This window comes from Crinia signifera, chromosome 7, assembly GCF_055691185.1.
Source record: "Crinia signifera chromosome 7, ASM5569118v1, whole genome shotgun sequence".
Classification (NCBI taxonomy): Eukaryota; Metazoa; Chordata; class Amphibia; order Anura; family Myobatrachidae; genus Crinia; species Crinia signifera.
In genome coordinates, this window is record NC_139223.1 from 118,303,528 (window position 1) to 118,447,706 (window position 144,179).

The window sequence follows — 144,179 nt, forward strand, 5'->3', positions numbered from 1 at the left end:
ATATCCTGCCCGCAGAGATACCATCTTAGGCAACCAGCTTGGTCCACTGCATAGGTCAGACCTAGCAGGGTGTGCAATCTGCGGAGGTACACATTACAGGAAAAGCACATGGTGGAGTAAATGTATGCTGCAGGGGGGGGGGGGGGGGGGAGAAAAAACATGAACACACCTTTGCAGGTCCCGACACCTTTACAAGGGACTGTTGGGGGAAGTGTTGCTATAGGCTGGCCCTGGTGCTTCCCCTCACAGCTCCATGCTCACCATGAGGGGTAGAGCTGGGGGTAGTTCTGGAGTTCTCAGCCATAAGGGTGGTGGCCTGGTCCAGGTGTTTTCATGCCAAAGGTGAGTTGAGGCCACATGATGTTCCTGAGTTTTGGGGTTTTAATGCAGACGTGTTAAGTGTCCAGGCTGTGCAGACTGTTGGTGTTGCAGGATCAGGTAACTCACTGCAGTATTTTGTTTGATTGAATTTCGTGATTTTATGTGGTCTCCCCGAGATATTCCTGCTGTTGTGTCCATCTGTGCTGATATCTGTAGGGATTTCCTCCTCTTTACACTGCTGATGACCCCTCAGATACATCTCATCTTCCTCTTTTATAATTACTACATTAATATCAGTTAAATTTTCCCCCTGATCCTCCTGTGGGACACTGTGATTCTCTTCTGTGTGGTCCTGGCAATACAGAGGACGGGGACATCTCTCTGGGGTATTCCTGTTACTGGGCCCATCCAGTGATGTGAGGGGCCGGTGATTCTCCATCATCACGTCCTTGTACAGACCCCTGTGTTCCTCTATATACTCCCACTCCTCTCCAGTCAGCAGCTGAATGATCTTGTTGGTGAGTTCCAGGATCTTCTGGTCATTGTGCCTCTCATGTATCAGTAAGTGAGGTGGAGGCACTGAGATGAGGCTCTAGTACCTGCCAAGTCTCATTACCACATGGAGATGGCTGCTGTCTTATTACTGTGTTATCTGCTGCTGCTTGTTGTATTATTTTCTGGTGTTTATTACGCTGCATTCCTGGGACCTTAGGAGGGTAGCATATTAGATACTATTGCTTCATTATTTCTAACTGATTATGTCAATTCCTTGCCAGTGGTTCTTCACGTTATTACAAAGTTTCGAAAATATTCTGGTTTGAAGAGCTATTGGGAGAAATCTCATATTCTTTCACGCAGGAGTCTTGCCCCAACTTTGTTAAGGTGCACAAACATGGTGCAATGATCACACCCGTTATGGGCTGCATTGCATTGCATGCGATTTGCGCGCAATGCGATCCGTGGGCAGTACTAAAAGTATGTGCAGCACATACTTTTTGTACTGTACAATGTGATGCCCGCGGGTGCGTGCATAGCATTGCACAATGCTATCGCACCGTATATGGGCACCCTTAGACTAGCTCTTCCTCTGTGGATCTGGGTTACCAATACTCCATGGAAAGTCCCTTTAAAATGTTCTGCCCATTATTAGAGTATCTTCAGGTGAAGTCTCATTCTAGGGTTAAATTGCTCTTCATTGTGACCGATTGGATCAATGTGGTAAAGATGGTGGCCCAACCCATATTATTTTCTGTACAGTATTCCAACATTCTCCTGTGTATATTGGCATATCAGCATTAAGAAAACTGAATAGTCTGGTCTCCTTTTTGGTCTGGATGAATAAACTCCTCAGAATAAAACTAAATACTATTTGCCTTTGCGAGTGAACCAGAATTACCCTCATTATTCCGAAACTATTAGAAACAATTAAAAATGTTAGCCTCACAGGCTCTCTGCCTCTACATAGAGATTTGGCGGGGGGGGGGGGGGGTACAGTCTGTATCGTTAGATGTGTCCTTGGCCCTTATTCTAGTTGACTCGGATGGATACGTATTTTTGGACGACCACCGAGTGCTCTTAGCCCCGCCTACCATAAGGATCGCTCACACCGTCCGAATGCAGTAAGACGACGACTGAACAGACCGCGAGTGGATGTTTCATGTGAACACCACCTCCATCTGTGGGAACCTTCCTCATCCTCTGATGGCCGCAGACCATCGAATGATGGACCGAGAGGTCAGGCAGCACCAAGTGCTCCAGACCGCACGGACATTTTTCCGAATGAAAGCAGGGATATCGGCGGGCAGCAGACATCCGGCTATGTGAGCTGCCCGCCCCCAACATGTGTGTCACGGCTGCATTACCATACGTACGCCCAGCATTTTCATGGGAACGCCCATATGTTAATGAGCCTAAACAGCCCGTCACGCCCCTCTCCACCCCCTGATCGGATGTTTCCGTACGCTCATTTTCTGAACGGAATTCACGCCGTGTTCATACGTGTGAGGCTTTCCACATGCGCATATACACCTCCGCAAACATCAACCATCGGCCGTCAGTCTGCATTCGGAGCCATCCGACTCAACCAGAATAAGGGCCATACAGACAATGCATTGCAGCCCCCAATGAAAATAGATATTTTCATTGTAATTTTGGTCACGGCAAAGTAAAAAAGTTCTTTGGCATTAGGATTCTTGTCCTCAAACAAAATGTGAGCGATACATAGGAGTTATTCTGGTTGGTTTGCAAAATAAAATTCCTTCTTTAATAGAAAAAAAAACATGTGCAGGTGGGGTAAATGTAACATGTGCAGAGAGAGTTACATTTGGGTGGGGGGGGGGTGTTAAAATCTAAATTGAAGTATAAGAGTAAAGCAGACAGTATTTACTCTGCACAGAAACAAAATAACTCACCCAAATGTAACTCTCTATACAGGTTAAATCTGCCCCACCTGCAGTGCACATGGTTTTGCAAACCAACCATACAGTAGTAACCCCCATAGTGTAAACGTATTTAAACACAAAGTATTAATTCACTGCACTTGATCCACAAACTGCGAAATGTATTTATAGGAAAGCCAGGTTCAATGATTTTTTTTTATTAAACATGCTCCTTCTTCATCCCTTAGGTGTTGTGTTTACCTTACAAATTGCCTCACAAGATTAAACGCATATCATTCTTTGTAATGGATTCTTCCCACATAAGCCCCCAGGGTTACATGGACTGAAGCTTCTAAAGATGAAAAATGTATACGCTGCATTCTAGAAGATGATAGGTATATTCTGATTGTTATGCACAACACCACCACTTGTCTGTGTTAGAAGCTTCGTCTCTGTGGATCCATTGGTCCCCACCCAGATTTACTTAACAGTTGACAACCCTATGGGCGACATGATATGGGCACACAGCTTTTGAGTTTTTGGGGACAAATCTGGTTTATTTCATTCTATGTGATCACAATCAGCACAAACCTACGTATACAATAGTGGGCTCTCTTCATTTCGATCATGGTAGCTCTTGTGCTTCGCTTGCCACGGGCTACTTTTCCCCGTCGACGTTCCACATGTGAAAACAAAATAGTTTTTACCCTTTATACCTAATGCAGACCAAATGGTGTTTACCAATACATTGTAGTTCTATTATCCGGTTACCAGTACATTTACCCCAAGAGTCCTTAGGCACTTGTACCCCAACCACCCATGTGTCATATCTGTCTTGGTAGTCTTCATTTGTCGGCAACAATCCCAATTCTCCAAACGGTCAGCACTTGTTACATAATGTGGTGAATTGTGAAAGGTCAGTCTTCTCACTGCCCTAAAACACACAGTTTTCCAGGAGATTGAAGGATGGTCTAGTAGTTTTTAAATGGTTCAGTTCATGGTCCCACCTCCTGATGGCTGCTACACGTCACCAATAAGAGAGGGAAGAGATTTGCCAGCTTCCATACGCTCTTGTCGATCAGGGTCTCGCAAGAAGAAGAGATCATGATGATGACAAGGACAGACCCCACTGACACTACCAGGTAACCACTGCACCTCTTCAGCGTTCAGCTCAGAGAACTAAATTCATCTATGGATGCTGCTGTGTTTATATGCATTGTCACTTTAGAATATAATCCTGTCAGTTTTATATGCATATGAAAATGGTTATATCCCAGGCCAGCTCTGTAGCCCATTTTATCGTGCACCTAGTCCCTGAAGAAAATAATCAGATGTTCCTGTGCATTGCTCAATGATGGATTTTTTTTTTCTTTTTACATAACAATGCAACATGCATTTTAATGAAACAATGGACAAAATCATTAATGCATACCAACCTGATATTTTTTTTTTTTTTTCAATAGGACATGCGGGAAGAGAAGCATGGGACACAACCAGCATTTATGTCCCCATCCCCCACTGGTATTAAATTCAGTAACTTATTTTTGGGTACAAACAATGTAGCCACTTAGCACAGCTGATCAAGTATGTAGGAAGTTGGCTGCAGGTACATATGCCAATTACACAATCTCTATCTGAGCTAAGGAGCCAGTTCTTACAGCTGCCTAAGTAGCTATTTCCCAACATAGACAATTAGATACCTAGCATAGATGAGATACCTGTGGCTTTCCAGGTCTTGTATAACTATGTTGTTTTTTTACTGAGCTTTTTACAGACAGATTAATGGGATGGTGGATTACAGATAGACAGTTACTAGGATACTGGAAGTTACATTGCCAAGCCAACTCACTCTATTTACCCTGGACAATTCTACAAGGCAGCTAAGTATCTGCAGTAAATGATATACCCCTACGTAATTTCTTATATCTATCAAAAATTATTACAGCATGAATATCTCGCTTGTTTCGGTGAACAATTACACCATCATGAACCACATTATAAATGGCTAGGTTTCTTCTGCTTAACAACTTATTAACTGGCTAATGTTTTTTCCAAAATTTATCTCACATTGTCAGGTGTTTTATTCTGCTTGTTTTTTTTTAAGGATTGATTTGTTAAGAATATGATTCAAATATAACAAATACAAAATTTAAAAAATCTATAAAAAAAAAATAATAATAATTTAGTAAACATCAGTATACACATCGATGGTCAGAACAACTTCACATTTTTTTCGGCACCTGCTCCTCCCTGCAGTCTACAGGGGTCCAGAGGGACAGTGAGGGCTGCGTTTTTAACATTTCTCCAGCGATTACCAAATGTATGTAGCTGCGGGGTGGGGGTGCTGCCAGATAACCGACCAGCAATGATTAACAGCCTGGCCGGTACTGGGGGAACCAGAGGGACTGGAAGGTCTCTCTGATATCGGCTGCATAGTGTATTTTCTGACTGGTCGTCAGAAAACAGTGACAGTGTCAGGAAAGACCCAGGGCAGACTAAAAGGGCTAAGTGGTTATCTGATGCCAAATTATATGTCTATGACATTTGATTGAATCCAATAGGTCAACAATTACAATAGACAGGCCCAAACGGTATACAAGGCTTTCATGTTTCTCAACTTTTGCTTAATTTACTATCCATGTAGCCATCCATTACCTTTAGCAACCTTGTGGTGAGCGAAGCTGGGCAGGGAGAGACACCTTGCCGATGAGTGCTGAGCGCAGGAAACATTTGTTTAAATCATATATGGGTTAACATACAAAATTACACCAAAAAATAAGGTGTACATTTGCTTGTGTTGACCATTTTCAGGTCAACCTTTTGTACCTGTTGAACCTTTGTACTGTATACAGTTTTCAGGTCAACCTCTTGACCCTGCGGACCTACTGTACTGACCATAAGGTGTTGACCTTTGGACTATCCGCCTGTTAATCCACAATTAATGTTATTAGAGTAAATCTTTCACACAATTTCCTACTACTTCATGTAATAACAAAACACCATATCTTGGGGATATTTCTTTATTAGATGTAATAGAACAGGTGTAACAATGTATTCAGGACAAGCCTTTACCTGAGCCGTAAAAACACAGACACAAATCCCCTTGTGATTAGCACTTTTCCACCACTTTTCAGTAAAAAAAAAAAAAGTCTGCCAATTCTTTCATGGATGAAACCTGTACGTGATGTCAATAAACTGAAGTTTATATCACGGACATCACCGATGAGAGCCTGACAACTAAAGGATACATGACCAGTAATCAGAGAAACTTACTCTTTTACCTGTAAACTTTACACCTCGTTTCCTTACTTCAAGTTTAAAGTGTATCGCCTGCCTACTAACAGTAAAGTGGCCATTTTGAGCTGACTATAGGTCGTACCCACAAAATGTCGGTCTTCATTGTACGTAGGTGACTGTATACTTTAAAATCCATTAGCTAATAGGTACTAAATGCCATAAATATATTTAGTGCACCCACTTTTTTTTTTAAATCACCATTTGTCATAACTTCATAGTGTTGTTTACAAAATAATAAATTGACAAAAAATATATATATGTATGCTAACCAATCTAAGAAATATCATGTATTAAATGTATCACAGCAGCCTTTGTAGTAGATAGGGTTACTAAGCTCGGAGTAACTCATTCATGGATCAATCTACATAACACGCTCAGAACATCACTCACAGGGCACCTTGTTACAGTATAAAATCACAGTTCTGTTAGCTATTTCAATGAACACACACAAAAACATTTCTTATAAAAACACAAAAGAGTAAATGCAGTTCTGTGGACTTCCTGGGATTATGTGCCTCACTTTGCAAGCAACTTTAGTAATGGAAGATCTGGTAAAATTTGGGTGGGGGAGGGGGAATATGCTGAATTAAAGCATTATATTCTGCTCATAATGCAATGGCAGGCAGTGTCTACAGCAGATGAAATGATCAACATTTCAGAAACTTTAAACTCTATTAAAGGTAACTGTAAAGTCAATGCAATAATCTATAGTCAGACTCATTTGTTTAGAATCATAGATAAAAGTTTTTTTTTTTTTTTTTTTTTTCACAAATAAATACAGTTACATGTATGAAACATTTCTATACCTCAACCAAAACAAATTCATTTTAGATTTTCCTTGATGTATACATCATACAGGTTGTTCCAAGCAGTTGTTTGTATCACATGGCATATTTGGCCTCTGATCTTATCCACACTTATGAATTTATATTGGGAAAACCAGTAGATCACGTATCTGCTGCTCCTCTTACTCTACTTATTGGAAACTTTACTGTAAATCCCTTAAATAAAAACATTGTCTCTAGAGGTGACATTTAAAAACAGACCACCTGGAACAAGGCTGTCCAACTGGCTGCTTGAGGGCCATGACCTTGGTTTAGAACTTTCCTAAACACTATTGTATAAATACTACTTTTATATATGGGATCCAGCCCACAAACATATTTCTTTATATAAACGTGGCATTTTCCCATGAAAAATTTGGACAGCACTGGACTGTAATTTTAATCTAGTGTACAGTATATAGACTCGAAGACCAACGTTTAAACCATATCCAAAATGCAGGCAAAAACCATACAGTGGTAGCACAACTAGATATAGTTTCATTGCAAATAACACAATTCAAAGATAACAGTTGTAAAGATCAATCTAATTGAGCATAGTACAGTAACATGTGTCACAATGTCACACTCCGGGACAGCATGACCTGTAATTATTGCCTTTATCAAAAGCATTAAACAGAATGGCTGGACGGATAGGGTTGTCGAAGAATCTTTCAGATGATTGGGAAAAAAAAACTAATACTTTTAATGCATTTAACACTTTGTTAGAGGTAGACAACCTTTATGAGACAGTCATGCGACATTGCACTTTCCACTGTCAATGGTTTTGTGTTAGAGGAAATACAGTGTACATCCCAAATGGAGGTTATAGAAGTTATGTTCTGGAGGACAGAAAATGCTTAATTAAGACCAGGGTCATCCCCATTATGTACTTCTGTAACTCAACAAGTGTCAGAGGACACAGCAGATATGATCACTGGGGGGGCCATAAAGAAACTAGATATCACTGCATGACAAGCATACAATCAGTCAGTACAGAGAACACCGCGAAAATCACACCCTAGAATATCCTGCAGGATTGTCCAAATTCTTCATGGGATTGGATAAATCCCATGAAGGTCCACATGTAGAAGTAGGTGGAAAAATCTAGGAAATTATTCAGGATATCTTTTGCTTGATGACAAATTAAACTTAAGAAAAATGCAATGTACATGATTTGCTATGATTAAGTTTACTCATAGGATTTGATCGTTGCAAGGTATTAAAAATTCCATATCTGTTCTCATACTGTAGTGTGATTCTGGTGGCATGGTACTCAATGGCTGCAGACGATGATCTTGAAACACGCCAAACCTCGATAAGACGTGTTACTAGGAGAATGTCACAGACTAAGTCATTAGGAACTGGTGACATCACTGGTACTTGGTGATGTCACTAGTTCCTATTGAAATGATTGGTTGAATACTTTTTCAGGACACATAATATCTCCCTCTGACACATGTATTTTATAAAATGACAGACTACAGTATTTGGCATTCTTACAGAGCAACCTATACATGGTAAACCCTTCAGATGTAATCAATTTGTAACTGACCAAAGTTCAATCCAATCACTTCTGGTTGTGAAACTGGGACACGTACATTTTAGCATTCCAGGAACTGTATCTATTACTATGTAACCTAGCGCCTATTAGAGAACGGAACCTTCAAGTTCACACTTGCAGGGTAACTGTTCATTGGGTAGACGTGGTTTATAATTTTCACAGAAAATTTGCTTTATATCCCCGAGTTGAAAGGTTGCTGCTCCTCACTGGTACTTCTCTGTAAAGTTCTCCGGGAAGACTCCTTTATGTTGTTCAAAATCCTTATTCTGAAGCCAGTCACTCTCCTTTATTCCCATTAGCCAGCCTTCATCCTGATAGGAAAACCATTATATAGATGATCCAGATGGAAATACTATTAAAGGTAATATCTATTTATAAGGCAACACAAAATTTTGCTGCACTGAACAATTATGTATAGCACAAATACTAAAGGACCAGCAAGCACATTAGAGGAACATTGAATGTTCACCCATGTAATAATAACAGAAAGTGAGGTATAAAACAAATAATTAGGACTTAATCTAGAGATGTACACAAATCAAACTGTGGTACATCCAGGACCAGATTAACAATAGGGAGGATGGAGCTGCAGCTCCAGGCCCCCTAACAAAAATAGGCCAGTCACCATGACAGCCTGCAGAACTGCGAGAGCCAAACTGAGATCCAATACTCCCAGGGTTATTCAGGTGGCAATGATCTCCTAAATGAGGCATGTCCAAACTATGGCCCTCCAGCTGTTGTGAAACTACAAGTTTCATCATGCCTTGCCACAGTTTTGCTATAAGGGAATGCTAAAACTATGGCAAGGCATGCTGGGATGTGTAGTTTCACAACAGTTGGAGGGCCATAGTTTGGACATGCCTGATAAATGATCCAATGCTGCTTTCTAGGATGCTGTACTCACACTGCGATGCAGACAGGAGGCATCTTATTCCCTCAGACACCTCTTGAGGCATATATTTATTAATTTATTAATTACCAGTTATTTATATAGCGCACACATATTCCGCAGTGTTTACAGAGAATATTTGAACATTCCCATCAGTCTCTGCCCCACTGGAGCTTATAATTTATATTCCCTATCACATGTACACGCACACACAGACATTCTAGGGTAAATTTGTTGGGAGCCAATTAACCTACCAATATATTTTTGGAGTGTGGAAGGAAACCAGAGTACCCGGCGGAAACCCACGCAAGCACGGGGAGAATATACAAACTCCGCACAGTTAGGGCCATGGTTAGCAACCTGACCTATGTCTATTTCTAAATCCCCCGAATTTGCATGGCACACACAATGGGAGTCATTCTGGTTGGCTCACTAAGAAGCGGTAGTTCGTTGATTAGCGAGCCTTCTAACACAACCCACCAGCAAGCAAATATACCCACCGCACTGCGAAAGGATGTTTTGGATAAACATCCATTTGCAGGGTAGCACATGGGGTTGAAATCGTTCAATGGTCGCCGACCATCAAATGATTTTTATCCTTCTCACAAATCTAAGTCCGTCTCAGCTGACTTAGACTTGCGGTGTTGGCTCCAAGAACTAGGCGGGCGACTGGCGTCCTGTGATGTTAGCAGCCCTCCCCCGGCAGGCAGGTGTCTGCAATTTTTTCCTGGAAGCACCCAGCATTTTTCTGGGAACGCCTAGGAAACACAGGGCATTCGCATGCCAACGCCTCCTGCCTACCTCCATCATGCCTCACACCCATGCAATTCTCTGAAGGTGCCCACACAGAAGCCCTGCACATTTATCTGTACAAACATCAAACACTCCCCATAGTCATGTAATACTGTACCATGATTGCTCATTTCCAATCAAGGAGGGCCGAGATTTGTTTATGCTCACCTGCTCCTCTGGGTTATCAAAGTGAGTTACTAGAACAATTTCTCCAGATTTCAGTTCTAACTCATCACTGTCCGTTGCTCCATAGTCATGTTGAGCCCGAACCTGAAACAATATAAAGGTTTGTTAAATAAGCGTGTCAGATCTGATCCCATAAAGAGCTCGAGGAAGATATACTAATTCACTAAAGGGGCATACACACTCTGCGACAGGGGAGCCTATGTTGAGCGACGTGTTTAAGTACAGATCACCGAGCACACATCGCTGTACACCTGCAATGTGTGCTGAGTGATCCATGTGGGCCAGTGTTCTCTGGTGGGAGGACACTGGCGATGATTCAATTTTGCCTGTATGCAGTCAAGATCTAGTCAGGTGATAGTGATATGCTGGGCCGGGCATCACAGTCACTGGGGGGCATACACACAGAGCGATCCATGCTTAATTTCTAAGCGATCTAACCTGATCGCTTCAAAATAATCCCTTGTATCGCCCCGTGTGTAAGCCCCTTAAGTGACCATACACTGATCTGTTATATAAATTTTAAATACCAATTTACAGCCACAAATACATCATACAGTATATAAAAACACAAAACATTGTCAATATAGGAGCAAGACAACCACAGGAAATGTATATAAATGCAGCAGGGGTGGGGGTCTAGACATTCACTTGGCTGATAGGACTGACTCTCACAGGCTAGGGATTAGGTTCCACATACTCAGGGCCAGTGCGACACAGCGCAGACCCCCAGGCAGGGGGGGGGGGGATGCCCTGCCACTCATCTGCTCACGGGGGGGGGGGGGGGGATTCGGCCGCTGCTGGGTCCAGGGGGTGGTTTGAAGCTGCCGCGGGTGGCGGGAGCTTGAAGCAACAGCCGCCGCTGAGTCCGGGGGGGGGAGGGGGCAATGCCGCCGAGTCAAGGGGGGGTGGGCACCGCAAGGGGGGGGGGGGGGGGGGACTTCTCTCATGCCGCCATCCAGTGGACGGTGCACCAGGCAAATACCTAAAGCTGCCTAGTGGTGGCATCGTCCCAGCATATACTACACAGGACTATGGTGTATTCTCTACAGTGCATTACTGATATCAGTCTGGTAACCCATTGGTATTTATTGTGCCACTTCCTTCTTTGCTGCTGTTAAGACTTATTTAGAGCGGTGGAGCATGGACAGAAGATGGGGGGGGGGGGGTCAAAAGGGATTATTAGCCATGGCTATTGAGTTGTAAAACTGGAAGCTGCAAAATGATGTCCTATTATTGATAATGTCTGATCTGAGACCTCAGGTAAAAGCATGCTGTACTGTCACAGAGCATATAACTCCGCTGTATATTACGCCTTCTCCACCACTTTCCCTCTTGCAAAATTAAGCTTCAATTTTGCAGGTTTGTGTGAAAGTAGGCCCACCCTAAACACAGCAAAGCATCATGCACCGAATAAATGCATAGGCTTCCATGAATAAATCCATAGGCTTCCTGGGTGCAGTTACATAGAAGTCAGCACTTGATGCCACAAATGAGGATTTGCTTTGCACCTTTACATACGTAACCCTTACTGAATCATACTGAAATAAATGCAAAGAAAACATAAAAAAGCAGCACTTTGACATTTATTTTACTACACAAATAAAGATAACGCTCTGTCCATTTAAGGACATAAAGCTGGGGGCGTGCCCTGGTGGCTGAGGAGGAAGGACACAAGAATAGAGAGCTCCCCGCTCAACATCTCAAAGTCCTGATTTCAGGGCTCCCCAACCTCCCAAAGCACCCCAAAACAAACTCGCCGAGTTCGGAGGAGAGACAGACTGCGGGACGGCTTCCAGATATCTCCCCGGCGCAAGTTGAAGTGAGGTCTCCCACACAGCCGGAAGCCAAGGACTAAAGTGCACTCGGGAAGCCGCGGCACCTGAGGACATTGAGCGGGGCCCGGACGCCGGAGGAAGTTATTGGCTTGCATTAATACAAGGTCTTACCCGGTCTGTCCCACTCATTGTGGTGAGGATCAGCTCTCCTCGCTTCACTAAAACAAGAGAGGACTTGCCATAGAGAAGAACATAAAGTCCACCTGATTGGCTAGTTGGGAGTTTTCCCAAAGCAACACTGAAATCCTAACGCGCCATATATGGGAAGTCTCTATAAATCGGCTAAATATTAGATTTTACAATTAAGATCAGGGTCACTGTTCTTACTTACCTTGTACAGGAATCCAGGGGGCATGCTTGTCTTTGGGGGTGCACTCTCTACTGTACCATTTACTGTTGCAGAGAAAGTTTCAACAACGACAGCTGGTAGGGAGCTGGATTTCTGCAAGAAAAACAATATATTTTGTAAATAAAATATATACAGAACACTTAGTATAACCCCTTCGGCCTTAGCCCTACAGCATCTCACATTGGCATAAGGTAGCAAATCTGGCTTTATAGGCTGCCAGCAGCTAACAGCTACTATACATGAAATGTTATACAGGTTGAGTATCACTTATCCAAAATGCTTGGGACCACGAGCATTTCGGATAAGGGATTTTTCTGTTTTTTGGAATATTGTTTTTTAACATACTGACATAGGTGAATTGCGCGAGTTTGCAGGCACGCCGGTGAAGTCATGCACCCCTGGGACTGGAGATGCCGCTGAAGAGGATTCGGAAGTCCGCCGTGGATGCCGGGGGACGTGGTAAGTATCAAAAAAGGGGCGGGGGGGAGAAAAAAAAACCATACATATATTCCGAAAACCATGTTTTTTTTTTTTTATATTTCAGTTTTTAGATATTCGGATACGGGATACTGAACCTGTATAGCACATTATAAAAAAGGTGAGATTTAATAGGATGAGATTTAATAGGATGAGAGATTCAGAAAGTGAGAGATCCAGGTTTTTTTAAAGCGGCAATCATTTACATTTAAAAATCAAACTGGTTTTGCAGTGTAAATTATTGCCATTTAAAAAAAACTGGATCTCTTACTTTCTGAATCTCTCATCCTATTAAATCTCACCCACCGTGTTTACATTTTGCATAAATTCTACAGTGTAATACCTGAAATATTACCAATAATTAGATTGTAAGCTCTTTGGTTTAGGGGTCTAACATTTGAACATTTTAAGTTGATTTCCTCCCAGTATGTTTTTCACTTATGCCATAAAGCACTGCATACTTTTTGTATAATTACCCCTCACTACCAGTCAGGAGGTTGGAGACAGAATTATAAAGGACAGACTCTGAGGAAGGTATCTTTGCTATATTGATCCCAGAGGGAAATATCTTACATTTGTATCTTTCTTAGCGGTGTCAGGTTTACCCTCAGTTTCCTTCCTGGGAGAGGCGACAGGAGCTGGTTCTGATGGCTGAAACAACATCCATTAATTAATCAGTAGTCATTAACTAACAAGAACACAGTATTTTGTTTCTGGATTCTCACAAAGAAATAAAAGAAGAGACAAAATTACAAGATACAAAATATAAAAAGGACAACCCTAGGGATACCTTTACTTTTGAAAACTGAACTTAAGTATACAGTACTTTTCTGCAATGTATTACATATATTTATATGTAAATCTATAAGTTCATGGGTGAGAAAACAGTGAAGCGATGTTACACATAGACTACAGTGCTTCACTTTACCGCTTCTTTTACCTTAAGCGCTCGCAATTCCACCTTTCCCATAAAACAATACAGATACCATAAATTGCATACATTGATGGTACCTACACCACAACTAAGAAAAAAAAATACAAGGATGACAAGATCTTTAGTTTGAATCAAATATGAACCGCAGGAAAAAGAACAAGTTCCAACAGTCAGGATTATACACGTAGGGCCTGATCCGACCTGCTCGCTGGGATGCGAGTGTTCGGAAAATGCCACCCTTCAGATCTCCCCCTCCCTGCCCCTGTGCACGGCTGTGAACACATCAGATGATCCCAAACCCCCACCCCCCCACCCCACACACACACTCGCAAGTGCTAAGTCTAGACTTACTCGGTGCTGCAAAGGCAGTGAGTTAATTGAGGCCGCTGTGGGAAATGTTCTGAAAATGCCAGTGGCACGCCCTCACGCGGCTGCCCACTGTCAATCCCACAGCGAGCGGCAACAGCTCTACTTGTCCTCTTAGTATGCAGGTAATACCTATTTTTCCATTTTGCTGAGAATTCCTGAACCCACATTATGAATAGAGCAGACCATAAGAACCAATGGGGCAGATGTATTAAGCCTGGTAAAGTGATAAAGTGGTGATAAAAAGGAAGGCCAATTAGCTGTGTAAAAAAATTACAGTTAGGAGTCATTGGCCTTTAATCCCTTTACCAGACGTAATACAATACTGATTCTTATGGGTGACCACAATTCTCATTTAGCATCAGATGGACATGTTAAAGCGGTCTGTCACTTGGGGTGTCTATCCAAAGATACTTTAAGTTTCCTAAATGAACAGCTCTTATGATGTAGCCACAACTCATGACTCAGCACTCACAAGTGACAAAAGGTGAATATAATCTGCCAGGGCCCAGGAGATTTGTCTGTCACTGATTCAAATTGAGCTCAATTTATTAAAGAATATTCAACACCTACTTCAGAACTGATGCTGATTTTAGTTCTACCAGCTATACCCCTACTTATGCTGTATTTTATCAACACACACTGTATGTTACCTTGTAATTTTTTTTTGTTTGCTATGTACAGCGTTGCGGACACTTTGTGGCGCCTTATAAATAAAACTACTAGAACTACAACTACTACAGTGCAGTGAACAGGACCCAGGTCACGTTCAGGGTCACAATCAGGGACTGTGTATAAAGCTGCTGTCGGCGGCGGGGTCCCTGCAGTGAATAGAGAATAACTAGTGCTATGCGGCGGCGCGGGAAGCGCTTCTGGGTTTGAAAACACTTGCCTCACACTGATTCAGAAATTCCCGCGCCACCGCATAGCGCTAGTTATTCTCTATTCACTGCAGGGACCCCACCGCCGACAGCAGCTTTATACACAGTGACAGCGCCGCAGGTACCCCCGCGGCACGGACACCCATGCCCGCTCCAGCACTGCAGGGACGCCGACAGTTTTATAATACAGGTACCACCCCCCACCCCCCGGGGATCCCCCACCCCGACTCGCCTGGGGCGCTCCGGTGCCTTGCACCAGCCCTGCCCTCAATACAGGTTCACACTGCCCCTGGAACCGCGACCATCCCGGGTCCGATCCAGGTCAAGGCCCGAAACAATCTTTCAGGACTCTTTCACACTGACCAATTTCCCGGGTTACTGTGCATACATATGCAAAAACCCAGGAAATATTTGTCAGTGTGAAATGGGTATAAGCGGCTAAACACTCATGAGATATTTTATTCGGTGACAAACTTTGTTTTTGGAATAATTAATGTTGCAATATAACATCCATTTAAAAATACGAGCAATTGTGAGCTTACATCACTGCACCTGAATATCATCCACAATTATCCACTATTACAAAATAAATCTAATAAAAATAGGATATTGCGGCCAGGTAGACAGGATGCTTACAAGGCCAACACTAAACGATCGGGAAGCTACTTACTTGGGTAGCCTCAGTGGGCTGACTGGACCAGTCTACTACAAAAGTGGCTTCAGCAGTGTTATCAGCATGGTCTGCGATGCTAGGCTCTTTCTTTTCAGGCTGGTAGCCAGTGAGACAGATATAGAGAGAAATGATGGATGTGTTGAGGTAGGAAAGAAGAATAGACAAAAGATTTAATGAGAAGTCACCAGGTACAGCACAGCGAGAAGCTCCAACTTCTGGCCAGATAGTTTACAATTGTTATTGTAAGGACAGCTACTGAGAAAATACATTTTATTTCTCTTCTTGTATTTGTATTGGTTTACTGGAATCAGGACTCATTGGTACTTCTAGATCTTTTGCAACATAGAACTAAAATCTAGAAAAGGAATTGGATGCCCCATTTCAACATAGAACACTTCTACACAACAGTACAACTTTTATGTCACATTACATGTAAAAACCAAATGGATTTAGATTGACCACATAACATCTTTATATTCTACATTACTGATGCAGATACAAGAGCAGTGGTCATGGTTGTTACATATTATTCCGGTCACTAAACACAGATTTTGTAGCCTAACTCAATAATCTGGAGAATGCGAAATATCAGTTTACTTATAATGAACATAATCAGACATCTCCTGCTGCATGGCCATACTAGTGCATGCCTGCTGCTTCCAATTAACCAGCAACGATGCACTCTCCAAACAAATCTGAACTACAGTAGGCCCAAAGTGCTTTAGTGCCAGGTTCATGAAAAATGCAAATGTCTGCCTCATATGTGTTTATAGGAAGCAAAAAACAGCAATTATTTAGTTACCTACTGTATGTAGTGCAAGCATATTATGTTGCAAATTTCCACTATATGCTTTTTTTGCTAGTGACATGTACAACCCTTTCTTACAATCAGAATCCGCTCAATTGGCCAGGTATACTTGTGTAAACTAGGAATTTGTTTTCTGTTTGCTGTGCAGCAGCCAGGTAGGTAACAGGTAAATAGGTGGGGGACACATACAGTAAAAAAGATAGATGTATCATAGGGAACACAGAGAAAAGGACATGGAGTGGGTTAGTACGCCTAGTCAGTCAATTATTCAGGAGTTAAAGTGTCAGCTGCTGGACCGCTTGAGGAAAGAAACTTTTGAGGCTTGTGGTAACCGGTCAGGAACAGCCCTGTCACGTCTGCCTGATTGTCCTTTACTATACTTGTGGCTCACTTTTTAGCTCTGGGCAGGTACAGGTCCTGGATAAAGTGAAGGGCAGCCCTGAAAATCTTCTCTGCAGTTCTGACCACCTTTTAGAGCCTGCATTTGTCTCTCTCACTGGAGGCGCCGTACCGAACTAGTATCATGGAGCACAGTACAGATGCCACCATCGGAGAGTTGAGGAGATGTGGCAGCTGTCGACTCCTTGCAGCGATTGCTGAGGGGGTTCATAGTACATGTCGGTGCTACTGCTTCTTGCTATCCCTCCATTAAAAAAGGCAAAGCAGGAAGTCTTATACCCATAAAACACATATCCCCCTATAACTTACCCTCTAAGAATGTATAATAATGTGAGTGCACTGTATGGAGCTTGACATCAGAGAGTGTATTAAGCCCTCAGGCAGTGTGAACAATGAGGGTTTAGCCTATGCCCCTGAGGGCCAATAACCTTCTGTGTGTGCCCAGCAAAATCTTTTACATAGGAATACACAGCTCAGTTTTGTCATTTGAGCTGCTTTTACTGTAGCTCCAAAACTGCACAGTGTGTACGGGCCAGCGGTGAGCGTTGATGCACACTCCTACATCACCACCAGTCACCGCCACTTGTATTACCAACAACGGGGGGGGTTAGCTTTCCACAGTGCCCTGCTATGGAAAGTCATCCACCCCCAGGAAAATCACTTAAATGGGCGAACATCCATGCCCCATACACAAGGGGCTATGGGAGCTTTGTGCTGAGCGATGTAGTTAAGTACAGATCACTCAGCACACAGTACTGCACCATGATGTGTGCTGAGCAATCTGTCACCATTTGTGTTCATAATAGAGAGAAAACAGGCAATGACTAGATTTATGGGGCATACACATGGGGCGATTACAGCCCCATCTCTAAACGATCTGACTAGTAAGCTTAGTAATTAAGCACGGATCACTCTGTATATGGACCCCAGCAAAGGTGATGCGCTGTACTCCGCGTCACTATCGTCTGACTACTAGATTTATACTGCATGTCTCGCCTATGTTCTCTCTATTGAAAATATATGACGTGACAGATCCCTAAGCACACATCGCTGGTGCCACATTGTGTGCTGAACAATCTGCACTTAACTAAACCACGCAGTACAACGCTTGTACGGGGCATTATAATGCATTCAGTATAAATCTAGTCAGGCAACAGTGCCATTGCCGGGGGCCATACACATGGAGCGATCTTTGCATTATTTCTAAGCGATCTAGTCAAATTGCTTAGAAATGGGGCTGTAATCGCACCGTCTGTGTATGGCCCATTATGAGGCTAGATTGCAAACTCCATATATTCATAGTGTACCAGGAACGGACAAGAAAATGAAACCATTGCAGTGAACCTCTGCAGTTAATCTAACTTAAAAATGTAGAACTGTAACTATAATGGACAGAACTGGATCACCTATCCTCCATGACCACATTTATATGAATTTGATGTTTTTGCATTTCGTCTAAGAGGATTGGTCTACACCAGGCATGTCCAAAGTTGGCCCTCCAGATGTTATGAAACTACACATCCCAGCATGCTTTGCCACAGTTTTGCTATTAGAGAATGCTAAAACTATTGCAAAGCCTGCTGGGATGTGTAGTTTCAAAACATCTGGAGGGCCAACGTTGGACATGCCTGGTCTACACAGATCTTTACATGCCGTATCCGAGCTGATCATGGCATCTATAGCACAGCCATACAAGTGTGCAGGCAGACAAGACTCATTCAATCATGTCTAATTAGACATTGTCTAAGGTCATTTGACAATACCATCCAATGGTCCCTCTGTCTGGGACACAAGCCAAGCCGCAGATAATATCCATTTGGCTGAGCACATTTTTGAAATCAGTTAATTACACCAGGCGCACGTTGAGCAGAGGTTTGGAACTTTGACTCTCCTAATTCCAGGGAGCTGTGGATAATGAATATAGTCTAATTACACAGTCTTATGTCAATAGCCCAAACATCTGATTTTTGGGGGCAACGAAATTACTATTTATGGAATTGTACAAACTGTTCATTTTAAAATGCAAAGTTATCCTTTAGAGCTATGCTTCAAATGCCCCTCAAAACAAGCCAGTGGAATTTTAATACTTTGAATTACACTTGAGGAATTTGGCAAGCTGTTATTCTAGACAAAGCTCTTACCAATACAGCACTGACAAAGAATGAATGCTGATGGTTTCATTTCTAATACAGCAGCATTATAAAGCAGCGGAGGACACATGACCTGAGCTCAGGTCTAGCTCTTATCGAACAAAGTTGCCAAGTGGGTATCTGTGCTTACTGATTGGCTCTCATCAAGCATTGGTATCTTTGGTTTTAAGAATAACTCTTTCAATAAAGCGGTGTCATAACAGTAACAGTCCAGACAGTCCATTGACTATCCTGATTTAGGTGAAGGAAAAGGGCATGGCATGACTAAATCTGTGTGCGCCCATTTGTGCTGCAGATGTGGTTTGGTTAGATGTCAATATTTTAGGTGGATGTGTGCATAGTTTTTATGGTCATTACAGCTTTAAATTAATTTTGTTCCGACCTTCCAATTGGGAAGGTCGTGATCTTGTTGGGTCTAAATCAAATGGGAATCTTTACATTTTATGTTACTGTCCTTTGACAGTAAAATGACTGCTAACAGTATGTGGTATCATGGGAAATTCAACCATGCCATACAGTAGTTGCTTATACATAACTGTGCAATATACTGGATTTATTCAACCATGCCATACAGTAGTTGCTTATACATAACTGTGCAATATACTGGATTTATTTACAGTAATTAGACTGTAAGCTCTTTCCGGTAGCCTAAGGGTTTTGTATTTATGCAACATTTGAGTTAGTGTTTCTCCAAGTAGGTTTGTCACATGTGCTGTAAAATACATTACGGAGCACCGAACTGCACTGGTAAAAACAGGAGAAAATGTACTAATATGGATCAATAAATATTGATCTACGGTTCACTAGGCAGCTGGCTCAGTCTTCCCTACTGACTTGCAAAAATCATGAGGTTAGAAAATACATATGGTATAAATCATTCTTAAAGCAATAAGTTTGTCTTATTCCTATAAGCATGTAAAAGCATTCATTTACACCATTCAGCTTCCAATAACTATTCAATGACGTATATCAGTGACTCTCCCCCTGAGAACTCTATAAACACCTTTTTTAACCTATTCATTTTTGTGCACAATGAAGCTAATGAAAACCATAAAGTATTACTGTAGGTGTCAGTCTATACAGTCTCTTTAAAGGCAGTGCCAGGGAGCCTTATAGTGGGTACACACTGAGCGCTATATATCATTAACAATATGCACGATACCGTTAAGGATACATCGTTAACATCGGTCAGTTTATATGCCCAATATTGTTAACGATGCAGCTCACAACATCATCAGAGCTTGCCCATACGGAGGGTGGGTGACATCACTGTCCGATATCATGAACTATAAATTGCTCAATGCAATAGTAGGAGACTATGGAAAGTGGTTCACTCATTGACTATGGTGGCCGGCAATAATGCAGGATATATACATATACACTAGGAGATTTTGAGCTCAAAACGGGAAAAATGTGCATCTTTAAGCTCAAAAATCGGCTAGTGTGTATGGGTGGGCCTTTACTCATAAACTCTGTTAATATCTGCATATAAATAACACTGTATGGATCTTGAAATTAGAGAGGCAGGCCAAATTTAAAGATTACCCAGTGCAACCAACCTAAACAATATTACTGGACAGTAGACAAGTTATTGCGATACTGTCTAAATCTAACTAGCACATGTACCATCTGGTACTGCCAAATAACTTTGTTTTGGCCTTATTGATTCAACAGAAACAAATTTATTTAACAAGTGGCAAAGTCCTTTAACCCTGTGCAAGGAGATGTGTGCAACCATCCTAAGGAGGTTATTCTGGTTGACTCACTCGGATGCCAATTCGCACCCTTGCGAATCAGCCAAACCCCACCTTGCAAATGGCCAACTGCCGCCACCCATTCGCAAGGACAACTCATTTGCAGGGGCATGCGAACGGATGTTACACAGTAACATCCATTCACAGGGCAGGGGGAACCTCCCACATTTTTCGGTGTCCGCCGACCATGCACTGAATAACCTTACATATGCGTGCATGTTCAGGGGGAAGTGGGTGGGCAGCTGACATCCAGTGAGGTCAGCTGCCCACCCCCCACCTGTCTGTCATGCCTGCATTAGCATGAGAATGCCCAGAATTCTCATGGGAACACCAATGAAATGCTGGGAGTTCCCATATGCTAATGGCGCCCCACACCACTCTCCATCCCCCCGCCCACTGAGTTGGGTGCATGCACAGATATGCACACTAAGACAACATCAGTCCCCATGTGAATCAGCCCTGCTGCAAAGGAACCTGAAAAAGGTCCTGTGGGGTAGATTTATGAAGCAGTGATAAGGGAGGAGAAGTGATACAGTGCCTCGTAATTTATCACCGGCCAATGAGCTCCTATTTAAACCCAGTCTGTAACTTAACAGTCAGGAGCTGATTGGCCAGTGATAAAGTACCATGCACTTTATCACTTCTCCTCCCTTATCACTGCTTCATACATCTACCCCTAAATGCCTTACCACATCGTCACTCTTTTCTATTTGATATCAGATGAAGCACAACTAGTACAGGAGGAAATACCAGAAGGTTGCAAATTGATATTTGTTTACAAACCATCCCATTTCTTAAATTAACAAAATGAGACCCTGCATAAAGTGCAACTTACCCCTACACATTGAATTCAGCAATTCTGTTTGCTTACCAAATATCTTGCCAACGCCAGCTATCCGTCATCTAGGAGCTACTAATAATACGGAGGTCTGTTTCAGCGAGGTTATTAGTTCCAGGACTACTAATAGGCTACAAACTGAGGATTACTGCTTCAGCCCACACCACAGTCATCGTGGCTCAGTGCTTGTGTAGACAAAGTTCATTTTAAACATTTTCACAATTAGTACAATTCCCAGATTAGCTCACTTTGTAAAGTTGTTTCATTACACCCTAAGCCCAGGGGTTGTTTCATTATCATCTCGGTCTTCAAATGCAATATATGTGATAACAACATGGGTGGGTGTATGGAGACAAATGGTTGTGTTTCTGTAAATGACTCACAGCACAATAATAATGAATATGGGAACAGGATGCACTGTACATACAATTCGGGTGAGTCAGTCACTTTTCTTACCTCCCACAAATCCCACGGCAGGGACTAATGCGCAGCAAGGACACAAGAATAGAGATTTACATCACTTTTAAATATTCTAAAAGCATAGTGAAAAAAAAAGACAATGCCCAATGCTCTATATCAGAAATGTCCAAACTATAGCCCTCCAGCTGTTGTGAAACTACACATCCCAGCATGCCTTGCCATAGTTTTAGCATTCCTTAGCAGCAAAACTGTGGCAAGGCATGATGGGACATGTAGTTTCACAACAGCTGGAGGGCCATAGTTTGGATATGCCTGCTCTATATCAAGCATGTCCAAACTATGGCCCTCCAGCTGTTGTAAAACTATAAATCCCATCATGCCTTGCCACAGATTTGCTATTAGGGGGATGTAAAACTATGATAAGGCATGCTGGAATGTGTAGTTTCACAACAGCTGGAGGGCCACAGTTTGGACATGTCTGCTCTATACTATATCCAGTGTTCTATATAACAATCTAGATTCCTTATAATATGAACATTTTAACCCAGTAACATTTTCTCTTGATCCCCTGTCCTACATTCCATCTTGGATATACTAAAAATTGGTCATATTAAACAAGCGAGGTCAGTACTTTTCAAAGATTAAGAGGGACAGCAACATCAAAATACAGAAGTTATATTAGAACAGACTAAATAATTGAACCTTAATTCTGCACACAGACATATATGTATGATAGAGATGATAACTATGCATTTCACAGTTACAAATAGCTTTCTGCTGAAAGGTCATCTTGGGTTACAAACCGGTCTGTGTCTGATTAACTGAACCAGTGAAATAGGTATATTGGAGGATGATTTAATGATTGTCCCCAGGAAGATTACTGTATCATTCTCAATGTTGGTGTCCATGCTGGTAATGACCAACTACTACAGTATAATGCCCAGTCCCCGACACAGTAGATTTTCTGCCATTACAGGGACAACTGACTGTTGCTCAGTTACAGAATGACTGACACACCTGGGCAGCAGCTGCGGTTGAACTGGAGTCAGGTTTGAGGGGATCAAAATCCAGATCCAGCAGGCTGGGCTCTTCCACTTGGGGCCACACAGCCTCAAACTTGGCAGCATGGAGAGAAAGGTTAGTTGGGAAGGGAAAGTTAGACGAAAGTTAATGGGGATAAGTAGAACAAGACGTAGAATTGGATCGGATGACATATTAGGGAAGATCAGAAAAACATAAAACTACCTATGTAATAGTCACAAAGATTTTCCAATCCACTATACAGAGGACTTAACAGAAGTGCTATATTAAGTACATAACAAAAGATTTACTGTAATCAATACAGTGTTTCCACGGAACTCAAATTCTAATTCGTTGAGCCTTCGGATTTCATACAGTATATGAGACCAACAGTGAAAGTAGGCAGGAACTTAAATATATGTTGCTACTGATCCATTGATACAAAGTTACTACACTTAAGGGGCATACACATGAAGCTATGTTGTGCTGTTTTCTAAGCGCTCTGTCTAGATCACTTAGAAAGTAAGCAGGAATTGCTCTGTGTGTACACCCTATAACGATGGTGATGCAGTCCCGCGTGTCGCCATCGCCCACTCAGATGGACAGAGCATGCACTGTTTATCCTACTAAGATGGCCTATAAGCATAGGCTAACCTTGCTCAGCACAGATCACTAAGCACACATCGCAGGTGCATCACATGTGTGCAGAGAGGTGTGCTGAAAAAGGGGTGCTTAAGCATCTCATTCAGCACGGGTGTGGTATAGGGTTCCGACATTCATTAGCCCGACGTCGGGATCTCCACTGGCCGGACTCAGACAGTATGGCGAGCGCAACAAAGCCCCTTGCTGCGGGCATGATGGCTCGCTATGCTCGCCACCTATACTACGTCGGGAACCCGTCTGTCCATGTTTTACTAGTCGGGATCCCGACGTCGGGTAAATGACTGTCGAGATCCCGACTGTCATGACCCTGTCCGGCACCCGTTCAGCGCGGGCTCCCATCACCCCGTGTGTACAGGGATTTAATCATCAGGACTGTCCATGTTTCTCACATGGCCGATTTCGACTATACAATTTTGACTATATTCACTTATAGTCAAAGCAGTCTTGCCTGCACAGTCTAACCCCATACACACTAAGCAATATTGTGAACAATATCGCTCAGAAAGGGCTTTCTGAGTGATATTGTTTATAATATCACAGAGTGTGTACACTCCATATTGTCACCGATGTGTGCCCCAGCACATCAGTAACGACCCCCTCCCTCACCCTGCATGTTCAGTCCTCGTTACCGATGGTCATGTTAAAGCCCCCGGCATCAGCAAGTGTTTAAGCACTTGGCAATGTTGCCCCATCAGGTCTCAGTCACTGCAGATATCAGTGTCAGCGGGGATTGGCTTGTGTGTAGGTGACTTATTTTTACTTGCGATACCAACCTCGTGGTGCCACGCATCAGTATCGCATGCAGGGTTAAGACTGTGATTTTTTGTCTAACCCAAAATCGCACCATGTGTACATAGTTTTAGACGTAAGGGAATGTTACATTAAGTATATGGAGAGACAATATACAACTACAATGTCTCCATGCAACTTGAATTATAACATGTATAGTCCAGATACAAGCAGACCCTTTTTTTTTTTAGGGAGTTACCAAAATTCATGTTCTGCATAGACCATGTTCATTGATGTTATACTAAACCCCCCCCCCCCCTTCATGAAAGCAAAGCAGTGGAGTTTTTGTACTTGCGCTGCCGTCATTTCATTATAGACACAGTTTTTTTAGTTATATTTCTTTGAATATCCACAACCACAATACATGACCCCTAATCCAGGAGGGGAAATTTATTTTATATAACACCTTAATATTAGGGTAATGTCAGTGTACTAACTGAACATATTCCTGGAACCAAACACAGGATTAAAGCCTTCGGTATCTGTAAGTGAAGCAAGTTGTATTACATGGCTAAACAGCTCACCAATACCCAACAGGAACTCGGACTGTGAGGTACCTGCCACAGCATCAGTGAGACTCTTTACTCGGTTACCATCAGCATTAAACAAAAATATGCACAAGTAGCAGAGTACAGTAACTGGTAACATGCAAACACAGCAAACAGCAGGCATGCACACATAACAGGTACTCTCCTGTAAAGTCCAGCGGACCGTGGCTGCTCCATTACAGTATGTTCTAGATTCTGAGAGATGATCACTGAAGCTTGTTTGTTTGAAGATGCTGATAAACTAGTGAATCCTCTGCAATCAACGTTTCTTATATACAGTACTAGTGTGTAAAGTCTGAAGGGCCGTAGATATCCCATGAATAACCAGTGCTTACACCTCAGAGCCGCTGTATTTTTATGTAAACAGAGGTGTGCGAGAAAGTTATACAGTAAGATTAACTGTAACTTAACCCTTTCAGTGACAATTTCAAGTAAATATTTTAACGCCAGCTATCGCTTTTAAGCTCCTGCAAATGTCACTTGATATTTATTTTTGTTTCATTTAATATCTTACCATTATTAACAGTTTATATTTGCAAATGTATTAAATCTGAATGTAGTTGGCATAAAAACATAAGTATACCGCGGATTAGGGTTATACGGTGGGAGGGAAAGGTGGTGGGTTAGGGCTGCGAAGGGAGGAGGGCTTGGGTTAGGTAATAAGAAAGGAAGGGTAGGCACTAAAAGGGTATGGTTAGTGTTACACACTAAGCGGTACGGTTAGCATTAGGTACTAACGGGGGACAGTTAGGGTTAGGCTGTAGGAGGAGGACAGTTAGAGTTAGGCAGCAGGTAGGGAGAGTTAGGGCTTCAGTGGTATTGGGAGAGGCTAGTGTACTTGCACATCAGGGGCGGGATGTTCCAATATTTACCGCCCCTCTTCGCCGGCTTCCGCATTCATACTAATCGCATATGCACTAACGTACAGTATGGGATTTGTGATGAACAGGACAGCTCTTGCGACAACAGCTGTCCTCTGCTATGAGGCACGTCACTGGACTTCCAGGTGTCAGACCCACGAGTCCCTCTGGGCATGTGCAGTGTGACGTTGTCCACTGAGCATGCTGGGACAGATTCCTCACACTGCGCTGTGAAGCCCTCCACAGCAGTGCCCCAACAGAGGGGATTTACTGCATATGAAAATGCGGTAAAAAACCTAATAGCATGATACTGCATTTTCACTTTAGAGCATCTCACCCCATGTCTTTTGGCCACAGGATCCCATACCTAACAAACTAGTGATCAATCATTACGAATGTCGCCAGATGCCCAATAAAATGAATATCTATTTTCATTACTACAAGTACTATACGTGGGTAGATATTATTTGCTTATTTGTTTCCTATGTAAAATAGATGGCTGCTGCATGAAGGTGTTGGAGACATTTTAATAGAACATACTGATTCTTGCTTATTGGAGTATAAATCTCTGGCAGCCAGAGTCCGCTGGTGGAGCAGGTTGAAGAGGGTAAAAAAAGAAAGAAAATTTCCTAGAGGTGTCACTTCTTAGAAAAGCCGAAGACCAGCTCCCTAGCCATAATGAAATCTTACATCTTAGAATACTGCTAACATTTGTCACACCCGCTACCGTTAACCTAACATTGTTGGCCTCAAATGTTCGAATGACCAAAACTAGTATGGGAAGATAAATGAATGCTTTCTGTAGCAGAATTCTCTGCCATTTAAGATTTTCAATGGCAAAGGGCATGAGACTAAATTACTGAAAAGTTCATATGCATCCATTTGTGAAAGCCTGCTTGCAACCTCAAGGTGCTCAAAGAATGAAACTCTATAGGATAATTCAGCTCAGCCTATGGATCTCCTGGTCTTCTGTTCAAGTGACACCTCCTGTCTCATGCAGGTGTTAGTGAGTGCAAGGAAGGTGGGCAGCAGCTGCTAACCTGTGAGGGGGTGGTCACACTTATCTCGGGCACAAAATTGTCATCAAACAGACCGATGATATTCTCCTGCTTGATGTCCTTGCAGGGCGTGAGTTTAGGTGGTGGCGGAACCGGAGGACCTCTCCTCAGCTACATGCAGGTAAAATAACAGTACAGACAATCCACACGACCCCCCAACCAAAAGAAAAAAAAAACACAAACATACAGAAACAGATTAGCAAAACACAGACAGGGAGAGTCCATCACATCATGTGTCAGTGATATTTCACCGCAGCAGTGGATGAACCTTCTACAAATAACCAAAAATATATTATACACAGACATAACATACACAGGGGGTTACTAAAAAGCCAAGGTCAGTGCCCATGGTAAATTCATGTAACAGTTTCTTCACCTTTACAGAGAATATTAATAGTCTATATAATGTTTAGATGTAATTGTGTTAGATTTTCATTTTCAAATATTGATATTACTCTTGAAAAAAAAAAAAAAGCTACATTATAATTAAACTGAACAGTTTGTTATGCCTCAAACTTAACTTGGACTACACTGCGCACCAGGTGGGATACCCATTACAGTCGTGCTGGTAATTTATACCAATATCAATCTGTGGTATGCCCAGTGTATGTATGTATGTATGTATGTATGTATGTATAAACACATTATATAATTTGATATTATATACATAGACACACACATATTATATACACACACACACACACACACACACACACACATATATGTTTGTAATGTCATGCAAATACCAGCAGGTGGCACCATTGCACCATTGTCATTTGTATACATATTTGTATTTAGTTACTGCAGCAAACCTTGGTATCCGTTTAATATGTTGGCAATGTGTAGGTCGACAGTCAATAGACTATTTTCTTGTGTAAACCACTGCCACTGCAACATTTTGCTTTGTGTCGACTTTTGTATATATGTCAACCATGTCCATTTCAACCATATAGTTTTGATCTGTTGACTGTGGACCCTTAATACCATTACCAGCAAACTTCTAGCTCAGATAAATTATATAGTATAATATAATAAATGCTAGGGATGATAAATGAACACTGTGAAGACACAATGTTGGTTGCAATACATTACAAGGTTATTAATACAGTGTGCACTGTGAGGCTAGGATGATCTCTCTCCCTTATATACACACACACACACACACACACACACACACACGCGCAGCTATGCTCATTGTTACAGAAAGCAGGATTTCTAGAGATATTAGAAGGGAGCAGAGAATCCAGCAATGCATAGAATGTGTTCAGTAACGGCCTGAAGCTAGCACAGGATAAACCAGGAAGTGTGGACACATGCAGACACGGCCTTGTTCTAACTATTAACTGATGTACATAAGCTCTAATAGTGTTAGCAATTTACATATGCATTATTTACTTCTAGCCACTGAATATTCTGCCTAAGGGCTCGTAGCTTACTGTCAAATACTGTAAAAGTTTTATTGAAGCTAAATGTACTTTACTTGTTACGAAATACTTCAACATTGAATGGCATATAATGTATTGAAGCCCAATACAATTACTGAAATTATGGAACATTTCAACTGACAACTTTATGGCTGTATTATTTATGGGATTCTGTATCTAGAGCCCCCACAATGCACCTCTGCTGCTGCTACTAAATAGCATGTTTGACAAGATCAACCAGTTTAATAACCTCATAGTTATATTAGTAGGTAGGAGAGGGTCTACTTTAATCCACTATAATTAAAAGGAGCGCTACAATATACAATGCAGTTTCTAAAAAAAGACTGCTAAGAGGAGGAATAATGGGAATGTATATGAAGATAGCTACAACAATGTAAATCATGTGTAACAAAATAGACAGAATATAAACTACAGAAACACACAAGAGTGCAGAATGTAAACAGAGAGGAACAGACAGGTCATTAATCAGGATGTAATCAACAAGGAAGTCCAGGTCAAGTAAAGTCAGAACTTGATTATTTGAGATAATCAAGTGAAATCCTGAAGGTCTACAACCATTAGAGGCAACTACGGTACAGATTGACCAACGAAAGAGGATTCACCCAGTTTTCCCAGTTCTGCTGTAAGCAGTCAGAAAATCTTAAACTTCAACAATCACACTGTACAAGAAAAGACTTGTGTGTACACATGGTACAATATGCCTCACGATGTTGACGATTGTCAACATGGTGTCAGCATCACATGCAGATCGCAAGGGTTTTAACCCTTACGATCTGCTTGCGATCCCGATGCGCGTTCACGTATTGCAAGGCAGATAGTCTTGGCTGCCTTGACTATATAGTGCAGATCTGCACTCTATAGTCAAAATTGTGCCACTGCATGCATGCCGTGCTATGCGAGTCCCGATACGATCTGATCATATTGGGACTTGCATAGCACAGCATATCTACCCTGTGTACACACCATAAGAAGGACATTTTACAGTACTTTATACACTCATGAGCTGCAGTAATGGATACCTGAGAAGGTGATTTGGATACAACCACAGATGGGGTGTCTGCAAAAAATGTGGCTGTTGCAGCAGCAGATGGGGATGCAAAAGGTTCCTCTGAGTCATGGTTGGTGGTTTTGGCATCTGTGGCTGTGGGAGGAGCGATATCAGGAGGGGATGATGGAGTCTTATTGGCTTTTGCTGGGCTGGAATCACTGAAGAAAGAAAGAGATGTTACTCAAGTGAAACCTGAACTTAACCTGATGTTTCAGATGGGTTGTACATTGAGAATTTCTCTATAATCTATGGTCTTTTCTTGTCCTTACTGTATATGTTTTTTTTAATAAACATGGTCTCCACCATACTTCAGAACTGATAAATGTGACAGACATTTTTGAGCCTCTTTTTATCTCTACAACAATATTCCATATATATTCCCAGTATAAGTGCACAGCAAACATGCAAAATATACTTACTGTAATACTAGAGTAATTGTTGGAATGGAGTAGTCTATATGGCACATACTGGGGTAGATGTATTAACAAGTCTTTAACATTTAGGAAATATTGAGTCCTGTCATAACGTGGAGAAGCGGACACCCGTATCTCCTAAATCAGGCATGTCCACACTGTGGCCCTCCAGCTGTTGTGAAACTACACATCCCAGCATGCCTTGCCATAGTTTTAGCATTCCCTAATGGCAAAACTGTTGCAAAGCATGCTGGGACTTGTAGTAGTTTCACATCAGATGGAGGGCCATAGTTTGGACATGCCTGTCCTAAATGTATTAGGAACCCTCTTGCTGGTAAGGAGAGAAGTTATATTCTCAGTCCATGACTATCCTTATTGGTGCCTCTGTGAGGTCCGTGTATGCGCCTTAAAAAAAAAAGAAAGTCCCTCTCTTCCCCGGCTGGCTCACCAGGCATGCACGAGATCTTACTATTATCACAAGATCTCGAGTGCAGTCCAGAGCCAGCAGCAGGGCTAGCGCTCTCCCTGCTGTAAGAATAGGACAATTCTAGCAAGGGGCTGACAAAGCAGCAGGAGCAGCTTAACGGGTAATGTATGCCTGACAGCCGGCCATATATCGCCCGAGCCAAAAAACAGTAGGGGGATTGAAGGTGACAGCCTTGCCGAGCATTAATAAACAGAAAACAAACCAGCATGACTCATAATATTTATTGCTGTATTGCCACCTAATCACTAAATTCATCAAACCAGCTCATTAATGTCAGTGGAGCCCAATTGCTGGCAGCTGCTTATCTTTGAGCTCCCGTATTTGGTAATAACTGGCAATACTTTGACCTTCATATTTTTAATATGACAGCAGACCAAACTAGGATGAGGATAGCCAATGGGAAGCTGTAATCCGTGCTTGTGTAGCTTCTGATTGGTCTTATGGATGACATGCCTCTTTTCCAGCATTACACCTGGTTTTTGCCCCCAAAATTTTCAATAGGCGAGTGGTTATGTCCATTTGGTGGTAGATCCAGATCACAGTGGACATGGCCACACTTGAGGTGTGATTAGTGCTAGGCTGCACCCCAAACCTCCTTTCTTCACCTAAACACCCATCCCTTTATGCACAATACGCTTTCAGTGGCTCAGTGATAGCACCTTCATATAAAAATCAATGGGGCAGATGTATTAAGCCTGGAGAAGAGATAAACTGGAGATAAAGTGGAGATAACATGGAAGAGATACCACACCAGCCAATCAGCTGTGTTTGAAATATGACAGTTGGGATCTGATTGGCTGGTGCGTTCTCCTTCCACTTTATCTCCAGTTTCATCTCTTCACCAGGCTTAATACATCTGCCCCAATGTGTGTGGCACCCATATCCCCCTGAGCTATGGTTTTCAAATCTCATCCTTGCTTTACAGTCACAACCATCTAAAGTGAACGAGGAGGTCACTTTACCTTCTAGAAGATAAATCCGATGGTTTGCATGGACAACATATACTATACTGTAAACCTCTAGCAAACGTACCTTGGCATAAATTTACTAAGATGGGAGTTCTGTTGGAGAGGAGATGTTGCCCATAGAACAAATGAGATTCTGCTACTTATTTTTTATTTAGTATCTTCTAGGAGATAATAGATCTCATCTGATTAGTTGCTATGGGCAACATTCCATAGAACTCCCATCTTAGTAAATGTACTCCCTTGTCAGCCCAGTACCTTACTAATTTGATAGGATGCACGGTCATGAATTTTGCAGCAAACCAGAAGATGGCGGCCTCCATTATACTTCAACTACACACAGACATGCAAAGAAAGTACAATTTTTAATACATTGTTCATTTATCCAGGCAGCCGGCAATCGAAGACGGATCTTGGTTTACAATCCATAGTGGGGCCCAAATGGTAGTTGGTGAGGAATACAGGACATATTAGCAGGTATTAGTAACTAGTTACATAGACACTGGAAATAAACCCATGCTGAGCTCACACATTAATTCTATACACTCTGCACCCCTTATTAATGCACAATGCAGTTTCTACCGCTACCTGCTCCTCTTTAGCCTCAGTCTGGAGAAAAGATTATTTTTCTTTCTGTTGAAGGTGGTAGGATACAATTACAGTCATCAGTAAAGAACTAAACTCTTTGTACAATGTTACCTGATCCTAGAAGCACATATTTTGAAATCTAATTGGACATAAATTTAATTAGCATTTTTTTTTCTTTCCTGAGCAATGTGCTCTTAGCCATGCCAAATTAAACAGATGTCTGGCATATGGCACCTTGCTTAAAGGCGGAATGGGGTGAAGGTATGAAGGGGCATGCAAGTACAGTATGGGAGTGATCACAATAACACAGCAGGACTCTGCTCCATCTGTATCCAGCACCCATCAGGAGAGTGACGTGCGGCGCTGAGGGCTGCGTGTTCCAAGCGACTTGTGGACCTAACTTCTCCGATCCAATGCCCGTCAGACCTCTGACACGTGGTACCGAGGACCGGGCAGACGGCACCTATCACCCACAGTATTGGACAGTAACCATCAGGACCCGGTAAGCTCCGGGGCTGTTGCCCATATGAATATTGTCCTAAGACTGTATAATTCCTCATTGCGTGGATACAATAATTTACCATTTTCAGTCACGTGGAATTACATCTATATTATATATTGCCCTACCTGAATCCAAATACATCTCAAGGTATATCAAGTGGCGACAAATATAACTTTCCTGCTTGTTGGAAACTATCCAAACACTTACACAATTGGTCTAATGGATACAAATTGCCCTACTGTTACATGATGATTATAAATTGTGCTTGGGAAGGAAAACTGAGATTGTAAGATTCTGGACATTACCAATGATTAGTTCATACAATTGGACTATGTTCAAGGGGTTGCGACAGTTATCAGCAAGAAAAGAATGGAGAGATTACAGCCTCCCATATAGTCTGGAACATTCTGGTTTTTACATCCCCGGACCATACAGGGAGGCTGTATTCTCTCCATCTCCCTGGTGACAGGTGTCAGACACCTCCACCAGACAGGACAACCCATGGATGTGGAGGGACAGAACACGCACTATAAGCTTCATAGGGGCAGAGATTGCTGCATTGAGCTGGACCATTCTGGCATTATGGGTCGTTCCAGCTTTTACACAATCCCATATACCTTTTACATGATACTTTTACTCACATACAGACATACTATATTGTGTATATTTGTGTACTATAATTTAAGCATTTAATACTACTACTGTGACAAGTTCCATTTCCTCTGTATCTAGTGATCACATACAGCATAACTGTGTAATCTGATGTTACTGTTGCATCAGTGGCATAACTACAGAGGGTACAGGAGATGCAATTGCTATGGAGCCTGGTGGATTGGCCAGGCCCCAAAGGCAATCCCACTACACCCTCTAAGATCACTTTTTTATTACTGCACATCGGGTACGGGGCCCAGCAGTGTACTTCCTGGGAGGGAGGCAAAGCTGCTTGTTCTAGAGAATCAGTCAGTGATGCCGCCAAGTCATGGAGTCCCATAACAGCTGATTACCCAACACCCTGTATAGTAAGAGGGTCCTGCCAGGTCTGTCCGTCTATGCCCCCTCCTTTCAGTGCATGCGGCACACATGGGTCCTTGAGCCAGAGTGTCCCCACCACACACTGGGACCCTTATTTTAATACTTACCCCTCCAGAGTCCAGTGATGACGGCAGCAGCGGTGCAGAAATCACCAGAAAATTGGCCACCGTGCCATTTTTCTGTAGACCTGCACATGCAAGCCTGAGCCCTCTAGTGCCCTCCAGACCCTCCGTCTATGCCCCCATGTGGTGCTCTGTCGCTCGGGTGTGGTATAGGGTTCCGACAGTTGGGATCCCGACAGTCATTAGCCCGACGTCGGGATCCCAACTGGCCGGTGAGCGCAACAAAACCCGTTGCGGCCTCGCTGCAGACACGGTGGCTCACTACGCTCCCACCTATTCTATTCTCCCTCTATGGAGGTCGTGGACCCCCACGAGGGAGAATAGCAGGTAACCGCCTGGAACCCGTCTGTCAATGTTTTGACAGTCGGGATCCCAATGCCGGGTAAATGCCTGCCGGGACCTCGCCCGGCACCCCTGTCGATTCGTCTGTCCGCACATATCACCAGCATGCCTTGCCACATTCTTGCTATTAGGGAATGCTAAAACTATGGCAAGGCATGCTTGGATCTGTAGTTTCACAACAGCTGGAGGGCTGCAGGCTGGACATGCCTGATCTATACCATCATTTTGTGCTCCATCCGTCCGTGTTTCTATCTATGCTTCCTCCATCCATCCTTTTATACCCCAATATAGTGCCCAGTCTATAAATCAATGGCTTTCATGATTTTGCTATGGGGCCCACAAAGTTCTAGATACACCCCTGTGTTGAATGCAACATTTTGAAGGTAAAATAAGATGAAATATACAGTCATGGATTGCACCAAACTAATGAACCTCATATGTTGTTTTAGCAGCATCAAGTGCTATATTTACCAAACATGCAGACTAGACATATTTGTAATTAACTAGTGTGCAGGGATCAGCATAGAAATGTAGGAGATTCTGAATATAAAATAGGGCACATGAATGAAAAAAATTACTAGTTGCCTAAGAACGTGTCTTCTCTAAATAAGTTTGGATGTTCACTATGTAGACAGGAGTTACACTTTCTGTTATGCGTCAGTCCAATAGCCATTTTGCTCAGAAGTACTGTTCAATTAATTTGTGCAATTAGAATCACAATACTATGGTCCAAAACTATATAAAATATATGCTTCAATATAAGAAATACATGTTTTTTCTTTTCTTTTTCTTTTTTATTTTGGGGGGGGGGGGGGGAGAGATTAGATTAAATGGGTTAATGAATATTTCCAGAAAACAATGTCCAAAGTTATTCAATTAGCCAGATTGCACCCAGGTGTTTAAGGCGGAAGTTGCAGGTTACCGCACCAACAAAATGCTGTTTAAAAGCCGGTTTTCATGCTGTTACCCCAGGTGGTAAGCCCACTACTAACATTGCGGCAACATCACAGTGCTGTATCACAAGTATGGCACTGTTAATCACCTGTACGAATTATAAATAAAACGTGATAAGAGTTAAATCAGATTCACTGCTTTTTAAATTGCTCCGGGAATTAATTCCCGGAGCTATTTAATAGCAGTTTTAATGGAATCCACCCTTTTATTTCAAACTCAACCTTATTCATTATGTTGTAGCTCTAATAAAATAATTTACTCAAAACTAGAATATAAGCCTATAAAAACAGATAGTCTAGGCAAACCTCAGACAACAAAATGTAAATTTTAGTGAGATCTATGCTTCCCGATTGTGATCAGATCATAGAAATCCCTCTATAAAGTCTGCATCGTACCAGAGTCTATTGCGCAAGTCTCCGGAAACATGGCACCTTCCATGTTCTGGAGACAAAATTCCTACTGCGCATACTCAGCGGCCATTTTGTCAGCAATTTTTTTGTGGTGACAGATTTAAAAGTAATTCGGTAACTTGGCTGCATTTTCTATATTCTTCATAAGTATTTCTAGAATGTGTGCAATGTGTGTGGTGCACATGGGCCTCTGGGTCTAAGGGGATACGCACCATTCACACTGCACCCATGATTTGTTACTCACCTTTCTACAGAACATAGCAAATGCAACCAAGTTACAGAATTACTTTAGTGACTGCTTAAAATAGGAGACCTGTAAAAGGTGATAATTATGCAGATTAAGTAACTATTGCACAATGGTGCCAAAACTTACCTAGGCTGGGCTTTCACAGTGTAGGCATTAGTAGATGGTTTTCCCTGCTGACTCTCTAAAGTTGTCATTACTCCATTGAGGTTTTCATGCAGCTGTAATAAAAATAAACACATTTGACTTAACCTTAAGATCCAGTTATTGCTGCAGATACAAAAGTAAATAAAAAAGAAGAAGATTCATTATTTGCCATGAGTGAAGACACAAGACAAGTTGTGGAAAGGCGAGAGAAGTTTGTCTAGAGGCACTTCCAAATATTTTATCGTTACAAAATCTAACAAAATAAACAAACAAAAACAGTTAAAATATATTTGTGCTTTATGGATTGAAGTTGAATAAATAAAATCAATATAAACCATAGCCTGTCCAGTCAGGGTTCGGCATCCCCTAGGATCTTTGTGATGTCCTGGTCGGTTGTGCAACCATAGATCCAAGCTTGTACTGCAAAGACATCCAAAGCTGCCCAACTCAGATTCCCAGCCTACTTGTAGCCTATTCAGCAGGCCCCCAGCCAGGGCCTCTGCAAGCAGGATGTTGTGCTGGCTGCATGATAGAAGGTGGCCAGGCCCTCTTGCTTCTAGTCCTTCAGGTGTAAGTCTAGTACTCCAGCTCAAGTGCATAGAGGAAGCAGAACAGGAAGAGCAACATGTGAGCCTATTTTGTCTGTGCATGCACATTGGCTAAGAAGACAAGGACTGGGTCACTGGCTCTTCCGACAACAGCTGTCTGTTCAGGTGTTGTGGATTGAAGGTGTATGCTGCCAGCTCCACGGGACCTTAAAGCTGCAACTCCTGCCTCTCCTCATCCTCCAGGGTGTAGCAAAGATTCAGCCACAGGCACCATCAGCCAGGATGTAGACCCAGTTGCAGACATCCTCCACTCTCTTTCAGGGCCAGTTGCTCAGGGAGTCCCCTTCATGAGCTAGGGATGGGTCACCCTCTGTCAGGACCCTGAACTGCAGTCCCATCAGCCCTCCCCTGATGGCAGTTTCGGAGCTTACAATATATAGTCCCTATCACATGGACAAACATACATTAGGGTCCATTATTGGCAAAAGCCAATTTATGTACCAAAAATGTTGGATTGTGAGAGGAAAACTAAGGAAACCCACAGAAACCAAAAGAGAACATACAAACCCTCTACATATAAGGCAATAGTCAGGAATTGACCTCACTGTTAAGCAGTAAAGTCTCATCATGCTCTGGCAGACAGAGGTCCACTTATTATGCAGACTAGCAGTTTCTCACCAGCTGGAGACTCACAAGTTGCCTAGGACTCCTTTTACATGACCATACTTATTCTGCTGGATCCGAAATCTAAGACATCCGATTACAGATCGTATATAAAGTCCTGACTGATGTCAGTCATAAAATATGGTTCTGAAACCAGACACACCCAACAGCCACAGTCCTAGCCATTTTCTTAACCCGAGAATTTACAGCTGGAATCTTTTTAAACATTAATTTTAAACATGTGCTCGGTGTGGCTTCAAGTAAGTAATAAGTTTCATCTCCACAGAGGAATTCTTAGTATTTTACATGTTTTTACTCCAGATTCTCAAGCCTGAGCTCTTATAAATAAGGCAATCTCTCTCAGATGAAGATGAAGTACGCGTGCAATGCACTTGGCTCTGGTGAATGAGGGGGCCGTCTACACTGTTCCTGCACATCAGGTACTTCCACCTTGGAGGAGAGGTTTCTGAGCATGATTCCAGGTCCAATCCGGGTAAAGCTGTCCAATTTGTGCTCCACTCCAGTGGTTGCAGAGTCCTTTGGCGCCAGCTAGTATCAAGTTTGTTATATCCTGATTAGATCTAGTTGCCTTCACAACCCTATATAATAAAGTTTATTATTATAGACAATAATAATAATAATAATAATTATTATTAAGGCCCACCCCAGCTAGCCTCAATGAATACTCCTTGCCATCTCCCTCTCTATGAACAAGAGCTGGATCAGACCGCCCAGGTTCATTCATTTGTGGGGAGGCCAATCCCGCTCCACTTTTCAATCCCGGGATTCAGGATATGAAAATCTCTCCATACCGGGATTCCTGGAATGCCCAGGATTGTCTTCCAGATGCCAGCCATACTGGGAATTTAAGCAGGTCGGCAGGTGTGTGTTTGCGGTGGATGGGGGGCACGGATGTTACAGCATCCCGCCCTCATTCATTACCTACACAGTACAGGTAAGAAAATGGGAAATAACAATTTTAGCTGGTATTAGTTCATTAAATTGTTTTGTTTGAGGAGATAAAAAAAAATTAACTTCAACACCCATGAGTGTCCTTGTAAAGCTGCCCATGTGCTAACTGCCACAGCACTCTGGAGAGCTGCAGAAGTAGATTTTTATTAGCTGAAGTAATGCTAAACAAAGACTGCAGAGGGTTTTGCATTATCTAATATCAAGAATTTCGAAGGCATGTTAAGATTGGTAGTTTCACAAAAGCTGGAGGTTTGAATGTTCAATACCTTTGCATACTGTGATTTTAATTATTTTTGTCAACCGCTACAGAAGTGCTTGTACAATGAGAAAATACAGAGTTAGCGTGGATCCTCTATTGCAGGAGATCTACCAATTTTCATATAGCATGGTTTAAAAATAGAACAAAAGTATCCATACTGCGTCCAGAACCTTTATTTGTAGGGAAGAAACCTTTAATGTGTACCAATCATTAACACACAGTGAAGGCAGCTATCAATGACACCTTAAACCAGTGGGAGACTTAATTAGTGCCCTATAATAATTTATTAGAGCAAGCTTATTTTAGTTTGAGACTTTTTTGTCCCTTTGCTTTCTAATATTATTATATGGCGACACCCAATTAACACAAACCTCACATTTTGTGACTGGACAGTTTTGGAAGCAGGGGTGCACCAAGGGCCTCGCAAAGTGGCTGGAGTAAGAAAGTTGGTTGATACTTTCTTACTCCACATGTAAATGACTTTAAGATAGCACTCGCAAAGAGGCATTAGTCACACTAAGGGCCATATTCTAGTTCACTCTTTCTGACAAAATCCTTCTTAGATGGACAAAACCATGTGCACTGCAGGTGGGGCAGATGTAACATGTGCAGAGAGAGTTAGATTTGGGTGGGGTTTTACTTCAAAGTGAGATCTATATTGCAGTGTAAAAATAAAGCAGCCTGTATTTACCCTGCACAGAAACAAAATAATTCACCCAAATCTAATTCTCTCTGCACATGTTACATCTGCCCCGCTGGAGTGCACATGGTTTTGTCCATCTAAGAAGGATTTTGGAGTGAACTAGAATAAGGCCCTCAGTGACCAGTTTACAGCGTTTCCAGGCGGTATAGGGGAGTGGTCGGGAAAACGCAGGCCTGTCATGGTCATTTACACAGCACTTTTGGGGCACTCATAAATTAGTAGTTGCAATCTTCCTTGCTACTGGACAGCCCTTGAGAGCTGCTCAGCCTATGTGAATCTCTGATGCCCCCATCTTTGACAATGGTGTCTATTTTTCATAAGTCATATGCTGTTGGACAGAAAAGAGGAGACCACAGTGGGCATCCCTACGCTGAGGGAATCTTTTGGACATATTAGCATATTCTTGCAATTGCGGATGGCAAAAAAATCGCAGCACCATCAGCAGCCACATCTGAATCAGGCCCCAAGTAAAAACACACACACACACACACACACACATATTCCAAGTAATGGCTTGAGAGAAGTACGCAAATCCAGTTGCAAGTGTGATTTTCTCCACAACGCAACTGCTGATATTAGCAAGTAAAGCTGCCAACCAGCTACCACAACTCATTCGCAATTCCGTACACATACACAGCATATACACAAGAACAATGAACATCAAGCTTAAGCATAGCCTCATAAAACAGCCGTGACACAGCCGGGTTTTTACAACCACTTTCCATTTATACCGTGTTAACACCCCTAAGTGGTAACTTCCTGTCAATCACTTTGCAATAGAATCCCCATTGTGTACAGGTTCACCCTGACACCTTGGTGCATGCACAATGTGAATGGCGCACCTGTGCAGTCTACCGATTATCGCTCAGTTGCGTTGAATATTGGCTTTGCGCACATCCATGAATCTATTTTTTCATTTTGAGCTTCCTGTAAAGTGAACAGCCTGTAGCCAGACCTCTATAGCACAGGTAGGTCTCATGTCCTGTTTGGTATTCAGCTGGACAATGGGTGCAATATGTGGTGCTGTTTGCAGCATTTATTATTTATTTATTAACAGTTTCTTATATAGCGCAGCATATTCCGTTGCGCTTTACAATAGCATTTAAACCACAGAGGCGAATGCAACTGTATTCATCCCAAACATGAATTCTCCAAATCACAAATTATCTTAAAACATCTACATTTTTATATGCTCTATATTAGAAGTTTTGTTTTATTTATAAGTGGACACTAGTTTCTGCAGCACAATGCAATAGGTTTTACCAACATGTTTTCAAACATAACATTGTAGTTTAAGGGTATGGGGCCTTTGCATGAAGCCCATGACCGTTGCAGATTTTTCTACCCAATAAACAGTCCACACAGAATGCATTCAGTTTAGAAACAGCTGCAATCTCCTTACCTTACTCATTTCTTTATGGAAGTTCTCCTCCAACCCAGCAATGCTCTGGAATGTGTTGACATAGAAACCAACACGGCTGCCAAACAAACATAAACATTATCTGTCATTTCTCCCAAATGGCTGATCCTCAAATTTCTGAGAGTTTGCGGCTGTTCAGGATCGTTACTTGAGTCTTGTCTGGGTCACCTGTCATTCCTTTTTAATAGTGTCTAACAGAATAACATTACTTTTAATCTAGGTTTCTATTTTATGGATTTCAATAGGCCTTAAAGTTTAAAGTGAAAAAAAAAAAAATACATTGCTTCTATCTTCTTACCTCGACATGGTCAAAATGGTGACACAAACAAAAGTCGACATGGAAAGGGTTGACCTGAGTTTTTCACATTTTGTTGAGGTCGATGTTAACATAGGTTGACCAGGGAACCGTATAAGACTACCACCACCCCTTGCTCAGGGCTGGGCAATTGCGGCCCTCCAGATGTTGAGGAACTACACATCCCAGGATGCTTTGCATTAGTTTTGCTATGTGGCCATGCTGAAACTGATGCAAGGCATGCTGGGATGTGTAGTTCCTCAACATCTGGAGGGCCGCAATTGCCCAGCCCTGCCTTACATGGTTCACTGCGCTTGACATGCTTCAGGCACGGTGCCCCACTGAGTTTAGTACACTATTATATTCCCCCTCCACTAGGATGGTAAAGTATGAACTTGTCCTTTTTTTTTTTTACATGAAAAACTCTTGTCAACCTAATGCATGTTGACATTTTCCATGTGTCAACCAATAGTGGTCAAACTTTTGACCGACGTAGAAACTGTCAACCTAATGACTGCATTACCTCCCATCCACCATCATTGCTGTTTATTGTACAGCTCTCAGGGGTGCAGAAGAATAACTCTCTCTGCACATGTTACATCTGCCCCACCTGCAGCGCACATGGCTTTGCCCATTTTGAGAACACATTTGTACTGCAATCAGATCTGAATAAGGCCCAAAGTACAGCGGCGGCGAAGTCAGATTTACTGCTGTTCAAAATGGGTCAACTCAAGTCATGATCAAGACAAAACTAATAGGGCTTTTCCTACAGTTCTCAAAAAAGTTCTAAAGGTGTGCTCAGTCATATATTACAATGACGGTGCTGAAATTGCAGGTCATTAGGGTTTTTCTTTTTACATTGAGAAGTTTATGTAAATTTCTGCCCAAACTATCCCATCTGATACAGTTATTTTATATGAAGGGGTATGTGACTGTTAGAACCACTGACAATGATCAGTTTTATACTGGAATAGAAAGCACCAGTGTTTTCCGATCGATGTCAATATTTAAAGAGTAGACTAACAGGAAACCATTGTTTTAAAGCAAAAGGTTAATTAACACTGGCTACACCGCCGGCTGTAAGGGGCAGGGGGGAATCGCTAAGCACATATTCATATACATGTTATCATGCATGTAATATATGTGCTGGGTCAATCCCCAGGCACATTGTATGCATCAGGCACCATGAGGTGCCAGAAAATTTGCATAAACCACCACACACTCTTAAGCCCACCCCCAGATTCCTATGAAACTAGCAAATTTGAGAGCTGGGTTAGCTTGGAAAGTGTGTGAAGGCCTTTGCTGATTTCTGGGCACCGCATAGCACCCAATGCATCCAGCACTGCCGATCCCCAGGGAATAGAGATCCGCCCCCACACCACAGCTATTGATAGTCATCAAGCCAAGTGTTGGGACTTCATGGATGATCCTTGGCTCTAATTTACATAACCCTAAATTACACATGTGCGTGCAGAAACTGCCCTTAATTTAGGATAGCCCCATCTCATTTCTATCTCTAGCCAATCTGGTTCTCATTAACAATCCTAGCCTCTGGGGTTATTACACAGCTGCCAACTACTGATACATACAATATACCTCTATAGTGGACAGGCCATATTCTGTTTTCCATCGATCAAAACTATTAGGTTTAACTAAACCAGACATGTTACACTTACATACCTGTTCCATAATGACGGCAGCTCCTCCTGTAGGTCCATGTTCATCTCCTCAAACACTTTCTGGGATTTTAGAAGCTCTTCCTCAGCCTGCCCAGAACAAGACAGAAGAATGTCACAACACTGTGTATAACACACATGAATTCCTGATTCTATGATGTAGGGTAGGCAATATGGCTGAATAGTCATTTTAGTAAGAGGTCATTCTGTGGTTACTTGTAATATCCTTACAACCCACATCGGCAGTATAATATTCTGTATATAATTTAGTTTCTATTTATATAGTACAGTGCTGCTAACGGTAAATTACAGCAATATAATCTACATTAGATTACACTACTTATTCTACGCACATATTTTAGAACATGCAGAATTGCTCACGTGAAGGTTCCTTCATGTTGTACCATATCTTCATGATAAATGTGTCTTTTGTTTTATGTGCCTTCTATTGTAAAAGACTAATACTTCCTGTTTATAATATAATGCATATTTGTGTGTACAACTTCTTTGTTCTAACCTAAAATATTACTGTAACAGGAAGACACATTTGCAGACATTTTATAAAATGGCGCACAGGAGGAAGATGATATCACCCATAGCAACTACAATTTTGTTTTCATTTCAGAACTACTGTTTACAAGAAAATTACAGAAATGCACAGTTGTCTCTGATTAGAACCAGATCATCCACTGACGGGTGTGGTATGCGCCTCCGACAGTGGCGATCCCGACAGTCCTTATCCCGACGTCGGGTTCCTGACCGCCGAAGCTCCAACAGGGGGGCTAGCACAAAGAAGCCCCTTGCGGGCTCGCTGCGCTCACCACACAGCGAGCCTAGTGTCTCGCTACAGGTTTTATTCTCCCTCTATGGGAGTCATGGACCCCCACAAGGGAGAATAGCACCTGTGAGTCGGGATCCCCCTGTCGGAGCAGAATACTGACTGTTGGGATCCTCACTGTCGGAGCGTCATACGGCACCCCCACTGACAATCTGGGCTCCCACACAGCACAGAGGCCCAAATGAGTGTTTGTTTGTTTTTTTACTTAATAAAGGTGCCCCTACACCAGCAATGAATCAAAATAATACCCCGATCCCCTACTGGTAGTGCCAGGGGTTCAGAAACAGTAAACATGCGTTAAAAAAAAAAAAAAAAAAAAAACTTTTTAACATGCTTAATATTCCTTATCCCCATACTGATCAATGATCATTGCTGGCCATTACAGTTGTGCTGGATGTTTGGGATATCAGAGGATCACCCTCACTGGTGTATGGGCATATTCACTCATTATTTTGACAGTGAGTGGAGGCATCATAAGCCATTATGTAGCATAATTACAACGAGATCTTAATAAGTCTCTGGGCAACACCCACTTTCTCCTGTGCATCAGCCATAATAAAATCCACCGTCTACAATGCAATAGTTTAGAGAAAGAATGCAAGTCCGTTTTGTAAGGACTCCAGCATGGATGGGTCCTTTGGCATCTGCACTCCTGCTTCCACGAGGATACTGTGCAGACAGGTGCTATATCTGGAAGTGAATCATCTTTCCAGTGTCCTACAATTCTAAATGCACATGTTACACTTTCATGCTTCTATCTTTTGAAATAAGAAATTAGATAACCAGCAATTACACATGACACACATGCAAAATTCTACAGAACAACATAGTTACCACACAACTGCTCGGAATGTCACAATAGCACAGCTTTCATATACAGTCTCCAAGTTGCTCAAAAGAAGCTACTGTAATTGCATTCAGTTAATAAGACAGTGTGCAGGCAGGGTCAGAGCTGCTGTTTGAAACTACCAGGAGGAACAAGGCTCTGAGGAACTTAGAACATCACAATAAATCTAGATTTGAAGTATAATCAGGGCCGGTGCAAGGCACCGGAGCGCCCCAGGCGAGTCGGGGTGGTGGCGCCCGGTGCCGGGGGGAGGGAGGGGGGGTGGTACCTGTGTAAAAAAATTGCTGCCCCGGCGTCCCTGCAGTGCTGGGGCGGTCAGGGGTGTCCGTGCCGTAGGGGTACCTGCGGTGCCGTCATGTATATAAAGCTGGCTGCGGCCGGTGGGGTCCCTGTAGTGAATAGCAAATAACTAGCGCTTCCCGCGCTGCCGCGCACATAGCGCTAGTTATTTGCTATTCACTACAGGGACCCCGCCGGCCGCAGCGAGCTTTATACACATGACGGCGCTGCAGGTACCCCTACGGCACGGACACCCCTGACCGCCCCAGCACTGCAGGGACGCCGGGGCAGCAATTTTTTGACACAGTTCGCTGGGGGTGCGGGGCGAACTGCCGCCCTCCAGGTGCCGGCGCCCTAGGCAAATGCCTAGAGCTGCCTAGTGGTGGCGCCGGCCCTAAGTATAATTAACTAAATATTTAAATAATAATGTTATTGGCATTTGAAACCGTGATACTCTGGACTCAGAGTTAACTACAGTAGCTTATTACTGTGACACTATTCAGATTACATTAGGCACAGGGAATAACGATCTACTTGCAGGAAACTAGTCAGGGGTATCACTTATTTCTAATGCAATGTAGTGGTCAGTTATAATGAGCCCTTGGAAGCTGGGAGATACTGTATGTGAACTGAACATAATGTGACATTCCTATGGCAGTACAATAATAAATGGTACAGAGAGCAGTCCGTGCTTAGTCTCAAAGAATCTTTTACTGTACTGGCCGAGTTCCAGTATTTTTTGGTTTCCACTTCGTATGCCGCAATGTATTTTATTTTGATTGTGGGAAGTAACTTGTGCTTTTCCTAATATTAACCAATTGATTTGTGCATAGAAACAAATTCCCTCCCAGTATCTTCATCAGTACTCATGTGATGGATCTGGCAACAAACGCTGGGAGCTAAGTACAAAATATCCCCAGGGAAAAGTTCTTCTCACGCCAGAGAGAACCATCATAAAGTCTCTGCATAGAAGGATTTATTTTTTTGAGGAAAAAAAATGATATAAAAAAAAAAATGATATATAATATATATGTCTACTACTTAATAGCAGCAAAGATTAAATTACATTTAGTAATACTACTAGTCATATTATAGTAAACTGACCGATACAGATTAGGCTCCAACAAAATGGCTCTGTAATGAAGACAGACAGGTAAAATTCACTTTACTCTTTTGTAAATGTGACGGCTATGAACTCGAAGTAAAACTGAAAACCATAACATTAGGCCATAAGACTGAGCACGGCTGCAGGACAGACTGGAAGCGAAGCTCATGCATTGTTAGGGCTCGGCCAGGGAGTCACCTGGTTTCGGAGCAGGTTAGTTTGGGCAACCAGATGAGCTTGGATTTTTCCCTGGCACCATTGTGGTGCAGCCTTCTCAAGCAGTGACACGGGCTGCCAAGGTTTCCACACAGGTAAAGAAAGAGAAAAGGCACAGAAAGAGAAGAGATTATAATACTGACAATTACAAGGAGGGAGGAAATAGCAAGGTACCGAGGAGCAATCAGTATTATGTCATCCTTTGTTGCATGCCAAAAGAGAAGCAAATAGCGTTCCACACAGATTGGGCCACTGGCGCTGACAAAATCACAACTGCGAAGAGCAACAAGAAGAATTAATCACAGATCAGGAATTAAGAACAGCCGGACGTATTCAGTTTAAGAAGACTGTCTTCTAGAGCATTTACACCTTGGTGTTAGTTACAATCCATGCATAGCTATATAGGGGATGCAGTTAAAATCCCGGCTGTCGGGATCCCGGCGTTCAGAATCCCGACGCCGGAATCCCGACCGCCGAAATGCCGACACATTCTCCCTCCTGGGGTGTCCACGACACCCCTGGAGGGAGAATAAATTAGTGTGCCGAGCGTAGCGAGGCACCGGGCCCGCTGCGTGGGCTGGTTGTACTGGTTGGGATGGGAATGCACATAATGTGGATCACTCAATAATACAGGAGCCACAATCTTTTTTTTATTTTTTATTAATAGCTCAGTGCTCAAGGGAACCCCTACTAAATGACTGCAAAAGCACAATTTTGGGGGGTGCTCCCATAGAGCCTGGCATCTAACTTGTGTACTAAAGAGGTGTAGCTGGAATTTGAAGGAAATAGGATATTAAGGACATAAAAATATACTACGGGGTAGATGTTGCTATAAAAAATAAAGAATCCTGAATTTTACTTACCAATGATGTGTAATTTTATAAAACCATAGTGGCCTTATGTTTACTATGTTTTTCTGATTCTGGTGCCCCACCCTAATGAACTTGGCATGTATTTTGATATTCATAATGGCGGGGCATCAACAAAAAGAAAAGTGTAAGAATCAGGACATCATAGCAGGTATACAGGAGACCAGTTCTAGGACATAGACGGTTGAGGGAAGAATAGTGTTGCCATTAAAACTAAATGACAGACACTGGATAGAGTTCTATACAATGGTGGTAATTGTACTTCTTATAGCAATAAAAAAAATAATAATTAAAAAAAAAAATGCCACTATAGCATCAGTCATTGTCATTTATTACTGTATAGAAGCCTCCTGAAGAACAGCCAAACTTCCCAAATGTTGCACACCACCCAGTATCTTCTACCTTGCTTACAAACACTAGATAGTATAGGTGTTAAATGCAAGATCAGACTACAGTTTTTGTTCTCATTACAAACACAAGAACATTGCTGAATAATGGGGCCCTCAAACGGGGCAATTTCAGGGCATTTTCTATGCGATCGCATTAGCTCACTTAGAAAATTACCCTACATCACTGTGTGCGGGGTCATAGCAATAGCATTGTGAGACCCCATGCGCCGCTATAGCCCCCTGACAGATCGCTCAGGGGCACATTGCCGTGTGCTGAGCGTTTTGAGCGATCTATCATGTGTAGTCCCCATCAGGTCACAGACAATGTGAAGGTCAACCGTCATAGGATGACCCCAAAAAGGTCAACAAGAGTTTCATGTTTTTTTGTTGTCAAATGTCGACACCTGAGCACACAAATTAGTGTACCGCTTTGCTAGCCATGCACCGGGCCAGGCGTCTTGCTTTGAGTGTATGATTCACGTATGGAAAAGTCCATTAAATGAGAACAATCATGAAAAATGCATGTCGACCTTTTCATGTGTCATTTATCATGCTGACCTATTACTTGTGTCAACAATTCGAACATGTTGACCATATAAATATATAAAATATATGTCAGCCATCTGGATACCATTGCATTATACCTGTGTAAAGAGACTCTTTAAAAGGAGGTTTTGGCAGTGTATCATTGTCTAGCAATTATGCAACTAAATGTCCCATCATGCTTTGGCAGCCTTTGCATGATGTGATAGGTTGTGCCCCAACAGATACATAGCCAACAGGTTTCTCAAGTCGGGCTAAAGAATTTACCTAATAGTGAACACGTCAGCGGTTATGGAGCAACAAATTGTAGCATAAACGGTACAAGGCCCACAGTATACTCTGCATCACGCCAGCAATTCATAAATACCCCATGTTTTTATAAGACAAAGGAGTTATTAAATTAAAGGAGTAAATGCATTACAGAATGACAATTTTTTCAGGGTTTTGGTAGGTTTTACCCAAAAAGCACAAGATCCCAAAAAGAAACAAGCTGTACTATTCTATAAAAATGAGGAGATATTTGTGTGAATTTGTAAACATTTCAGAAACGTGCTAGATAGAAACAAATACAACCTGTTATACACAGTGCAGTGTCCAAATACTATGTTCTCACATGATATTGGGATCATTTATATATAAGGATTTGCAAAATCCGACTATTACCAGTGTAAACAAAGCAATATAAACTACATGTAAGAAAATAGTATAGATATAATAATATAGAATATAAAGAATACAGAATTATATACATTAGAGCCCATCCAATTAGGTGCGTTTGCAGAAGCAGGTGTGTTGAAATTAGCATAATGACCCTTGAGGTCCATACATACTGGCGACTATACCCAGAGTGTATGGACAGTGAAGATCACGTTCATTGCTGGGGGGAAAAGACACTCAGTGCATACACACTGAGCGGCGTTTCCCCTGCCCGGCGCCATAAGCAGGGGGGGGGGGCTTTGCATAGTTCAGTGCTATGCAAAGCCGGCCTCAAAGCCTCTCATCTGCTGGTATTACCAGCAGATGAACGGCTTTCCCGGCAATGATGCGGGAGCGCGCAGCAGCGCTCACTGCTCATCACCGGAGCATACACACTGGGCTGCTTTGAGCTGAAACATGCTGTTTTGAGCAACTTTCAGCTCAAAGTCGCCCAGTGTGTATGGGCCTTTATTCAGATCTGATCGCAGTACAAATTTATTCTCGAAATGGGCATGTGCACTGCAGTTGGGGCAGATGTAACATGTGCAGAGAGTGTTAAATTTGGGTGGGGTGTGTTGAAACTGAAAAAATGCAGCCAGTATTTACCCTGCACAGAAACAAAATAACTCATACAAATCTAACTCTTTATACAGGTTGCATGCGATAAGGATGTTGCGGCAATAGTTGCGACTATGCCAGTAAAGTGAATGGGTGCCAGTGTGGGCAAGCGCCTGCCTCACATTCACTTCAATGGGAACTATCAGCCATATGAATGAGCATTGCGTGCGGAGCTGCATTCACATCACAACCCCACTACATTAAGCCACTATGTGTAGCAACAACTTAGCGGCACATACCGATCGTTATTTATGTGTCCCTTCATACAATTTGTATATTATTCTCTTGATTTTCTGTGGTGCGCTCGCTTCACTTCTAGTGTATATACGGGTAGGTGATAACCTTTATATCATGTTATTCAGTACTATCACAGTTTGACCATGTGAAGTCTGAGAACATTAGTGATTTTCTCTGATATTGATGTTATTGACAGACAGGCTCTCTCACACCCTGTCCGTTATTAACGGTATACACTTTTGAGCCCCGCTTCGTACAATCAGCCATACAGTCACTTTTGAATATTGACAGCGTGTGTTCCTAATTCCACTTGATGTGGTTTACTTGTATTGTATGTCTCCGCAATAACATGTACATAGAGATCGCTGCGGTATAACAATTAACACTGCAGCCGCTCACCACGTGCAGTGTGAGAACGCTGACCGTTTTCCCTGGTATTGGTGATGCGGTACCAGCGTGTAAGTGGGATTTCAAACAGTAATTTTATTCACCACACACAAGGAGTACATTAAATATTTTAAACATTATTCAGGTTATATTCCTGTATTCAGAGCAATTCTATCTCACGCGCCTATGCGCATTTCACCGCCCATGCCGGCTTCCTCAGGGCAAAAAACCCAGAGGTTGTTAGCATCAGTTGGACGCCTAATAAAGCTATCTGCAGTGTGCACCCACATTTTTTCTCTACCGTTCCCTCCCTTTTTTCTTGTATACCTATGTATTAGAGAAGGGTAGCACCACTCCTTTTTTTTCAATATATTGAAAAAACATACATTTCACATAAATTGAATAATAAAGAGATAGCAGATACAGCCAAATAAATCCCTTTCCCCCTTCCCCCAATTCTCTAAACTGGCCGAATAGTGTCTGTGTCTCTAAAACTAGCCCAATCTTCCAATAGCAATCCAATCACAATTGATGTAATGAGATGTCCTTAAAACGAGGGCCAGCAAAACCCAGTAAAATTGGTAAGCACCTCAGTAGGGCACTGTTATACAGCTAACTGGCCAGGTATCAGGAGAGCCAACCTGCAAGTTATCAGGGGGGCACTGTGTTATAGAGCCAACCAGCTAGTTATCAGTAGGGCATTGTGTTATAGAGCCAACCTGCCAGCTATAAGAGGGGACACTGTGTTATAGAGCCAATCAGACAGTTATCAGGGGGGCATTGTGTTATAGAGCCAACCAGCCAGCTATAAGAGGGGACACTGTTATAGAGCCAACCTGCCAGTTATCAGGGGGGCACGGTGTTATAGAGCCAACCAGCCAGCTATCAGGAGGGCATTGTGTTATAGAGCCATCCTGCCAGTTATCAGGGGGGCACGGTGTTATAGAGCCAACCGGTCAGTTACCAGGAGGGCATTGTGTTATAGAGCCATCCTGCCAGTTATCAGGGGGGCACGGTGTTATAGAGCAAACCAGCTAGTTATCAGTAGGACACGGTGCTATAGAGCCAACCGGCCAGTTATCAGGAAGGCACTGTGTTATAGAGCCATACTGTCAGTTATCAAGAAGGCACTATGTTTTAGAGCCATCCCGCCAGATCACCAACTCCAAATAAATATTTATATCCAGCACTAGCAGGTCAGCATGTGAAATTACACCGTAAAGTCCCATTAACTCACACATCTGCACTTGCCACAAAGCAAATGTACTGTAGGCTTATTGATGAGCCACGCATGTGCAGTAGCAGCAATGAATAGGGCTCTATGGCACATGGTGTACACAACAGAAGTTCACTGTAATCCAAACAGAGATTTGCTTTTATATGTATAACATATTGAAGGTGTATACAAGAACAAACACCTTTGCTAGACATACCAATTGAGCCCAGTGCACCATGGCAGACATACCTTTGTAATTTTGGTTTCATCTTTTTTCTTTGCATTCTGAAGAGATTCAAAGTGATGTCTTGCACTGTCGAAATCCACCATTTTTCTACCCCGTTTCGCAATACGTGACTGGAATAAAGAAATAAAGCGTAATGTGATACGGTTGCGCATGTACGATTCTTTCTTTTCTTGGTTGACTGTGGACGGAATTATTCTGTATGATGCTACATCTTCCACCCATCAGGTACCGAGAAATCACCTCTGTTATCCGATGTTTTATATCGGGTCATGCTTGTGAGGTCATTAGTTCCCAGTGAACGGAATCATGGCATTGGATTCATAGGGTTTATCTAGTAAGATGGAAGTTCTATTGAAGATGGGACGTTGCCCATTTCAACCAATCAGAATCTACTTCATTATTTAGCACCTTCTAGAAGATCTGATGGTTGCCCATAGCAACATCCCATCTTCAATGGAACGCTCATCTTAGTAAATAAATCCCATAAATGGCTAAGCAGGCTAAAGGTCTGCAATTACCATGAAGTAGGTTAAAAAAAAATAAAAAAAACACTCCAAAGCAAGACCGATCTATTCATACATGTGAAATGATCTATTCTGAAATTAGTTTCAGGGTTTAGGAATTTGTTAAAAAAAAAAAAAAATGGCTATTGATTAGTGATCCCAGTCAATGCTTCCACAGTGCTAGAGAGAACTAATCGTAGCAACTTACCTTGATATCGGGGAACTGCCCAAGGTAAGTGTCCATTGTCAGGAGAGCCTGGTCTACCAGCTTCTGGTGATAGTCAGTCCATAACAGGTCATTGTTCTGTCAAAGAAATAAGAAATTGAGCAATAGAATTCTCTAGTAATTGTCCACCATTCTGTTTTGCAACTACAGCAATTAGTCCTTACATTGTGTTTTGCAAACAAAAACAATGAAAACAGATGTTTTTGTAATATACCACAATCATTTATGGAATCTCCGTGAACTTCTGTTGTACATTAACTTTATTTACAGTCAGGATTTAATTATCAAAACAACAACGCTTAAAACAGAACGTGACCAAATTCCTAGAACAAGGAACATGTTACTGTTCTGCAGTTTGAATTTTTTCCAAAGCAATTTGTTTTCCTCAGTTTATGGGTTCTGTGTCCAAATTGCAAAAGCCATGAGTGGGGTCACATAAAAGCTGCATAGGTGGAGTCTGTTGTTCCAGAGGTGTAGGGGTCTGGAAGCTACGTATTTTGGGCCAGATTCTCTAAGCTTCAAAAGTGATAAAATGGAGAGTGAAAAACAGCTAGCCAATCAGCTCCTATCTGCCATGTCATAGACTGTATTTGAAAAATGGCAGGCAGGAGCTGATAGGCTGTCTGTTTATCACTCTCTATTTTACCACTTTTGAAGCTTAGAGAATCTGGCCCATTATGTTTACCTCATTCTCATTCAAGGGCCTATTCATCATCTTTACTATTGAGAGCTGTAAGGCCCTAAGTAAGTACCCAATGTGTTGCGAGTAGCAGAGGTGGATATATAATAACTTATGCAATGTAATATTAGGATCAGCTGTCACTGGGAGCCCTATCAATGCTACTTTAGGAACAGTGAAAATCAGCACTGACAGACACACATGCACACAAGAACCCTGCGTCTGGCGGAAAATGGTGAAGGTTCCTGCAGTCAAGCTCTGGAAGTAGTAGTTGGAAGGTATGCTGGTCATTGTAGTGTCATATTGGCAATTTGTGAAATACAATACGCTGGTGGCTTATTAATCGGTTTGAAAAATGTATTACTATAATCATGTTGGATTTAGATCTCTTTTATAGTCCATTACGATGTGCTGGAGGAATTTTGTGGTTACATAAGTGTGTAGTAGTAACAGTTCCCTTTTGATCTCAATTCCAAAGTCAAATAGATATTCTAGTAATACAATTTTAGGGTTATTTCCTGTATAAATGTGAGTACAGGACTACATGTGTCAGAATGCAGTATTAATACATAGTTGCTGACTTCTGGTCTATGCTCCGGGAAAGCAGCTAGGTTGGCTCATCGGGAGGAAGGTGGATGGGTGAAAGGGGTGTGGCAGGATGTGTAGCCACGCTCCCCGCTTTTCAATGACAAAGTTACTAGCATTGTCAAACAGGGGGCATGGCTGCAGGGAAGGGATCCTCAAACCCAGGAGACTTGTCATTTCAGGAAGAGCCATCTTTACAAATGGGTAGCTGCCCAAGGGCCCTTGAATTATAGGGGCCTTTGAGCATCTGCCTCCTGAGCTTCTTTGGAGGCAGTAGAGAATACTGGTGTGGTGAATGGCTGTAGTTCGCAACCAATCAGAGTGCCGACAGCCATTCAGTGTATGGAAGCAAGTGGAGAGATGGCGCATGACTGCAGGAGGGGGGGGGGGGGGGGGGGACATATATATATATATAATTATTATTTTTTTTAACATAAATTCCTGTTACTGGGTGGGAAGGAGCCCCAGTGCATTGTTTTGGGGCCTACAATACTGTTAAGACAGCCTGGATTTCAGGGGGCCGGGAGGACCACCCATCCATTCTCGGTAAGTAGTCAAGTATGTATTAAAACCTCCTAGGTCTATTGCAATACATTTTTTGCAGATTGATACAATTATGAACAAGTTGTTTTGTGTAATGCTGCAAGACTGCAGAGTCAGCTCATAGAACATCTATCCTGCTGCACAGGATATCACACAGATAAGTCTCGGGTTTTGGGCAAGAATTTTAAATATAGTAAGCGGCACAAAAAAAGAGGAAGTATATTATGAGAAATGCGATTAAGTAGAAGCAGAGTGTTTGCAAGAAGAAGTCCTAACACAGTAGCACAAAACAGCTGTGATTTCCACTTTTCCAAACAGTTTTACGGAATTGGGAATGTTGCTGGGGGATGGTCACAGAGACCTGGAGGCACAAAGCCAGATCCTCACCTCTGCAATCCTATCAGTCTCTTCTCTTCCCGGCCATTCTGGCTCATAGATTTCCTGCAGACACTCTGTAAGCTTCTTGGAGGCATCGTGCATAGCTGTCAGGGAACAGAGAGAGATTCTGCTTATATTTATCGTAATGCTGAACTTGGGGCTGGTACACAACTTGCAGAGGGGATATTGAAGACATGTGAAATGCTGACAGAGCCTCACTTAATGACAAGAAATAAGATCCAGATGTTTGCATTTGTACACCCATATCAAACAACAATCAGTACATACATTTATAATAGAGCTCCCCATCACTGGCTTTGAAGTGTAATGAGTCATCAGGAATGCTCCCTACCATCCTCTGCCAACCCTAAAGCCTTCAGAGCAGGTATAAGCGAACGCTCAGATGAATATATAAATTTAAAAAAAAACACACACATGCAGGGCAGGGATTCCGAAAGGTCACTTCATTTCTATTTTGGACCTCCTAATATACAGTATTGCAAACTGCCGACCATCCTACTATACTACAGTCATCTATGGGTGCAGTGTGCATCCTTAGCAATATGGAGCGTACATACAAGGTGAGATTGTAAATGATATTGATTAAAAAGCCCTTTATGAGCGATATTGTTCAAAAAGAAAAAATCACCTAGCATGTATGGGGCTTTAGAGTCAAGATTATGAAATTATGTCAGTGCTCAAATATATGGATATACCTGTATACAGTACTTCCACGTGTTGGACAATTTACCTTTTACAGTAGACAGATATGTCCTGAGGTCCTTTTGAAGTTTGGTGCCTTCGGTCTGTAATAAAATAAAATAGAAAACAGGTCAGAGGGTTATCTCAGTCTACAGCATGTACTCAGGATTGAAAAATGCAATTTTAGTAGTAAAAACATTACAGTACCTCTATGAATGTATAGCTTTAAACCTACAGGGCCATACTGTCATTATAAATTAATTTGCAAACACAAAAGCGTTGAGTTTTTTTATAATAAAAGTAGGTTTTAAAAAAAATAAAAAAAAGGTAAATACACATATTACATATTTATATTTGCATATTTGTATGTAAAATATTACTGTTTTTTGTTTGATCAATTGCTTTAAAATACATTTATCATAACAATATGAAGCACAATATTGGAAAATCTGTAAAAGGTTAGATACCTGGGCAAATGATGGATGCCAAATATATTGAAAGCAAGGACTACCAATATATTGTATATGTGTTAATTATGCAACATCCCAACAGTAACAGGATCATATGATAGATACTGTAGATAGACAGACGTTGAATTGCCTAGAATTCTGGTTGTAAGATGCACCTGGTTACTTCTGTAGGAGGGGCAATTGTTGGTGAGCATTTCTGGTAGGGAATATAGATTGTAAACTCCAATTGGGCAGGAACTGATGTGAAAGGCCAAATATTCTCTGTAAAGCGCTGCGGAATATGAGTGCGCTATACAAATAACAGGTAATAGAAAACACAGTTGGCAGCAGCTTCAGATACCAAGAGAGCTCAACTAGCTAGTGTTTGCTATGCAATCTAATGTATTGTCAGTAACGAATGGGAAAAGCATCATTAGCAAAGGAAAGTGGTGGGCAGAAGCTCCCATTCCAGGATTGGGACTTAAAGGCAAACAAAGATGACCAATGGCAGATCAATTAACTGCTATGGTAACTTTAAACTGTGGCCCAGGCAGCCCGTTTCAACAAGCATTCTGATGAAAACTCTGCAGAGCAGGATAATAACAGAAGCACCAGAGCGATTCACTAGTAAAAGAGCAGTAGAGATCTTTACGTGTTCTGCCTTGTGTGCTCATGTCAGTTTGCCATGAATATGGATTGTAATACCTAAAAAAGGTTGAACTTGTGCTGCCAAAGAATCAAACTCAGGAGCTGGCTTATATTAGGAATGCTAGATTCCATTATGTCTAACCCACATCAATGGGAGGACCTCAGACAAGGAGGTATTGTCCATCTGAAGGAGTGGCTAGGATAAAAGGAGTATTGGGCAGTGGAGTAGTACTTTGGTGCACTGGAACGGACTGGAACCTGGGTGCAGGTAGGAGTTGGCTAGAACCAACGAACGTACTGGATCCGGCTGGAACTGGAGGAATCCTTTGAGCAAAGGAATGTGAGGATGCAGTTCTAGAAGTCTCTGATGAACATTTATGGTATGTTACATAGGACTAGGAACACTGCAGGTGAGCATGGAGGCTCAGGTAAGTTCCACTAACACAAGCACCAATGGGATGACAACAGCTTACCGATGTTTTGTGCAACAATGGTGATGTATAGCGATGGAGTACTCTGAATGGTGACTGGTAGAAGCGGGTGACAAGTAGGTAGTGGTGATGTTGAACCGATGATAATCAGAGGTGCTTGGAAGACTCTATATAGACTGATTCATCATAGCTTCTAAGCTACTCCAGCAGAGGGAAATCGGCTGGAGCTCCAATGTTGGGTCGATGGTGAAGAATCCAATAGGTATAGCTTGGAAGCAAACAATAACATAGATTGGCTGGGATCGGAGTGATTGTACTGACTATTCCTTGGCTTTCTGCCAGCATCCTTGTAGGGAATAGGTGGTGCTGATTGACTGGAAAGAATTGAGGTCTGCAAAAAATTTCCCCGGTTGGCTGCTGAGTTTCATGAGACTGTAGGCAAGATGGTGACGCCCATGTTTGGGAAGTAGAGGAACACTCAGCATGCAGGAAGCATGGCTGCATCTTGTGACTTTGGTAATGAAGATGGAGACTGCAAAATACTGTCAGAGGTAGCAGAGTGCAACTTAGCGGTAAGTGCCAATGTTACATGATCAGTGATGCTAATTATAGCAGGACGTGGCCAAGCAGCATGTTGAACAGTTTGACATGATAATCGCTGCCGGAGATTGTGACATGCGGCAGAGTGGTATGTGCCAGTGTGACATAATCAGTACTGCCAGATGTCCATGGGAGATGCTGGCCAGGCGCCAGGGCCTTGGAAGTCTGTTTACCGCACCATGACCTTCTATAGCACTTCAGATCAAGCCTAGAAGGTAAGAAAGTGTTTCTCAGACACCGGATCATGACATTGAGGAGGTTTTGTTTCACCATATGACTTTCTTCTGCTGCTCTTTAGCCCATTGTCTTGCTCTATTGAACTCAGAAATATACACTGCCACTTAGGATGGGTGGTTCATATCCTCTATCCAGTATCCATCCGCCTCGCACCTCTCCAATCCATTTTTAATGCTGCTGTTATGCTTATTTTCCTCTCCCGCCGCTCTACCTCCGCCTCCCCCCCTCTGTCTATCTCTTCACTGGCTCCCCATTCCTTTCCGAGTTCTCTTTAAACTCCTCACCACCACCTACAAGGCTCTCTCCTCCTCCACTGCTCCTTACCTCTCTTCACTGATCTCTATCCATACTCCCTCTTGTCCTCTTTACTCCATCGCTGACCACCGACTGACCTCTCACCTAGTCACCTCCTCCCACTCCCGTGTCCAAGACTTCTCTCGCACTGCCCCCCTGCACTGGAACAACCTCCCGCCACCCATCAGGCTTTCTGATTCCCTTACCTCCTTTAAGCGCTCCCTTTAAAACCCACTTCTCTCGACTAGCCTATCCCTCCTCCTAACCTCTTTTGATCCTACTATCCTGCCTCCGTTCCTACTTATCCTATTGTTTTTCGTTCGTCCACCCACTTTCTTTTAGTATGTTAACTCTTATAGTAGGGCCCTCCTTCCTCTTTACCTCACCTGTCCTGTTCTTCCCTGCCTCTACTTCATCTTCAGTCTCCTCGACAATTTCGACACCTACTTCAAAACTGATGCTGATTTAATTTCTACCAGCTATACCCCTATTTATGCTGTATTTTATCCACACACCCTGTATGTTACCTAGTAACTTGTTTTTTTGTTTGCTATGTACAACTACTACTACTACACTCAACAAAACCAACTCTCCCCCAGCGCAGCCTAACACTTCATGTGTTGACTTCTACATTTTTAACTTTTGCTTGCGTCAACCTATTGTCCACATGAACCTAAAGCGTGTTGACCAATAATGGTCAACCTATTGCATGTTGACCCAAATTCCGGATTCCAGCACAAAGTGGGCCAGTTGCAGGGCTCTTCTATCTGCATCCTGAGACAGTTTTGTAGGCATCACCTTCATCAGGAAGTACTTCAAACAGCCTATACCAACTTGGTGCAGGAGATATTCCTTGGGATCAGGCTTATTAATGATTTCTGCCAATGCTGTATTCACTTTTCTTAATTTAACACAGCCTAAGTGGAGTTAGGACTTAAATGTATACACTTGTTCAAGAACATGAGTAACGGAAAAAAAAAAAATGCAGCAGGGGGTGATGGGTAAGTGTGTGGGAATCTCACAATGTACTCCCATGTGTTTGTTTCCTTTTTTACCAGGAGACACTGCAGTTTACAGATGTGGGGCTGGAGACTGCATCTGTGCTTCATCCTCAACAAAATGACTCATGCCAGATAGCAGATGAGAAGCAGCAATAAAAAAATAATAATACAAAACAGCTCATATTTAAAGAACCAAAAATAGGAAGGTACAAAAGTAAACTGGTTTATAAATTTCATATACAGTATCATGAAATTCTTTTCCTTTATGACTTTGTCTATTCCTCCCAACTGTCCCACTTACGGCTGGGCAATCTTGCTAATTGAACACTCTCCCGCTGTTGGAGTGTCCTGTGTGTGTGGGGGGGGGGGGGGGGGCACAATGGGGGAGCCGGAATGGATGCTGTGTGTGGAGATGAGCAGGGTGTCTGCCCATGTACTCAGGGAGCACTATGGAACACCCTCAAAATTATGAAAAAGGGAGTTGCAATGCAAGGCCCTGTCCTAAGGCCTCATACCCTGCACCAGGGGCCCCAACCCTTTCCGCAGTGGCTGTGTATCTGGTGCGACATATCAGACTACATCCATTGTAATTGGAATGTATGCCTAAATTTAAAATCGGCATTATGAAAAAAAAAAAAAAATTAGTACAAGGACGGTAACAAACTTACAAAAAAAAAAAAAAACATTAAAAAAAAGGCAGTGAAGGGAGTGTGGTATGAAATCTCAACAGTTAGAATTTAGACAGGGTAAGTTTCAGAATAAGGATCATCCTAAAATACTGTAAAAACACTAACTGCAGACTAAGCTGGGTACATGCTGTACGATTCGCTGCACCCAATCAATCGATTACTGTAGGCCATACACATTGAACAATATCATTAACAATATTGTTCAGTGAGGTCACTCGGCCCGCTAACGAATATGGAGTCGGTGATGTTCTAGGCAAATTTGACTGCATGTACACACCTTAATGCGCAATATTATTGTTCAGTGTCGTTATCATGCAGATCGTTAAAAATATCTTTAAGTGTATACCCAGCTTTACATATAAAGTCAACATTAAATGAGAATCATTGCGATGTGCAGCGAGGGCTCCCGGGGACACAGGCAGCAGCAGCTGCCCCCCCGGGGAGCTGGCAGGGGATGCGGGTAGGGAGCCGCTGCACTTCTCCCTTCTCGGGATCAGTGTGAAGTGAATATATGAATATCTAATGAATGGCTCCCGGCCCCCTGCTGGCTGTTGTGTAAAAAAAAAAAAAAAAAAAAAATAATTAAATCTATATTCATGTGCAGTAAGCACATTAAAAAAATATCATGCCCCTTCACAGAAAAAAAAAAAATACAGATTTTTATTTACACCAAATATTAATTAAAAAAATAAAAATTTAAAAAAACACCTTTATTTTAAAAGATCACAGTTCAGTTCACCTTAAAAAAATGGCGATTGCTACACGGTAAAAAATCACTTAGAAAGCAATTCGCCATCTGATCATTGAATACACTCACGGCAAATCACATTGGAAAACCCATTGAAGAACCGCAGCGAATTGCGGCGACTATCAGACAGCGATTTGTCAGTCATTCACTGTTCGCAGTCGGCATATACTGCATGCTGAAAAGGGTGATTCACTTTCAGTACAAAAAGATTTGTCTTAGAGCATGAAAATAGCACACATTCGCCGTAGAACATGGCGAATCAGCCTCATTGAATACTGCCCTACAGTATATCTGTCTTTCGACATTTCCACTGTCATCATTTTGTTCATATCAATAGAATTCCATACAGTAAAGTGAGCAAAGGCATAAGCATTAAAGTCATCTAGAAGCGGAACATCATTTTAATATTTGTTCTGCTAGGGTTTCATAATGACCATTTATCTTCACATGAACCCCCTATTTTTTTTTTTTAAATATACTACTTATACTGTAGGTGCAGAAGAGGTGTGGTGGTGGGAGGGGGGTGAGATTGTTAAATTATAATCTCGATATCGGAGGGTTCCCATTGGTACTCGCACATCCCAGACCCCCAAAGGTTTCTGGATGAGGCTGAGTTACTAACCATGTTGCCCAGGGACAAATGTCTGCAAAAAGCAGTCCATGGGAGATCAGGGAAGAGAACTACAGTAATTAGCTTAGGTAGTATTGTAGCTTTAATAGTATTATAGTATTGTAGCTTTAATATGAAACGTGAAATTATTCATTTATTACCACCCAGTGCCCTTGCTGGTTACCAACATCTGTTCACCACTAACTTCTACTACAGCTACTGACTATAGGTATCAACTACCCACCAGCGTTAGGGTAATCCTAATCTCTGTAGCCACCTATGACCTCTCTTTGGCCCTTATTCTAGTTGACTCGGACGAATGCGTATTTTTAGACGGCCACCGAGTGTTGTTAGCCCTGCCTACCATATGGATCGCTCACACTGTCCGAATGCGGTAAGACGCCGAGCGAACGGACCGCGAGTGGATGTTTCATGTGAAAAAACTCCCCCATCCGTGGGAACCTCGCCCATCCTCCGATGGTCGCCGACCATCAAATGATGGACCGAGCGGTCAGACTGCTCCAGACCACTCGGACATTTCTCCGTATGGGCAGGCAGCTGGCATCCGGCTATGTCAGCTGTCCGCCCCCCACATGTGTGTCACGTCCGGATTACGTACGCCCAGCGTTTTCATGGGAACGCCGATGAAACGCGGGGCGTACACATATGGTAATGAGCCCAAACAGCCCTTCATGCCCCTCTCCAACCCTGCTCGGATTGTTCCGACCGATCGCTTTCTGTAAGGAATTCACGCTGTTTTCATACGTGCGCGGCGTACGCACATGCGCAGAAACGCCTCTGCACATGCGCAAACACAATACTTTGGCCGTCCGACTCAATCAGAATAAGGGCCTTTGTGCAATGTGTAGCTGCTACAGGATCTTTGTTGATTCCACTATCCTAACCATTTAATGTGGGGTTTATAATATAGATACGCAGTACTGTGCAAAAGCTTTAGGCAGGTGTGGGAAAATGCTGCAAAGTAGGACTTCTTTAAAAAAAAGTAGGTGTTAAGGGTTTATTTTTATCAATAAACAAAATGCAAAGTGAATGAACTGAAGAGAAATCTAAATCAAAAATCAATATTTGGTGTGACCACCCTTTGCCTTTAAAATAGCATCAATTCTTCTAGGTACACTTGCACAAAGTCAAGGATTTTGTAGAATTCTAGTCATGTGTATGATTGATATGAAGCGGGTGATAATGAACGTCAGCAAGGGGTAATTGATAAAAACAATTAACATCCGTCTATTGCCGGGTGGTGTTTAGGGTACAATATAATTTGTTTCCATCAACCCTAATTGTGAAGTTACGTTGAACTTATACAGTCTTAGAACAAAGTGTCTCTGGCCCCTCTATTAAAATGATATCTCCATTGGCAACTAATAATGATTTATAAATATATTGTGTAAAAGTGGTTTCACAACATGATCACTTTCCATGCGGCGTGCAGTCATCTCCAGCACAGGATGTTGTGAAATCATCAAGTCAATATTCAGTATTTTAACCAAAGATCACAAAGGACCAGACTTCATTTTCAGCACTTTTACCAGATGACTCTGATGTCTTTATTATTGCAGTCACTCTTTCTAGGTTTTCATCTGGAGTGTATTTTAGTTTTATTCAGCAGGTTTTGCACCATGGAGACCGCGTCTCCTTGTAATGCCATGCTCAGCATCTTGTCTGTGTTTTTAGAGACTGAGTCATTTCTACGTTACTGCCCTGAAGGATGTTTTCATCTGAGAAGACACAAACCCGCTTCCTGTATGGAGAAATCCTAACAGCCAGATCCCCCCACACCCCCACTCACACACAGACAAAGCTCAGTCCAGTTGCCTGTTATATCAAAGGTAAAATAGCAAGAGATGTTTGAATACATTGAGGGCTGGCTGTACTAAGCTTGAAAAGTGATAAAATGTAGAGTGATAAATGACCAGCCAATCAGCTCCTAACTGCTATGTCACAGACTGTTTTTGAAAAATGTCATGTAGAAGCTGATTGGTTGGAGGTTTATCACTCCATTTTATCACTTTTCAAGTACATCTCACCCTGTATACATTAATTAAAGCTCTGGCATTAAAGAGATAGAATAAATAAGTATGAATATTTTACTGAACTAAATCTGCCCTGCTTTGTTCGGATTTCATTATATTTGAAAGGTGAATCAAGGGAGCCATCAGCTGCATAGAATATGCATATACACACAAATAAATATTTATATAAAACACATACACACACACACACACACGATCATCACTTATGCCTATGATATCCGTTGCAGATGTTAAACATACGCTTGCTAGGAATGTAATGTAGAAAGGGATTATGGCTCCACGCCCCTTAAAGCCCCAGTTTCATCTCTCAGAGGAAACAAAAACATTTTTTAGTTAAAGTGTAGCCATGCCAAAAAAAAAAAAAAAAGACAGCTGCACCACATAGGGATACCAACCCCACCTCCAAGCATATACAACAACCAAAAAGGTGTCTAAATTTAGACATGATGTTCACTCCTCTTTCATTGGATGGATGTTTCTCCACAGGTAAGTGCCCACATGAATATACAGACTGGATCCCCTATTCCCTATTCCCCTCACCGATGTTTCAAAAGCAGTGACGTGTGATATATTTAAACACACGCCCACTTATCACACCAAATGAGAAAGAACTGGAGAACCAGAATCGGGCGCACAGAATCTAACAAAAATTTCAATTTGAAGTTAAAGATTAAGAGAAGTGTGACACCTGCTGCTCTCAAATGGGGAGTTTTCTGCAATCCCCCCCCCCCCCCCCCCAAAAAAAGGAAGAAAATCTAAATAAATATCAAGAAATATTTAGAGAGCGCATGTGTGGCACTAGTAACACTCCTTTCTACACAATTCTTAGACTAGACCCACTTCTAAGAAAGCGCACATGTGAAGCTTTTAATTGGTAAAAACCAATAATGATTTATTAATATATTTCATAAAAAATACACATATAATACCATAATAAAATAAACAATCTATAATAACAATATCTAAGAGACACTGAAGGTAGTGGGAAGGAAGGGGTGGCCACCCTTTATTTCTGCAGTTAGACTGATAATAAAGAATAACTTCCTTTCATAGGGCTCCTTAGAGACTCATAAATGGCTTCAATTTCTCAGCGACAAATATCCAGATATTATGATCACAATGGATAAGGTATATTCATTTGAACCAGTTATATGTTTAAAGTTGCATAATACCTTTAAATTTGTGATATCCAGGGTCCATATCCAATTTCCTTGATGTAAATACCGGCACAGTCTCCGGTGTTTTGTTGTGTGCAAAAGGGAATAGCGTATAACGTAGACAGCGGCTGCTGATACAGTAGACAGACCGCAGTGTGAGACCAGCTCACTTTAACTGCGTCTGTAGGTAGTCCGCTCACTCGCAGCTGGGAACGGACACACGTTTAGGCAGTCTTGATGCCGCTGTCTATACTTCCCTTATCTCACCAGATTGGATGGAGAGAAATAACCACGGCTGTGTAGGCAAGGGGTCTGTCAGATGGAATTGACGACTAAAGGTTTCTTTGCTCCCAGGTCAACAGATTATCAGTAATAAACCATCTGTCCAGACTCGATCACAAGCTAAAAAAATGATTTTATTCCAAATGTCCATACAGTAAAAATTTCATAAAAATGCAGATTAAAAATTCAAATAAAAAGAGGAATGCACCCAACAATCCCATCACCTCTAACACTTTCGCTCGCCCGGGTCTGGAGAGAAGGTGAGTGTCCCAAGGTGGAAAATTCGGAAGGTGAATGGATTGTTGGGAGCCTTCCTTTTTTATTTGAATTTTTAATCCGCGTTTTTATGAAATTTTTACTGTATGGACATTTGGAATAATATAATTTTTAGCTTGCGATTGGAGTCTGGACTGATGGTTCATCACTGATAACCCATGGACCTGGGAGCAAAGAAAACTTTTGGTGAAAATAGGGCACCATTTTAAAGGTGAGCGTGCACTTCTTTTATTGAAAAGATACCTTTACGGGCATATAGGGCCTGTAATACAGGTCAGTGTAAAGGATCATTTCATCCATTAAAGATTACCCAGTGGATTATTTACTTATCCATCTTTTGCCGTTTTCTTGCTTCTCATGTGGGTACTTACCTGTGGAGAATCATTCATCCAATGAAAAAGGTCTAAATTTAGAGAGACAGCGCATCATTGTCCACCTTTTTGATGTTGTATCTTCTCTCAGAGGGTCGGGACATGTGGGCTGCCCCCAGGGAACACTTGTCAGGGCAGGATATGTGACCATAATGGGCTAGTTTGGTCTTCGAAAAGTTATAAATGCTACGCCAAAATCATTAGCACCTCTAATAACTGGGAATGGCATGCACAAACAGTGTGTGTGTATATATGTGTGTGTGTGTGTGTGTGTGTTTCATAATGGGCATGTGTGTGGTAAAATGTATTACATTGATGGGAAACAGATCTAGGCCGGCATCTTGAAGAGGAGGAATGGGAATCAATTCGACTAGCAATTTCAAAATGTTCAATTAGCGTATCAATTAAACAAAACTCCTATAAGGTATATTCCAGGTGGTATTTGGTACCAACTCTCCTTCACCGCATTTATCCTAATTCATCAGACCTATGCTGGAGAAACTGTGGGCAGAGGGGGACGTTCTACTACATCTGGTGGTCCTGCCCAATTATAGCCCATTTCTGGAAGATGGTTCTCTCCCTCCTCTCTCAAATTTTCATCCCTCCCACTCCCATCGAACCCATTAATCTACTCTTATGTGCCCCAATTGACCATTTCCCTAAGGAATCGAATAAGTTGATCCTGCACATTGCCTGCGCGGCTAAACATCAAATAGCTAGCCATTGGAAAAACCCAAATGCTCCTAGCCGACAAGAACTATGTAATAGAATATGGTTCATAGCTAAAATGGAATATATCACAAGTCTACAAAACACTGTTCATAAATTCCACTCTGTTTGGCTCCCATGGTATACATATCACAACACCCCTCTTCCTGGTCAATCCTAAAACTTCCTTTCACATACGAATAACTTATTTATTTAGCTCTACCTTGCTTCTTACTAATCTTGCTTCTTCTTAAGACTTCTTTCACCCCATCGTTGGGACCCCCCTCCCTTTCCTCTCCCATTTATCCCTCCAAACCGTCCAGCTTCCCTCTGAACCCACTCCAAGATACCAAGTGACAGTGAAGACCTCTTAATATAAGCCCACATCGAGCTAAGTTGCACAACATTTCGACCACTGCCCTATTTAAGGGGACGTCGATTAACGTCACTCAATAACACCAAAGATCTAACTTCACTTGTGAATCATCACTAGTCATGTTTTATTGTTTCCGATCTAGCCTGTCCATTACAGTGACCTGTCCTTTTAATTACTGTAAATGTCACCACAATTGTCTGATTCTTTTGCTGAATATTAGAGATGAGCGGCGGGCACTTTTTCGGGTTTTGGATCTGGATCTCCCTTTGTGTTTTGAATCTGGATTGGTTTTGGCAAAAACACCCTTGCGGGTTTTGGTTTTGGATCTGGATTTTTATGAAAAAATGCTAAAAATGGCTAAAATAACAGAATTTGGACCTGTTTCTGCCCCTAAAGTATTATTAACCTCAAGAACATTAGTTTCCACTCATTTCTAGTCAATTTTGATCACTTCACAGCTCACAAAATTGTTTTCATTTACTGTAGTTGGGCCAAAAGGTTATACAGAGGTAGCTGGATGACTGATGACAGGGTGGCAGTTTAATAAATTACCCCAAAAAAAGATAAATGCTCCAAAGAGCAAAAAACACAAAGAGGTAAAGGCCTTGTCATGACTGGTGGTAGCAGCTTCAGCACTTCTATCAGGTTGCTGATCTCCCACTATTTCCTCCTCCATCATCCTCCAAAAATGTGTTTTTATTTTATTTATTACTTTTATTTATTTTTCTTACTTTACACTGGACACAGCCCCTGGACACAGCCCATCAGCCTGGACAATGGACAGCGCCCCTGGACACAGCTCCTGTACACTGGACACAGCCCCTGGACACAGCGCCTGGACAATGGACACTGCCCCTGGACACAGCGCCTGGACAATGGACACCGCCACTGGACACAGCCGTCACACTGGACACTAGATATATGCCGTCACACTGGACACTAGATATATGCCGTCACACTGGACACAGCCCGTTACACTGGACAATGGACACAGCCCCTGACACACTGGACACATCCCCTTGTATTATGGACAATGCAGCCCCTGTACACTGAGTGTACAGTCAGCAGCACTACAGCCCCTGCGTGTGAGCACTGCAGCACCTAGTTTACAACAAAATAAAAAAAATCAGTCACTAAATAAATCACAGCACAGGGCACGGAGACGGAGCAGGGAGCAGCTATAATGGAGTGAAGATGGCGGGGCGCGCGTGCATCTTATATAGAATCCAGATACCACGAATTATGACGTTTTGCCTTGTTTTCGGTCCAGAATTCAGGCGGGAACTCCCGAGCCGGCTCGGATCCTGACTCTGATCACCATATTCGGATCCCGGAGATCCGGACGCGCTCATCTCTACTGAATATGTTATGTAACTACATTTATTAAAAAAAAAAGTATGACTTAAAAAAAAAAAATGTATTACATTGAACATTAAGGGGTTTAGCATAATGGGCCTCACTATGGTGTGTACCTCAATTGGTTATGGTGGGCAAAACTATGGTGTGTGACATACTGGGCAATACTTTGTCACATCATTTTGATTGGGGATACTATTGTATGAACATGCCCCTTCTCAGCAAAACCCACACCCCTTTTTTCGACACGCGTGCCTTCGGCGCATGCTCTTTTTATTCAGATTATGAGGGGTAGGGCGCAAATGCTCTTTATGTACGCTGGTATTTTAACACAGAGACTAACGTGTACTAAATGCATGTTGTTCTTCCTTTAATTATATTTGTAAGAGCATAGACTAAGAAGTAGGAGGAGTCAGAAGCCAGATGCTGACACCAAGGTGTGCTTTAAATGCCAGGGTCTATTTCTAGTCTGAGTCCAGTCCAGGCAGTCGCTGCAGAGCTGGCTCCCTAAACACCCCTATAAAAGTATAGGACTCCCAAATGTCACATACAACATACACAAACAAACAGAAATCACTACTTAAATACACACACACACACACACACACACACACACACACACCTCTTTATGACTCTGCATTGCCTTTGTAATACAATAGAAAGAAAGATAAGCACGACAATCTGGTCTGGCGCCACAGCTGCTCACTGTGGGGAACTGAACGTGCTCCGTCAGTATCTTCATATGTTCATACATCCATAGTGACTTCTCCTCCAAGTTAAATAATGGTTACTTAATCTCATATCATACTATGTATTTGCACAAGTAGGAACTGAAGCTCCCTGAAAACTATTTGCCATTAAGCCTAAAATTAAATATTAACTATTCATCTCTGGGATGCCAAGAGCTGTACAGTATGCATATTTAACCCTTGCTAGAATACACTAGTTCCGGAGAATACCCAGAATTCAGCAGAGAGACAGAGATGAGCACCATGACAGTCGCACATGGATGAAGTTCCTCTGCTATACAAGAAATTTTCTGATGAAACTTAATGTTATTCAGTGAACATCAGCAGTATGTAGCCGGAGGCTTAGCTGTGTCCCAGATACAACCAATACGATTTCAGCCTTACCAGTAATGCCTTATTTCTCCTTTGTTTGACTGTTTCTGGCACAAAGAGCTGGCAGTCTACATTACCCGTCATTATGCAATTAAACATGCAAACGGTTTTACAAGGGGTATTTTTGGTTAAAAAGATAACTTTAAGAGGACTTTCATCATACTTAACTTATACAAAAGCTGTTAAAATGTATAATGACCTACAAAATTATCAGAGTTTTACTGTGGGAACCTTCACCATCTGAAGATGTTTTTTATTCCGGCACTCCACATAGTCTCTAGTGGGAAGGAGTCCCGCTGCAGAGAAGGATCCATTAGGATACCTCCACCACTGCTCAGGGCCTAGTTATGCAAGTCTTGCATGTTAATTTACGTTCATGCATGAGCTGTAGCACTGCATTGACAATGCTAAGATTCACCACTACTGATATAGAGGATTAAAGGATTTGCCAGGACAGTGACTTTCAGATCAGTCGTCTCTGTAGTGGAGCAATGTTGCATTGCTCAGACTCTTATAGCAATTTAGATACATGGGGCTATCTGACGCCCAATAATTAAGGCCTCTAATAATAGATCATTTATAGAAAAATGACAAAATGTTTTTTTTTTCATAGTAATATCACTTCTACAAACTCTTTGCCTGATTGGTCATATTTTTGGTCTTGTCCAAACCTATCCACACACACACACACACACATTAAGTTATACTCTTTCCTACTATACAGTATAAGAAATCTGGAAGCAAGGAGATAACATAATGAGGAATGCAAAGGAAACTATGGAATTGTATTCTCTATAAGCAGCACCAATATTAGGTAAAGACGGATATTAGGTAAAGACCTATAACAATAATGTTTTGTACTGAATAGTCATCACTAAATATTGAAATTGGACATACAGGAAAAATATAAAAACATTTTGAATTACAATCTCTATTACTAAAATAGTCACATTGTATTATCAACATTATACATCAACTTTCTGTAAATAATACACTAGTTTAACCCCTTCAGTGGCAATCCCGAGAATTTTCCAGGCTGTGCCTCAGTGCCCAGTCTGGCAAACCCGGAAAATTCTCGGGATTGCCACTGTCTCAGGCAGCTTCGCGCTGCCCGGCTACCTCCTCTCCTCCCCCCTCCCCTCCGGGTTTCTTATTGAAGTCCCCGGCGCCGGCTAATGACAAGCCAGCTGCCGGGGCAGGGACACGGCGTGGGGGGCGCAGGTCCCGGCAGCCGCTGATTGACAGTGCAGCATCGCTGCCCGGACCAAGGGAGGTAGTGGTGTTTTTTTTTTTTTAAGGGAGCGCTCCCCATAAAAAAAACTCGCCCAGTGGGGACCGCTCCCCCAAAAACAAAACAACCACTGAAGGGGTTAATGGTTAAACCCCTAAAGCAAAGTCATAAGAGAAGGAGATGTAACCAGCGTTGGCTCCAACCTTTGAGCAGGAGTGGAGCTGTCAATGACCAGGGCTTTGTAATTTGCAGAATGTAGCTCACAGATGCTGGAAAACCCTGATTACTATGGACTGCATCATCTGCAGTCCATAGAAGCTGGCAAGGGCTGATGACCAGACAGGGAGCAACTTCCTATAGGAATATAGCTCTCTGTTAATTGCAGCCTAGTTTGGCAGTCCCGAATGGAGGAAACATCTTTCAATGGGACTGCCTCTACTGCGAGTGACTGGCATGTAGGTCTTCCAATAAGAAATCCCTGCCAGTCACAGTGTAGACAATGCAGTCATGGATGGCAGCCCATAGGTAAAATCCCAAACTGGATGTAACCATTATTGGAGTACTGGGTGAGTAGATATGGATGGCCTTAAATCCCTTTAGGGAGGAGCTGATTTATTGGTGGTGTTTGCTTGAAGCTATTCTTTAATGGAAAAATCCCAGGTAAGTGTTAAAAAGTTTCAATGACAGGGCTCCTTAGCCTTCAATATTGGGTTTCTGCCAGATAGGGGTGTGTATCGATGGACCAATAAGAAGCTGCTTCCTACTGATGATTACACCCCAAAAAAGCGAAAGTACAGGATTGACCAGTCCTTAAGCCCTTGAAAAACTGCTTCAGTCCAGACAGGTCGCGAGGTCTACATGGGTTTTTTCACTGTTTTTTTTGACCCGAATGACGTCAGAGTCGACATGGACACAGTTGGAGGTGACCCGCAGCCCCTCGCATTGCTCGCTTCAATCGCAATGCTTCGGGCACGGTGCCTCGCTGCGCTCAGCACACTATTTTATTCTCCCACAACGCCCTAGTGGATGGTAGGGCATGAAATACCGCCTGTCGGCACATGTCGAGTCAAGAAATAGTGAAAAAACCCATGTCGACCTCGCAACCTGTCGACAGTTTCACCTGCACATTCTTTATGTCGGTATTTTGACCATGTCGGGATTTTGCCCTTGTCAATATTTTAAATGTCGAGATTTTGTCCTTGTCGGTATTATGGCCCATTCGGGAATTTGACCCTGTCGGGATTTTGACTGCATCCCGTATAAACAGCATTTCCATTTATAATCTGGTAAACAATAACACTACTTTGTTTTGATAGTGGAGGTGTAAAATCAGCTGATTAGAAGTCACTTACCAACTGTTTGTTGAAGTTTTGCACACATTGTTCAAATTGTTCATCTTTTGTCTCATCTGCTTTTCCGAGTTTTTGTAGCACCTAGTGAGAAAAAAAACCAGAATGTTAAACAATTTAGAAATGTAGTATTTCTACTTATTGCCTAAATCTGCATATAGGAAAAAAATATTTTATTCAGGAGCATAACAGAACTGAACAGGGAATACCTGCTTACTCTCATGGGATATTGTATGTGAAAAACATACAAATTTTGGAGCGCTTTTTCCATTAATCCCAAGAGAACACTGTCAATTTGACTAGATCTTGACTACATTTAGTTAAGATCTAGTCAGGCGATGACGATCCTGTTGCTTGGGGGCATGCACACAGAGCAATCCAGCTAAAATCTTTGATAAAGCCACCTAGAAGCTGCTTGGACAACCCCTTCACTTGACTGCCAAAACCAGGATCAGTCTGAACCAACCCCTGGGACTTACAAATATATTGCCAACAAGAGGACTTTTATGAAATCTTCGCCCACCAGCAGTACTCAATTTGGAAAACATCAATCTGCCAAATACACCAGCAGACCAAAGTACAGCTTTATCCAGTGGACTTTGCCAATTTGTGCCAGCTTTGGACTGACCACATAGAGACCTGGTGGAGGACACTCAAACCCTACCAAGGGTGGGAACTATTCCCATCTATGTCATATTTTCTATCCCAGAGGTATTATAGGAAAAGACTCTCCGGGAAGTAACTCCATCCGGGGTGTCCATTCATTGTTTATTTCATTCAATTTTCACCAAATTGTTTTAACATTTTAATATGCTTTAGTAAACATTTGTATGAGATCATTCAATCTACATTCAATTCATTTCATCTATTGGTATTTTCAACTCTCATGCGCTGCTCTAGGTTTCTTATTTTTATGGCTTTAAAATGAGCTGCTGTTTTACAGCATCACTTTACTGCACCAGGGGTTACAGCACAGCAGGAAGTCACAAAGACCCGCCGCTCTCACCTGAGCAGTGATAACCAAACCCTGGGGAGGGGAGTACAAGTTTTACTTATGTTTTGGGGGTTTTCTAAACTGTGATCAGCTTGTGTGGCCACTAAATGTATTTCTTTTTCTTTAATTAAGTTTGTTCGAATGGGTAACTCCTTCTTTTCCTCAAAGACCTCAGATGATTAAACAGCCAACAGCCAAACTGCAGTCATGACCACAAATATCAATTGCCTCCAACCATGAACCTCAGCTCGGGAGATGAGCTACCATTATGCCACGAGGAGACTAGGCCTAATGACACAAAATGCCAAGCAAGTGTTTCACATTTTTTTTATAAATGTATCTTCTATGTATGCACTAGCAAGAGCTTTCAATGACAGAGGTAGGAAAAACCTCTGTCCCTGTTTGGTACATCCAGATCACTGCAAGAATCTTTCACACTGTGCAAGAACAGAGAGTTGTAGGCATGGCATCTAGGAATTGGGCTACTTCCAGCTGAGCTGGACCCCTTTCTCATCAGTAGCTGCAGCCCTCTGTCACCGTGTTGTATGCCTGAGCTTAGTGCAGGGCCTCCCAAATGCAGTCCTCAGGGCACCTCAACAGTCCAATGAACAGTAGAGTGTGCAGTATATAAAGTGTGATGGAGGAGTGAGGGGCCGGATGTGAGGGAAAAGGATGATCAGTAAATGATAGACCATTAGACAGATCAGATTGCAAGCTAGGAGGCCAAGTATTGGGTAGACATATACTGAGCAACCATGGATAACTACTTTTAGCGTTGTGACACGGTCATTGGCATTGCCCGTGTAGAGGAGATATAACGAAGATGCAGGGCACTTTAGATGCTACTACTACTACTAACACTGTTTTGAGAGTAGACACAAGTAGAGGGAGAATGTATGATGTGGGGCTATAGAGTTCATTGTATTAGCCTCACAGCTGCATTATGCTACCTACTTATAATATGCTAGCTACTTATAAAAGGAACCAATAGAACGGAGAAGTCGAGTTATCTGAGCTAGCAATTATTCGTTAGTAAATTTCCCATTCTGGTTTTCCGTCCCAATCCACCCCTGCTATGCATCTGAAAATGGTGCAAACCAATGTTTCATTTATAGGTTTTTGACTGTAGTCCCCACTGATAATAATCAGGACCACTGTTTGCAGCGCTACAGTAATTAACCATTTCAAGATTTCTCTGAAATCTCCTGCTCTCCTGCATTATGCTGTAAGTATAAAGCAGGAACACATAAAAATAATCTGTAAAAATTGCAGTGTCATGTTTTTTAGGGGGGGGGGGGAGCTTAATAGGTCGCCAAAAAGGATCGTCCTGGCATTCAGTTTCTAAATGATACATTATTATATATAAAAGTGGTGTATACACCAACATCTCAACTCCCAAGCAGTGAAACTGAAGCAGGCTACACTGGACTCCATGCATAATAAAACAATATTATTACAATATTAGAAAGATAGAAGACCATCATCATTCCAAAACAGAACACCGCACCCATCTCCTTGCCCTGCCTCAGCTTTCCCAGAGCTCTCTTCTAGTTAATCTGGTTTATCAGAAATTAAGAACAGAGGTAGGGTAACATGTTAAGACCTATAGTGCAGGAAATCTGTCAAATATAATGCAACAGATTCCCTATAAATTCTGTAGGTTTGCTAATTTACTATTTTACACATACATAGTCCATCTTGCTGCACCACAGTAAATGGCAACACCCAGTGCCAGCATACGAGAGATAATGAAATCACCCTGTAAATCTAACACACCTCTCGCTGATTACAGAGACCAGCTCCCCGGAGATGTATGAAGGTCACGGACTCAGATAATTGTTGGAAACGGGAGGGAATGTTACAGAGTTCAGTTGGTGCAATGTGCATTGCGCCATTTAAAATAATGTCTAGTTGGAATTTATCTCTCTCAATACTTTAGCAGATATTAATACATAGACACATAGGCCAGTGTTACAAGCATGTAAACAGGTCAAACAATGGAACCCATTTATTTATTTTCAATGCAACAGTTATCATTTGCTTTATTCCTTGGATTCTTTAGATTTGGGAGAACATTGGAACTGCACCAAAATTACTAATCTGCAGGTCTCCATTCATTCCTAAAGATAATGACCCCATGTGGTAGATAGAAAGCCATCATGAGGCTACCTAATGGGCTCTTGGAATTGGGAATTAGAGAAAGGGGGAGTTGGTGACTTCAGTTAATGGGTGACAGGGGGATAAAGCAGAGCACGCACCTGTCATCACAGGATGACAGGGTGACTAATATAATGGGCGATAGTGGGTAGCAGAGAGATAGTGGGTGACTGGGGAGGCAGTATATGACAGCTGTGAGGTGGCTGAAGGCAGACATAAGGTTACTTGCGGGTGGCTCGGGGGTTGTGCCCACAGCAGAGCAGCATGTCTGGGAGAAGAGCACTCATCACAATCCCTCCTGACTGCAGTTTCTGTGCTGTCATCTAGGCAGCTCTGCCTCCCCCTTGGCGCTCAGCCATAGGGATGGCCATTGGTCATTGATAGTAACCAAACATTGACAGGTAACTAATGATGGCCGATTTCTTTGCAAATAGTTCTAATAGCCACATCCTTCTTTTTGATTGTCCCCCGGCACATCCAGCACCTGCCAACTGTGGCCATCGTGTGGTGCAATTATATGATGGATATCCCAGAGATTGCCATCCCTACCCAGCCAGGCCCAGACATACAGGATCCAGAGAGAAGGGGAGGTCTCCCGCAATTTCTTTACCCTCTCTTCCTCCAGCTGGACCATGTCCTTGGTGTCACGGAGCCATGGAGCTCTTGAATCTGCCTATGTAATCAAGAGCAAGTTGCTCTTTGTTAACTTTTACTTATAACCCTGAATAATGACCATTATGCTAGTTTAAATGGTTTCTGCCTCTTTCCAAAAATGTCTGCTATTTAATGATGTTCCTTAACTTTGAGCAATGAAAGGAAAAAACAAACAAACAAAAAAAAAAAATCATTTTGTATGGAAATTGTATTTTCCATAATTGTATGGAATACATAACTTGACTAATACAGAAACAAGTTTCAAGCTATGATTATTTTATGGAGATCTAGCAGGGACAAGCCAGTGATCACAGGTGATTCTATTTCTGTACATTCTCTCAGCGCTGTGACCAATCTCTGGCACAGTCAGAACGTCTGACATAGTCATTGCAGCATTGCAGATAATTAACAAGTGCGCGTTTTCAGTTAGGAGACAATTAGCCTGCACTTTAGTAAATGCATTCAGCTATCGCAGTAACCAACCTGCAGCCTCATACTATGATCATATTAATCCAATAACTTTGTATTTTTATAATCATATGCATGAAACAATTACAGATTCTTGTCTGCACAACTATCAGGACTCAAAGAAAGGATTTATATGCCTAAAAAGGGTAATTTCATAATCAAAAAGGAAAAATAAAAATAGGACATAATATTTACTCCCCCTTCATTGAGACAAATAGCGGACAAAAAAAAAAAAACCTCACATGACAAAGCACAGAATGCTAGTTATAATGTCATTGATAATACAAATGTCCTTGTGCAGCACCTGCCTTAAAGCCATTGGTTCAGTTCTGACCAGACAACGTCCTCCCAGGGTTAATTCATTTTTTTTTCAAATTGTGCACCAGATCTCGGCCACATTTCAAAGACCTATTAGAAGGTTACCCGGCTTCTTACAAAGTGAGTTTATTGGGTCAATTTAATAAGGGGTGAAGGGGGAGAGTTGCTGTTGCAACTGTATACAAACGCAAGCAACACTGGAACTCACACCAAATTTTGCATTGGAATTTCTCAATTGGATTGGCTGCCCATAGCAACATCCCATCTTAGGAAATGTACCCCAGTGAGTCTGGCAGTACCATAAGCCACATTTTATTCACTGGGCATTCATTTACAAATACTCTGCTTCAATGGCCATGTTTAGGTGGAATGGAGGATGGTACTCCATGGTTACATCCTAGACTAATGCAAATATTGATGGTATGACCGATGTTGGAGTATTTACAAGATCCATCCCAACATCATAGACCACAGAGCCTTAAAATGGAAATCTCACATTCCATCGCTCATCCGCGTACAAAGGAAAATCTGAAATGAGCATTTGCATATATCTGCAACCACTGCAGAGACAGCAGCACTACCAACCATCTTTGAATCAGGCCCACAAATCAAAATATCCAATCTAATTTGCATCATTCTGTTAAGGCCCACACACACACACACTGGGCAACTTTGAGCTGAAAGCAGATCAGTTTACTTGTTTGCAGGGCCGGCGCTACCCACTCAGCAGCTCCTGCAAAGCAGGGAGGCGCCATGCTGAAAAGGCGCTGTCTCCCTCCCTGCTCTGCTAAAGCTGCCCCAGCCCTCACTGTCACTGCCTCCTGCACGCTGCCCGCAGCGCCTGTCTGACAGCGGGCGGCAGTATGGAGAGGCTGAGCAGCTCCCTGCACCGTGCACACACTGTCCTCCTCCTGCGACCTGCCCCCTCTTCCTCACAGACACTTGCGCTGAGGAATGTAGCGCTGTCTGTGAATGCCTGGATGACGTCATGTCCGGATCCGCCCCCTACCCATTGCTCCCTGCGCCTGTCAGCTGTCAATCAAATGATGAACAGGCAGCATCACCGCCTCCCCTTCCTTCCCTCTTCTCAGTGTGCTGTGCCAGTGCCGCTGCCAGTGGCACCGCCCCCCTCTATCTCCTCCCCTCTTCTTCCATCTCTCCCCTCCTTTCCCCCTCAGTCACGAGTGCTGCACATACTTTTTGTACTGCTTTCGGAACGCCTCGCATACACATTGCATGCATGCCATGCAATGCGATCTAGCCCATAACATATGCGATTCATGCAGCGTGTATGGGCACCTTTAGTGCCTGCAACATTTTGTGGACACAGCACTGAGATGGTGTATGCATATGTACATGCACCCGAGATCCTCCATAGGATCGTATGTTGCATACACTCCAACAATCGGGCTGCAGCTTGTTGCAATGGCAATGTGAAAGGGCGCCAAATTTATGGTTTGCAGGAGGGCGCCGGACACCCTAGCACCGGCCCTGCTTGTTTGAGCGGCTTTCAGCTCTAAAGCCAACCAGTGTGTATGGGTATGGTATTACCAGCAGATGAGTGACGGGGTGGATGGCTCTCCATAGCGTCCCGCTATGGGAAATCATCAACCCCGGAGGAAAAAAATTAATAAAAAAAAAAAAAAAAAATGCTAAAAACAGGCAAAAAAGTGTGTGCGCACAGGGTATTTTTCAGCCCAGCTATTTTCACCATCATTGGTCAGCATACATGCTGGGCAAGATCACCCCTGTATTTCTAGAACCAGCACCAGAAATTCTGGGAACAAAAAAGAATAGGGGTCCCCCATATTTATACACCGTGAGTAACCAGCACCAGGCCAGTGAGTAACAAGCCAGCGGTGCTATGCTACAGCCGGAGGAAACTTTTTATACTAGTTCCCCAGGCCAAAACAGGACATCCGGGCTGGCCAGCCTGGGCAAGGTCCCTGGGGAGTGGACCCAATCCAGAATACCCCCTGACCCAGCTGAAGGCAGTGGCTGTCCCTGGTGTCCCTGGGCGGTGGACACCAGGCTCATGGGATTTGAAGAACTTATATAAAAAGGAGCTATGGTGGATGTGTGCACACATCTGAATGGAGCTTCATCGGGCTCCATAAAGGCGAGGAGCAGCATTGGCCTTTTATTATAAAAAGATATTAAATTGTTCAAATGGTTTAGAAGTAAAGCATATAATGAATGTTCGGTAAATAACTCAGAGCAATATACTGTATTAAACAAAATCACAACAAGCAAATAGTTAAAATAAAACCACAGTAATTTCTGTCCCTAGGAGCCCTGATTCCATCTAATTGCAACAACAGATGTTCCACCACAGACCAACAGAATGGATGCAACTTTCTGTTATTTAACATTTCCTATGTAGGGGTCATCTCTGGAACTGCAATTTGCATGTAGCATTTTAGGGAGGTCAAGTGAAGGTTTGCTAACAAATTACAAAAATATTCATTCTGTCCCACAATGGTTTTTTATAAAAGTGGTCTATAAAAAAAGCTGGGGACTATCCCATTACCCCAGATACCAGCTTTTATCAGGCATTATGCTTCATGTGCCTCAGATACGTGAAGCATAATACCAGATATGCAGCCGCTGGAACCTGTGGCAACACATGGGATCGGGGAACTTATCCCTTACCCAGTGTGTTTTCATCCAATCACGGGTCCATTTTCGGTCGCTAAATTAAATACTGCGATAAAGGATTATCTGTCATTAATCAGGAAATCCATCCATTTTTATTGGCCAAAATATGTACAATATAATAAGAAGCCTTAAATGAAGTACAAACCTATGGAATCGTTGGAATTCTTATTTCCGAATTATGGCTGCAATTTTATGCCAAAGCTCACATTCATAGGATGTAGCAACATTTGCAAACATCTGTTGTCTTCCCCTTTAACTATCATACAGAAGTCTTCTTTCCAGAAATAGTCCAGAAGGAATCAAGAAATAGAAAATAGCTGCTAACAACTTAAGCTACTGGGATCAATAGACAGTAATGCAGGGTACACACCAAAACGATTTTGGCACAATCCCATCAATCTGGATCCAATTCAGACTGATTGGATGCAGATTGGATGCAGATTTGGTCAAAATCGTTTGGTTGGATCTGAATTGGATCCAAATCCGATCCTACCTGCTGCAGGTAGGATCTGTAAAAAGATCCATTCATCTGAATACAGAGGGGATCAGATCGTATGCAAATCGTATGTAAATAGTATGATCCGATTTGCATACGATTTGCATCCAATCCAAATCGTTTTGGTGTGTACCCAGCATAAGACAACCCAATGTAAAGTAGCTAGGTGGTGGTGGAGGTCTTCATCACTGTATTGTACCACCAGCCACCTTGGTGCACCAGTAAGTGACACTACCTAAAACTAAAAAGGTGCATCTGTCATGAGTCCACTTGCATGAGTCACATTTATGCACTGTAAGCAAACCTTACTAGCCTTTGCTAGACCACCTATCCAGGGCAAGGTGTTATGAGAGTAGTTTTATAGAAAGTTTTATAGAAAAAAACACCTACCAAAACATTGATTTGCTGCGGTGATTGCCAAAAATAACAGTTTTCAAATAGCACTTGGCGGACAATTATAAATCCGTACAGTTTTGCTAAACACTGAAGAATGAGTACACCATATATACAGTACATAGACACACATACAAACACAGTGGTGCTTGTAGTCAGTCCAAAATAGTATACAATGTACACCAATACACATAGGATCCGGGGGATTGCTTCAAGGTGTGAATTCTAGAATGAGGTAAAGCAATAAAAAATAAATAAATAAAAAAAAGTATATAATTTATAGCGACCTGCAGGCACGATTAATGGTCTCATCTCATACCACAGATACTTGCAATGGCATGATGGTAGTGTCGGACTGGGGCATGAAGGGCCCTCCAGGGAAATGCACTCGCAGGGGCCCACTAAGAGGCGTGGTCATTTGCTGAAAGGGGTGTGGCCAGCCATTATAGGGGCCACCTAGCATAACATATAAAGAAAAATAAAATGCCTTTTAAACAAGGCCCTTCTCTGTTCATTGCACAGCACCCCTCTTCCAACACAACAACCCCATCCAGCACCCTTCTCTCACAGCACAGATCACTGCACCCCTCCAGCACAGATCGCAGCAGCACCACCCATCTTACATGATCCATAGATTGTTAGCTTGCGAGCAGGGCCCTCCTACCTCTGAGTCGGTTTGTTTTAACCAGTTTGTTTAATCACTGTTTCCAATTGTAAAGCGCAACGGAATATGCTGCACTATATAAGAAACGGTTAATAAAATCATTGTGTTATAATGGGGACATCACCGGGTTAATCTCTATTGTCTTCAGCTTGACATCAGAGGGAGACATCTATAATGTCATCAGGGAAACATCACGAGCAATTCACTAGCATCATCAGAGGGACATCATTAGTGGGACATCTGTAGTGTCATCATGGGGGCATTATCAGGGTGACATTAATAGCATCATCATAGAAACACAACAGGCGACATCTCTAGTGTCTTCAGTGGGACATATTAGGGGATATCTTTAGCATTATCACAAGGTTTAGGTTCAGAATAAACTCAGGAAACAATATGAATGAATATTATTTTTTGTGCATGTATGGGGTTGGGATTAGATATAACACAACACAGGAAACACATAGCCACACCCATCTTACATGCATGATAAGGACATGACAACAAAAGTACACCTATACCTTTTTCCAGTCCCCTAAATGACTGTCACACTAGGAGCCAGATGTACAAAGCTTAAAAAGTGATAAATTGGAGAGTGATAAACCACCAGCCAAAGATCTTCAAACCGACATACCACTCTCCATTTTATCACTTTCAAGGCTTAGTACAACTCACCCATGGAGTCTGATGCCTCATTAAGATATACTGTACTGCATACCCTCTCTGCTACATAGTCAGTATGACACACAGCTGCTGAAGCAGAAGTGCGTTAATACAGCTTGTTTCCTCCTCCTCTATCCTGATTTGATGAATGTTCAGCCATGCAAATGTGATTGATTGGGAGAGATTGTCATTGGAGGAACCAGCCCCTCCTCATCTTACTGTAGTAACAGCAGCACATCCTTGGGGGGAGGGGGGAGAGCCGTACAGGCCAGGGGAGTTTTGGTAAGATCCTAAGTGCCATTTCACGTGCTCCGGCTCCTGCCGGGCGGCGAAATCCCACACGGCCAGGAAGCCGTGCCGCACACAGCAGTTAATAATGGACACAAATGTGTCCATTCACACGGGACGGCCCCGGCCCGGCCGCCAGGTTGCAGCCGGATCCCACCACTGGAAGGGACAGCTGCCGGGCTGTGGCCATCCCCTTCATTGTAAACTAATGTGTGCGTCACGGCTTCGGGCCGTGCGGGATTTCGCCACCCGGCAGGAGCAGGAGCGTGTGAAATAGCCCTGAGGGCTCCCTCCTCCTGCTGCTGCAGGCTCAGCTGTTGGAGCTGCCGCCCAATTGGATCACAGTAGGGAAGTAGCAGCCAGAGCCATACTTGTCTACCTGACCCTCTCCAGGAGGGAGAAAATGCTCTGTTCCGGGACTTCCCTGGTAATGTATGATTGCCATCACCTGTGGGGAGCTAGGTAACTGATAAGAAAGGTGTATGACCATAGGTGATGGCAATCATACATTACCAGGGAAGTCCCGGAACAGAGCATTTTCTCCCTCATGGAGAGGGTCAGGTAGGCAAGTATGGCCAGAGCAAAGGTACAGATGCAGTCTGCCCTGCAAACAGCTGACAGCTCATCCTGGTCACACCACTGCACACTGCTCTGGCACCATGATGAGCTGCGGGTACAGACACCGAGCTCACCTAAGGCGCTGTCATAATATGGCAGTGGTGTCAGCAGAACCTCACTGCGGACTGAGAATATGTCATGCCACGCCCCTATGCATAAGTAGGCGTGGTCATAGACCCCCCAGGGCCCACCGGGGAATCCCCCGATGGGCCAGTCCCGAGCCTGCATGATGGTGCACTTATCCAACTGATCTCCACTTTGCAACACCTTTCCCAATCTGCAGAACTACTTCCCCCTACATGCAGAATACAAGCACGTGACATCACAAAAAAATTTCCGTATAACAATTCAAATAATTTCTATCCAGAACAATATTTAAAGTGTAGGGGACTGTCAACAGCCTGACATAACATGATATGTAGAGGGATACAAATGGTATATGGAGCATTGGAGATGCCTACTAGGATCATCCTTTTTATCCATTCGCCATGGAAACAATCTATTTATAGATGAAGATTTGCCTCTAACAGAATAGGAGCAGGATGGTTGTACGCAGAGAAAGACGTAGCAGTGTATGGTTTGGCAAGTAATCCGACAGCTGCTTTCCGTTTCATCTGCAGACTGTATAGCGTGCACTGATTAACATGAGGACATGATCTGAGAACAGGACAAGAATGAAAACGGAGAGCTGGCCACACTCTTTATTAGCTAGTGGCATATGAAATTATTATATATACTTATGGTGCCCACAAACTTGTAAGATATTGTATACAACCCTTCCATTTTGACCACATCGGTGAGATGAATCGCATTATTGTATGCACATCCAATGTGTCCCCCAATGCGATGTGATGTGCCGCCATGCTGGTCGAATCTCGCATCTGAAGATATTATGTGCTGCACTTAAATCGCATCAGGTTTTACTACATTTGATTTATCACACTACGATCTGTCAGTTTATATACCCCCAGATAGCCCAGCCCTCATTACATCACTCGATTTCAGGTCACAGTAAGATTATATGCATCAAAAAACCTTTTTGATGCAATTTCTCTCATGGGGAGCTTCAAGGAAATCGAAGCTTGATATCGCATTGCACTCAATGTGTATGGGCACAATTAGCCTGACTGGTTTCTCTTTCACTATCCCAGCGCATGTCGGGAGGTTTGCACCCTAACCTTTCAGCTCTTGCTAGGCGACAACCCTCCTGATGGAAAGTAGGTAAGAATGGCCTGGAGTGAAGTATGCAGATGCAGCCAGCAGCGCACAGATTCCTGGATAATTGCCAACTCTTCCCAGGGTGCAGGAGAATTATCTGTGATATATGCCCCTCCATTTCTTCCCCCATGTGTTTCTAGTGTGGCTGCTAAACTTTCAGATTTACAAAGCTCTGGAACGTGAAACATTGTTGATCCTGGCAGCTAACATGATCCTCCAAAATGTCTTAGTCGGTCAGGATGATCTAAGTAAGCCAGACTAGGAAATTGCCTCAAAAGACGCAGACCCTGGCCTCTGCATTCCAGAACAACATACCCTCCAACTGTACCGATTTTGCCGGTACAGTACCGTTTTTTAACAGTCTGTACCGGCAAAATCATTTTGTACCGAATGTACCGTTTTTTTTAACTAATTCAGAATACAAAGAACAAAAAACGACAACTCCCGAAGTGCTGTGCGGAAGGACGGGTGAAGTAGGAGGGCAAGACTTGCTAACTGACAGCTCTGATTGGTGGGGAAGGACGGAGCGGTCGCTAGCCCGTGAGCACTTGTGTCCCCTCCAGTGCCTATCTCGTCCACCCCCTCTGCCGGGGACCGGCTTCCTTCCCTTCCCCCTAAGAGGTCACAGGTCGCTCCATACCCCACAACACAGCCGTATTAATGGCCCCCCTGCTGCCGCTCGGCTCCACCTGCACTGCTATGCGGCGCCGGCTCAGCGGTCACTCAGCACAGCAGGGAGCGGGATGAAGAGAGATCGGATCTGCAGCACTGCTCTAGCTCCCTGCGGCGCCGTGTAGCAGTACAGGGGGATAGCGTGTAGGCAGTAGGCACCAGCCTGTAGCTCAGTCAGTGACTGACAAATGAGGAAGTGTGCAGGCAAGCAAGCAGGAGGCGTGATCCTGGCCAACATATGCAGCAAGCCTCCTGTTTGTAGGCGAGGCAGAGAAGATCCACTCTTTTCCTGTGTAAATCCTGGCTGCCTTATGTCCCCCAGGGCCACTGTCTCGGGCCAAAAGAATAATATGGGGGGAAAAAACTTCCCAGTACACATTCGGAAAGGGGGTGTGACCACGCCCACTTTACCCATGACCACGCCCAATTTGCCCGTGGTCACGCCCCTTTCCCAAATGTGTACCGATTTCTGACCCTCAAATGTTGGAGGGTATGGAACAAGCAGGGCCGGCTCTACCATTAGGCAGCTGCCTAGGGCGCCAGGAACTGCCTATCAAAATTCAAGGATGTCTATGAGGATCTTTGTTGTACTTAATGCTGGTGTCTGCTGTGGAACGTCTAAGACCTCACCTTCATACTTTCCCTTGAGGCATACTTCCCTACTTTGCTGCCCCCTCCTCCTTGTACTCTATTGTGGATGGCAAAGGGGGGCATCCAGGGGACTTGCCCACTTTTCCAGTATGCTGGGTGAACCACACACTTTTTGGGTGCCTCCCTGCCATTCAGGAATGTTAGGCAAGTATGCCTTAAGGGATTGGTATTGGTGACAGTGTGTGTGTGTGTGTGTGTGTGTGTGTGTGTGTGTGTGTGTGTGTGTGTGTGTCTGGGGCACAATAGGCTGAAGTTTGCCTAGGGTGCTGAGAAGCCTTACACCGGCCCTGAGAACAAGGTAGCAACACAGTCCCACGCAGACCTCTGCCCAAAAACAGCTGCAGTTTGGAGGCCACTGCCGGTGCTGACAGAGGACCCATTGTGCTTAGGTTCAAATGGGTCCAATGGAAGCATCATCAGGTTTCTGTAAAATTCAGTATCAGACCATTTTGTCAGACCAATGGGGCCTACACACATTGCAATTTAGGGGCATTTTCTAAGAGGTAGCTATGCATAGCCCCGCACATTGCGGTCGCCCAGCGATTAATATCCAGCATGCTGGAAATTAAAATCGGTCAGGGCCGGTGTTCTCACTGGAGGACACTGGCTCTGAAAGATTGCTCAGCACACAGCATTGACTCATTGCTGTGTGCTGAGCGATCTTGCTGAGTGTTCTAGCGTCTTCACATGTGTAGGCCCCTTTAGATAGGCGAGATGTGACAGCACTTTGGCTGGTAGAAAAAGGAGAGAACCAAATGTCTATCATCCAGTTTTACCATGCTGACCCAGTGTAGTTTAGGGGTATATGGTCGTTAGGTCCACAGCACTAAGGTTGACATGCATTGGGTCGACCACTGAAGGTCGACATAAGCCATGGGAAGGTTGACATGTGCTTAGGTTGACATGTCATTATGTCGACAATCAAAAGGTCAACATGGGGTTATTCACTTTTTTTAGCCGACAGGTGATATTTCATGCCTAGGGTAGTGGTGGGAGAATAAAATAGTGTACCGACCATAGCTAGGCACCATGCCTGAAGCATGGCGAGTGCAGCGAAACATGCGAGGGGATGCAGTGCTCCAATACGGTGTCCATGTGGACATTCGGGTAAAAAAAAGAAAGTGAAAAAACGATCAACCTAGCCAATATCGACCTTCCCATTTGTTGACATTGGCTCGACCGTAGTGCTGTCGACCCTATGACCCAAACCAGGCTTAGGGGTATGCAATCTGCTACACATCATATGTGGTTTTAATGTTCAGCCTCCAAACCACAGAGTTTATGCCCATAGTAAAGGGGCATGGGTGCTGGATGAATGACCGACAGGAGCAAGTCTCCCTTGTGGAGGTTCATGTCCCCCATAGAGAGAGAATAAAACCTGTGGCAAGGGAAGCAAGCCAACGAGCCAGCCCACAGCGTGGCCAGACCGCAAGGGGCTTCTTTGCGCTCGCCCCCCTGTCGGAGCGCCATACCACACCCAAGGGGCATACTCGCGTAGAGATGTGTGCTAAGCAATTTTGCTAAGCTATTTAGGTTAGGAAATTTCCCTATGTCCAGATCAACCATGGAGAGCAGATACACATGCAGTGATTTGTGATAAGCTATTTTGCGTAAGAAAAAAAAAAAAGGCAGGGTAGTGGTTCAGAATGATAGATCTTGATCATTATCGCTCATTCTGTACACACAGAGAGATTTGCAGTAACTTGCTAAGTAATTTGACTAGATTTTGACTGCATTCACTGACCTAGTTAGCAGGCGAAAGCGACGTGTGTGACCGTGCATCGCAATCGCTCGGGGCATACAGAGCACAAAATCGCTCCGTGTGTATGCCCCTTAAAGCTCCTCAATGTCCAGTCTTGTACTAGGATTGCATAAGTGACAATTATCTTGGAATTCTGAAGTGGTGCAGGCAGGTGAGGTGTCATAATGCGACTCACTGTTAATTGCCTCCTCCTGGTCGATTCCAGGAAGACACCGCTCCTGATTCAATGCAGAGCTGCAGCATTACAATGAAAAAATTAGGATGCAATTCTACAATTCTAGTAACATGCCCCCCTCCCCCTCCCCTCCTCCCAGATCACACAAAATATAATAAGCTATAGTAGTTAAGTATCTGAAATGGTTCAAACCAATGAATGAACAATTTGAAACTCTGAAACGTGTTTCATGTACTGTATTACAGTTTCATTATAGTGAACCTTTAATATACAGGCAGCATTAAATTCCACTTTCTCTTCCCTTGCCAAATAACCACCTTCAATTTGGCCCTTATAGATTACCACCTCTCAGATATCAGGATCAGGTTGAGTCTCAGCAGTTTTATTTTTAACATCTGGATTCGGTTACAAGACTGTGGATCCGAACACTCTCTACTTAGGCCGAGGTCCTGAGCTGGCAAATGAAGGATATTACACAGAGTATGCTGAAGAGAAAAGGGTCACTGCACGGGACTCACATCTCTGCAGTGTCATTTCTACAACCGATCTGTTTCCCCAACAGTTACTACATTTACTGGACTAAGGAAAACAGTTACCCAATGACATTACTATTCGTACATTATAAGCCCCACAACACATTGGATGCAGAGTTAAGCAAAAGTAGACCGTTATTGCTTCCATATCATATTCATAAAAAAACTATTTAAAAAAAATTTAATATTCCCCATATGCAGAGTTTTACGCCTCTTAGCAGACCACCCCTATCCTTACACTTTGTTTCAGTATGTAGCCAGAAAGTTCATAGCAATGCTGACAATTATGGTGTCTACATTGTTAAATGTCAACATGCAACGGGTTTACATTCTCACAATGGGTCTCATTCAGACTAGATTTGCCAGCAATAGTCAATAGACTGCGCATGCATATTTTTTTATTTTTATTTTAAATCGCTGGACATTCGCAAGTTGGCTGACAGGAAGTCGGCTTTTGGGGCCAGTAAGTGGTCGTTTCCTGAGAGTGTCAACATGCATTTGGACATTATGGCTGATAATGTTGACATATCATACTCAACCCTTAGTGATCATGACTAGCCCTAACCTGTTACAGAGCATCCATCTGAAACCAGACCTAATTACCCATATATACAATACCGCATCACCTACAGTTACATGGATATACAATCTCTGCACTTTCCTCAGGTGTGAATGTCCACACATGCATTGCTCATCGAAGAATGCACAGTACAAACACAGAAACATACATGCTACAGAAGACGGGGAAAACAAATGTATAACATTCAATCTCTAGGGAGCAAAAGTCTGACCTTGGGGCCAGCAAAAAAAAGAGTCTACCACTGGCTCAAACTTTCCATAGAAATAACCTCATTGCAAAGCTCGATAATTCCCTCAAGAATGTTCCATTCATTTAATAATTTGAGAATGAAAACTGTGGACATTTAGAATAGCTGGAGTACAGCTCAGTATGGGCATCATTTAGGGTTAGAAGGAAATACCGGCAAAGGGGCAACCAGGCTGCACTACAAGTTGTAGCGTCAGAAAAGTAGATGCAGAATCAGGTCAGCAATTGGAGGGAAAAGGAATGGGAGTGACTTTATATAAACGAAATCCCCAACAGCCAATTTAGCAGACTCTTCTCACCTATGATAGTAAAAAGTGATGTGGGTCCAACTATGGGGAGTGGAGAGCGATGGCGAGCAGTTGCGCTTATACTGTTATGCAGCCGATTGGTGTGAGTGGGCACTTGTTCCCCATCCGGTTCGCACCTAGCAGTGTGGGTGGGGAGGCCGCAATAAGCTGCACCCATGGTGTTTCATGGGCATTCCCATGATGATTTCCTGATGATATGGTTAGACAGCTGACTGCCCGCTTCCCACACAGGGCGTTCAGAGATGTGAGACACCAGAGCGGTCTCTTACATCTGTGAGCGCTGTAGAAATCATTCAATGGTCGGCAACCATCGAATGATTTCCTCCCCACACGTAAGCTGTGAATGGATGTTTATGCTAAACATCCATTCCTGCGCATGTGGGGGAACACTGTATGCAAGGAGGGGGGGTGGGTGGCCGTGTGAATTTCACAGCTGTGCATGTCAACCAGAATAACCCCCATAGATGACAGATGTGTATACACGGTGCGATTTGGTCGCTGAGCAATTTTGGCTTAAAATCGCTCAGTGTACTGGCAAAATCTCTCAGCAATATATTGCTCAATGTACAGTTTCCATCAGCGACCAGCGATTTTGGATGAAAATTGCAAGCTGTTCCGTCTCTACCTCATTCTGACTAGAAATCGCTGGTCGCTGTGCACAGTGCATTGTGCATCATTTTTAGCCATAATCGGAGGAGCGCGCTCCTGCGACCAGCGACCATGAAGGGCTGGCCGCGGGAGTGCACTCCTAGAGTTTAATCTCCCACAGCACATGAAATCACTGGCAATATGGTCACTCAGTGAAAAAAAGTTAGGTGCAAACAGGACGGCGCGTGCTTAGACGCTAAACATTGCTACAACCAGAATAACGCCCAGTGTGTATGCCTCGTACCAATGGGCGGCACCACATGTCGCCATAGCTGGTCTAGAGCAGTCAAGCCTGAAGTATAGATTTAGTCTGATTGCTTATTAAGAAACTGCAAATCAGTGTTTTAAGAAGGGATCTGTTCAATCTACATCACTGTCATTTTTCTATTTTGCTTAACACAAATCTCCCATACTAAATCGCTCAGCACAATCTCTTGTACAAATGGGGCCTACATACATAGTGATTTGCGGCAGCGATTTAGCATGGGCGTTTTCCATTGAGCTTCGTGGAATGTAGATCGCTAAAAAAAAAAAAAAAAGCCAGCAATGTACCAGCGATGTGCGCCAGTGATTGTGCTTAGTGATAAATTATAAGCAATTTCAGTTAAGCAAGGTAAAAACATAGAACGCTATCGCTAGTTAAAAAAAAGAAAAAAAATTGGAGATGTGCAGTCTTTTGCTAAACAATTTAACTAGATTTATCGTGCATGCATGACCTTCATCTCCCAGCGATAGAGATGTGCAGGGTCCCACATCGCTATGGGCCTTACACACACAGATCAACTTGTGCTTAATTTCTAAGCAATCCAGTCAAATCTCAAACACTATGCACGGGGCGATTTCAGCCCCATTTCTAAGCCATTAGGTGTTGACAGTGACAAAAGGTCAGATGCACTAAGCTTCAAAAGTGATAAACAGCCAGCCAATCAGCCCCTAACTACCATGTCACAGACTGTTTGAAAAATGTCAGGCAGGAGCTGATTGGAGAGTGATAAACAACCAACCATTTTATCACTTAGTGCATCTGGCCCTAGGTTGACACCTAAAAATGATCGATATACCCCAGGTCGACAGTGACAGAAGGTCGACTCATACATGGTTGAAAGAAGTTTTTCATGTTTTTTTTTTCTGGTGTCTATGTTGACTTTATATCGACATGGACACCAAAGAAGTGTTCCACATCCACCCGCATAGCTCGCAATGCTTCGGGCACGGTGACTCACTGCGTTTAGCACACTATTGCAATTGGACTCTATGCTCTCTTGGATAGTAAAATATGATCCAAGTCAGTCTAAACGCGTGTCAACCTTTTTCTGTCATTGTCACCATTCTTACGTGTCGACCTAGTCACTGGTGACCAATAGTGGTCAACCTAGTGACTGGTTGACCTAGACATTATCAACCCAGGGACTGGATACCTACCCCCCGCATATGGTGGAACATTAATCTAAAGAGATCATATTTTGGGTTTATAGGTTTCACCTCTTTATTGCCACAAAAAAATTAAAAAAATAAAAACATGGTTGAATTTCTTTGTAACGTCTCTCTATGACTGCAATGACAAATACAATATTGCAGTTCTTGCATTTGTTAAACTATTCTCTGGTAATTGCCCATTTCCTCAAAAAGGGAAAAATCATTGTTACAGCAGAAGTCTTAATAGTCTCTGTCCATTGAGAACTCGGAATATGAATAACGTCTATAATTAGCCGACAGGACAGAGCAGCCATTCTCAAAATGTCACCAGGTCTGACTCCTCAAAATAAAGCAAGAGGGTGAACAGACGGTGAGGTCTCTGCCAGTCAAATGTCAGGCCTTGGATGTATTAATGTATTATGCAGCATTTCCAGCTGTCTCCTGCACCAAATGTGCAGTCTATTCTAAGCCCTCGCTCTCTCTAGTCATCAATTCCACCAGCGATGTCACCCTGCAATACAGCAAACTCTGCAATCCACAAATGGTGACATCAAACGGCATCACTCAGGACACAATGCTGGGAGACCTAAGAGTAGCGCTGCAGCTGCACATTACAACGCATGTTCCTTGGATACAGATTAGAGGACAGCGCTACAGCAATATCAATCATTCCCAATACAAATACAGATATGCTGCGGATTTCCTGACAACTATAACCAGCCCCTATTCACAATACTGTATTGAATACAAAGGTTTCAAAATGATTTCAATACTAGATGGCCTGGTAGAATATACCATATGCAGACTTAAGGTTTAAGCATCACTGGGGCAGATGTATTAAGCCTCAAGAGATAAATGCAAGGGTGTTAAAGAGAGATAAACGTCCAGCCAATCAGCTCCTTACTGACTTTTTTCAAGCACAGCCTGTAACATGGCAGTTAAGAGGTGATTGGCTGGACGTTTATCTCTCTTTACAACTCTTGCATTTATCTCTTGTTAAGGCTTAATACATCTGCCCCGTTATGCCTCAGCAAAACAAATGGATATTGCGTCTTTCATATAGAAAATTTGCCCACAACCTATATAAGTGGTGTGGAGTAGCCATTCTTCCCGACATGAAACTTTCCAATTCAGAACATGGCTATGCTTTATCAGTGGCCGATTATAGATAGACTGCGCTGGCGCCTGCTCCGTGACACCGCCCAGTGATGAAATTCTGCTACTTTTTTTATTTGGTAGTGGTTTGCAAGGTGATTGATAGGAACATGGTGTCTGGGGGTGGTAATCGGCCATTTAATGGGTGTACTAAAAACTGCAGACGTGTCAGAATAAACGCAGACATGCATAGGGAAAATGCAGATGTGGCCAAGTATTGTAGGGGAGGTTGTATGACGTCTGCATCGGCCTCAGACTGGCGGATTTTATCACAGCCGGCGAGGGGTGTGGATCGTTTTATCGACCATAGTTAGGTCGACAGGTGGGAAGGTCGACATGGGTCAAGGTCGGCATGGGTTTTTTCACCCGAATGTCGACACAGTTGACATGGAATCATGTCGACTGACAGGCATGAAAAAAACCATGTCGACCTAACTTATATGTCGACCTTGACCCATGTCGACCCAATGGTGTCGAATGACAACTTAACTGCAGTCGACAATACGACCGCATGCCCCAGCGAGTAAGTCCAGGGCTACTTAGGGCCTGTGATCAGTGGTGAAATCCTTCGATGGTGAGTGACTTACAAATGGATTTGGACATTTACACAGAATCTCGAACGGAAAGTACAAAGTTAACAAAACAATCCAGTGACCCTGTAATTTTGCTGTATGGGTCTCTTTCCCATTCCAGGCTGAGAGGCAGACATTTTTTATTTGGGGGAGGGGGGGGGGGTGGAGTCCTTAATCCTGGTGATGCAGCCTATAAATTCTCTAGGAATATTCACGCCCCCAAGTAACAAAGTGGTGAAAGACAGTTTGTGGACTGAATAAACTATAAGAATGCAGCCTATTCATTTAGTAATAAATAAAGTACTGAGGTGATTGGGAGACTGGTTCTTTATAAATTAAAGAAGCCGTATTCCAAGGAAAAGCTTTTATCTGGACCACAAAATGCATGCATCCACAGATTGGATGTCCTTACACCTGCTAATGAGAACACACTGAGCGTCCAACATAGGGTTATTAGTGATCTCCTCCCATCTGCTAATGCAGGGGTGGCCAACCAGTCAGAGGTAAAGAGCCGAAAAATATCGGTAGTCAAGCTAAAGAGCCGACATCATGCGCGCGCCAAAGGCGCATGCGCCACAAAAAGGGGCGTGATCTATTTTGACCCCTTGGGTGGGTGTGATACAAAGTGCCATATATACATATGCCCCCAATAGTGCCAGATACACATATGCCCCCCACGGTGCCAGGTATGCACCACACGGTGCCGGGTATGCCCCCACAGTGGCAAAAAGCTGGTATGACCCCACAGTGCCACAAACTGCTATGCCCCCACAGTGCCACAAACTGCTATGCCCCCACAGTGCCACAAACTGCTATGCCCCCACAGTGCCACAAACTGCTATGCCCCCACAGTGCCACAAACTGCTATGCCCCCACAGTGCCACAAACTGCTATGCCCCCACAGTGCCACAAACTGCTATGCCCCCACAGTGCAAATTTCCCAGCAGCAGCACTCACCGTTGTTGCTGCTGCTGCCAGGCGGGGAGAGGACAGTCTGGTGTCCCCCTGCAGTCCTCCTGTCATGTCACCGATGGGAGGAGAGCACAGCACACCGCGCGTCTCCTTCCCCCTCACTTCCCTGTGACTGGGCCGCCCACCAATCAAAGCTCGCTGGCCAGCTCCTGATTGGCTGCTGGCCCACGAGCTCTGATTGGCGGACGGCCCAGTCACAAGGATGCACAGTAAGGGGTAGGAGAGATGCTCGATGCGTGCTCTCCTCCCCTCAGAAGGAGAAGGGATTCAGGGAACCGGCAGCAGGGGGGACTGGGACAGACGGTGGGCGGCGAGCAGCAGTGGGAGCAGGAGCCACACTTTACAAGGGGGAGAGCCGCATGAGGCTCAAGAGCCACAGGTTGGCCACCACTGTGCTAATGGGACCAAGCGCACTGAGCACATCTTTTTGAATTAGCTTTTACCTCCTCTTATCTTCTAATGGTCCATGCACATTAAACACCCATGCTGACGGACCATGCCCACAGAGTGCCAGTCAATACTACAGCACAGGGATGCTTGAGAGACCTGTGCAAAACTCATCCATCTCAGCTGTTCAACTCGTTAGGACTTTGTAGAATGATACTAGGTTACAAGAGAGGTTAAGTTCCGCACCTGCTCAAATACTGACACTATTCTGATAAAGATTAGGAGGAGAAAGATGTCCGAGACAGCTGTGCTGGACTACAGTATCTGTGGTAGGGGAAGATGATTGCTACTGATCACTTTAAAAAAAAAAAAAAAAATACCCTAAAGCCAAAGCTGGCAAAAACTCAGCAAGAAGTGACTCATAAAAACCAGTAAGTATCTAAAGCAGGGTGCAGCCAATCCCCAATATAAGCCAGCAGGCGTCTGGCATTTTTACATGTAGCACAGTACAGTAATATCACCAGCCCTGGAGAGGTGACACTTTGGAGAGAGTTGCAGCGCGACAGCTGCACAGGAGGCTGACACAGTGACGTAGAGTTAGCAGCAGCTGCTCCACATTCTTACGGGATACTCACAAGAGACAGGAAAAGTAGAGTGGGGGATTATCCAGAGATGTGAATGGGATCCTGGTGTCCTCAATCCTGGCCTCAGCACAATTCTATATAGTGGATATTGGCAATTAACAGGATGAGGTCATGAAGAGATCTAGCAATGTGGGACTACTATATTAAGCCAAAATATTTAACACATTGGCTGCTTTTAGCAATGTAACAAAACTTGGCGTTAAGCATTTAAATTAAATACACATGTTATATGTCTGTAAGGTTGTTATAGTAGTTCCATAATACATACATAACCGATTAAGCCAATCAGACTCCAGCTTACGGTGTGATAACAGCCCAATTCTGCCATTGAGACATTTCCATAAATGCAAAAAATCATGTGGTAAGTCTTTAAAGGCTCAGTGCTTGGGGCAGAATGGTGGGAAGGCTAGAGGAGATTTTACACTAGGTGGTTGGGGGGAGGGAAGAGTAAGAAATCGTAAATCAATAAGTAAGTGTAGGACAGAGGGCAAAGACAGCTTCATTGTAGAGGAAGCAAGTGGAAGGGAGGAAGAAGGGAGCAAGGTATATGAGAGGTGTGGGAGAGTCACAGCAAAATACAAATGTTGTCCCTGATACTGATTTATCATTTTAGGAACCTTCTGCAACTGTAACAGGTAACACGACAAGGGAAAAAGAATTTGGCACATTGCAAGCATCTTCCAGTTTGTATTTTGCCACATTACAGTACCAGCAGCGGCGTAACTATAGCACCGCAGCCCCTGCCACCGCGGGGGGGGGGGGGGGGGGGCGCTGTGCATGTGGGGGCGCCGGGGGCTGCGGTGCTATAGTTAAAACCTCCCCCCCCCCAATCCCCCGCAGACTTACCTATCTCGCTGGTCCCGGCGGCTCCGTTCTTCTGCTGAGGACCACCACAAAATGGCCACCCCCATATAGCACACAGTTCTCTGAAACTGTCTGCTGTATGGGGGCAGCCATTTTGTGGTGGTCCTCAGCAGAAGAACGGAGCCGCCGGGACCACCTCGATAGGTAAGGCTGTGGGGGATTGGGGGGGGGGGTTTGCATGGGTAGCAGGGTAACAGGGCAGGGGGGTAGGGGTGCTTGGGGGGCACCAAAAACGTAGCTACGCCACTGAGTACCAGATTAACATAACATCTAGCATGCACACCTCTAACTGAAAATGTAATGTCAATCATAGGTGCCAATTTATATTTTTGCTGGTGGGTGCTCAAGCCAAAAATATAGGGGAGTGGCTTCATGGGAAAGGGGCGTGACCACAAAATAATACTGATATATCTTACGTAGCACAGCTGTCTCCAATATTCAAATGATAGCAACAGTGCCAAATACATAAATGCCCACACAGTGCAGGTACAAAAAAAAACCCACGGTGCCAAATACATAAATGCCCACACAGTGCAGGTACAAAAAAAAAAGAAAAAACCCCACGGTGCCAAAGGGAGGGGGAGTGCAGTGGGACACGGGCGGGTGGGTGCTCATCAATTTCTGTGGGTGCTCGGGCCCTCAAGCACCCACAGAATCTGCACCTATGATGTAAATTCACGCTGGGCAATGGATCAGACCAAATTGTTAAACAGGCAAACCTGGGCCTCTAGTAACAGCGTCCCTGGCACCAACTGTAGATACGTTGATGGTTCTAGGTATAGCCGAATGGGGGACCAATCAAGAGTCAATTAAACAATAGATTTACATGCAGAGATGAAAGAAAGAAAGAAAGAAAGAAAGAAAGAAAGAAAGAAAGAAAGAAAGAAAGAAAGAAAGAAAGAAAGAAAGAAAGAAAGAAAGAAAGAAAGAAAGAAAGAAAGAAAGAAAGAAAGAAAGAAAGAAAGAAAGAAAGAAAGAAAGAAAGATTTTTACGATATTATATTTCAAAATCAAATGTGGCACTGTTTATTTACAATAAAATACACCAAAACAAAATCTGTGCTTAGAAAAAGGAACTGCAGTTGCAGAAGCCGGGAGAAAGAGCAGTTCATCTAGATAATGAATCCATGTTGAGTGGGGTTAGCAAAGTGAACGTCTAAGGTCCAACATATTTCTCCAATCTTTCAATTTTCAAAACTCAGTTTATCAAGGGTGGGGTATAGCAGGTAGACGAGCACAAGATCGACAAATTTTCACTTTTTTTGGTGGACTGCCCCAGTATGGCTGCACTCAGCGCACTTTACTGTTGCCAATAGGAGTCCAAGTGGATGTTAATGTAAAAGTTAAGAAAAAAGGAAAGAAAAAGGAAAATCCCCCCCAAAAAAATGCATGTTGAACATTTCCTGTGTCAAACATAACTATGTTGACTTTCATCATGTGTCACCCATATGTAGTCGACCTAGACATTATCCGAGCTATTCAGATACTATTTATTAAACAGAAATATGAACTTTCCAGTGGATATCATGTATTCAGCAAACCACCCTGTAAATAAACTGCCAGACAACAACCAATAAGTAATAAAGCCTCAAACACAAATGGATATTTGGAAACTAATGTATTCCCTTGTTATAAGGCGTGTCCACAATTAACATCAAAATGACATAGCAATTAGTCATCAGTAGGCAGTCCGTGTTCTTGGCGTGACTTGAACATAACTCAGAGACTATGATAGTACATTACAGGGGTAAGATCACGTCATTGGGATAATATTTCACATTTTTCACACACCCATGAAAACAAAGTAAAGTTACAAAAGGTTTACTTAAAGTTAAAGTAAAGGTTCCAATGATTTTCTAAAGACTGTTGGATGCCTATATAATACATATGGATTATTGATATAGGATCTATAGCAGTGGTTCCCAAACTGTGTGCCTAGGCACCCTGGGGTGCCTCGGGACCCTTGCAGGGGTGCCTCAGGGTGGTGGTTCAGGAGCAATGCAAATTATTTATAGTCATTGTAATAGTCAAAACTAGTGCTGGTGGCTGTAAATCATAAACTATGTGAACAAACATAAGTGAATCTTGTCCCTCACCTCATAATAAAACCTAAGGATGACATACTGTATACGCAATTTAATATTTTTTTCTAAATTTCTCAATTAAAAAAAAAATAAAATAAAATTTTATTCTAGGGGCGCCGTGAAAATAAAATAAAACTTCGGGGTGCAGGGATTCAAAAAAACCTTTGGGAACCACTGACCTATAGATTAGGTGACTCAGCATTTGTCTCTTGAGAGGCGTTATTGCTGTGTACACACGGGGGAGATCTATTGCTCAGCCATATATTGCTGAGCAATATATGGCTGAGCAATATATTGCTCAGTTTCTACTTTACATCAGCGACCAGAGATGGTCGCTGATGAAAAAGAAACTGCCGGGGGGAGCCCGGCAGTGGTAATCAGCTGGTCGCAGGAGCATGTTCCTGCGACCAACGATCACCACAGGGGCAAAAACGGGAGCGCGCACCCGGCGATATATCGCCGGTGCACACTCCCATTGCGGGCAATATGGTCGCTCAGCGACCATATTTCCCGCGATTTTGCACTAAATCGCCCCCGTGTGTACGCACCTTAAGACTGATTTAATAATAATTTGTGTCCCTGAGAACGACAGGCTTGCAGACTTTCTTTGCTAGATGGGGGAATTTGCCTTGTTTACATTCACCAGTTGCTGAGCCGTTGGCTGGACAACTACTGAACAGGTTGTAGGTGTTACGGTCGCCTTTCATTTGCAGTTTACAATTATTTTGTGCAAATGCCGGAAAGGATTATACACCAGGATATTGTTCTTTTAGCAAATCGGAAATTAGAATTCTCAACAACCTGTAGTGCAGGAGTAAAAACTGCAAATTTTCCCACTGGATTGATCGAATGGAAGCCTTTGAAAATATTGAAGATACGTGGCTTTAGCAAGACCCTATAAACGTGATAAACTGTTCTTGAGTGTTGGTAATAGGCCTTAGTATACTTATATTGACACCATGTTTTCCTTCTTGTAGGGGCAAAACATTCACATGCTGGCCCCATAGAAAATGGTGGGGATGTGCATGCACCAACTGTGAATAATGGGATCGCTGGGTGCACGCACCCAGGACAGCAGGCAGGGGGGAGGAGAGGGGTGTGGGGCAGCGGGAAGACTCATTACCATATGGAAACGCTGAGCATTTCATGGGCGGTCTCATTGTGGCTGTGACACTGGAGGAGGGGGGTGGTTTCTGGGGGAGCAGGCAGCTGACATCACTGGATGTCAGCTGCTGGCCCATTTCCTCCCGAGGGTGCATGCATATGTAAGGTTGCCTCAGAGCAACCTTACACAAGAGTGCACGGGCCACACCATTGGATGGTCGCCGGCCGGTGAATGATGTGGGTGTTCCCCCCGCAGCATGTTAATGGATGTTTATGTTAAACATCCATTCACAGCTTGTGCGTAGGAACGCGCTCCTGCGAGGGGGAGGAAGGCAGGGTTTGGTGGACACGCGCTGCTGCGAGGGGGAGGAAGGCAGGGTTTGGTGGACTTGCAAGGCTGCGAATTTGCATCCTCCCGAATCAACCAGAATAACCTCTATGTGCAATGCTGGCCTACAAACATGTTTATCTGTGCAGGGACCTCCTCAGTGTAGAATACAGTAAGTGAAATGTCCCCATGAAATGGGTTTACATATTTGGCAATACAATACCATAATATCAAGAAACAACTACTGTAGGAAATCAGCAGTGATTTCATATTCAATTATCAGAATATAGGGAACCTGCAATAACATGAATTCCAGCAATCAAACTACTGTATATCATGGAAGTGCGGACAATTTCCAGTCCATTTCTGCTAAATGGCAAACTCCCTGCTGGCCAGGGCACAGCTCATCCATTGTCCCCCATTCTTGGCCACCAGTGTAATGTCTCCCAACTCTACATCAAGGAGGTCTCAATTCTGCACAACCTTACAAAAGGGTATCAAATGCTTCACTTGGCATATACCAATATGCGGCCAGCCTCCGAATAGGAAGAATCCTTCTCGCTACATATCGCAGAATTGAGGATTCCTTTTCCAAAGAAATAGATCAATTTAAGCCATCAGGACATTAGCTACGGAACACCGCGTGGTTTCTGCTGCATGTGTGAATGAATATGATGCACATCAGGATATCCTGCAGCAAGACCCCTCTTCGGCAGGGCTGTGCCATAGCAATTAATGGCCTATGTGATCTGTGGGCATTAGACACACATATTTGGCTTTGAAAAATACCATCCTCAAAGACCATTCTGAAGATGGCTGATGCTAGTAATGGCAGCAGAAAGCAGAAGTCTATATTGGGGTACATACCAGAAACACTTATGCCCTCGAGCATGCAGAATCGGGCAGCACTGATTGTTAAATAGGCTCCATGTCTAAATTTATGAATCGTGTTTAAAAAGGGTCTAGTATCACTCTACAAATATATGTGGGCTAGGCCATGGTAAGGCTTTAGAGAGTAATTATTAAAAAGGGAACCCAGAACCTTTCATGTTAGAAAGTCACAACATAAATAAGACTGTGGCCCATAATCACATAGGAGTCGCACTACACAGCATTTTCTGGTGCCGTTTACAAAGTGAGAGCACGTTCCTGGTTACTGCAGCAGCACTCGTTCAATTAATTAGCAAGACTAAATTATTAAAATGTGGTTTACTAATGTAAAGTACACAAATGCAGCAACCTAAATTGATCGATACAGTGCAGAGTAATCAATGAAAACAAACATCTCACTGGTTACTATAATATAGCACAATATATCATGTACTGCTGCTTTATTCCATTGATAGGAACAGGCAATGATCTTTGGGTGAACTTCACCATTTCCCTTCCTGCTGGTTCCAGACATTGGATACAAGAGGAGGAAGTACATCCTGCATCATGTGGGCACCTTCAATGCAAGGAGCTGGTACTGTGATTCCTGAGTGGTATTCGTTCTTACATCAGTACAGACCATCCACCAGGCCCAAAATGCTCTACTTCTGCACTTCCCTACTGATTTAGGATTGCTGTTACTTGTGTTGAACCAGTTGATTGATGAGAAAGGTATTTCAAACACGTGACGTTAATAAACTGAGTCCAGGAATAGAGCATTTTGTACCCAATGAAAGTGTCTGTAGAGTCTACTGGTAGTGGATGATAACCCCTATACTTGGATATTTAGGGGGAAACAGGGGTAAGCAGAGTTAGTGGAAGAGTATAATTATGTACATTTTCTGGATTTCCTGTAAGTGTATTCTTTCTTCATTTAGAATTTATGGTTATTTAACATTTACAGGTAAGAGGGCCTGGCTTGCACACTTACATGCGGACCTTTGAAGGTTAGATTGCCAAACATGTGGCTCTTGAAGCACATTAGGTTTCCCATCACTGGTATATATTCGCCAAATATAGCTTTTAGACACAAGTAGTATTTAATCAGTGCTGAGGTTTCCGACAGTCGTAAAACATTGGCATTCAACCTATTCATTCCTTGTGCCAATTTTGTGACTATCAGAAAAACTCGCCAATCCACGTGTTTTATTTGTAAACGCGTCCATTTTAGACTATATTCCATGGATGCAAATTCATCTTCAAACAGAGGCAAGAGAGTTGCCCGGATTTTACCCCCTAGACATTAGTCATTAGCATGAGCAGGGTAAGCTTGTCGGATAAAGAAGGGAATCCCTAATAATCGCACTCCCCTGTGATTGGTTTAGGGCGGCTTGCTTAGCATCATCAGCATGGAAGTGCAATGGTGGAAGGTCTTCGGCAATCTGCTTTAGCCATTTTTTTTTTTTTTTTTTGGGGGGGGGGGGAAGCATCACATGCTATTTTCCATCCATCCTGGGGTGTGTTTTTTAGGCTCTATTCTGCAGACATGTCCAAACCTCTTTAAAGGTCGGCTTTTATTATAGGATTAAATTTTAGGTAGGTCTTGGTATAGGTATTGGATATTCTCTGTTTCTACCCCAATCTGTTCGTTCATTCTCTGTTTCTACCCCCAAATAGCTCATTCAGTAAGGTGTCTGTCTCCAGTAAGGTCATGGGTATAATAGAGGGTTTGACACTTGCAAAAATTATGTTAGAAGGGGGGAGTAAGCTACATTAGCAATATCAACTGCTTTCAATTAACTTATTCAAACTCAAAGGGAAGTAGAGGTGCCCCCTTGGGAGCAGGAGCCCGGCGGCAGATGACTCCATTGCCTCCCAGAGTTCTGCCTCTGGGTTTAGTAGCACATGCGTAGTTACAGTAAAAAAAAAAATTACAAATAAATTCTGAAGAAAATAAAAGTAAGCCAAGCTTTGCTACATTATATTATGCAGTGCATCCGGAAAGTATTCACATCGCTCCACGTTTTCCACATTTTGTTATGTTACAGCCTTATTCCAAAACTGGAATACATTGATTTTCTACACACAAGAAAAAAAGGTTTTTGGAGATTTCTGAAAATGTATTAAAAAAAATAAATAAAACGTAGTCACATGTACATAAGTATTCACAGCCTATGCCATGAAGCTCAAAACTGAGCTCAGGTGCATCCTGTTTCCAGGGAAACCCTGAGATGTTCCTACAGCTTAATTGTAGTCCACCTTTGGTGGGTCTTGCTGGAGACTGTGGGAAGATCCCTTTCCTGTGACTATGGCATAAAGCAGTTTACGCAATGTTAGGTTGGCATAAACCAGTGTGCCCCATCTTTGAAATTCAAAGCTTTTTGGAGTTTGGTACATAGACGTACCATACGGTACGAACATAGTCACCATTGATAGTAATGGGGACCACAAATTGCAGCACTAATAAGTCTTCACATTTCTGAGATAGCTCCTGTGTTATGGCCCCCATACACAGAGCCAATTTCTGCTGATTCTGACGCAACGGCCATCACATCAGGTCAGTTTGATGTCCCCTCAGGTCAGATGCGAAGTCCCGTGTGCATCTGACCCGAGTCGGTGGTCGAATCTGCCCATCCAACCACCCGACCTGGGACCTCCCTCACCGCAGCGACCCGGGCGAAGAGCAGGGAAGCATGTGATCCACCACAGGAAATTGTGATGGATGGCATGCATCCCTGCCAAGCTTGCAGGTGGCTGTACACTGCTGCCAGACATAGCAGTGTACGGCCACTGTTAGGCTGTTCACATATAGCAACAATACAAAGAATGATGCAGAATCTGCTGTTTCTACATCATTTTATTAAAAGACTGCTTGGAAAAAAAAAAAAAGTCCCTATAGAGAGAATGCAGGATAAACTCAACATAATCCAAAACTAGTGACTTATTGTTCATGTAAATAATGCAATAGAAAATACTACAAAGCCAGGAATGGCATTGCTATATAGGGAGATCTTTCTGCTGATCTTGGGCAGATAACATAGGCCCTTATTCTGGTTGGTGCGGTCAGAGCCGCACACGGGGCTCCGACCGCACAAACCAAGGGCCGCCCACCCGACGGATCGCCACGGCCGTCCGTACACGGACGGCTGGCGATCCGCACAAAAATGGTGGAGGCTACGCCTCCACCATGGTGGGAGCTGCCCCCTGCCTTCGATGGTCGACGACCATCGAAGGCAGGCCCGCACGCCGCGGCAGCTCCCGCAAGCTCAGACCACACGGACAATCGTCCGTGTGGGAGCTTGAAAGGGGGCTGAAAGCTGACATCCGGCGACGTCAGCTTTCCGCCCCCATGTCATGGTAATGAGGGCGTCATGCCCTCATTACCATGCATACGCCCCGCGTTTGCATGGGAACGCCCATGAAACGCGGGGCGTACACATAGGGTAATGAGGGGCTGAAGCCCCTCACGCCCCTATACGCCCCCTTTGCGGCGGACGAAATCCGTCTGCGGCGAAGGGGGCTGCACATGCGCAGAATGACCTCTGCGCATGTGCAGAACAAAAACATCGGCGGTACGGCCGCACGCGGGCCGTACCGAGCCGAGTAGAATAAGGGCCATACACACATGACCGCAAAGCAGTATGATATGAAGTTTTATTCCCAGGAAATGCATAGTAATGAGATATGAAGAATGTGTGTGAGATCTGATCTCCACGTGGGTTTACGTAGAGAATAATATGTGGTTTTCCCTTTTATCGTCTCTATAGCATATTTACAGCGTTAGTCACTTAAGTTGTGCCTTGTGCAGAAGTTCCTGCTGACCGTGTGTTTTTGAGACCAGATGGCACAAAGCTGTTAGCTGAGCTAGACTAAAATGCAGAACCTTTATAAGCATGACCTCAAGGGGCCTATTTATTAAGTATATCCTCAAAATCAAAAATAATTATTTCAATAAACTCCCCTTTGCACCCTCCATGAACCCCTCCCACCAGCAGAAGCTACTCGCATAAACACAAATACATATCTAAAATAGATATGGTGAGGCAAAAGGGTCAACTTAATGAAATAAAATGAAGCTATTTAAGTGTATGGGGGCAAATAAATAACAGCTAATCACAACACTAAAAAATCCTACCTGCCTGGAGAATTGCAAGTATTTTGGATGAAAAAATGGGGGCCTTCTGCAAGCCCCATTATCCCAAATTGGAGAGGGGTGTGTGTCTTCTGCTAGCCCAATCACATACCTCCCAACAGTCCCGATTTTATCGGGACAGTCCCGATTGTCAGGGCCTGTCCAGCTGTCCCACCCGCGGGCGGCAGTGTCCCGCGGTGTGGGGGGGCTGTTGGGAGTCCCCCCTGTCAGCTGCTAAGCAGCGGGAAATAAACGCTGTGCGCATGTGCACAGCGTCTACTCCCGCAGCCAGGGGGCTGGGGGCATGGCTAGAGGCTCACAGAGCCTCTGGGTCATGCCCCCATAGCGGCAAAATGGGGGCGTGGCCTCGTGGGGGGGAGCCGCGAGTATAGGCCAGGCCCCCCCCCCCCCCCCGAAAATTTTGGCGCGCAGCAGCAGCGTCCCGTCTTCTGGGATACCAAAGTGTTGGGAGGTATGCAATCAGAGCTCAAATCTCATAACTATCTAGAATTCCTTCTTAATACCATCATGAGAGGCCCCTGCAGAAACATGGTGCCACTGACCACAGTAGGCTAATTAGCACCAGAAGGGAGTGCCCTCTAGGATCTTATAGAGCAAGGAGTTCATATTACTGATGTTTGCTTTCCTGCTCTTACACCAACACAAAATAACAGGGAAGGAGCAATTTCAAGATGAAAGAGGCGGAATGGTAGCATACACAATCCTATAATTGCTAATAACCCTCTCCCTAAAGCCCTAAGCTACATGATAGGTACACCAATAAAAATGTAACCCAGCAACCTACAGTATTCCTGCTGCTGTTATCAGGAACCACCAAACACAGGGCCTGATTCAGACCTGACCGCTGATCTGCAAAGATGCAAATAATTGCAAGTAGATAGCCAGAGCCCAGATCGTAAAAAAAACCTGCTCTTTGTAAATGCACTAGGGAATTGTGAATGGATCGCCATTGGCTTTCTACTTGGACATCCAAATGCAATTCATGAACCACTGAAGGATTTTTCAAGTCTGTGCAAATGTAAGTCTGATCCTTCCACAACTCTGTGACTGAGACAGGCTGATCGGGGCAATGCGGACTTTACAGAACCTCAATGAAAACAGCCTGGTAATACCTGCATTTTTTTTCGGACACTAGTAGAAAATGGCATGTTACCACCCCCAACGCCGACTTCCTGTCAGTCAACCACCAGCCACATTGTGTTTATGACCGTAGCAATTTCAGATGCTTGTGCGCTACAATCTGTATGCATGTGTAGTTATTTGATAATCACTGTAAAGGACCCCATACACTACAACAATATGTCTGACCCTAAAGTCATCCTGGACCTTCAGGGAGTGATTCCATACAATTTTGTACTATTTTTGCATAAGATATATCGCATGCGAATTGATCAAGCTGGACATGCCAGTCACACTTGCTCCTATACATCGCATGCACACACAAAAAAAAAAAACCCTCCATTTTCAATCCGATTCCAATAAATCAATAGAGTAGCACTATCAATCTAGGGGCTCCAAACCAACACTCCCGATACCACGCATGGGATGGAAAATACATGCGATTTGCCACTTTAGAAATGATATATCGGCCCGAAAGGTCGGAATCGCATTAAATTGTGCAAAATCGTTGTGGTGTATGGGGCCCTTATTGTTCTGAACCGGGTTCTCTGCCCCATGCCAGGGGGTTTAAATGTTTTTCTAGTATATGAAATACCTTCATGATTATTGTGCCAATTAAAAAAAATGCTAAAATCAGAGATTTCTCATACATTTAGTGAAGACCACAGTAGAACTAAACTTCAATAGGGACATGTCATCTGGGCCAATTTACCGGTAAACAGTCATTAAGTCCACAAGGTCATTAGGTGGACACATGCATTAGGGACTCCAAAAAAATAAGTATATAACCTCACCTGTCCACTAATTAGCATTTGTAAATTGTACAGTACACTTGCTGCTATTATTATTCATTAACTTTTATAGAATTATGAACTATTATTTTTTATTAACAAAATACTAAAAAAAAAAAAAAAAAAAAAAGTCATACATAATTGATCCTACTTATCTAGTGCTCCAACTTTTCCTTACTTACGACAGTCAAAAGGTCAACATGATTTTTTGTATTTTGTTTTTAGCCGACATGTGCCGACAGGCAGTATTTCATGCCTTACCATCCATTAGGGTGTGGCAGGAGAATGAAATAGTGTGCCCAGTGTAGCGATAGGTGGTGCACTCTTTCAGTGTCCATGTCGACATTCAGGGCAACAACAAAAAAAAAAAAAGAAAGAAAAACCCTATGTCAACATTTTTGACTGTCAACCTAATGCATGTGTTGACCTAATCATATGTCTGTATAGAAGTTTGCTCTATGATCTGCTAAGGAGCAGCATTATACAAGCATGTCCTAATCTAGCCTCAATGCGCCATGCACCGCGAGATGCCTGGCCTGAGTGCGCCAGCAATTTCCATGCAACTGCTATCACATGTGAATATGACACACAAGCGAACCTGACAATTTAAATCATATGCAGCATGTCGATATTCCGCAGGAGACTGCATCTGCATACAAAAGATTATGTTAAAGTGCTATTTCCCAGAAAAATGCACAAATTTATTATTTTTTTAAAGCGCTCACGACTAAGCTTGACAGCAACAACAACTTAGGGCTGTTTATTGTGACAGGGATGTAGGACGACACATCTACATGCACTGTATACCGACATATTTGCTGGCGCCGGCACACTGCCTCTCGCCTGCATTTGTATGGGAAAACCCATGAAATGCTGGGTGTTCCCATCTTCGCCACTGCCCCCGTCCGTCCCCCTCCCCGCTGCCAATGGCCTGGCAACATTGTAAAATTCAATGTCCGTCCGCAGTCGGGTTTACACATGCGCATGCGCAAATCCCGACCATCGGGACAGGGGCCAATTTTGATTAATTGCAAATGAACCAGGATCAGACCATACGTGTATAGGATGTTTATTAAACATAAATTGTGTGTATGTATACAAATAGCCCGAATGTCATCTGGTACAATGGTTGTAACCATTTTGTCCATTAAGCAAAACTTGGGTATACTGAACCATCAAAAAGCAAAAAGGTGTCAGAATTTCGGAATATTTGAGGCATCACTCTGCACGAGCTCTGGTGGACAAGCGTGAACTGGTCAAATATACCAGTAAGGACTTAAGGCACAACGAAAGATGTGAGCTGGCATTCGGTGGGCACAATAACAGACAGTTTGGATTGGATCTAGAAGTCACACAAATCCAGAGGTTACTTTTATTCCCGAAATACTTGATCATTTATACACATTTTAGTTACCAAATGTTATGCTTCAATTACTGAATTGTGTATTACAGATAAACATGTAATAAAATGGTTAGTATAATACATAATTTAGAACATTATGTTAATATTATTATTTAAAGTAGATAATTGAACAGACAGAGAAAATTTGGATATTGCAAGACCTGGGACCACAAAAGAGAAATATTGTTTTACTGGGATGTAGGCAGGATCCCATTGGTTACATTTGTGGGCACTCACAATCCCGGCCATGGAATCCTAAGGTGAGTAACAGGGTTAGGCTGTGGGAGGGGACAATTAGGGTTATGCTGCTAAAGACAATGTTTTGGGTTATAATACTGAACAAAATATTTCTGCATTTTGACCATCACCGTGATGGGGTACACCCGGGATTTCATACCCAACCCATTCTGTTACCTTTATTATGGCAACCTACTATGAAAGTTACATACAGAAAAGATTCGTTCTAATCTGCAGCAAACAACCAGATATTAGTTTATATTCATCTATATTACACTAGACCAGTCAAACAAACATATTTTTCACCATTTGCACTAATTGGCGGATATGTTGGGTGGTAAGTCCGACTCCTACGTCTGCCAGAAGTGTGTTCAGTCGAGGGAGATTGATGAAGACTGAACCATAATGCAGTTAATTAATTAAATGGGCATACTACAGTATTGATGTTTATACAAATTTACAGTACTAAAAACAATACAGTAACTAATAAGCTATACACCAGCATAAACAGGATTTTAACTTAAATATTTAAATGCACAAAACCAAGGATCGACATAGGATTTACTGCAATGTCCATTGATAATATATGCATGGACCCTGCTGAGCTCAGTCCACTGGGGCTTTGACATTTCCTCAGTCACTTGTGTCTCAGTTATCTAAGCAAAACATTTAGGAACCTACTGTCATGACAACAAGAACACTTGGGGGATTTACACTGGAGACCATGTAATACTGCTAATTATCCAGCACTAGTCAAATAGCCACCATCTTCTAAGTTCTTGGATGACAATATTATTGTCATTATTTATTATTATTGTCATTATTATTTCTATAGAGATTTTCTCCTATAGGACTTATGGCCCATACACACTGGGCGACTTTGATCTGAAAGTCGCTCAAAACAGGAGGTTTGAGCGGCTTTCAGCTCAAAGCCGCCCAGTGTGTATGGGCCGGTGATGAGCGGTGAGCGCTGCTGCACACTCCCGCAACAGCCAGCAGATGAGCGGCTATCAGGAGGGATACGGTCGTTTTATCGAATGACATTAGGTCGAATGTCATTTGGTCGACCCCACTAGGTCGAATGTGTAAAAAGGTCGACATGGGTTTATGTCGAACTTCCGACTATGTTGACTGCCATTAGGTCGACTGGGGTTAGGTCGAATTGCTCTTTTTGGGTTTTTTTTGGTGCCGACAGGCGGTGGTTCATGCCCTACCATCCACTAGGGCGTGGTGGAGGTTATTAAAGCTGTGGCGAGCGAAGCGAGCGATGCGAGGGCCCGATTCACCATGTCAACAGTGTCCATGTCGACACTGTTGACATTTCGGCCAAAAAAAACCCCAAAAAGAGCAATTCGACCTAACCCCAGTCGACCTAATGGCAGTCGACATAGTCGGAAGTGCGACATAAACCCATGTCGATGTTTTTACACATTCGACCTAGTGGGGTCGACCAAATGACATTCGACCTAATGTCATTCGATAAAACAAACCACATCCCTATCAGGATGGCTTTGCATAGCGCTCTACTATGCAATGCCCTCCTCCATCGGTGCTGGGCAGGGGGAAAGCCGCTCAGTGTGTATGCACTGAGGGGCTTTCCATGCAGCGATGAATGCGATCCTCGCTGTCCATACACGCTGGGCAGAGTCGCCCAGTGTGTATGGACCTTTACATATAGTACAAATTTATTTATTTACAGTCTCTTATATAGCGCAGCAGATTCCGTTGCGCTTTACAATAGTAGACAGTGATAAAACAAACTGGATAACAACCAGACAGAATTGGAGGTAGGAGGGCCCTGCTGCAAGCTTACAATCTATAGGGATATATAGGAGGGAAACACAAGGACAGGCACCAGTAATAGCATAGCAGTCCCACCAAGTTCCAAGTCCAGAAGGGAAACTATATAATACATAAGTGCCTCAGAGGGTTATGCATGTAGAACTTAAATATGATAGGCTTGCCTGAAGAGGTGAGTTTTCAGGGAACGCTTGAAAGTTTGGAGGCTAGTGGAGAGTCTTATTGTGCGTGGAAGGGCATTCCATAGGATGGGAGCAGCCCGATGAAAGTCCTGTAATAGTGAATAGGAGCTAGTGACCGGTGCAGAAGAGAGACGCAGATCTTGTGCAGAGCGGAGTGGTCGAGATGGGAGATATTTTGTGAAAGGTAGAGAGGTATATGCTGGTGCAGTATGGTTAATAGCTTTATATGCTAGTAGAAGTGTTTTATATTGAATACGGTAAAATACAGGTAACCAATGGAGGGACTGGCAGAGCGGATCAGCAGACGATGAGCGTCTTGCAAGGAAGATCAGCCGAGCAGCAGCATTTAAAATGGATTGTAGTGGTGAAAGTCTTTTCTTGGGAAGACCAGTTAGGAGACTATTGCAATAATCAATGCAGGATTTAAGGAGTGCATGGATAAGAGATTTGGTAGTATCTTGTGTGAGATATGGTCGTATTTTGGATATGTTTTTTAGATGCATGTAACATGATTTGGAGACCGATTGAATGTGGGAAAGAAAGGACAGGTCAGAGTTGAGGATGACACCTAAGCAACGAGCTTGTGGGGTAGGGTAGATTGTCGAGTTGTCAACAGTGATGGAGATATCAAGATGGTAACTGTTCTTCGTTGGCAGGAATATAAGTAATTCAGTTTTGGAAAAATGAGATGGCAAAGAGACATTCAGAGACTCGGCCCAAAACCACTGGTGACAACTCTGGGGTTGATAGATAGATTTAAGTATCATCTGCATATAAGTGATACTGAAATCCGAAAGAGCTGATTAGTTTCCCAAGAGAGGAAGTACAGATGGAGAAAAGCAGAGGACCTAAGACTGAGCCTTGCAGAATTCCGTCTGTCAGAGGTAGTGAAGAGGAAGTAGAGTCAGAGAAGCGAACACTGAAAGAGCGATCAGATAGGTAAGGTGTGATCCAGGAAAGGGCTGTATCATTAAGACCTAGGGAGAGTAGTGTTTGTAAGAGAAGTGTGTGATCCACAGTGTCAAAAGATCTAGAAGTAGTGAGTAATGGCCTTTAGACTTTTACAAATATAATACTGATTGCATAAGATACAGAAACATGAATAGAATACACAACAATTCTGAACTGCGCCGTAACCTTGTACTCATTACCGTAACTCACAGCAAGTTGATTACTTAATCATGGGGGGGGGGGGGGGGGGGGGGGGTTGGTCCTTATATTATCATCATGTGTCTATAATTGCCATGGAAACCTTCCGCTTGTGTCGACCTTTGTTGACCATATGACGACAACTTATTGACTGGAAACCCCTGTAACAAACACACACACACGGCTTCAATAGACAAAAAATAAATTGGCTTTCTGGCTAGACCTTTGTTTTTTTAAATAGAATTTAGCCCAACTCTTATACCTTGCCCATCCCATCTGTTTTCTATTTGTAGCTTCTGCACAATATAGGAGTTAGACCAGGGCTGACCATGTTTTTTTTTAAATCTAGGAGCCAGCATGAAAGTGTAGGAGCCAGACAAACTAAAAATAGGGGCAGTGGAATTATTTTACAATGCCATGCCTATTACACATGTCACACACCCATTACATTTTATTCCACATGCCATAATGCCCATGACACGTTATGCCACACACCGTAATGCCCATTACACATTCTACAAAACGCAGGCATGTCCATTACATATAATACCACACGCTGTAACGCTTAGTACATATTACGTCACATAAGTGCCGCTTACCTACATGCTCATTGCTAGCCAGAGGTGCGGCTGCGGGGCCGGGGGAAAGACCCGTTTGATTAGTGGGTAGTAGCCGCTGTCTCCCTCGCTGATCCACACAGCAGGAGAGTCAGGAGGCACATCGGCTCTGCAGGTACTCGGTGCCTGGCGTCTGTCAGGATGACGCACTGCAGGGAAGGAAGGTCAGAGGTCTCAGCCATGCGGTGTCGCTGGGAACTTCTATTGGCTTCTGCAGGAGTCAGGATCAAGTGCATTTTAAAAATGTGTTCTGCTGCCGCTGATGTCGACAGTAGGGCCAGTTACAGATCATGTCCCCAGTAGGGCCAGTTACAGATCATGTCCCCAGTAGGGCCAGATACAGATCATGTCCCCAGTAGGGCCAGATACAGATCATGTCCCCAGTAGGGCCAGATACAGATCATGTCCCCAGTAGGGCCAGATACAGATCATGTCCCCAGTAGGGCCAGATACAGATCATGTCCCCAGTAGGGCCAGATACAGATCATGTCCCCAGTAGGGCCAGATACAGATCATGTCCCCAGTAGGGCCAGATACAGATCATGTCCCCAGTAGGGCCAGATACAGATCATGTCCCCAGTAGGGCCAGATACAGATCATGTCCCCAGTAGGGCCAGATACAGATCATGTCCCCAGTAGGGCCAGATACAGATCATGTCCCCAGTAGGGCCAGATACAGATCATGTCCCCAGTAGGGCCAGATACAGATCATGTCCCCAGTAGGGCCAGATACAGATCATGTCCCCAGTAGGGCCAGATACAGATCATGTCCCCAGTAGGGCCAGATACAGATCATGTCCCCAGTAGGGCCAGTTACAGATAATGTCCCCAGTAGGGCCAGTTACAGATAATGTCCCCAGTAGGGCCAGTAATAGGTCATGTCCCTCAGTAGAGCTTTTAGCAAAGTGCATTCTGGAAGCTATGGTTTTCGGAATGATCTGGATAACTGATATCTTGATAAGGGATACTCCAGCTGTACTATACTATAACTGGAATTCCTATGTAATAAAACAGAAAATTGGCAGAACTGTAAGGCTATGGAGTCTGATCTGCAGTCACGTTTATTTAGTTGCCAATGCTCATTTAATACCTCCAAACAGGTGTACACCCTGACACTCTCACCCCCAAGAGCTGGGAATGAAGAAGTCACGAGAGAAGTACAGATGAGAAGAGTCCCTGAACGCTGTCACATATTTAGAGGTCTGTTTGATCTGCAGAAACAGTTGTGATGATCAGTTTAAATAAAACTAGGACTCATCTCATTTTAAGAAATGCAGCTGTCACGCCGCTCAAAACACAATATTATGTTGTTAATTATAATTCAATAGAGACGCAAGCATCTAAAAATGAAGTGATCGCATAGTGTATATCCACTGCTTTCTTTATGCAAAGATAAAAATAACTTCAAATAAAATGAAGTAGGATTCATAGCAATTTTCATTTTTTTTTTTTTTTTAGGAGGCAACGTGTGGAACTACAAGTCTCAGAATATTCTGGATATGGGATCAGCTGAAAATTGCCAGACCATGATCTACGTGGACGTAATTAAGATGCGCCAGCACATTTGCCTTTAATACACAAGAATGGGTTTGGCGATGAGTCATGAACCTGCTCTTCACATGGATGTTTGGCACATATTACATGCAGAGTGTATTGCACAGTATACTGCCTTGTAAGCTGGTGCTTCACTTTACCGCTCTGCAAGATTTGATAAAGCCCACTTAAAGTGGTACTGGTGAACTCATGCACATTACTAGGCACTTAAGATATAATAATTACTGTGTATTCAATGAATTTGGCCCATACCTACCTACCCACCCAGAGGTGCCAAAATAGGTACCTCTACTACTAATCCCATGAAACATGGTGGAAAAAAAAAAACAAGCAAACAAAAACACCGATATTCTGCAATAAGAACTAAAATTCCTTGTCACCTGCCACTAGGTAATGTGATTTTGGCTAACAAACCGAGCCACACTTGGATATTGAAAGGACAGCGAATGCAAATATGACAAGGGGATCATTTGAACTGCACATCCCAGCATGCCTTGCTACAGTTTTGCTATTTGGCCATACTAAAACTGCTGCAGGGCATGCTGGGATGTATAGTTCAACAACATCTGGAGGGCCGAAGGTTACCCATCCCTGATCTACAGTATAGGAATATTGCTTAATTCGGTCAGGAAGTGAGTTTTTTCAGACATATTTAGCTAAATAAATGGTGTCAAAGGCAGATTCTTTTCCTTATAGTAGTACGTAACTTTAGATGGGTAATAGCAACTTTTTCTGGGGACAGGTAACATTTTTCAAACAAAAAAAGGCATTTTTATATAAGTGTCTGCACTCATTTATAGTTTACCACAATATTAATATCTCTTTATGGGAAAGAGACTTTACTCAATTCATCATGCAAAGAAAACACATGCTTTTCTTCGTTGTAATGGGCCTGTCATGCAGAAAATGCTACATTTCATCTCCACTGGGCGCATACACCGTGGTCCTTCGCTAGCGATGCATAAACTACACGTATTCAACAGAGCCTTTAAAAGGATATGATATGTAAAAAAAAACCTGTATTTCCCAATAAGTAGTGATACAGATTTGTAGATAGTCCAGATTATTAGTAAATAGACCGACTAGAAGCAATAAACCAAGATAAATGATAAATATGCCCATAACTAAAATGAATAACAATAAAAAGGTGCTAATCTATTCAGCTGGTAGCACCTGGCATAGAGGTCGGGTTATCAGTAACATTGAGGTCCTGGCACTAGATGGAGAGAAGGAAATGGTGAAACTCATAAAGGCCCTTATTCTGATCGGTGCGGCCGGATCCGAATATGCGGCCAGGACCGTGCGTGCGAAACCCCGCCTTCCATACGGATCGCCAACTCCGTCCGTACGCGGTAAGAAGCTGGCCGAACGGACTGCACGTGTATTTTTCATGGAATACGCCTCCTCCATCTCAGGGAACCTCCCCCATCATTCGATGGTCGCAGACCATCGAATGCAGGACCGAGTGGTCCACCAGTTCCCACAACCTCAGACCACACAGACATTTTTCCTTGCAAAAGCAGGGATCTGGGCGGGCAGCTGACATCCGGCGATGTCATATGTCCGCCCCCTACACGTGCGTCACGGCCGCATTACCATACGTACGCCCAGCGTTTGCATGGGAACGCCCATGAAACGCGGGGCGTATGCATATGGTAATGAGCACAAATAGCCCTTCACGCCCCTATCCACCCCCTGTTCGGAGTGTTCAAATTGTATGCGGGATTTGGCTGTACGCCCCGCTCGCACATGCGCAGAGACGCCTCTGCACATGCGCAGACACAAAACATCGGCGGCACGAACGCACGCGGATATTACCGCACCAACCAGAATAAGGGCCAAAGAGTGGATTTAAGATAGGAAAATCTTTACTGGCTGCCCTCACTAACAACCATTGATCATTTCCCACGCAGTGTAGGACTTCAGATCAGATGCATCTTTGTTCCAGAACAGTTCCCACTAATTTCTACATTCCATACAAACTGTTATTTTCTCATGAGGAGGAAAACAGCAGGTGACCAACATCTAACAGTATTTAGAATAATAATCATCTTCATCGCTGATGCGACTTATAGAAGATGCACTCTGATACACACAGAACATGGGCCCTTATTCAGATCTGATCGCAGTACAAATTTGTTCTCAAAATGGGTAAAACCATGTGCACTGCAGGTGGGGCAGATGTAACATGTATAGAGAGATTTTGACTTGTGTGAGTTATTTTTTTTAAGCTGCATTGTTTTTACACTGCTATTTAGATTTCAGTTTCAACACACTCCACCCAAATTTAACTCTCTCTATGCACATGTTACATCTGCCCCACCTGCAGTGCACATGGTTTTGCCCATTTTGAGAACAAATTTGTACTGCGATCAGATCTGAATAAAGGCCCATACACACTTGAAGATTTTCATTTCAAAAGACTTTGCCAAAATCTTTGATAGATATATCTTTCACCAAAGTAGTGCGTACACACTGAGCTATTGTCCCCAAAGAGCAAGAAATTTTCAGAAGGGTGAAAGACTTTGCTGAAAATCTTTCATTATAAATGGGCTGGGTTTGAATTCCAAGGGTTCCGACGTGGCAGCCCTCACCGCATCACCCGCCAGCCTCCCCTGTGGAGCCATGCAGCGCCGGCCGCATCACCCACAGCCCCTTCCCTCCCTCGGAGCGATACCCCATGGAGCAACGCGGCACCCGCATCACACCCCCATCCCCAGTGGAGCGAGTAGTGCCGGAGCGCCCCCCCGCCTGGGGCGCTACCTGGATAGATAGAGAGATAGAGATAGATATATATATATATAATATTTGCTGCCTTTAAATTAATACATTGGTGGCAGTGGGCAGAAATATATAAACATTGGTGGTCAGTGTGTTTTGCTGGGCAGACAGCACTTCTGTGCGGTCTGCTCCGTGTTGTGCAGGGTGGGGGCGGGGCCAGCCGGGTGTTTAACCTGGCCGGGGAGCAGCAGCAGCGCCATCCGGGCGGCCAGAGGGAGAGCGCAGGGTGCCGTGAGTATGACAGGCGAGGGGGCGAGGGGGCGGTCCGCCGGGCTGAAAGTGGTTAATCTTTCAGCCCGGCAGGCGTACACACATGGCGATGATGGATGAAAAACCATCCATCATCGCCTCATCTGCTGGTAAAACCAGCAGATGAACCACTTTCCTAGCGATGATGCGGGAGCGCGCATCATCGCTAGTGGGCAATCTCTGGGCCATACACACTAGGCGATTTTGAGCCGAAAATCGCTCAAAACGGCTGTTTTGAGTGATTTTCAGCTGAAATTCGTCAAGTGTGTATGGGCCTTAAGGGCCATGGTTAGGAAAGTCATTTGTAAATGTTGGTCGGCTTAGTTCAATGTGAACACAAAGAAAAACAGGTGAAAGAAGATTATATCTATCTGGAAATTCAGAGGCCAAATTACATACTGTGGTGACATTCGAAATGACAGTATACTCAATCACCTCTAAGAAGCAATAGTCCCCCAATCTATACAGATCTAGTTCTAACTTTGAACCTTTTATAATGCAGTCACCAAAAAAAAATTAGCTCCATATTCACAATGCCTGACAGATTTGATCTTACAACAATGATGGGTGATATTTAATAGGATGAGAGATTTGATGAGAAATCTCCAGTTTTTTTTAAAGCGGCAATCATTTACACTGCAAAACCAGTTTGATTTTGCAGTGTAAGTGATTGCCGCTTTTAAAAAAAAACCTTTAAGTTTCTCACCAAATCTCTCACTTTCTGAATCTCTCATCCTATCCGGGATCTCCTTGTGGCGTGAGCACATCTGGTCACACTTTTCTAACCAAGACCCAGTGACACAGAGGCCTATACATTTGGTAGTGACACCGAGACCATGCTATCAAGTGGTGGAACTAAAAATGAAAGAAAATCAATATAAATCTAAACTAAAACATAAACTCTAGATTGGAATGCACCAAGCATAGTAGCATTTAGTGACGCTGTATACTGTATACTTTTTTAAAAATAAAAAAAAATAAAAAAAGGACTGCTCTATTGATAAGCTGTCCTTTCTGATACATGGACTTAGAGGTTTACAACCTGGGAGCCCTTCTATGCATGTGTGTGATGACGTACGTATTACAGGGGACACTGGGTGAGATAAGAGTGGATCCTTCTCAGTGCATATCATGAAAAGCCACCCATAGTCTTTTGTTAGGCCAGGCATGTCCAAACTGTGGCCCTACGGCTGTTGTGAAACGACACATCCCAGCATGCCTTGCCATAGTTTTAGCATTCCCTAATAGCAAATCTGTGGCAAGGCATGATGGGACTTGTAGCTTCACAACAGCTGGAGGGCCATAGTTTGGACATGCCTGTGTTAGGCAATGCCATCTACAGATGATGTTGCCTACTTGGTCCAAGCTCCAGAATTTATGGCATTCTGGAGCATGTGAGAAATGCAGCCAACCTCCGAAAACTGCATTTTCAGAGGTCTGATGCACCCCATTCCTAACCCTAAGCTCCATGCACACTAAGGATTATTTAAAACAATATCGCTCATTTTGACCCTTTTGAGCGATATTGTTTATAACATCATCTAGTATGTATGCCCAATATCATTATCGATGCACTCTACCACAGGTCATTAATGAGGTCTTCTGTCATTTGTACATACAGCTCAATTCTAGCTAAAGTATGTCGTTGATGACTACATGTATGGAGCAGAGACAGGAGGACGTTACTAAATGATTTAGTTAAGGATATCGTTCAGTGTGTATGCATTTGCATGGGAGCCTGGAAAGTTCAAGGGAAATCATTTGCCAATAATCGCTCATAGATCGGATCGTCTAGTGTGTACCTGGCTTAAGTCTTGATGGCCACTGAAAAATCATACTAAAGTCCTGATCACTATAAATTCATGGAACTCACAATATGGATCAGGAAGACCAAGTGGCACACTTCTCAATGAGTTTTAGCATTAAACATTTCTTTAGATCCGGGCTGGGCAATTGCGGCCCTCCAGATGTTGAGGAACTACACATCCCAGCATGCCTTGCATCAGTTTTAGCATGGCCACATAGCAAAACTAATGCAAAGCATCCTGGGATGTGTAGTTCCTCAACATCTGGAGGGCCGCAATTGCCCAGCCCTGCTTTAGATGGTCAAAAACCAAGCTTAGCCCTGGATTCACGATTTCCTAAACAATGCTGTAGCAAGAATGCTCTTGGTGGCCGATATATCAACTAGTTTTAAAACTCGCTGCATATGAAAAATGGTGCTCCAGCCAATCAGCACTGTGATTATTAAACACATTATAGTTAGGATATGATTGGATGAAACACCATTTATCATGCACAAGTTTTAAAATTCAGAGAATGATAGCATTTTGGTGCATAGATAAATGGACCCCTAAGTGTGAATAACCATAATGTAACCAAGCATTCGGTAATTAAAATCGATTGGAATGTGAACATCATAGAGCATTTCATCTGTGCTCGCCTCTATAGTATAACCCAGCACATGTGCTAAGCAGAGGTCAGATTTGCAGTTCAGCGCAGGAAGCCCTTGTCTGCTTCTCAGAATGAGCACAGTACCTTTCCAGCAGGCAATCTAGTGACTTATGGGTTAAAAATAGAAAGATCTGTCTCAAATATTCAGAATCATCCATTTCTCCTAAACCAGCTGTGACCTCTGATCTGCTTCTAGCACATGACTGCCATACTGTACATCAATCAGTGAAAGGTCTATAGTGCCAACAAGTAGCAGCAATGGAAGGGCCTAAAATGTGGATGATGGACAAACAGATGATATAGATGATGCATGCAAGCATAGATGGTAGATAGATGGGTGGGGCAATTGAGAGATGAATGGGAGTATGTGGCAATAGTGAGATGGATGGATGAATGAAAGATGTTTGACTTGGTAGGTGGGTGGATAATTGGATTTGTAGATGAGTGAGGAGATGGAGTGTGGATGGGTGGCTTAATGGATGGGTAAACGAATGGGCAGATTGTGTGGGAGTTAAAAGCTTTAACAGGGCAGGAATCTGAATGATCCAGGGAGACCATATTTAAGAGCTCCCCCTGCTGCCAAGTAGTATGCAGGGAAAGACTGTGCCAATAGCTTAGGACTCAGCAATTCCCCCTGTACTGGCAGGCGAGGAAGCCCTCCCCTCTTCAGCAACCTACAGGCGACTCCTCCGTATGCCTCTTGCTGCAAGCAGATAGACCATCCAGGACTGCTTCATACACACACGTCATATTATTATTTTAACATAATGTGCTGCAATGTATTAATTCCATCTAATACTAGTATAGTAAACAGAGATCAATATATAGTATACATACAGCAGCATTAGCATATTAGATGTAAACTGCACCAAGCTCACATCTTAAGACCACACCATGTAATTAATTGTAACAGATTATAATACAGCTACAGTATATACACCTAGGTCTAGTCTCCTTGACCAGATGGATCTGCAACGTGACGCGTTATTTATACAACAAGGAAGATTATTTCACTGTTTGAATAAATGCAACATTGTTACAATGTGCGGATCCTGGCTCAGGCGTAACACACCCAGATATCCCGCCCAGTCCACTGACTCCATGGAGCCTTATCTGCAGCTACACACATCCTGCTCACATAGAGGTGCATGTTTCCAGCACAGCAGCAAGCTGAGCCGCATGGAAGTCCCTGCTGTCACATTGATCCACATCCGTCACTACACTGCCACAGTCCTGGAACAGCCAGGGAGGATTACTGGACTGCTTTATATAACTGCTGCCATATGGGTGCCGTGCATTACAGCGCAGAGCTCACACTCTAAGGATCTGTCATACATACACACACACACACACATACATACATACTGTACAGGCTCTCCCTGCCCTCTGTCACAGCAGCCCGATCTCTGTCACCACCCTGTGCCCGGCTTACCTTCTCCTGTGCCCTGGTGAGCTTCTTCTGCACATTGCTGGCTAGCTTGCCCGCAGTGTTTCCCTTCCCCATCTCAGCCATCTTGCCTTCCCTTTAACTGGAGTTAAAATAATCAGATCAGAGAAGGAGGAAAAAAAAAACCTTTTGGCAGAGACAATGGTTATACCCCCTCCTGCCTGCTGGAACTGCCTTTTAAAGAGACAGTACAAACAGCAAAAGGAAACTCCTTAAAGGGGAAGTGCTGTCTTATTGGAGAGCGGTTCCCAGCTCTGTGCTGTCACAGTGACACTTCCACGCCATCTGCTCAGCAAAGCCTCAGAAGAGGATGGATATCCTATGTAAACATTATGAACCCCTTAAATATAAGACCATCGGCTATGATGTTCCGTATTTATATTACAGTACAGGATCTTATTATGTCTGAAGATAATTGTGTGTAATGTAAATGTTCAGATGTAGCCATTGGGACGAGAATAAAGGTGCCCATACACTAGGGCAATGCTCCGGCGATTTGGGTTTGATATCAGGGGTGACATTTAATGAGATGCGAAAATGTGATTTGTGCGATTTTTAGGCAAAAAACATCCAAAATCGTACTTTTCCCCGAATTCGCATATTTAATGAGATGTGAAAAACTGCAAAAACCGAGTTTTTTGCCACGAAATCGCACATTCGGAAAGTGCGATTTTTAGTACCTCCGGAACACGCATCCAGATGTTTTCCCATTGAAAATCGCATATTTAATGAGATGCGAATTCGTGAAAATGTGTCTTAAAAATGGCCACACATGCAGACCAGGTTCCGACAGGCGAATTGGCCAGAACATTGCACAGATCATTGAGATATGTGCATGGTCCTGTCTTAAAAATTGAGTAAACGTTTTTTTTTTTTTTAAATGGCGTGGGGTCCCCCCTCCTGAGGAAAACTAGCCCCGGGCTCATTGAGCCGAACCTGATTCCAAAAATACGGGGGACAAAAAGAGTAGGGGTCCCCCATATTTCTGAAACCAGCCGTGGACTCTTGGACCGGTCCTGGTTCCAAAATACTGGGGACAAAAAATCTGGGGGTCCCCCGTATTTTGAAACCAGCATCGGGCTCCAACAGCCCACGGTGTCATGCCACAGACGGGGGACACTTTTTACATAAGGTCCCCTGGCCGAACCATGAGCACCGTGGCTGGTCAGCCTTGGACGGGGTACCTGGACGAGTGTGGACCCCCCCAATAGAGGGATCCCCCCCCCCCAGGCTTCACCCGTCCAGGGCTGAAGCCCGGGGCTGTCACCGGCGTCCCAGGACTTTGGACACCGGCCTGATAGGGTTAAAACAGTCATTCATAACATTGCTTTATACAGGTGAACTACAAGTGCCAGCAGGCCTCCCCCGCATGCTGGGACTTGGTGAACCACAAGTTCCAGCATGCGGGGTATTAATGGGCCCACTGGGACTTGTAGTACATCTGTAAAAAGAATTAAAATACACACACAGAAAGGTAGAACTTTATTACACACACAAACACACACCTCACTTTTACACCAATATACTTACCAACCCAGGGTCCAGCGCTGGCCTCCCTCCTCCAGAGCCGGTTTTCTCTGGCGCTGCTAACAGCATCTATAGCGCAGGGTTGCCAACTTTTACAGTATCCTCTCCAGGGCCGGCAACAGAAATCTTGGGGCCCCATACCTAATATTTGGGGGGGGGGGCACCCCCTCAAGCTAGTAGTGGTGAGGAGCAGGGCGCAGGGTGGAACTATTGGTGGCAAGAAGGACCATATAATGGCTACCCCCAGTGCAGACAGCCTCACCTCTGGGGACATGGGGCAGGTCTCAAAAAAGAAGGGGGTGTGGAGGATCAGAGGGGGGAAGGGTAAGACTTCATAGAGAAGGGGACATTGAGGATCTGGGTGAGACAGAAGTGTACATGGAGGATCAGAAAGAGGGAGCATGGAGCAGACAGAAGGGGCCATGGAGGATCAGAGAGAAGTGTGCATGGAGGATGATCTGGGTGAGACAGAAGTGTACATGGAGGATCAGAAAGAGGGAGCATGGAGCAGACAGAAGGGGCCATGGAGGATCAGAGAGAAGTGTGCATGGAGGATCAGAGAGAGTGGGGCAAGGGTCAGACAGAAGTGTGCATAGAGGATCAGAGAGAGTGGGGCAGGGCTCAGAGAGAAGTGTACATGGAGGTTCAGAGAGAATGGGGAAGGGCTCAGAGAGAAGTGTGCATGGAGGATCAGAAAGAAGGGGGCAGGGGCAGACAGAAGTGTGCATGGAGGATCAGAGAGAGTGGGGCAGGGCTCAGAGAGAAGTTTACATGGAGCTTCAGAGATAATGGGGCAGGGCACAGAGAAAAGTGTGTATGGAGGATCAGAGAGGATGGGGCAGGGATCAGAGGAAAGGGGACATTGAGGAACAGATAGAGGGGGCAGGTATCAGAGAGAAAGGCAGGTGTACCTGCTGCAAGTGGTAAGGGTCAGACGATCCTGCAGTTTGCTGGCAGTGCTGCTGAGAGCTCCGGGAGGTGCAGAGTGCTGTAGATCAGCCTCTCTGCTATACAGGCCAGAGCCAACAATCGTAGAGCCGATGTGCTGCTTTCATGCACAGGACAATCAGCAATTTATTTCTTTGGCCTGGAATAAGATGAGACCTAGTGGGGCTGCGGAGAAGGAGCTGGAGCTTTACTGTCCAGCCGGCCCTAGCCGGCTCTATGATTAAAAGACTTCTTCCACAGCCACCCTCCCCTCCCTACACCTCTGTCTGCCTCTGGGGCCCCTCAGAATCATGAGGGCCGTCACAGTTGTCCCCCTAGACCCCCTCTGTCGCTGGGCCTGATCCTCTCAGGGTGAAGCCAGGAGAGGAGACTGTCAGCATCACTTCTGGGGGCGGGGCCTGATGGAGACATCATCAGTCCGGAGAAAGCCGGCTCACGCCACTGTCAATGCGGGGTGAGCTGGCTCTGCAGCAGAGAGACCAGCGCTGGACCCTGGGTTGGTAAGTATATTGGTGTAAAAGTGAGGTGTGTGTTTGTGTGTGTAATAAAAATCTACCTTTCTGTGTGTGTGTCTTTTATTTTAACATTCTTTTTACAGGTGGACTATAAGTCCCAGCGGGCCCGTTAATGCCTGCATGCTGGAACTAGAGGTTCACCAAGTCCCAGCATGCGGAGGAGGCCTGCTGGCACTTGTATTTCACCTGTATAAAGCAATGTTATGAATGACTGTTTTAACCCTATTAGGCCGGCGTCCAAAGCCCTGGGACGCCGGTGCTCATGGTTCGGCCGGGGGACCTTATGTAAAAAGTGTCCCTCGGCTGTGGCATGACACCGTGGGCTGTTGGAGCTCAGTGCTGGTTTCAAAATACGGGGGACACCCAGATTTTTGTCCCCCAGATTTTGGAACCAGGACCGGTCCAAGAGTCTGGGGCTGGTTTCAGAAATACAGGGGACCCCTACGCTTTTTGTCCCCCAGATTTTTTAAACCAGGTCCGGCTCAATGAGCCCGAGCATAGTTATGCTCAGGAGGGGGGACCTCACGCCATTTTTTTTTTACACAAATTTGCACATTTTCTCAAATTCACACATTTTCATGACTAAAAATCACACATTTTCATAACTAAAAATCACACATTTTCATAACTAAAAATCGCACATTATCGCACTTAATCGCACTTTTTTGCCCGGAATATGCAGCTCATTAAATATGCGAATTTGCAGCAAAAAAATTGATTTAAAAAAGTACGATAATGAGCGATTTTGAAAAGTTACTAAAACTCTCATCCTATTAAATGTCAACCCAGGTGTGATGCATTCCCATGCACATTGCATCAGAGCCTGCAGATCACACTTGCTGCACAATAGACTGCTAAAGGTCCATACACACTGGGCGATTATGCCCAGTGTGTATGGACAGCGATGAAAGCGGGGGAAAGCTGCTCAGTGCATACACACTGAGCGGCTTTCCCCCTGCCCGGCGCTGTGAGGGGGGGTGGGGGACGGAAGGCTTTGCATACCAGCAGATGAGCAGCTTTCCCGGCGATGATGTGGGAGCGTGCAGCACACTGGGTGGCTTTGAGCTGAAAGACACTCAAAATTGCTGTTTCAGCTCAAAGTCGCCTTAACTTCAGCCTTACGACAGTGGGTGGATCTGCAGTAGTTTAGTAGTCATTGCATGCTGGCCCTTCTAGTTCCATCATGAATGGAAAGCCTTAATACCCCTTTCACATCTAACAAATAACCAGGGTCCGACCCAAGTTTTTATCGGATCGACCAAGGTCGAAGTGCGGTGAGAAAGGGCCTTCTGAAAATTCCCGGGTCCAGCAACACGGCATTCCGACCCTCGTTAAATGAAGGGTTAATCTCCAGTCGGACCCGGGTCCTGTTTACACTATAGGGACGAAGCAGCGCCAGCTCCAATCGCTGAATCCTCTACCCCCCACAATGATGCATCACCGCTCCACCGTGCCCCCTGATGATGTCAGCGACCCAGCTTATTGCCGTGTCACTGTGGGGGACCTTGCATCGCAAATGCTGGGTCGCTCCCTGGATGGTCTCATGTCCAGATCCAGGGTGCAACCCAGTATTTGCGATATGAAAGGGGTATAAGTTGCTTTCAACAGGCATCTAATGTTATATAACCACTGACACTGCAGTTGGGGGAACTAAAGTACCAGCATACTGTACCCATAGAGCCACAGATTGAAATTACAAATATATCTACAGTATATGTTGAGTTGTCTGCCCTAAGGGGGATATTAAACAGGACTAGGTCAAAACCAGACCTGCAATGCCGAACTGGACAGGCTCCATTAATCAAACTGTGCTATTCCAGAGCTTGCAGTGTGGAGGTGAGCATGTAACAGCATACTTGCCTACTTCTGAAAACTAGTTTCAGGGAGATTATAGTTGGTAATAGAATTTTGAGGGGGCATGCCATGCTCCACCCAAAGGGTGTGGCTAGTTCCATATATGGAAAGATTGTAAAAAGAGATTGTGAACGTGGCACCTAGAAGCGTGGGTGTGTACTGCTACATCTGAGAGGAATCTTTTAAAATGACTTATATCCAAATATAGATGAGACCCAAAGCAGTTAGTAAGAGCTACTATACTTGGTAAAGTGCTGGGAAATGGCTCTAATGATTCAATGTAAATTTATCTATAGCTCATTCCTATTTTCCCCAAAAATATAACAATGTAATGTGGGCTAGGTGAAATAAGGGAGATTGGTAGACTAATGAGGGAGATTGCTGTTATTTCAGGGAGTCTCCTGCAGAATGCAGGATGGTAGGCAACTATGTGTAACAGCTGTCACTTTGGAGATGAGGAAGGAAAGATTACAACCTCCCTGACCTTTCCGCTTTTTACTACATCCCCAGATTATACAGCGAGGCTGTAATCTCTCCCTCCCTGGTGTCACGGGGGGACAAAGGGGACAGCAGGCCCAGGCCCCGACGACCCGAGGGGCCCCAAATCCAGCCCCCCTCTCAGCAGTCCATCCACTCTGCCCCGGGTGCGGGCAAGGCCAGCTTGATTCAGGTGTGCAGGTGTGTAAGTGCTGGATTGAACCGGGGCATTCTGGAACACGCCTGTGCTGGCAGCAGTTGCGGTGCATAGAGCTGTATGCTGTTGCTGAGCGTGGCGCCCCCCCCACAGCTGGGCTGTAGGAGGGAAATGGGCATGATCCTCTCCAGGCACATGGGCTTGCAGAAGTGGAGGGTGTGCATTCTCAACAGGGGGAGAAAAAAGGTACAAGGGGCCCCAGTAATCTGTCACAAAGCTGGAACCGCAGCGGGCAATGATCAGCAGCACAGCATGAGTCCCGACCCCCAGTGTGGCACCAAATCCTGCGGTTTTCTACCACCCTGATACTAATCTCAGTGGCGTCTGCTGCTGCAGCTATGTTTATGTATACTGTACTTGCCCTCTATTGTCTTTAAGTGTATATGTGTGTATCTCTGGGGCCCCCAGAGATATCAGCGTACCGCACACTGAAATTTCTGTTGCCGACCCTGAACAGATGGGACACCCCTGGACAGGCAAACCCGGACTGGGCACTACAAGCTAGAGAATGACACAGTTTGATAACTACAGCCAGGGCCGGCGCTACCCACTCAGCAGCTCCTGCAAAGCAGGGAGGCGCCATGCTGAAAAGGCACTGTCTCCCTCCCTGCTCTGCTAAAGCTGCCTTCAGCCCTCACTGTCACTGCCTCCTGCACGCCGCCCGCAGCGCCTGTCTGACAGTGGGCGGCAGTATGGAGAGGCTGAGCAGCTCCCTGCACCGTGCACACACTGTCCTCCTCCTGCGACCTGCCCCCTCTTCCTCACGGACACTTGCGCTGAGGCATGTAGCGCTGTCTGTGAATGCCTGGATGACATGTCATCAGGGCTGGCAACAGAAATCTTGGGGCCCGTTACACTGCTATTTTGGGCCCCCTTTCTCCTGGACCCATACTCGGGACAATGTAAATACCGGACCCGGACCATACCCCGGACCGGACATCAAAATCTGCAGTCCGGAGCTTGTAGTGTCCGGTCCAGGGGGTGTCCCGTCCAGGAGGGAGCCACAAGCTCCAAAATGCAGAGTTTGATGTCCGGTCCGCCGGTCTTGTCCTGGCCCCTGGTCCTGGTACCCATACCCCCCATCCTCTAATCCAAAGTACAGGATAAAAGATATATGTATATGTATATATAATGTTAAATATAAATCTGTCATTCCCCTTGAGATATATATATATATATATATATATATATATATATATATCAGCTACCTCATAGCACTATAATATACATATTCACAAACACACATATATAGCAATATAATAAAGTGTAGCTGCGGAACACATATGTGTGGGAGGGTGCAGGGAGGAACTCACCCAACAACGGTGCTGTGGGCAGCTGCAGCAGTGACTTAGCGACAGTGGTGGGATGGCTAGGAACCACCACATTTGCTGGGAACACACACACCTACTGCACAGTCCGCCTGTTCTACGTGGTCCCACTGCCACGCTCGGCTGCCTACAGGCTGTGCTTCGCCGCCGGGCTGTAGTACAGACAGCCGACCAAGCGGCCAGGGCGCACGCGCAGTACAGACGATGGCACAGCACAGTAGCACACAGCTTGTAGGCGGCTGAGTGCAGCAGAGGGAGTCGGGGACACAGGCAGACGGACGGGCGGCTGCGGCGGGGCACAGGCAGACAGACGGACGGCTGCGGTGGGGCACAGGCAGACGGACGGACGGCTGCGGCGGGGCACAGGCAGACGGACGGACCGCTGCGGCGGGGCACAGGCAGACGGACGGACCGCTGCGGCGGGGCACAGGCAGATGGCTGCAGCGGGGACAGATGGCGTACATCACAGCTGCCACAGCCCGCAGCCAAGCTGTGCTTCTGTGGGCCCTCAGAATTGTCGGGCCCGTCACAGCTGTCCCCCTAGACCCCCCCTGTCGCCGGGCCTGCATGTCATGTCTGGATCCGCCACCTACCCATTGCTCCCTGCGCCTGTCAGCTGTCAATCAAATGACGAACAGGCAGCAACGCTGCCTCCCCTTCCTTCCCTCTTCTCAGTGTGCTGTGCCAGTGCCACTGCCAGTCCAATCCCTCTATCTACTCCTCTCTTCTTCCATCTCCTCCTTCTCTCCCCTCCTTTCCCCCTCATTCACAAGAGGGGTGTAATGGCGTCTTCAGCGTCCTGCCTAGGCAGATAGAAGAGGAGGGACTGCACAAGAGTTAAACAGCAAAAGAACAGTGAGTCTTTTATTATACATGTTTATAACAAAATTTTTAATAATTGTAGATTTTTTTAAATTAATGTAGACACTTTTTAAATAATGGGCTGGGTTATGTGCCTAAAGGTGGCCATACACGCTGCAATAGGGCATCGCACAGTACAAAAAGTATGTGCTGCACATACTTTTTGTACTGCTTTCGGATCGCATCACACACACATTGCATGTATGCCGTGCGATGCGATCTAGCCCATAACGTATGCGATTCTCACAGGGTGTATGGGCACCTTTAGTGCCTGCAACATTTTGCGGACACAGCACTGAGATGGTGTATGCATACATGTACATGCACCCGAGATCCTCCATAGGATCGCATGTTGCATACACTCACACAATTGGGCTGCAGCTTGTTGCAATGGCAATGTGAAAGGGCACAAAATGTATGGTTTGCAGGAGGGCGCCGGACACCCTAGCACCGGCCCTGACTACAGCCTGTCCGGGTTGGCGTTCCGGGTTCAGTCCAGTTCCAGTTTTCACCCATTCCCATATTAAAGTAGCCCCAATAAATAACAGAACTCATTGCCACTATTGGGGGCAATGTTTAAATACACTGTAGCAGAGACAGCACATCTGATAAGCTGCTGTCCTAGTGGAAAGTCCCAGTACATTCAATAGCATAATGCTTATTTTTTTATTAACAGTTTCTTATATAGCACACACAGATTCCGCAGCGCTTTAAGGAGTATAGTTACCCATTCACATCAGTCCCTGCCCCAGTGGAGCTTACAATCTATATTCCCTACCATACATATCCACGCACACAGACAGTCTAGGGTTAATTTTGTTGGGAACAAATTAGCCTACCAGTATATTTTTGGGGATTGTGGGAGGAAACTGGAGTACCCGGAGAAAACCCACGCAAGTACGGGGAGAATATACAAACTCCGCACAGTTAGGGCCATGGTGGGAATCGAACCATGGTTGTGAGGCAGTGATGCTAACCATTACACCATCCATACTGCTTATAGCAGGGCCGGATTATAATGGAGGCACAAGGGGTCAGTGCCCCTGGGCCCCCCACTAGCTAGGGGCCCCTGTGGTTGGCATGTATTTTTTTTTTTTTAACTTTTTTTTTTTTAGCTAAAGGTTTTGTGCATGGGAGTGGGGTAGTGCTGCAGCTTCACCTATCTGACAATGTGACAATGTTTAATGGTGCTGAGCATCAGGAGCCAAGGCGCACTTATTGCACAAGTGTGCAGTGCATTACTGTGAGTTGACTAAGTCCCATGACACTTTAAACCAGAGGGCAGAGGCTGAGAGGTTTGGGCTGAGCTCTAATTGGTGGAGCTCATTACATGCCCATGGAAAACAGCAGCAGCAGCTTAGTCATGGGAGGGTTTTTAATCAAAGGCAGCACTAGGACTGTGAGGTCTCCTACAGAGTAAGGTGCAGAGGGACAAACACAGGCTTTTCATATGGTATGTATTTATGTGTATGTGTATATATATATATATATATATATATATATATATATATACAGTGGTGGGCAGGCAGTGGCACTCGGGAGTCTTGAATGGTGGAAAAAAGTTTTTTAATGCTAAAACGTCAGCGTTTTAGCATTAAAAAACTTTTTTCCACCATTCAAGACTCCCGAGTGCCACTGCCTACCCACCACTGTATTGACCTATTCTGCGGGGGGCACCGGAGCAGTTGTACCTGACGCAGCAGGAGTTCCGGACCGACCAGAGACCTATATATATATATATATATATATATATATATATATATATATATATATATATATATATATATATATATGCAATTACCCATTGACCAAGTTTATACTGCCTTTACTCTGTGTTTTGACAGTGTAATATTCTCCCATGCAGTGTGCAGCCAGTAATGACAAGTGCAAGAAGGCCCCCCTGGCTAAAGTACCCCGGGCCCCCCGAAGGCTTAATCTGGCACTGGCTTATAGGGCTTACTAACTGCACATGCAAGGCCTTATATTACAGAAACCTTCAGCACATGAGGAATGGGAGCATCAGTGGTGTATCTATAGTGTGTTCAGTACTCTTTATGTACAGAATTTGGGTTATTGTCCAACTACCCTAATATCACTTTATAAGCCTTGACTCCAAGGATGAAGCTTCACCTGCAGGGTTATGGAAGGTGCCAAATCGACCCGTATGGGTATGGGTATGCAGGAGAGATTGATTGGCAGGAGCTCTGTGGGAAGTGTGGAAGGGGATTATTTGCAGGACATCTGGTGGGAGCCAAGGTGCTGATTGGCAGGATCTCATAAAGAGGTGAGGAGAGAGGTGTATTGTGGGAGGCGCTGATCTGTGGCTGCCTATTCACCTGGTGGCTTCATACTCATGGTGAGTCCCGTAAAATGATGATCAGAAGCGTTTGAGGGGACAGTTGGTGTGGATAAACTATTGTATATGTATTTTGGACTGTGCTGCAGCTCCAACGCTGGAACCTCATGCACCCATTTCCTACATTTATGAATCAGCACCCCTATTTGAATTTTGGATTGGGTGGTGGTTTGCTTGAGTCAGTCAGTGTGAGTCAGTGTGAGATGTAACCAGAGGAAGGGGCATCCTTTCAGATCAGTTAGGATGTGGCAGTTAGGAGCTGATTGTCTGGTACTTTATCTCTGTACGCTGCGAAATGTAATAGGGTGTGATTTTTTAGACATGTGCGATTTTTGGTCAAAAACGGCCGAAATCGCACATTTTCCGAAAATCGCACATTTAATAGGTTGAAAATCGCGGTAAAAAATCGCACTTTTTACCGCGAAATCGCACTTTTCTAAGTGCGATTTTTAGTCACATTTCAATTCGCATCCAGATGTTTTCCCATTATAAAGTATACAACTCGCAAATGTAATAGGGTGCGATTTTTGGTCAATGTTACCAAAAATCGCAAAAAAAATAGACCAGGTTCTGACAGGCGATTTTGACAGAACCATGCACAGATCATTGAGATCTGTGCATGGTTCTGTTAATAAAAATGTGTAAAAGTGTTTTTATAAAAAAAAAAACGGCGTGGGGTCCCCCCTCCTAAGCATAACCAGCCCCGGGCTCATTGAGCCGGACCTGGTTCCAAAAATACGGGGGGACAAAAAGCATAGGGGTCCCCCGTATTTCTGAAACCAGCCCCGGACTCTTGGACCGGTCCTGGTTCCAAAAATATGGGGGACAAAAAATCTGGGGGTCCCCCGTATTTTGAAACCAGCACCGGGCTCCAACAGCCCGCGGTGTCATGCCACAGCCGGGGGACACTTTTTATACAAGGTCCCCCGGCCAAAACATGAGCACCGTGGCTGGTCAGCCTTGGACGGGGTACCTGGAGGAGTGGGGACCCCCCCAATAAAGGGGTCCCCCCCCCCCAGGCTTCACCCGTCCAGGGCTGAAGCCCGGGGCTGTCACCGGCGTCCGTGGCCAGTGGACGCCGGCCTGATCGGGTTAAATTCATCATACATATCATTACATTGCTTTTTACCGGCGAACTACAAGTGCCAGCAGACCTCCCCCGCATGCTGGGACTTGGAGAACCACAAGTCCCAGCATGCGGGGCATTAATGGGCCCGCTGGGACTTGTAGTCCACCTGTAAAAAGAATGTTTATAAAAAAACACACACACAGAGAAGTACAAGTTTATTACACACACACACCTCAATTTTACACCAGCGTTACTTACCATTCCTGGATCCAGCGCTGGTCTGGCTGCTTTACAGCCGGCTCCCCCCGAACTGACAGGCAGCGGGGAGAAGCGGCTGTCTCCGTCGCTTCTAACAGCCTCTGTAGCGCTGTCCGAGTGCTACAGAGGCTGAGAGCGTGATTGGCTGAGCTACAGTATGCGTCTCCATGGAGACGCATAGCTCAGCCAATCAGGACTGAGCTATGCGTCTCCATGGAGACGCATACTGTAGCTCAGCCAATCACGCTCTCAGCCTCTGTAGCACTCGGACAGCGCTACAGAGGCTGTTAGAAGCGACGGAGACAGCCGCTTCTCCCCGCTGCCTGTCAGTTCGGGGGGAGCCGGCTGTAAAGCAGCCAGACCAGCGCTGGATCCAGGAATGGTAAGTAACGCTGGTGTAAAATTGAGGTGTGTGTGTGTAATAAACTTGTACTTCTCTGTGTGTGTGTTTTTTTATAAACATTCTTTTTACAGGTGGACTACAAGTCCCAGCGGGCCCATTAATGCCCCGCATGCTGGGACTTGTGGTTCTCCAAGTCCCAGCATGCGGGGGAGGTCTGCTGGCACTTGTAGTTCGCCGGTAAAAAGCAATGTAATGATATGTATGATGAATTTAACCCGATCAGGCCGGCGTCCACTGGCCACGGACGCCGGTGACAGCCCCGGGCTTCAGCCCTGGACGGGTGAAGCCTGGGGGGGGGGGACCCCTTTATTGGGGGGGTCCCCACTCCTCCAGGTACCCCGTCCAAGGCTGACCAGCCACGGTGCTCATGTTTTGGCCGGGGGACCTTGTATAAAAAGTGTCCCCCGGCTGTGGCATGACACCGCGGGCTGTTGGAGCCCGGTGCTGGTTTCAAAATACGGGGGACCCCCAGATTTTTTGTCCCCCGTATTTTTGGAACCAGGACCGGTCCAAGAGTCCGGGGCTGGTTTCAGAAATACGGGGGACCCCTATGCTTTTTGTCCCCCCGTATTTTTGGAACCAGGTCCGGCTCAATGAGCCCGGGGCTGGTTATGCTTAGGAGGGGGGACCCCACGCCGTTTTTTTTTTAACTTTTTTTTTTTGGAACAAAATCGCATTTATGAAAATGCGCACATTTTCATGACTGAAAATCGCGGCAAATCGCATTTTTTGCCGCTAATTCGCATCTCATTACATATGCGAATTCGCGGCAAAAAACGCGATTTTTAAAGGTGCGATTTGGTGCGATTTTTTTTTAGTCTAAAAATCGCACCCTATTACATTTCGCCCAAATCTCTCTCCAAGGTTTAGTACATAAATCGCTATCATTTTTATTAGATTAAGTACTTTGAGGGTAATTTATGAACATTGCTCAACGGTGCATGTCTGCAGTAAAAGCATTATCAACCAGTCAGAAAACTAGCTTTTATCTGTTCAGTGTGTTTCACCTTTGAGCAATGTTAGTAAATAGCACTGAGGATATCAGAAAAGATCACATTTATTAACTGACTGGAATGTTTTTTCTCACTTCATGACCAGCCACATTCACAATTGTTCTCTCACTGTGTGCACAGATCTAAGGGCAGCGAGGGACTGGGCCGCCGACTCAGCCCTGGCCTTTACCACACATGTGTGCACTTGCTGGGCACTCCAAATAACACAATATAACAAATCAGGCGAGTACCCTTCACCAGCGCGTCATACACAAATACACTTCCCTTGTATTGGGAGATCATAAAGGTACATTCCTGGATCTTTTATGGAGTCCGTATAATGGTGGCAGATCCTGTGCATTTATTATTGAAATGGAAAAGAAAGGATCATATATAGCATAACACTGTTCTAATCACAAATTCCACATACATAAAATCCATAATACACTAAAATGTTTACAATAAAATCACAATATAAAATACATGCACATACACAAAATCTCCCAGGGGTCAGTTATTTGCTGTGAAAGTGTAATTACCAAATGTGTAGGAACTGTATGGGGAAAAACAGTTGTGGACAGGATTGTGCAATAATTGCCAGCAGCCCGGGCAATCTGCCAATGGTAAGGTCCTGTTAAATGGTACCACACCTACCAGCTGCCATTGTCTCCTGGGAAAATATTCCAACGTGTTTCTGCCCATCCTTGAGTCTTTTTCAAGGCTTTTAACAAAGACCCAAGGATGGGTAGAAACGCTTTATCTTCAGGATCTCCTAATACAAGGTAGGCCTATTTGTGTATGAGGCGCTAGTGAAGGGTACTCCCCTGATTTGTACTGACTGGTTACTGGTTACCAATCACATATGATAAGCTGCCCACAGCTCGCAGCAGCTTATCATATGCGAATTATAACAATGCAAATGCTGGAGAAGGATCATACCACCCCTGCCTGCATTTGTGATCACGTCAGACTGCAATGCTATTGAAGCTTTAGAGCAGGCATTCCCAACCACGTTCCTCAAGGCACACCAACAGTACAGGTTTTAGTGATATCCAGGCTTGAGCACAGGAGACTTAATTAGTACCTGAGTGATTCTGATTAATCCATCTGTGCTGAAGCCTGGATATCACTGAAACCGGCACTGTTGGTGTGCCTTGAGGACCGTGTTTGGGAATGCCTGCTTTAGAGGTATAAGTATGTCTGGTGACTCCCGGAAAATGGGGAAAACACGTGCCTGTTTCTGGCAATGCCGGCCGCCCCCGGATCAAAAGATTACATACCCTGGATATTTTGGCCTGATAACAAAGTTACATAGTTACATAGTTACATAGTAGGTAATGCTGAAAAAAGACTTGCGTCCATCTAGTTCTACCTGGTATAGATATCCATTGCTGATTTAGTAGGTTCTGGTATTTTACAGACAAATTATATTTCTTATTTGTACCCATGGATGTTTTTCTCCAGTAAATGTTTGTCCAACTTTGCCTTGAACGCATTTAATGAGCCAGCCGTTACCACCTCTCTGGGAAGAGAGTTCCAGAGTTTGACTGTTCTGACCGTAAAGAAATTCTTTCTACTAGCTGAATGAAATCTTTTTTCTTCTAATCTATACTCATGCCCTCGTGTCCTAGATTCCTTTCTAGTAGAAAAGAGGGTGTGTGACAGTTCCTTATATTGGCCCTTGATATACTTGTACATGTTGAGCATGTCCCCCCTTAAACGTCTCTTTTCTAATGTAAATAGTCCCAAATTGCTTAATCTCTCCCCGTAGCTTAAATTCTCCATTCCCCTAATAAGCTTTGTTGCTCGCCTTTGGACTTTTTCTAATTCTATGATGTCCTTTTTATAGTGTGGGGCCCAGAACTGCACTCCGTACTCGAGGTGAGGTCTCACCAATGCTTTATACAGTGGCATAATTACCCTTGAGTCCCTAGTTTCCATTCCCCTCTTAATACATGCCAGAATTTTGTTGGCCATTTTTGTAGCTACATTACAATGGGCACTACATCCCAGTTTGCTGTCTATTTGGTCTCCTAGATCCTTTTCAAGTATGGAATTACCCAGTTCCTCTCCGCTAAGGTTGTAACTTGCACACTGGTTGTGTCTCCCAAGGTGCATAACCTTACATTTATCTACATTGAACCTCATCTTCCATTTTTTTGCCCACTCATCTAGAATTGCAAGACCATTTTGAAGCATGGTGACATCTTCTGATGATTTGATGACTTTGCTAAGTTTTGTATCGTCCGCAAAGATGGATACATTGCTGAGTAACCCTATCCCAATATTGTTAATAAAAATGTTCAACAAAATGGGCCCCAAAACCGAACCCTGGGGCACTCCACTTAGTACCGGTATCATATCTGATACGGCACCATTCACAACCACTCTTTATTCTCTATTGCATAGCCAATTCCCTACCCATCTGCAGATATTTTCACCCAATCCTAGGTTCTCCAATTTATTAATCAATCTCTTGTGTGGGACAGTATCGAATGCTTTAGCGAAATCTAGGAAAATCACATCTACAGCATTTGCATTATCGAGGTTTTTGCTAACCTCTTCATAGAACCCTAGTATATTAGTTTGGCATGAACGATTTTTCACAAACCCATGTTGGTTAGTACTGAGTAGACGGTGATGATCAAAATATTCCTGGATACCATCCCTTAAAAATCCTTCAAATAGTTTACCCACAATTGATGTTAAACTAACGGGTCTGTAATTAGCGGGATCTTCCTTTTTTCCGTTTTTTGAATATTGGCACTACCTCTGCTATTCTCCAATCTTTTGGTACTATACCTGACGATAGTGACTTGCTAAAGATATAATGTAGGGGGGTAGCTAGTTCATCCCTTAATTCCATTAATACCCTCAGAAGAATCCCATCTGGCCCTGATGATTTATTTGTTTTGAGTTTGCTTAGCCTCAGTATTATTTCCTTCGGCGTGAAATCCACAATGAGATCTGGCTTATTTGTCCCGTTTGTGGTAAATGTTCGTTCCACAGTCTGCTCTTCCTTAGTAAATACTGATGAGAAGAACTCATTTAACAGTTTTGCTTTTCCCTTGTCCTCAGTAACACTTTTTCCACTAGTATCAGTTAGTGGGCCTATGTTTTCCTTAATTAAACGTTTACTATTTATGTATTTAAAAAACTTCTTTGGGTTGGTTTTGCTTTCAGTGGCTATGCACTCTTCTGTCACGGACCCACCGGTCGCCTGCTCCGATACATCAATCTGAGCAGCTCCGGCCGTGACTGGGGTTCACTTAGGACTCTTTCGGGTCCTTTCTTTGAGGTACACTACCACCATCCAAAACCTGATTTTAGCGCTTGAAACTGCGCAAGGGGCGGCTTGGCTCGCACCTGACCGCACAATACAATATACAAATGGAAACACGCTGGAGCGTTCTCTTCTGAGGCTAATCAATCTTAAGAACACAGAACCAGGACTGAGAATATGTATTATTTATTCCTAGAAATACTACAGAGCTTTAGAAAAATGGTTACAAGATATTACAATGATTTTAAAAGTACACACAAGGTTAAATGCAATTTCAGAAATAAAATAAACGGGAAAAATGACAGAACCGTATCTTACACTTAAGTACCAATCCTGACGTGGGGGGGTTCTCCACAAGAAATCTCTGGTCGCTTACAGCCTGTTTGCTAGACCCCCAGGTAGTGACCACCAACTATCCCAAGGTACAGAGGTTTTATCTGCAGCCTCCCTCATCCCTCCCACCCTTTGGATTTTTAACCATTCCCTTGCTGAGCCTAGTGAAGGTCCCTAGATATAGGATCTTTCCCATAAATAATTTGTCCCTGCTTTGAAGTAGATTTTATACATTCCTCAAGTGATAAGAGGTAATTTAGTGGAGGGCCAGAGCAACTTTGGCCTGTTGGCTGGACACTATTGCTCTCCCCCCCAATCTGGTTTATGAGGGGTCTCAGATCTTTATCTTACATCCTAACTCCAGAGGAGTCCACAGATGTCAAACAGAGGGAATACAGGCCTCAAACTCAAACCAGGGTCACCTACAGTTTACCCACATAATAAAAAACATGTCCTGATTCCAATACTCACAGGAGACATAACTTTACAACAATACCAGACATACATTGATCGAACAGATAATCATAACAGGAGGCATACGTTAATTTGATCGATCACCTGATCTGATCGTTACACCTCCCCCTTTTAAAATGGCGCACAGAGGCGGTGACCCACGTCACCGTCTCATCAGTGCGCTATTAACTACATCACCTGGACGGGCAGCAGTGGTCTCTGTGCTGAGACAGACTGCCACTGATTCTGCTGAATTTGTACAAACACTTCCTTATACTTGACGTCTGTCATGGCACCACCTGACACCATAGCCGTGGCTAGGGTGGGCAATGGGCATAGTCCCTGTCCCTCTCGCAGGAGATGGCAAACTAAAAGCACACAGGTGTCCTCGAACCCATAGTCTATGAGCACACTGATATAGTAGGAGCTGTGTCCCCTTTTTCCATCCCGGCTGGTATTGACACAGCCCACCACAGCTGTGCGTCGGACTCCTGGACACGGATTCTCCCCTGCAGCTGGCAGTTTGGCCTTACTCACTGAGATCAGTACCAGACCATTCCGCCACACCCCAAACGGCCATTCCCCTGGGACTCGTAACTCAGAATGTTTAACTATACCACAGGTGTGGGGCATTCTCCCAGCACTATATACAGACTTAAAAATGTCTTCCCAGCACCTCTCCTGAGCTGACTGACCCCCCCTCCCCTTCACTGGGGGGAAGGTCCACTCACTCAACACCTCACACCTCATCCTTTTGTGAGGAGATTCGCTCTCTGTGTCTGTGTGTGTGAATTGTGAAGGGGGCACGTTTCTGCAAGGGGGAATACCAGCAGGTCATTGTCCCCTGTCTTGGGAACATCCCAGCTCAGCCTTTCTGAGGTTAATGGAGCTGAGTTTACCTGTGCTTCGCGGGCCCTCCCACCCTTCTGGTTACACACAGCAGCTTCCCTACTAGCCACTGGCTCTATTCCTGAAACAACCCTCTCACTGTACCCAGGGGTATCTTTCCCACTTCCCAGGTATGGGGCAGCCTGTGCAGGGTTGATTCTCAGTTCTGCGTGGAAAGCCAAGCTTTCCATGGCAGTCCAGGACACCTTCCTGAGCCTGACCTTCCCTCCCAGACCCGCAGGTTCTGTGGCTGGGGTGGTGCCACTGAGGTTCTCAGGAGAGGCATCCGTTATCCAGTGATGCTGGAAAAATGCACTCTCTGGAGGGTTCTCAGTGTCTGGAGGGAACCCCTGCTGTGTTCCTGTATCTGTGTTTGTGTGGCTACAGGAAGGAGGGGGGTTTGGGGGGAAAGCTGCAGTAAGGGACACTCTCTCCCTATCTGACAGGTCTACAGTGCACACAGGACCCACCGGGTCACTTATTATACCTGGTACCACATTTCCCACAGTAGCGCAAGACATCACATTATCAACAGTAACATCAATATCATAGGTTTTTTCCGCAAGGGAAGGAATCAGGCGCTATGGCAGTAGCTGTGGTTCTAAAAATAAGCAGCTGCTCAAAAATGGGGGGGTAGTCAATCCCCACCTAGAGAAGAAAATACACAAACAAACATGCGCAAAGCATGTGAGCAGCGCTTAATAAATTTAGACAATAAATTAAATGTTAAATAATTTTACTATAAAAAACAAGTACATAGACAATGAATAAATGAATGCACATAACAATACACAATAAAATGGAATAAAAATTCAAGCCACAGGAATAGGGAATATGGAATGGCCCAGGTGGACACAGAGATGAACAATGGGGTGCAGTGGGTCACTGGTAAGTGCACTTTACCGGTATTTTGGTGACCTTTTTGTTCCAGGAGAGTCCACTCGTGTGACAATCAGATGTTAGTCCTCACTAATATTCACGGTGTTTTGTAGGCCGTTTGGAGGTAGAAGTGAAATGTAGGCTTCCGCTGTTCTACTGGTAATTGAACCCGGTGGACTATATTGGGGTATAGTCACCAGGGTGATCCAGGATGCGGTGTCCGCCAGGAGATGGAGTGTCACTGGAAGTGGGCTTCTGCTCGCAAGGTCCCTCACGCTTGGTTGGCTGGATGGTATTTGCCAGGGAGGGGAGCTGGTAGAGCAGTGTCCGCCACACAAAGGAGGTAGATTGACAATGGTGGTACTTTGTATCCAAATGGGTCCACACTGGGCAATAGAAGGCTTTTAGTTCCTGGGCATGAAGTATAGGGGTATCCACTCAACGCGTTTCACTGCCAACTGCAGCTTTATCAAGAGTGTTTGACAGTATCTCTAGTATGGGTATATATACCCTTGTTAATGAGCAAACGATTAGCATGTGTGTGCATCAAACATAGTACAATTAGAGGTTAATACAGTATAAAACACATTATATACCTATCAGTAGGAGACAGACTCATAACCATGTAACCATCCAATCCAATTTACATGGATTTTATGCAGAATTGATGGAGAGAGATAAAGAATATTTTTTCCCATATGCAAATAAGGGAGGTCACATGATCGGGGGTAAGAAGGCATCCAATGTGTTTAAGATCATATATTTCGGAATTATGACATAAATGAGACAGACATTAATGGTCTTAACCCATTAAGTTATAGGGAGCCCAAAAACGAGTGTTTAAAAACTCCCTTTTGGGCAAAAAACGTGCCATGGAACGCATATGCGTTCCAACAGTCGTCCCAGATTAGCTTCCGCCGTCACACCGGAAGTGTATGTGTGACGGTGGGACGCTGAGAGGTGAGAGGCAGACAGACACACAGTGTATGCGCGTCGGGGGACCTTTATCCGGCGCGCACACTGTGTCTTAGGTGCAAAGGTTCCGGGTGTATAAAGAGAAGGGGAAGGAGGTAAATAAGGTGCGCACCGCAGGACAATTATCGGCGCGCACCAGTTTACCTGACACATAGGTTCCGGATCTCTTTCTTATACTGAATGTGAAACGTTTTTGACCAGTACATGATTGGTCATGTAGACAAACCAAAGCAAACTGATATACAATCGGGGAAGATAATAATGGTGCACATATGGATTTCAGGGGATTATCTTTCTCCATTATGCTAAATATAAATAAGCCAAAATAAATAGATTATAAAACTAAGATGAGAATTAAAAAATAGTAATAATAATAAAAATGATGATGATAATAAAAAATAATCAAATTATAAACATGTAAAAAAGAGAAATATATAAATAAGTATATATAGAAATATATATATACAAAATATGCATAAGTATTATTTATATAGTATGGAGAAACATGAGAGTATATAGGGGTAGTGTATATATATATATACACATAGATTCTAAAAAAAAAAAAAAAAAAAGGAAGAAGAAGGTCTAAACAAATGGGATATAAATCAAGTAAGCACAAACTATACACATATAAAGAGGGCATTTAGAGGACAATGTTCAGTTCCATAGCTTCATTCAAGCCCTTTGGAAACAGGCAATCCATTTTAAAGGTCCAAAAGATCTCCTGTCTACAGAGGGTCCGAAATCTATCGCCCCCTCTTTTTGTTGGTGGTATGTGTTCCAAACCTATGAGTTGGAGATCCTTTGGATTATTTTTATGGCACTCAGAAAAATGGCGTGAAACACTGTGAAGTAGGGATCCCCTCAGGATATTCCTACGATGTTCGAGGAATCTAGTCCTGAGGGGACCTGTAGTGCGGCCAACATATTTTAAATTACATGTACAGACAAGTAAGTAGATGGTATAAATGGTGTTACAATTAATGAAACCACGAATCTTTATATTCTCAGTGGGTGTACTGATAGTTGAAGTTTTGTTTTTCATATATTCACATGTAATGCACTGGGTCCTGCCGCACTTATAGCAACCCACAGGTTTGCTGGGTAACCAAGCGGCTGTTGGATTAGTTTGAGTACCTTCTTTTGGGTATTCTCGGAGACAGCTGGGAGCAATTGTACTGTGTAATTGTACTATGTTTGATGCACACACATGCTAATCGTTTGCTCATTAACAAGGGTATATATACCCATACTGGAGACACTGTCAAACACTCTTGATAAAGCTGCAGTTGGCAGTGAAACGCGTTGAGTGGATACCCCTATACTTCATGCCCAGGAACTAAAAGCCTTCCATTGCCCAGTGTGGACCCATTTGGATACAAAGTACCACCATTATCAATCTACCTTCTTTGTGTGGCGGACACTGCTCTACCAGCTCCCCTCCCTGGCAAATACCATCCAGCCAACCAAGCGCGAGGGACCTTGCGAGCAGAAGCCCACTTCCAGTGACACTCCATCTCCTGGCGGACACCGCATCCTGGATCACCCTGGTGACTATACCCCAATATAGTCCACCGGGTTCAATTACCAGTAGAACAGCGGAAGCCTACATTTCACTTCTACCTCCAAACGGCCTACAAAACACCGTGATTATTAGTGAGGACTAACATCTGATTGTCACACGAGTGGACTCTCCTGGAACAAAAAGGTCACCAAAATACCGGTAAAGTGCACTTACCAGTGACCCACTGCACCCCATTGTTCATCTCTGTGTCCACCTGGGCCATTCCATATTCCCTATTCCTGTGGCTTGAATTTTTATTCCATTTTATTGTGTATTGTTATGTGCATTCATTTATTCATTGTCTATGTACTTGTTTTTTATAGTAAAATTATTTAACATTTAATTTATTGTCTAAATTTATTAAGCGCTGCTCACATGCTTTGCGCATGTTTGTTTGTACATCAATATCATAACCTGGGGAGACATCCTGCAATACCTGCAAATTAGCCTGTGCATCTTCCACAACACATGGGGCCCATCCTGCTGGCTTATAATTGCACCGTGGCAAAACTTCTATATCTGGATCCCATTGTCTCTAAGCAGGAATGGGGTTATCTGAGCATGTTGTCACCATTAACTTATTGGCAGGTACATGCTCTGCCTGCAACCAACACAGATCTGTCCCATTTGTGCAGTCAGCATCCCCTGGCCCCAAGTCACACCCAGACATCACTGGAAGAACAGGGTTAACGTCTAGCACAGCAACATGAATGACATCACCAGCAGCACTCCTACCACTGGTGAGTGAGGGTGTCTCATTCCCAACTAGATTAGGGCATTCATTTAACCCCACAAACTGGCAAGGATTACCCACTATACCTGTCTCTAACTCACCCTCCACCTCCACCGAAGGTACGGCACTATCACAGATCATCCCAGGGGCTTCACACAAAATAACAACATTGCAATGTTCAGCATGGTTACATACTACCTGAGATGCATCATACGGTTCAGAAGGGTTAGCGACAGTGGGGACAACATTGACAGATATGTAGGAGTTAATAAAAGTCCCACATCAGTAGTCCCACACATACTTGTGTGCATACAGTCAGAAAGTCCCATTCCTATTTCCGACATAGGGGGAAATTTACTAAAGAAAATTTGTAAAAAAAATAGGTGTATTTGTATCCAGAAATACACTTATTTTTGACATTTACTATCCCGAAAATACGGCAACTCGTAGTCGTATTGATGTGCTATCAATACGAATACGAATTGCCGTATTTTCAGGATAGTAAATGTCAAAAATAAGTGTATTTCTGGATACAAATACACCTATTTTTTACAAATTTCCTTTAGTAAATTTCCCCCTTAGGGGGAAATTTACCAATATGAAAAACCTAGTTTTTCGTATTGGTATTTTCCCTATGACTGCATACGACTGTTAAAGTCGTATGCAAAGTCGTGTTCCGGAGGATCAGTTACAAAGCAGTCATATACGACTGCTTTGTAACCCTCCGATGTCGTAGGAATTCGTATTAGCAGCCGTATATACGGCTGCTAATACGAATTATTTGTAGGCAGTCTGCACGGATCAGTCAGATCCGTGCAGGCTGCAAGGTGTAAAAAAAAATTAAATAAATAAATAAATTTAAAAAAAAAACGGTGTGGGGTCCCCCCACAGCCGAAACCAGCACCAGGCTGACAGAGGCTGGAGCCGGTAATTAAAAATCAGGGAACCCGACAAATAGGGGTTCCCTGATTTTTAACAACCAGCCCCAGGCTCCTGCTCTGGGGCTGGTTCCCAAAATACGGGGGACAAAATGACTAGGGGTCCCCCCGTATTTTAAGAACCAGCCCCAGGCAAAACCAGCCAGCAGGGTAATGCCACAGCCGGGGGGAGACTTTTTATGCAAGTCCCCCCGGCCAAAGCATTAACCCTACCGACCAGTCAGCCTGGCCAGGGGCCCTGGGGGAGTGGGGACCCCCCCAATAAAGGGGTCCCCCCCCTCCAGGACTTACCTGACCAGGCTGAAGCCTGGTGCTGTCCTCGATGCCCCTGGGCGGTGGGCATCGAGCTGATTATCGTGTAAAAAATAGAACAAACGATTGTTTTTTACTGTGGCACTACAAGTGCCAGCAAGCCTCCCCAGCAAGCTGGGACTTGGAGAACCACAAGTCCCAGCCTGCTGGGCATTAAAGGGCCCGCTGGGTCTTGTAGTGCCACAGTAAAAAAAATAGTTAAATAAAACACACTGACACCCGTTTTAAATAAAAGTTTAATACACACATTACATACATACTGATACTTACCTTTCTTGATCCCGTAGGTAGCCCTGGTCCTGATGTCCTGTGTCGTCCTCCAGGTCCATGTCGGCTGTCTGCGTCGTCCTCCAGGTCCATGTCGACGGTCCGTGTCGTCCTCCAGGTCCATGGCGGTGTCCGGGTCCGAAGAAATCCATGTTGGAGCTGTGGAAGGAAATCCTACTCACCTGGTCCTGCGCTGAAGAAGTCTTCTCTTGATCCGACGTAATCCAGGTAATCTTCATGCTGTCGGCGCTCCCCGCTGTCTCTGCTGTCTCTGCATCGCGCTGAGGAGAGATGCTGAGATGTTTCATACTCGGCGCCTCTCCTCAGACTGAATTCTATTGGCCGCCTAGCAGGCCAATCAGGAGCCGAGAAAGTCCCCTGGCCAGGCTGACTGGTCGGTAGGGTTAATGCTTTGGCCGGGGGGACTTGCATAAAAAGTCTCCCCCCGGCTGTGGCATTACCCTGCTGGCTGGTTTTGCCTGGGGCTGGTTCTTAAAATACGGGGGACCCCTAGTCATTTTGTCCCCCGTATTTTGGGAACCAGCCCCAGAGCAGGAGCCTGGGGCTGGTTGTTAAAAATCAGGGAACCCCTATTTGTCGGGTTCCCTGATTTTTAATTACCGGCTCCAGCCTCTGTCAGCCTGGTGCTGGTTTCAGCTGTGGGGGGGACCCCACGCCGTTTTTTTTTTTATTTATTTAATTTCTCTATTTTTTTAACACTGAAGCCTGCACGGATCTGACTGATCCGTGCAGGCTAAAACGCAAATACGACATGAAAATGGTGTTCTATTTTCCTGTCGTATTTGCGTGGGTGTTTTACACCACTAAGCAGCCGTATTATCAGTACGGCTGCTTAGTAAATCAGAAACCACCATTCTTTTGAATGGTGATTTCTGTCGTATTCTATCGATGTAGACATTCGTATTTGTAAATACAAATACGAATGTTCCATCTTTAGGACTACGAATTGTTGTATTTTTGGGATTGTAAATCCCGAAAATACAAATTCGTAAAAAAAAGGTGTATTTCTCCCTACGAATACACCTTTTTTCTACGAATCCATTTTGGTAAATGTCCCCCTTACTATCCCGAAAATACAGCAATTCGTAGTCATATTGATGTGCTATCAATACGAATACGAATTGCCGTATTTTCGGGATAGTAAATGTCAAAAATAAGTGTATTTCTGGATACAAATACACCTATTTTTTACAAATTTCCTTTAGTAAATTTTCCCCATAGTCTCTTCCCTGCATACTTTCACTATGCAGTCAGCCTCTTCCGGCAACAAATCTGGAGCAACGGGTGGGAACATGCTGCTCACATCTTCCAGCAGTTTAAACTGGGCCTTGTGATGTGATGTCTCTGGAACAGGTTCCACACCGATTGTAGCAGGCCGGGGTACCATGTCCATGAGGGAAAACTTGGTAGGCTGTGTCGTTGGTTCCATAGCTGGTGATAGAAGCTGTTCTAGGCGATTCCTTTCAGCCTCTGCCCAGCGGCACTGCTCTTTCCACCATGGGGTATCAAGCTTTTTACAATCATAAGCATATTGCTGCGCTATTTCAAAACAGTCCGTCAGGTCTCTCAGCAGCAACCAAGGAGTCGCATCGGGACCCCAGGTTAGAAACTCAGCGAGATACATGCCGAAAACATTGCGCTCATCATTTCGTGCATGGGTGAGCTGCTTGATCATCTCCCTGCGGGAATTGTTGGGGCAGGAGATACCTTGCAGCTGACATTCTGTAGTGAGTTCTTCTGGGCTCATAAGCCTAAACTGATAATCATCACCATATGGGTCAGAATACTCACTGGGCTCTTCTGGTGCTGTAGGGTATTGGTACTCTGCAGTCTCCCTGACTGCCACACATCCTAAAGTCTCCCTGGTGCTAGCAGAGATGTCAGCTCTCTGAGCATCGGCTGTAGTGTCCAGGGCCAGGTCATTATTCACAACCAAGCTGACACTCACTTGGCTTCCTCTGTCTGCTTCCAAGACAGGGAACTGTGCATGACGCGGTCCGGTGAAATTCGCGTCAGCGGTCATTTGGAACCTCTGTCCCTTGTTAGGCTCCCCATGATTGATAACAGAGTCCACATCATGATCCAACACATTATTTACTTCCGCAGACAGTAAAAGTTCAGTACGAAGCCCATCTCCTGCTAACTCAGTAGCCACGGCAGATAAAGTCTCACGTAAAGGTTCGCCATCATGATGCCCTGTATCATCCTCCACTGGTTCACCAACAGCGATCAGCTCTCCGAGCCTCACCAGTTCCAACTGGTACTCATGCTCGGCCTGATGCTCTGCAGCCTCAGCCTCTCGTATCGCTTTGCGCTTCTCAGCCTCTTGTACGGCTTTGCGCTCCTCAGCCTCTCATACGGCTTTGCGCTCCTCAGCCTCTCGTACGGCTTTGCACTCAGCAACCTCAGCCTCTCGTCTGGCTTTGCGCTCCGCAGCCTCTCTGTCCACAGTGGCTTTGCGCTCCGCAGCCTCTCTGTTGACAATGGCTTGGCAGTGCTGCACCAGCTGCAAAGCAAATATGGGGTTCTCATTCTTCATTTGCCTGCTAGCAGCTAGAAGGTCGCTCTGCAGTGTAGACTTGCTGGGTCCAGCAGAAGGGTTTAACCCTGGCGCGGCATCGTTTGTACTGTCCAGTGCTGACTGAGCACCTGGGGTAGGATTGTCCATGGACTGGTTTCCTCCAGCAGCTAGAGTCCGATCGGCATCCACGAGTGACGGAATCAAACGTTTTCTACTCTGGCCAGACCAAGGGATATTCCTCTGAAAACACACGACCGCCAGGTCATCTCTCCTCATCTGCTGGTAATCAGCCATCCTGAGTCTCACACTTGTCAAA

The 144,179-nt window shown here is 43.9% G+C and overlaps 1 protein-coding gene across 6 annotated transcripts; it reads right to left on the bottom strand.

Moving 5' to 3' along the window:
- Positions 1–5,703: 5,703 nt before the first annotated feature.
- On the bottom strand, positions 5,704–118,061 carry BIN1 (bridging integrator 1). 6 transcript variants are annotated; one of them, XM_083153660.1, is made up of 19 exons: positions 117,877–118,061; positions 70,400–70,480; positions 54,458–54,512; positions 53,716–53,810; positions 51,504–51,599; positions 50,795–50,902; positions 45,573–45,665; positions 42,310–42,395; positions 40,317–40,392; positions 35,752–35,843; positions 29,535–29,721; positions 27,053–27,181; positions 23,150–23,248; positions 22,169–22,192; positions 15,761–15,859; positions 13,483–13,560; positions 12,415–12,525; positions 10,231–10,332; positions 5,704–8,692 (listed from the first exon to the last, which is right to left on the bottom strand). In XM_083153660.1, the coding sequence occupies exons 1-19, from the start codon at positions 117,955–117,957 to the stop codon at positions 8,585–8,587; spliced, it is 1,800 nt and encodes a 599-aa protein (XP_083009786.1). In that variant the 5' UTR covers positions 117,958–118,061; the 3' UTR covers positions 5,704–8,584. The 6 variants fall into 6 exon arrangements, with proteins under 6 accessions (XP_083009786.1, XP_083009788.1, XP_083009790.1 ...); XM_083153662.1 differs by lacking the exon at positions 45,573–45,665; XM_083153664.1 differs by lacking the exon at positions 27,053–27,181 and having other exon boundaries at positions 117,877–118,060.
- Positions 118,062–144,179: the final 26,118 nt, after the last annotated feature.

What these genes read in the sequence shown, in the direction of transcription:
- BIN1 (XM_083153660.1), bottom strand. Translation starts at nt 117,957, where the DNA reads ATGGCTGAGATGGGGAAGGGAAACACTGCGGGCAAGCTAGCCAGCAAT. An exon ending in ATGAAACCAAAATTACAAAG is followed by an intron (nt 45,666 to 50,794) that starts GTATGTCTGCCA and finishes AAACCTTGGCAG; the next exon opens with CCCGTGTCACTGCTTGAGAA. An exon ending in CTAACCTGCTCCGAAACCAG is followed by an intron (nt 42,396 to 45,572) that starts GTGACTCCCTGG and finishes TGTTCTGGGCAG; the next exon opens with GCTGAGGAAGAGCTTCTAAA.